Here is a 144,179-nt window from a genome sequence, read left to right on the forward strand (position 1 = left end):
ATTTACGTTATACCATGTGTATGTGTACTGCCTTCGCAAGTGGGAATAAAATCCTTTTTTTTATATAATTCTTAAATATTATATTATAATTATTTAAATAATCATAGCTTCTAAGCTCGGTCTTCTTAAGTCACTTTACATTCACACACCTACCTACCTATATAAAATATTTACAAACGCTTAACGATCACACCGTATTGTTCATGAATAAAAGATATCCTATCAACATTCACCATTTATTATCTTTTATCAATGGCTTGTCGTAATATCTATAACAAAGAATTTTCAGAATATCCGAAACCATCTTAAATTGACTCTTGAGCTTACTTTGCTAAAAGTTTAAAAGGAAAAATTATCGGGTAAATGCTCCTATAAGGGTCTTCGATTCACGTTAGCAAAAAATATTATTATAATAAGTTTCATGGCCTGTAATGAATGGTATAACATCCATAAAAGGACAATATAGCTACTAGAACATGCCCTCTATTATAATACTTGATTTATTGTAGATCGCCGCGGAAAGAGTATGTTTTGCACGTGTCTTTAGTACTACGCCTTCGTGTTGATGTTCTATAAATCTTCGTTTATATGAGATATTATTTAATTTTGATATATATTTTTTTATAGTTGCATCTTTATTTCTGATTTTTAAAGCTTTCAAAGCTTTTATAAGGCGGTAGAATCTCATGTAATTTTTTTTGTATTATTAATTTCAATTTACCTATATTAGGATAAGTCACAAAATATTTAGTTAAATAATTTAATTACGAGAAACGCACTACTTAGAAATATATTCTGGAAAATTCCTATTTACTTTTAAAATGCATATATAATATAATAACATATTTCGGGAAGAGGTTTTGCTGTTATAATTAAAGCGACTTTATTAGAATACATTTTTATATACTTATATATCCCAAATACGTAACCTACGTGTTCCAAAAAAATCGTGATCGAAGAAAGTTCATGTTTTTTTATGAAAAAAAGAATGAACTAACCGTAGCATGACTTAACCACATTACTACCACTATAATTAAACCAGTTATAGCAGAGTAGGCAGAGATAACCTGGGAACCTAGTGTTAAGATACTCCATTCCCATAAAGACACATCTGTCCCTCACTTTCTCTAAATTCTAGAATTCTAGAAATCTTTGGCGGAACTCTCGCTTTGCCTTATTACCAGGGAAAGGAAATGAAAACTTTTACAATTCCTCGAGTGAGAATCGAACCTACAACCTCCCTTACAGTCGGACGCTTGTGTCCCTGCGCCACAATTCACCTCTTCAATTATATTATGTAGTACCTAAGTATTAAAATATAAACAATTTATACATTTTATTGATAAATATCGCATAGCGCCCTCTGTTGACACATGGAGAAAAGCTTACTTATATAGGAACGACCATTTCAACGTTATGGCAGCGCATCAGATAGTACTAAGAAATGTCAACAGATGGCAGTAAAATACAACTGAGAAAAGGGATAACGTAGTATTATAAAACTGCAATAGATGGCGACACTTAAATTATAATGCTTTGTCTTAAAACAAAACTGCTAACTATAATAACTATTCTTTTATGGTACGGTCGAATAATAAATGTCATGAATTACCTAGACCAGTTATGGCACAGTGGCATAAGTGTAAGAGCAAGAGGTTATGGTTTCGATTCTATCCTATTCGAACAAATTAAATATGTAAAATTTTCATTTCTTCGCTCTCGTGTCGAATGAAAGCGCGGTGTTGAATTCCGCCACTAAAAATGCAATTCCTCCAGAATTGGGCGGAAAATAAAGAGCGAAGTGTGGACATTGACCATTTTTAAAACGAAAGTATCGTCGTGCCTGCACTTTAAGGAATGATTTTTAATTCTTGACTTATACCTAAATATTTTACATAATTATATTAAAGTTATAAAATATTTACACAAAAATTTAATAGAAAACAAAATTTTAATTCACATTCGTTGGCACAAGCTTCAAGCTACTAAGTCAACGCAATTGAAAGCATTCATTGATTTTTCTGCATTGTTTATGAAATTTGCCGCGTAATCTTCTTCCTCCTGGCATTAATCCCGGCTATTGCCAGGGTCTGCCCTCCTACTCAACCAACTCCACTTTGCACAGTCTTTGCCTCGGTGGTTAGACCATTGGCTCTCATGTCCTGCATCACGACATCCAGCCAGCGCTTCCTTGCGTAATATAAACCTATAACCTTCCGGTAGACTTTTAATTAAAAAAATTGGCATGAAGTGAGAATTTACAATATACCTAAATGAAGGAAAAAATCCGAATAGTGAAATTTTAAGGGTATTTAATAGAAAAAAAAAACATTAGAACATTTCATGCAAAATAAGTGCACATGCCCGCAAACTTAATTTTGTCAACTTTTATGGGTTAAGCTATTAGATCTGAAATTGGTACCAAGCCCTCCCAAGGGGGGATGCTCTTGGTGGGGACCAAGAAGAGCACCCCCCCTTAGCGATTTTTTATTTTTTACCTCTTTTTATATTATAAACATAAACTACTTGCAATCTTGAAATAAAAATCCATCCACATCCATTTGTATAAGTTAATTTTATTTAGGAAGGTACCTTATATGCAGTCAACACAAAAATTCTAAAAAGATAAAGATTAAAACAAAAATGTAAAAACTCAATAATCTCATTTCTTTCCATTATCAAACGAAAGATGAACTGTTGCTGCATAGGATGAGCACCGTGTAGTTGTAGGTAAAAGGTAACAAGGACGACGATGAATATGCAAGATTTGTCTGCGAAAGGTGTCCCCCGATTTAAATTAAAAATCAGCTTCACGCTGCATCCCGCACACAACAGGGTAGACAGAGGGAACCAGTGTTAAAACACTGTTCCCCACTTTCTGCAGGCTTTGGTCGTGGTGACAGAGTGAAGAAATGATAAATAACAATTCATTCCCGAGTATAGGGACCGATCGACACAACTTTGTGCTCCTGCATTACGACGGCCTCAACTAATATCTATTATTAAATTAAAAGAACATGAAATTTCTCCAAAAATTCGAATTCCTGACCTGATATAAAAATATACAAGTTATCCACTGCACAAATGGGACTATAATACTTAACGAATAACAAAACATTACACAACATTCATTAAAACGGTCAGTCGATTTAATTAGAAGAACTGGACGTTAAAGATGTCTGAGAGGATTATTCTATGACAAACAAAAGCGGCGCGTGCCAATAACAACCCTTAATTATAATATACTTGAATAGACATTATATATAAAAGTGCATCTATTCTTTTGAATAGGGGTGAAATACTTAAGAAGTTTATATTAAATGTTGTAAATTAGTCTTCTATATATGAGGCCAATCGTGGCGTAAGAGCACAAAGTGCGACTGCAAAATAGACTGGTTGTGGGTTCGATCCCTATATGAGGAGATGAAATCCATACCTATATTATAAATTCGAAAGTAACTCTGTCTGTCTGTCTGTCTGTCTTTTACGCAATCAGGGCCAAACCACTAATTTAATTGTGATAAAATACTCATATAGAGATACTTGAGGGTCTCGGGATGAACATAGGATACTTTTTTTCTCATATTTGTAATATTTTCGATATACATCAATATATTAAAATACTTATTAATTTGACATGCAACTTATTCCGCCATGTTAATAACAACCGTCGTTGCTAAGCAACGATTTGCAAAGTTTGTTGTTAGAAAACGTCACCCAAAATGAGCTTGCTTAACGCATCTCTCTATTGGAAACTGAAAATAATTTCATAAATATTCGTATAGTTCAAGCGGGCCGCGTTCGGGTAGTATTCATATACTAGTATTTATATAAATTTATATTTCCATTTCTTCGCTCGGGTGTCGAGGCAAATAATTCCCCCCACTCAATACGCAATGCCTCCAGAATTCGGCGGATTGGGGAGAACAGAGTGTTTTAACACTTTCCAGAGGGAACCCTTCCTACCTTGCTGTATGCAGGATACAGCGTGGAGCTGCTTTCGATTTTTATTAGTCTTCTATATTAGAATAAAATCGTAAAGGATCGGCCTCTGTACATGGAAGATATGAAGATAAGAAAAATTGTTATTAGATTTAATAAAGTAATAGAACCAAACACAATTATTTTTAAAATTGGTATCTGTTTATCTAGTTATGTGTGCGTTTGTTCACGCTAGTCTCAGAAACGGTTCAATCGATTTAATTGCTGTTTTCACAATCTGAAGAAGAAGAAGAAAAGAAGAATTAAAAATTAAGAAGAAAAGAGAAAACCGAAGCTAGAACTTTTAAATTTTATCCAAAGCATGTATTATTTGTCGAAGCGAGTCCTCCGGATGGACATCATACTATATCCGCATATTGATGATGACAATCTCTATAAATGGAAATAAAAGAATAAAATTAGTAAATAATAAATACCTGAAAATATACATATGTACCTACATAATAAAATATCTAAAATAAAATAAAAATATATAAAATTTTAATTCATTCCAAATCAATTTACATAGGTATTTTATTTATATTCAACACGAAATTACAGAATTCGGTGGAAAATGAAGAACGGATGTGTTCCTAATGGGAATGACATTTCAACAGTAGGTTCCCTCTGCCTACCCTGCTATGTACCTCAACACAACATGAAACAAAAAAATATATACGACACATTTATCATGATTATTTATAATATAGATCCCTACATATTATAGATCTTTATACAACTAATTCCTGAACTACATAGCATGACAAGCGATACTGGACTATAGTCGTCATACAGACTATACTAAAGTCCCTATAGTCCTATAGTCTATGCTATAGGTGCACACGTTTGTTTGTAAACAATCACCCTTGTTAGGCCCCACAGGAATCCATAGACAGCGCTCGCCTTTGCAATTTCCCTTACAATTTCCATAGCGGAGTTATGGCTTGGCGTGTGCGTGTGTATTCATATGTAAAACACTTCAAATACTATGTCAGCAAACTAGGCGGATGAGGTAATTAACTGAGATGATTCTATTGTAAATTATTTTATTATTTAGATTATCGTTATATTCTATAAATATATAATCTTCTATATATATAAAATCAAAAGGTCACTCATTCATCACGAAATCTCAGAAACTACATGTGCTAGGAATTTCAAATTTTGCATAGGAGTTATTTATAGGACGTAGGTGCTCGCTAAAACGGGAATTTGCAATATTGGACTTCTAGGGGGTTGTTTTTGGGGTTGAAAGTTTGTATGAAATTTCGTTACTACAAATGCTAGGAGTCTCAAATTTTGTATAGACGTCACTAGGACGTAATCTTGGAGACAGAAATTAATAATAACATAGTTCACGCGGGTGAAACCGCGAGCGGGCCGCTAGTAATTATATAATTCTAGTAATATTGAGAAATGTGAATTTACATAAAAAATCATTTTTTTTATTTAACTTTTTTAGGAAGCTTCATAAAATTCTGTAAAAATATTCCGTTCATAACAAAGCTAGCCACATTCTATGAAGTTCCATTTCTAATTAGAGTGCCTATTTTACTATTTCATTCATTTTAGAAAAAAATCTTGACAGACACAATCATAAGTTGAAAAAAAACACATTGGAAAAATTAAAACTTATAAGAATAATTTATGTATGTATTTAAATATGCAGGTAAACAGACACGTTTATTACTTATCTAATTCCAATTAGGTATCTAAGTGCCAGTTTTATAACTATAGATATATTCACGGGAAGTATCTACCCTATAGATTATGATTACGAGGCTTATTTTGTACAAAATACAGCAAAATCGATGCATAAATGCTCTAGATTTAGAAGCTTCATTTTTTCTGTACAACTGTTCCTTCACACGATCTCGAGTCCAGTCCGCTCGACGGCCGCAAGCCGAGGTTCGAGTCCCGTAGGGGGCGCCCTTACAGTCGTCGACTTCCTCACTAGCTTGCATTTCTTCAGGGACAGAGTACCCTCTTCCCTACCCAACCGGTGTCGCTGTAAAAGCCAATAAGGCTAACATCATTAACCTCATGTTGGAAAAAAAAACGATCTCGAGATAAATGTTCTTGACAGACGGACAGTAAAGTAATCCTATAAGTGTTCCGTTTTCACCTTTTGATAGACGGAACTCTAAAACAGACAAATAATACATATCTCCATGTATAAAGAAAGACAATTTAGAAGCTTTAATTACTTTACGTCGCAAAAATATAATATTTTTCACATAATAAATATTTTCTTAATAAAAACTTCAAATACCAAATAATCTGACGTAAGATGTTTATTAAAAAAACCCCTTTAAAATCATTCACATAATTAAATGATTACATAGAAGGCGGGTCGGTCGTGCGGTCCCGGCCCGCAACCGCACGGGTGCTTCACGGTCGGTAAGTGTCGCACAGTCGATCTCCGCTAACTTGACCCGTAAATGGTTATTAATTATGGTAATTTGTTTTTTTTTTCATTAATTAATTAATGTTGATTATGTTGCTGATCTGAAGAAGGTTGCTGGCTTCGACTGGATGCGGAAGGCGGAGGATTGGGAGCTTTGGCGCACCGTGGGAGAGGTCTATGTGCAGCAGTGGACCCGAATAGGCTGATTGATTGATGTTCCTGAATGTAGATAAAGTAGCTGTGGTTTCTTTTAAGTAACTAAGCTTATATGTCCAATAAAATTAAAGAGAAAAGGTAGCAAAATCAAAATGAGCTTTTAATAAAATCAAAATATATTTTTTTTTATCATTTATTTAGTTTTTTTCTTAATAATAAATAAGTCTATATATCTACGTCTATATCTAATCTACTGCTGGAGAGGTAGTAATTATAAGTAACATGATGTAAACTTTCATGGTAGAGTTGGTAAATAGACTTAACGCGACGGTTTTGACTTCAAATATTTATATTTATAATATACCTACTTATAGAAGAGACCAGTCGTCGCTTAATGGGTTCGATTCCTTCTCGAGAAAATGAAACATTTAATAAAAATATTACCTAATAAATAACCATTCATCACCCCAATTCCGAATCAAACCCAGAATCGTCGACAGACACACGCTCCTGCACCACTACGACCTCAAAATTAATCTATTATTAGAATTTTAATATTACCTAAATATAAAACTTAACCAATTTCCATTCAAGTTAACACAAAGAACCCCATACAAAACTTAAAATACACAATTTAACACCAAAACTTCTTCAGTATTTCAGTATTCGCCAAGACGGTGTTAGCGCAACAAGTGCCTGCAATTTTTCCCTTGGCGCGTCTTACAGCGCGGGCGGGGGGCGGGACGCCACGCCCAGCTGCACGCCCACCTCTTAGCACCCCCCACGGAAAATACAACCTTTATATTAATAAGATAACATAAGATATAGATAGATAAATACCTATATTAATATAAAACCATTCAAAATATCTACCATAGTACTATAATTATTAGTACATCCGTCTGTTCGTAATGGCAATTCATTTAGAACCAGAATGTGGTCGTCGATTGTGGTAGCGCCATTTTTTTTCAGTAAATTACACAATAAAATAAACAATACGTTAAAGGTATTAGTCAACGAGTTCCATATAGATTTATCTCTGAAAGTTTAAAAACAATTGAAGACTTCAGTTAATTTATATAGACGTCTCTTTCGTTGCTGACCACAAACGAGAGCGAGATACGAAGCTAGAGTTCAGAGTGAAAAACATAATTATATTTCTCTTTCAATAATGGTCCCACAAAAATGTTAGATCATATAAAACTTGTTTACGTTCCGCTCGCACCCATACATTATATGACAAGTGGAAGCGAGAGGCCGCATCGCATATTTTCCCGGCAAATGAAGCGTGGCCAGACCACAGATTGTCCGCAGAGAATGAGGCAGCGAGTGACAGAATGGCGACGGCTCAGTAATAGAGAGGCGCGCGGGCCGCGAACACGTGTCCCTCCAGTCACGCCGCGTGACTCACCGGCCAACGCACGTCGTACGTACGGTAAATACCTGTGTACCGGACTCACGCTAATATTTGCAAAAAATATAACGATCTATTAGGAAACCGGCGCTGACGCAGCACGTGGGGAAATATCTTTTACACGCGATCAGCTGTTATTATTAATGACAGCGAGTGTATCCGCGTGAGAATATATAACGCAAAAACAATACAAACTTCTGGGAACTTCTCCTCAGTTATGATAGAAGATATTTTGGACACTTCCGCAGCAGCCTCCTAACTCGTGAGTCATAGAAAATGACGAAAGTTAAATTGAAGCCAGCTTCAAGGTCTGTCCCGATTCCCGCTAGTATACGTAAATACTGACTGTGTTAAGGAAAAATTATGCAAATCTCCGTTGTTTACATCGTTTCGTTAAATGTACACTAAAACGCGAGTGAGCTTGTTTATTTAGTTTGCTTAATTCTTCTTTTAGTTTTTTTTTAATAAATAGACTATTAAAAAGTAATTCAAAGATCTCTATTTAGTTAATTCGCGGTCAATATACTCATTATTTATTAGTGTTATAAACAAAACTTATAAACAAGTGACAAATTGATGAATAATAAAAAGTGATAAAAAATTTTGAATCGGTGCCAGAAGTTTGAAGGTATACGCGTGACAATAAACCTATTACTCATCAGGTATAAAGGTCGTGCGCGAGCGCAGAGAAAGTGAATACCTAAGCAGTTAAATATTAAAACACAAAAACAGCGAAACAAAGAACATTTGTGAATTTAAGATTAAATTAATTGACAAATCAACTGAAATTCATTAGGAGTTTGAGGTCTCAAAGTGTAAAAGGCGGAAGGCGGGGTGATGCTGCAGTAAAGGATGCACTTGCCGTACGAGTCCAGGGGCCGTCGGCGCCGCGAGATGGCCGAGCTCGAGCCCTGGTGGCTCCAGTCCATCATCGACGAAACGCTGGGCGAACATCCTGACCTCGGTGAGACGTTTAAAAAAACATAAAAATATGAAGAAACTAAATATTAAAATTATTATGTAATACTCTATATATATAATTTTGTTATTAAATACCTCTTTTATCTAATACTACGTCTAAAAAGATGAGATATTAAGGAAAATATCAAGAAAATTTTGTTACAACTAACGAAGTATGTGCTACTTGAGTGAAAATGTTAATTTTGTATGTAAATACGTTTAAAATAGTTATAAACTAACCATATACATAGATCTTCCTTACTTTTTCAATAGATATTTTTTATTCATATCACCTATTTTTTTTAATCACGTTCAAAAAACCATTTTATACATTTGCATAATAAAATGTGCTAAATAAAATAAAATATTATATAACAAGAAAAGAAGAACATCGTATTCCTATAGATTGTTTTTTTTTTAATATATTGGAAAGGCACTTCTGTTAAATTTGGAGAGCACCTCAAGTAATTTTCATTTCGTTGTTTCTTACAACGTAAAAACCCAGACTGGGTTTTTCTTGTTTATTCGAAATGGGAAACTAGTTCTATTAATATTCATTTTCTATTATTATAAATAATCAATGGAATACTGTATTTGAATACTAAGGTTTTTTATACTTTTCTTTATATCTTTGTTAGACACTAATTAGAAAATAAATTAATATTAAAAATTCTTAATATCTTCAGCTCGTTTATAATAATATTGACTTTACAATATTCCTAATTAATATTTTTTATAAATGCTTGAAATTATACTGCTTCTTATAAAAGACATCAACGCATTTCTAATAATAAATAAAATATTTTATATCAATCTAAATGCTAACTTAAAAGAATAATCGATGAAGATATCGATTTTTTTCTAAAAACGACTAATTTCATACTTAAGTTAAACTTAATGATATGTCATTAATAGAACTGGAAGTAAAGCGTATTAAATATTTTAGCGTTCTGATTCTTTCAACACAGAAGCTATTATTATTTAATTATATATTACTAAATATAATTGTTAAATATTAATGATTAGAATTAAATAAAAATTTGCAATTTTTCAAATATGTCAGTAGGTACAAATTTTACAATTATCCAAGACGTTAAGTCTATATCTTAATTACTTGATATTTTCTTATATTACAAATAGTAATAAACAATATTAGGCAAACTCGCTTCGCTCCATCTTCGATTATTTATTATGTAGGATAAACAAAAAGAATCTAATGAAACATCTGTAATTTCGGAAACAAAATAATTGTGATTTAATTTGACAATGTTGAAATTCACTATTTTCAAATATAAACGTAACTAAAAAACAAAAACACGTAGATATAGATATGTGCACGATTCTCCTAGAAACGTCAGCAATTTAATTATCGGCATATATTATTTGTAATTATTTAATTTTATTATAGGGCTAATATGTTAAGAAAAGAGAAAATAAATTACTTACAACGATTTATATTTTTTCTAATATTTTGTTTGAAATCGACAGCAAAATCGTTGCATAAATATAAACTCGTATCTTTTCATTGCGTTGACTTAGAACCTAGATTTTTTTCTTTGCTCCAATTTCAGCTTGACACCTCCAAGCAACATTGAGATAAAAAGCCTTGACAGACAGACAGACCGGCAAAAGTTATCCTAGTGTAATGATAAACAAAGTGATAGTAGTGATATAAGGTTGCGGTTTCTTTCCTTTTGAGAACCAAAAGACCTGTATTTTGGATAAAAGGAACCTAAAAATTATATTTGGATGCAGGCATCCATTGGACAGGATATTTAGGTTCCTTTTTTTATTATACTTCATTTTTGGTAACTATGTGTGTACTTAAACAAATATTCTCCCTAAATTTCTTATTCTGCTCTTATTACTCCGCGATAGTAGCAGTGATGGTTCCTGGCCCTCCTAAGAAAATCCTTAAATGAAATGATAAACATATTCCATCAAAAATTTGTCGATTTTTGTCACAGGATAATAATAATAGAACAACCACCATTGAAATATTTTATAACCAAATATATTTTTTTATTTTTATCAATTAAATCTTGCCAAGGAGCCTCATAATATCTAGTAATACCTATATTTTTCAAAAGAAGATTTGTCTATGTATGCATCGATTATAAAACTATTTTAATAGTTTACTTCTTCAGTATTATGTCGTTAAAAAGTTCTTATGTGTGTATCTGTATGTATGCCTGTGGCATCATAGGTGCCAAACGGATGAACCTATTTTGATTTAGTTTTTTTAATTTGAAAAGTGACTTGATCGAGAGTCACCTTAGCCATAATCGAGATATTCAGCTGTTAGCAGATTATCAGTACTTTTTAGTTATTTGTTTTCTTTTTAGATTTTTTTGTGTCTAATTATAGTCACAAAACATCAGCAACTGTGTAATTTCAACGTATATTAAGCTGTGAAAAATGATAGACATTTTTTTTTATTTATTTAAAATATCTCAACTTACATTTCTACTTATATTTAGTACAAGAACTATTACTTTATCCACTATTAATAATATTTTTATACCCAAGTTAAAAGAATAGAAAGAATAGTAACATTTACTACACATTTGGACACCTTTTTCTTCTGCTTGACATAACAAAGCTTATTACAATTAGCGACAATTAGTCTAGCATGGGGCGTGAGGCGTAAAAGCACTCATGGTAATGAGGCCGTTCAATGGGAGCTAATGAGGTCAGAGGTGGCACTGGCCCTCCATATCTGTCCCTCACCGAATCTATTTGTGACCGTGCATACAATGTGGAAGTTCGCGATACCTCGATGAAGCAACGGTTTAGCGTGAAACAACTTCTATTTGGACAGTGCGTAATCCATTGTTTAACCTGAAAACAATAGATACAACCCGTAGGTTTGACAGGACAACAAAAAAATCGTTGCATTCGATTTGGCCTTTGACCTTTGGAAATAAAGTCTTAAAAATTTCCCTGTCTCTTTAATTTCACATCGTATCCAAAGGGAAGGTAGACAAAGGGAACCTTAGATCCTAGAGTTAAGGCACTCCATTCCAATTAAGACACTTCCGTTCCCCACTTTTCGCTGAATTCTGGACTTGTTGAGTGGCGGACTGGCCTCAAAATATTGATTCCATATAAGATGATCTTGATTTTTATATTTCACCTAGAGCTCTCATTAGCTTTCTTTTTAAATTTTCCATATTATTTTACGTTTTCATTCAACACTGAACCAGAACCACCAGACCGAAAATCATTCTCCCTAGTGAAGTAGCCATAATCATCGCGTGCATAGTCCAGCACCTGTCTAATTGCGCCACCATGACTTTTAAAAAAAAAAACATTGTATTAATACAATTAAAATTATTAAAAAAAAAGAACTAAAATTAATGCATTAACTGACAGAAGCCAAAACTAAAACGACATGCTATTCTTATAAACAATACGTTCTTACTTTCTATAACCATACCGCATCAGAGAATCTAATAAGTTTTTTCAATATAAAACTAATTTAACTAAATTACAGTACGAGTAGGTAAAATCAATTTAGCTGGTTCCTAAAAGATTGTGAGCGTCATCACAGTGGAGACGCATCCAGCCCTTCATGAAGCGTCAACCGCAGTTACTTGTGGCCTATAATTTGTACAGCCCGAGCTTCCGTAAATAGAGAAACCACAGTTAAAACTATTAATGGGTTTTTTCGCGTCGGATACCGCTACTTTTTAAGAAATTCGATACAGAATGTTGTACGTATCGTCTAGAAACCTTGGACGTAGAAGAGGGGGGGTTGTGCCCACCCCAGAGTAATCTGATGCCTACCCCAAAAGTTGTTACTTACATAAAATTTAAAAAAGAACACTTACACGGCTATATCTGTTCAAAGGCTGGGGGGGTAGGCCTGGAAAAGTCCAGGGCCCCCAAAAATATCTCTACATGCGCTGATGCTAAAAACTAATTAAGATCACTCGTGGCGCAGGAGTATAAGCGTATGACTTATAAACGGGACAGGTTGTGAGTTCGATTCCCACTTGAAGAAATAAAATATTTAATATTTTCATTTCTTCGCTCTAGTATCGAGGGATAGTGCGGTGTTGAGATCCGCCTCAACACGCAATGCCTCAAACGCCATGACGGCGTTTTTATTATATTTTATACCAGTTCTAATATATACATATATTTATTATGTATGAAAATAATTAGGCAACGCTACATATATATATGTGTGATTAGGTCTTATCAACAAGTAATTTTAATTACTCATTTAATATAAATATGACCTGACGATACAAGGAGCAATGAGCTATATAAACTAAATTTAAAATTATTTTCCTCATTTGTTCTTTTTTTATGGTATTTCCAATTAACTGTTTCACATATATTATGTTAGATTACCAGCCTTATTAGCATCTAATTAGGAACTCTATGTAACATAATATATACTAGCGGACGCGCGCAGCTTCACTTGCGTATTTAGGGGGAATTCTAATAACCCATAAAACACGTGTTCAATGAAATATTTTTAAGAGTCTAAATTTCAAATTTTATAAAAATCGGTGGCGATTTAAAGATTCTTCCATACAAATTTTCAACCCCTTATTTGCACCCTTCGGCGGTGAATTCTAGAAAACCATGAAACACATGTTCAATTAAATATTTTTAAGAGTCTAAATATCAAATTTTATAAAAATCGGAGGCGATTTAAGAATTTTTCCATACAAACTTTCAACCCCTTATTTGCACCCTTAGGGGGAGAATTCTAGAAAACGACGAAACACGTGTTCAATTAAATACTTTTAAAAATCGAAATTTCAAATTTTATAAAAATCGGTGCCGATTTAATTTTTTTTTCATACAAACTTTGAACCCTTATTTCACCCCTTTAGGGTTAAAATTTTTCAAAATCCCTTCTTAGTGGATGTCCAGATTAGAAAAGTAAACATCTGTCCAAATTTCACGTTTCTACCATCAGCGGTTACGGCTGTGCGTGCGTCTTACCTCAGTCAGTGAGGACAAGCCCTTTTATATATATACTAGCGGACGCGCGCAGCTTCGCTAGCTCACTTAGGGGTGAATTCTAGAAAACCATGTAACATGTGTTCAATTAAATACTTTTAGGAATCTAAGTTTTAAATTTTATAAAAATCGGTGGCCATTTAAAGAGTTTTCCATACAAACTTTCAACCCCTTATTTGCACCCTTAGGGGGAGAATTTTAGAAAACTATGAAACACGTATTCAATTAAATACTTTTAAAAATCTAAATTTCAAATTTTATAAAAGTCGATGCCGATTTAATTTTTTTTCCATACAAACTTTCAACCCCTATTTTACCCCTTTAGGGTTAACATTTTCCAAAATCCGTTCTTAGTGGATGTCCAGATTACGAAAGTAAACATCTGTCCAAATTTCATGTTTCTACGCACAGCAGTTACGGCTGTGCGTGCGTCTTACCTCAGTCAGTGAGGACAAGTCCTTTTATATATATAGATAGATAGATTAATAGTATAATAATTATATTAAAAATTTTCAAGGAAAATAAAAATGAATTTCTTTTATGCATTTCAACTTCGGACAATTATTTATGCCTAATTTATTTTTCTTTATCTTATTTCATATAAATAAGTGTACACTAGATGCAGACAAAAGAAATTGGTAATTTAGGTTTTATTTTTAATTTCGAGTTGTATTCCGCATAGGAGGGTACGCAGGGTGAACTTGGGAACCTAGTTTTAGACACTGTTCCCATTAAGACCAAGTTCTAGTGACCACGAATTCTATCAAATAGACATTTTGTTGATTCACGATTATTTCACGTCGTTTTACTATTATTTCTTATGAAATTCCATAAGGAATTTAACCGCATCTAAAATATTAAGAGTAGTTGTAGAGTGGCAATGGCACAACTGACTTCACCAACACATTCCACACATAGCAGTGTAGGCAAGTGTTTTTGCATGCATTGTGTGTTGAGTAGTAAAACTCAACGCCGCATTTTGCCTAGATATCAGAGCGGAGAAATTAAAATATTCATAATGAAGATTCATTTCATTGAGACCAGTCCTGGCTCAGGAGTGCAAAGTGTGATTGTAAAACAGACTGGTTGTAGGTTCGATCCCCACTCGACGTAAGTAAATGTTTATTTAAATTTATATTTCCATTTCTTCGCTCTGGGATCAAGGCAAATCGCGGCGTTTAGTTCTGCCACTCAACATGTAATACCTCCAGAAATTAGTAGAACGTAGTGTTACAATAGGTTCCCTCTGCCTGCTGTGTGCGGGATATAGCATAAAGTAGATTTTTTTATTTTTTTTATGTATTAGTTCAATCCCCCGAATGGGAATCGAGGCCACAACCGTCGTGTTTACAGTCACACCCCTGTGCCTGTGCCCCATGACGGTCTCACCGACCTATAAATATAAATATTATAATATTCTATATTAAACATATAAATATGTCGACGAATGGGATTTGAATCAATAAAGATAATACCAAATACGCAGTGATGTCGTCATACGAAACGTCACTAAACACTACCGGGAAAAACGTTACAGTTAACGCACTTGCTGTATATAGTAAACAAATATACAAACTTAGATTATTAGTACTAAATGCTTTAAAACGTAAGTTGTATTTATTTTTCTTTATTTTTTTTTGCAAATAAAGATTTTAATAATTTTTATGAAGAATAACTTAATGCCAATTCCATAATAGGGTAAATTTTATATAGAAAAATCTAATTATATATTTAAGTAAAATAATACTTTTGTTTCGCAGTACGGACCGGCAGCCCAGACTACATGTGCTCGCAGCTACCCCTACACTGGCGTTCGAACAAGACACTGCCAGGTGGTTTCAAGGTAGTGGCGTTGGGCGACGTGCTCGACGGTACCCAAGTCACCGTCAGAGCTGGCAACGACGAGAACTGCTCAGCGGAACTAAGGAATAATACAGCTGTTATGAAGAATAGAGTAGCCAAGTTCAATGATCTACGATTTGTTGGTAGAAGTGGTAGAGGTGAGTTCAGTTTCTCTTATCTACATATATAAAATCGAAAGGTCACTCATTGATCACGAAATCTCAGAAACTACATGTGCTAGGAATCTCAAATTTTGCATAGGAGTTACTTATAGGACGTAGGTGCTCGCTAAGACGGGAATTTGCAATATTCGACTTCTAAGGGGTTGTTTTTGGGGTCGAAAGTTTGTATGATACTTCGTTACCACAGATGCTAGGAGTCTCAAATTTTGCATAGACGTCACTAGGACGTGGTCATGGAGACAGAAATTAATAATAACATAGTTCACGCGGGTGAAACCGCGAGCGGGCCGCTAGTTATACATACTTATAATTTTTTTCTTTTTATTAGCTTCCCGTTGTTTCCCACGTGTAGCAGGACAGGAATTGAGCACCTAGTGTTAAGACCTTAAAGAGTGTGAATGAAAATATTAATAAATAATAATTAATTTTACCGAGTGAAAATCAAACGTACTACAGTCGCTTTTACGTCATACCACCACTGTGCCATGACGGCTTCGATAAATTTTTACTTGTTAATAATTATTTCTTCTCGCGTACACCGCATCCGCATATCTTTACCTACTCTACGTAGACAAGGAACAGTCGATGTCTGCCTAATATTAAGACATTCCTTCGATTTTAATGACAATTCTAAATAGGAGAGATGAAAAAAAAAACCTGAGCTCTTGTTCACACAGTCACTACTGTGGAAACCGAAACCACAACCATCATCAAAAACTATAAATAGATATACTACCTGTCCTATTTAGTCAAAAGTCAAATATTTAAAGAACAAAATAGCTATTAGTTACAGCAAATTTATTCAGTAATAAAGAAAAATAATTAAATCAGCTTCACGCTGTATCCCGCACGCAGCAGGATAGACAAAGGGAACACAGCTTTCGTTTCTCACTTTACCCTGAATTCTGGAGGCATCGCATGTTGAGTGGTGGAACTCAACACCGACACCAGAGCAAAGAAGAAATATTGAATTTCCTCTAGTGGGCATCGAACCCATAACCACTTGCGTTTACAGTCATCCTTTGTCACCAGCGCCTTGGTCTCAAATTTTGTTTAGAAATATTTATTTAATTACATTTATATTAGATCCTAATACGGCTAGATCAAATTGGGCAAGCGTACAAACCATGCGTGTTAGATTAACTAATTATTGTCGTATCTGTTTTAGTTAAACGTGTCTATAATAACGGAACGAATAGACTGTGAAATTATTATATTTGGTAGTTTTTGGTGGTTCTGGGTTCGATTTACACTGGTAACAAAGTCATTTTTTATATAGTTTTTTTTGTTATATTAATAGAACTATTCAACTTTATGAAATATTTTATATATGTATTATTTACTTTACCACTCTAAATATAAATTCATAATATATGAAAAAATTACAATTACCGCTAACTTTTTTTTTTTAAATTTTATTTTCCCAATGAAAGAACTAAGAATATAATAAAAAGAAAAAAGCTAATACTAAACGATCCGGCGATTAAAGTCTTTTCTACATTAGTATCTAACGATAAACAAAATTATGGTTTGCGGTAAAGAACATTTAGCATTATGCCAATCACGAACGTGAAGCGATAGGAACTTTTCTAATTTTATACTTCTTACTTATATAGAAGTGTGTGGATTATTTTTCATCAATAATTTATATAAAAATAATCTAGTTATTATGCATTTTTAAGAATTCACAACATTCTTAGGAAAAAATATTCGACAATTTTCGATACTGTTAGACATAGGCCTTTATAATGGCACGTCACTGAGCTCAACCTTCGGCTCTTCGCATCCATTTTCTTACAGATTTAATAGGAATACCAAGTAATTATGGTACCTACATATATCCAAACACATGAAAAAATAATAGAAAAAAAAAACGAAACTACCCTACAAAACAGCAAGTCCAAACGAACCCATGAACTTTCTCCATCATCGTATCGGCACGTCAGATTTTAATTTCCAAACCGCAGGCTGTAAACGACGTTCGCGCTTTACTGCTCCATTGTAACACAGAGATCGTCGCCATTACGGCTTACGGGCCCACATGGGCTTGTAGGTTGTAAAATCTCAGATACGAGTACGTCTGTGACTGGCCAGTGCTAAATAAAATAATATGCACTGGCTTTTACCAGTTCTTGTGTGCATGTACCGTGTACCATGTATCTACTAGCACACTAGCTAGTTCTTTAGAGTATATACGCGGTCTGTATTTACTTAAGCAAAAAGAAAAGTTAAATAAATTAATTTTAAATCTATAGATATTTTCTAAATATTAATAGAAAATTTCAATATCATATGAAAAGTGTATGGGTCATAATCAGAAAAGTGGACATTTTCGAATTCGTAACGTAACTGATAAGTAACAACACTGATAAAGTTTGTTACGAAACTGATGACATAAGGCATTATACACTACAAAATAACGATATTATATGAATAAAACTATTGTTTTTTTTATTTAATGAGACACAGATCAAAATTTTAAAGGTCCAATCGTTGAATTAACAGATTATAAATGTACGAAGAAAACATAACAAAGTGAGAATATTAACAATATAATAATGCTAGTTCGTAACGTAATAAACTTATATTTCTAGTTAGAGATCACAAAGTTAATGATAAAATTAAATTCACTTTAAAATATATCAAAATTTGAGTCGTTATCATTGGAATTAAGTTTAATTCTTTGTAAGTGTTTATTCCGCATATCTTCATATTTAATAGGATTGGTCTTTTTAAGACGTTCTCTATATCTAAAAAAAAAAATAGCATTTGTTTCAGCATTTGACATAGGAGCTTACGCTTACTGAAAATACAAAAATATATATCAAAAAATAAAAATCACAAAATCACAACTAATTTCAGAAAGAATAAAAATAAATTTTAACTAAATCGGTTCAGCTGTTTCTGAGATTAGCGTGCACAAACACATAGACAAACAAGCAAACAAGCAAAAAAACTTAAAAATCATTATTTTTGGTAACTTTACGTTATGAAAAGTCACTAATAGTTTTTTTCATATGCCAGCAATTTTTTTTTCTTATATACATATCTTCCATATACAAGCACCGGTTCGATAAAATTTTATTATAAACATATATAAGAAAACATTGATACCGTAATTGTGAACTAGGCTTCATATTTTCTTAGTTTCGTTACGTAACGAAATATAACGAAATTGAGAATGAAGTCTGAGAAATTCTAACCTTTTTAAATATTTGCTCATAAGCCACGTGTTGCATGTGCAAGCACTGACGTTCTTTTTTGAGATTTTGTAAAAAGAAGCAAATAACATAAACAAGAAAACGAAATTATAGAATACTTACCAAAATAAAAGCCGTTTATAACCCTGAGATGTAATTTTACGCATTCCCTTTAAAACATTTGAACCCCTCAACTGCTGCGAGAACACTACTGGTTGTAGCTACGACAGCATTGACTTTTCGAATAATGGTGCCACAATAAAAACTAATATTAAATACCATCCAAAATAATTGCGTTCATATTTTAATTGTACGTTACTAGCCCTGAGTAACAAAAAGACAATATTTTGGGACAAATTTACTTAATTAATATATATTATTTATTAAATAATGTATCAATAAAAGTAGTTCTATTTAATATTATGCATAAAGTAAAGTAATCTAAACATATCTGAAATCAAATAAAACCATAAATATTCGTAACAAATCAATTTTTAAAAAGTAAAGTGGTGAATGGGACACGAAAAATTGTATGGAAGCATTTTGAAAAGTTTTTTGCAACTAACAAAAAATACTATTAAAAGCCTTAATACATTTAAAATATTACAAAAATCTTTAAGTTAATAAGTAAATTTATCTTAAATGGCAAAATATTTAAATTATCTTTAAAATTGTATTTTTAAAACGCATTCAAAGTAGCGGGACAAGAAAAGACACAAAATGTGCACTTTTTCTGATTATGACCCGTATATTGTTTCATTAAAAACACCTTTTTTCGAAAATAAAATATTTTAATTATTTTGCCTTCATAATGCATATCAGGAGTTTTGAAATTAACACCATATTTGTTGACTGGGTTCTACTTAAATTAAGGCCTACAGGCCTATTTACCAAAAATATCCAAGTAGGTACTCAAGTTTCATAGCTTTTCCCGATTCCGCGGGGGATCCGCGAGGATCCGCGAGGATCCGGGGATAAAAAGTAGCCTATATTGCTGTACAGAGAATGCTCTATCTTTCTGTATAAGTCCCTCTATTATTTATTCAGCTTTTCTGAAAATTATCTATCTATCTATATATTATAATTTGCTTGTATTTTATTATAGTGGAAATAACTGAAAGCACAGTTATTTTTTCATTTTTATTTACATGTACAGAGAAGTACGTTCGCATCACTTTTTTTAAAAAATATATTCCCAAATTTCTCTAATGCGACAGTATATTTACAATAGAAAAAAACCATTTAAAAAACATTAGGCGCGAAATTCTATATAATTATAATATTTCAACAATATATTAACAACAATTGATTATTGCTATTGAAGCGATTACGCAATTAACCTGATTTGCACGAGAGAATAATGTCGACCTATTAACGCTTTGATAGTAACGTTATGACCATTTTATGTAAAAATTAGATAATAATTTACTAATAATTAATTTTCTAATATCACCAGTATGTAAATATTGGGGTCGTAGTGGCACAGTGGAACGCCTTACTGTAAGCTGCTAAGACTGTGGCATCGAATCCCACTCAAGCAAATAAGTTAATATTTTATACACATCTGTTTAATGTTAATATATTTCTGAACTAAAAAAATATTAATTTTGAAGATATTTTTGCGCCTACAGGCATTCTAATCTAATGAGTCAATAAAATGAGTAAAACGATTTGCATGTTTATGAAAATCATTGAATATCAAATGTTGAAATCCTATATTCTACCCATTTTCACATCAAACTACTATGACACTAATAAATACTTTATCGATTTTAAACTACACATTTAATACTGGCACCAGTACGAGAAAAATATAGTAATACTTATTTTATATAAAATAAAAATATGTAAGATACAAAAATTAAAATTTAAATAAATTAATTGAAATTTAATGTTTTTTGTTTGAGGTTATAAAATAATCAATATTTCTATAAAAAGTAAATTTCATTTTTTAAATTTGTATTGAAAAATATTTTTTACTATAAATTATACAGTAACCTCATTGATGAAATCACCTGTAGTAAATTAAAATTAAAAAATGTCCAATAGTGATAGGACGTTAGAATCAGACTTTAGATCAGAGAAAAATGTATTTTCTTAACACTTAAATAATATTTTTTACAAATATAGATGATATATCTTGTTTAAACTTAAAATGACAAAAATTAAGTGTAGAAGTAAATACATATTGTTGTTTGTAAATACATCCAAACGTGAACGTTATATTAAAATAGTTTTTTCTAAAACAATTTTAAAAGTTCTAGAAACATCTTCAAACATTTTTTATATATAAGATAAATAAATTTATAAAGAAAAACATTTAATTTATGAGATTTTTTGTATTTTATATTATTGTAAATAAGCTTTATTAGGAATGTATTTGAGTTTTAATGTTACATTGTAAATAGAATATAATAATATATATATCATAGAGCACTAAAATTAGGCATACAGGTCTTTAATATAGGGCAACACTACAAAATTAATAAGGGGATAAGAAAAAAGGAATTTTTACGTCTGTCATTTATTACAAAGGAAGAAGAAGGAGGAAGAAGCGTTAAGACACGCTTCCCACTCATTTATTAAATTAAATATATTTTTTAAACTGTAAACATTATCTTCAACAAAACGATATCACACCCAAATTCTAATATCTATTAGAAACAGAAAAATAAAAAAACCCCTTCATCTTATCGATGCACTATATAAAATGCATTTTTTATGATCATCTGGTCAGACCGTAAGTTGACACCAGTAGTGGAGTGGTTGTGACATAACATCAACGCTAATGCGAAGTGATGAGAGCTGACACCCGGGCACTGGTGTGCACGGATTTTGGACATCGATATTGTTGGAACTAATTTTTGTTTATAATAAAAACAATCTTGTATTTACTTTGGGTTATATTAGTTTTTGTTGGGGCTAGTGTTTTTGTTGGAGCTGATTTAATATGAATGTGAGTCACGAAGGTATTTTTAGCTAAAAAATTGGGGCACTATCCACACCTATAGATACTTGAGGGTCTCGGGATGAACATAGGATACTTTTTTTCCTCATATTTGTAATATATATCAATATATTAAAATACTTATTAATTTGACATGCAATTTATTCCGCTATGTTAATAACAACTGTCGCTATGTGACCGTTGCTAAGCAACGATTTGCAAAGTTTATTGTTAGAAAACGTCACCCAAAATGAGCTTGCTTAACGCATCTCTCTATTGAAAACTGAAAATAACTTGATAAATATATTTAATAAATATTCGTATAGTTCAAACGGGCGTAGCCGCGTTCGGGTCCACTAGTAAGGGATAAATAGCCTTAAACCTTTGTAAAATGATGTTTTTAATACGAATCGAAGCTTACGTCGCATTTAATTCAATTAGTACTATGTATTAAAAATGAAATTAATAAAAACACCCTCCAAAGCGAGTCGAACCCAACACCATCAAGCTTAATCAGATAAGTCGTTGAGTAGTTGACACCATATAACTAACTTACAATGTATTAATTAATAAAAAAAATAAGAAACTATAAAAACTAGAAAGAAAATAATAGATATGTTAATTCAAAAGAAATAAAAAAACTTAAATCCATATAAAATAAAATAATACCTCAAAACAATACAAATAGAAACACAAAGTTACTTAAAAACTTTTCCTAAGTTACCCGAATCGCATTAGGAACGAGCGGCCGCACGTAAACGTCGTGACCAGAGTGTGACCAAATCATTTTGTACGGCGGTCATCATCATACAATGTGGGATTTCTTCTTTTTGATCATTTTCTTCACCATAATTTGATGTGCTGCAATTGGGATGTCAGGTTTATTTATGTGCCTTTCCAGATTTAAAGTTATGCCGCTTGTCAAATACATATTTATGCTTACTATAGTTGGGTTTCGTATATTAAGATTCGATTCCTTGTGTAGAAAAATTAAATAATCATATTACTAATCCTTTTTTTGCTTAGGAACTTTTTTTGCCTATGAATGGTCATATAAGAGGCCAGTCGTGGCCCAGGGGCACCAGCTTGTGATTGTAAACGTGACGTGACGTAAGTTTGTGGATTTGATTCCTAGTCGAGGAAATAAAATATTTCATATTTTCATTTTTTTGCTCTGGTACTGGCCTTGAGTCCCACGCTTTGCCTCCAGAATTCAGCAGAAAGTGTATAAGGAACATGAGAATGGGAACTGAGTGTTTTACCTCTATGTTCCCAGGTTCCCACTGCCTACTTTGCTTTGTGCGTGATACGGCGTGAAACTGAAAAAAAAGCATTCATTAAAGGACAGTAATTGAGGCCTGTCATTTTCATGGAACGACAAGTAAAGTCGTCTCAATATCCATCTTATTATTAACAATATCTTAATTAAAAGATACAAGAATAAACTTTTTGAACTTTACACAATCGTGCTTATGCCTGAAAAACATGTCAAATAGTACATAAGCAGTTGAAGAGTCACCATCACTCACAAATGTCACTCAGGATTTACGTTCGATCGTAAATCAAGATGGCCGCCATACCCCACGCCCCCTCCCCAGAGCTGCGCCCGCGCATAATTGAATATTTCACACAATCCTCTCAACACCTCCAGGAGACCGTTCAAATACAATGTTATGTTTTACGGCTTCAGCTATTGTGTTAGAGCTTAAACTGTTGATGAGTGATCATGCGGAATGCATTAACTTTAATAGGAATTTTAAATGCAATATTTCACATTTCACGACCCACCTTTGGAGTTTAGCGGCCAATGTTTTATGATGATTTGGTTTGCTATTGAAAAGCGGGTTGCCGACAACTCTAATGTCGCTTTGTGGATGGGAAAGCGACATCGATATTGAGGTCTTAATACGATTAATATACGCGGAGGCCGTCATAGCGTAGTGACACAAGCGTGTGATTGGAAACGGGTTGCTGGTTCGATTTCCATTCAGGGGAATTAATTGTTATTTATTAATGTTTTCATTTCTTCGCTCTGGTAATGAATAAGCATGGCATGGCATAAGCATCCAGAATTCGGTGGTTTTTTTGGGTAGAATTGTAGTTCTATTAGGTTCCCTCTACCTACCTTACCCTTTTCTATATACAACGGGAAGTTGAAAAAACAGTTATATACGCTATGCACGTACATATATCAAAATATGCACCTTAAATTGTTATTTCTGTACATCGCATATTACATTATGTGAATGATAATTTAAATATTATTGTTCCCTAACAATAACGAAATTTACCTTATGTGGCATTATTAATATTAATATTAGAAGGATATCACCTTCCTCCGAATATTTTTATTACAAAATTAAAGAAATATTGTATTTATAATATTAATTATAGAGTATTTGGTATATGGGTTTACCGCAAAATTAAAAGATTTTAGTAATTTTTATAGCTTGGTGGGAAAAAAAATTATTAAATTTCATTCTCCTGAGTTAGAATAGAACCCATAATCGTTGCCTTTGCAGTTGCACACGTGTGCACCTGAACCACGACGGTATCAAATAAAAATTAATATATGTAGTTTAATTTACAATTTAGTGTATCTTATAACACCCACTTAAGAAAATCAACTTGCAGTACGAGTTTGTTCACAATTTTAAGGCTTCGTAAAGAATAAGATCAATGTTTAATAAAAAAATGTCTCGCGATGGCTTCGCCGGAGTATTTTTAGTCATTTGATGCTGTCTTTTGCTTTCGTTTAGTTTAAAAGTTATTTAAAATTTAAACATGCTTATAAAACTGTACTGAACTAAAGTACATATTTGATTTTTTCGAAATCGAACCCTAACCGATCGTCGATGGCACCTATAACAATAATATATATTTATATCTCTATATGTAAATAAACTAAGGCCGTTATGGCACAGGGGCACAGGGGTGTGCTACTATAGTGCAACGATTATGGGTTCGATCTTCATTCAGAAGAATGAAATATTATTTACTTATTTTCATTACTTTGACACCAAGGCAAGTTTCGCCACCCAACTCGCAATGCCTCGCGAATTCGACGGAAATTGGGGAACGGAGTGACTTAACACTATGTTCTACCAACCCTAAAATTAATATTAATGACATATATTTATATATCTATAATAAAAAACTGGTATTTTGTAACAATTATAACAAGTCTTAACTCGCATCGTATATCAGGAAATGGTTTGCGCTTGTATCGTTATCGGTGGGAACCACAATGAAATTTTACAAATCGATGTATGTGCCTATATATGCCTTTTTAAGTAGATATTTGTTGAAAATAATATTATGTTCGTATTTTTGTATGATAATATTGAAATATATATATATTTTTCATTTAATTTTATACTATTTCTTTTGTTTTAACTGATAATGAATAATGTATGTACAATTTCAATTTTATTTGTTGTTGACATACTATGTATACCTACTTGTAATCAGATTTTTTTCAGTTTTACGCTATATCCTAGCTAAAATACGGTAGGCACAGGAAACCTAGTGTTGAAACACTCCGTTCCACACTTTCCGCCTAATTTTCACAATGAACACACACACATAATATGTGCTTAGATTACCTACATGCTAATTACGCTGCTAGTTACGCTGACTTACACTATCCCCGACGATATTTATAAAAAAAAATAAAAATGCAAATTTTAATTTCTATTTATAATCTGCTTTTAATGTTTCTTTAATATCTATTTATTTTCACAAGTACCTACCTATTCACGCATAAAAACCCCAACGATAGGTTACTGTCACATTACCTACTCAATGGCCGTAAACATTCCCGCGTTATGGCGTACCAGACCGACATACATTTATTTTTAATATTTTCACGAATAGATTTTGAATCCCCAACTACCTTGTTAATACATTAATATATAAACAATTGTGATCAATTACGTACAAATACATGTAAAATTGAAGCGAGTCGTGGTGCAGGAGCACAAGCCTGGATGCGAGAGGTGTGGGTTTAATTCCCACTCGAAGAAATGAAATATATAATATTTTTATTTCTTCGCTCAACACGCAATGCCTCGGCGGAAAGCGGAGACCAGAGTGCCTAAACACTAGTCTCTCTCTACCTACCCTGTCATATGCGGCAGTGGAAGCTAAAAAAAATATTCAACATTAAACATATATCAACAATCATATCAAAGAAATGACATAACAGAAACTAACGTATACTAAAAATAATAAATAAATCAGCTTCACACCGTATCCCGCACACAGCAGGGTAGGTAGAGGAAACCTCGTGTTACGAAACACACACGTGTTACGAACACTACGTTCCCCACTTTCTGCCAAATTCTGGAGGCATTGCGAGTTGAGTGGCAGAACTAAACGTCGCGCTTTGCCTCGACACCAGAGCGAAGAAATGGAAATACAAACTTCCTCGAGTGGGGATCGAACCCACAACCATCGCGTTACAGCCTAACGTATAGATACTAACATACCTAATTCTCAAAGGAATACATAATCACCGACCGTCAGAGACGAATCAATCATTTATACTAAATCGAGTGCGCTACACGCGAATTATCTGCATTAGACATGTTAATCCACTCATTTTAACTGTAATTTTATTCCGTATTTATCGGTGCATTCATTACTAGCAACCGCAAATCGGGCGCCCAAAAAGCTCGCCATTTTCCATCGGTTGCCCTATAGGTAGGGTCGGCACATGTAAGACGTATCACCCTAACGTTAATAAGTCAAAGTTAAACGTTATTTGGTTGACTCTAACTCTAACTATGGTTGTCTTAAAATTGATATTTTCTTAGATATTTCGTAAATAAATTAAAATATTCGTCTTATATTTACCAACAGAACAATAATTTTAAGTATATAACAATTAAAACTAAAGATTAATAATAGTTAAGTTTAATAATATTTAAAAAAATATAATAAAAATATATTTTTGGCAGCCCTAGGCCTCCCAATAGTTAGGATGTGCAACACACGTGAGGGTGTCATTCAACAATATTTAACATACGAGTACATCAACCTATTTTGAATTTGTTACCGGCATGCCTAAATAAGAGCATTGTTAATTTTATGTCCATTTCATTAGTATAAAACCGATGGTTGGCTGTTTTCTAATTGATGATTAATTATAATAATATATTAAATATATTATTATAGACAAAAATATTTTTTTACTGACTTTTGACATATAGAGCCCTTGGGGGACACTAAGAAAGGGTTTATCGAAATTCCTTTGGGAACGAAAAAAAACGATATTGTACGTTTCATAGTAAACGCAAATTAAGACACTCCGTTCCCATTACGACACTTCCGTCTCCCACTGTGTGTTAAGTGGCAAAACTGAAAGCCACACTTTTCCTCGGTTGCCATAAAAATATTAAATATTTCACTCTCCAGAGGGAATCGACCACAACCGCAGTCAACTTGAAGTCGCACATTTGTGCCTATGACCCACGAGGGGTTCCACTTTGAAATAATTGTGAAAACTATTCAAATATTATTAATAAATTGAAAGATATAATTAGACATATATACCTATATAAAATTGAAATAAACTGTACTTGAACAATACTGACATGAATTACGCTAAGAAAATAATATAATCCTCCAAATTAAGCATAAACTTTTTATATACTTAATTATATTGTTCCAGGGAAAAGTTTTTCGTTAACAATAACGATATCCACGAGCCCGCCTCAAGTAGCAACATACCAAAAAGCAATAAAAGTGACTGTCGATGGACCTCGAGAGCCACGATCTAAAACTAGTAAGTATAATTATATTGTAAAAAATGTAATATTTATGGAGAGAAATCTGAAGGAGAGTTCAGACACTTTATTCTCCAGTTTCTGTCCGCTTTCTCTTATCATACCAGGAAAAAAAAGGAATTAGACGTCAGATATTGTACAATGTGGTATAAAAATACAACTCTTTCAACCCTCGCTCATAGAACATTCTGTATCAACGAAATATATTAGGTATATTTGTACTTCATACGAGTATACACATATATATTACTGTTTAAAGTCAAATTTTAAAATTATAATAAATTCAATATGATATTTTAGTTAATTTTAAAGGTAATGTTTTGTATACAAATAAAGCCACAACACTAAAATAAAAACCACAACGAATGTTTTATTTACAATTTAATAAATTATATAATTTTCACTGTGCCTACGAAATTTCGTGCAAAATCACCTTAGTTTTCTTTCTGATTATCAAATTTCTATTCAGGGAAGCCATTGCTATTTGCTACAATTTGGATTTAAACACACTTACATACTTTTATACTATAATATGGTTAGTACAATATTTATAATTCTAACAATTTTTCTATATACCATGATAGAAACAAAAATAAGCGAAAACCTATAGAACGAGAGAAAGCTGTCGCAGTTCTTCATTTACTGTAGCTCCATTGCATATCATTATTATGGTGAAAACGACATATTCTCTAAGGAAAGCGGAGAAACACCAAGTTATATTGTAAAAATATATATTTGAAGAACTTGAAACCACAACCAACATTCCAACCCCACCATACAAACATCAATATTATCAAATATCTAGAAATGATAATGAAAACAGAAATATTACCCATATACGTGTGACAGACTAAATCATATACCTCGTTAGTGAAATTAACGCAAAACTAATTTAAATATAAATCGATCGGACATGTCACTGCCTGGGGCAGACCGGGGCAGACTGGGGCACAATTTGTTATTACGATGCCCTGTTACAAAAACCGCACGAGAGACGTAAACAATTAAAATATATTACGGACAGTTCTATTATTATCGTATACAATTTTCATACGCGATACAGTGGTTGCGGCCTCGCTATCTACAGCTGATAACAGTTTTCTTCCCACGGGAGCTGGTATGGTGATTGTGGACGGGTCATTCGGCGAAGGACACTCAGGAGTAATAATAACATTGATATTGTTTTTTTTTGTGTGTAATATATAAACAAAATTATAGTTTATAATTAAATATAGGCGTGTATAGAAAAAAACACAAATGGTAGTCAAAACTGAGGATATAATGATAAAATGCTGTAAATTCACACGCTTTATCTTAACGACCTAATTTTATATATTAATAGATTCAAATTTAAAAAACCCAAATAAAAGATAATACAAATTAATAAAAATAAAATCCTCACTAAGTTTCACATTCACATTGTATAGATTAAAACAGCTTTCTTTCAAATATAATTTCAACATTATAATACTAGGCATCCTGGCATCCTGTCTCCAATCGCCAGTCACGCGAAACTAAAGACTTCTTTAAGTCCTATCAAAATTGGCTGTCGGGTGGAAAAAGCACGTTGCACCATATGCCATAACAGAGCTCGGGGCTAACAATAGCGGAATTATATGTAATAAGTTGGGCTCACGCAACACAACTGCTCCCCGATCACCTTTGTGCTGACGAAAAACGAAGGATACGAGACATTATAGGTACAATGTTGAGTACGTATCGTTGTATGGCTTGTATCAGTTGGCAATCATACAAAATGGATGCTTTTACGTCTTTACGGTTAGTAGAGACGGTAGAGTTTCGTGTCCTTGTTGAATTCTGCACTCTTTTTTAAGTAAACTTTAGTTTTTTAAATATATTTTGAGACCAGAGGCACAACCGTGTGACTTTTAACTTGATAGGTGGGTTCGATTCCCATTCGTTCCGATATCAAGGCAAAGCGCGGTGTTGTTTTCCGCCACTCAACCTGCAATGCCTCCAGAATACTGCGGAAAGTGAGGAACGAAATTTAACACTAGGTTCCCTCTGCCTACCCTGCTGTGTGCGAGATACAGCGTGAAGCTGATTTATTTATTTTATTTATTAAATTATTCATATATATAGTAATGCCAATATTGGGTAACATTAAAGGAAATACCGAATGAATCATATTAACATGTTGTAAATATAAGGATTAAGAAATAATTAAGAAATAATTCAATTTATAAAGTCACTTTCACATTTGTCACACTATGTGTCAGAAGTTGTCAGTGCCATTCATTCATGGAGAGCCTTGACCGAATTACTTTTTTCCTTAACTTTTATATAGACAGCACTATTGAACACATTCCAACTAGTTTTGATACTTTGATAGTTCATTCAATCGTTCATTCATTCATTGTAAGATCGCTTGGACACATTAAACATATTTGTTCTATTTGTTATAGCTAAGTTAATATTTTTTTATTAGAATAGTGATAGCTATATAAAATTAAGATTTCATGTATTTTCATGTCGCTTAACCCAACGCCGCATTAACAACCCTACAATTATTCCTTAATCATTATATTTATAACATATTAATAATCTGTTTCATTCACCTTTTCCCTTAATGTTACCCAATATTAGCATTTCTATAGGAATTACTCTCAGAAAATAATTAACCCACTAATATACCACTATAAATATAAATGAATATCTGTGCATCAAACTAATCAACACATAAACAACCCAGCACAGATATCCAAACAAAGAACTCAATGTACTTAGTATAAGCCCCAACTCCACCGGACAAGAAAGGAAGATCTCGCACAAGGGACTTAAAAGTTTGCGTTAATAGACTTAATTTGTAGATGCCCCGTAAGCGGCTTCGCAGTGACCCTCTAGTGTAGTGCCTTTTACGATTCGAATATCGATATTGTTTTGTTAATTGGCCTTTGTTTGATGTTAATGTTAGTTGTGTGTGATTTAAAAATTGGGGCCGGTCGTGTCGCTGCTGCACATGCATGCTATTTTGAGCATTACAGGTTGTGAGTTCGATTCCTACTCAAGAAAATGCAATATTTAATACTTTCTTTTAATTGCACCGCAGCCTTTGGCCCTCCGTTCTCTCTGACTACTCCGTTAGGGAATCTAAGTTAAGTTTCATTTTAAATATAGTTGATTTTTAAATTTGCTAAATTTTACTGACAGACCAAAAACTAAAAAACACTTTTAAAAAATCGATAACTCGTATCACTTGACTCGATAAAGCACATCACTATCACATATATAATAATAATTAGCCATGCATTTGTTTGAGTCGATTTCCCAACATAATTGCGGCATATTTCGTTGTATTGTGTAAACTCATAAACTAATTATGTGCGTATTTTTTTTTAAAAGCGGAATCGATATAATTGCGTCGGTCGGTGCCTTTCAAATACCGCTAGGGATTCGGCATGCAACCTGTCATTTTTGTATGGAGAGAAAAAAAAAAAACTTTTGTTCCTAATAAGGTGATTGACACGAGGCTATTTATTTCGGACCCAGGAAACGAGAGTTTTTATTTTTTTTATATCGGAAGTTTATTTTTAGACGAATTATAGATTAGTAGTAAGAAATAATGCCGTTAAGACTTTTTTATAATATTCTATTTTTTATTTATTTTAGGTATTTTTAATTTAGATGTTAATAAAAAGATAGTTAATAAATTTACCGAATGTATACATCCGTAGTGATTACAAGTTCTAAATAACACTCGCGGCTTCGCCCGCTTGAACTATACCTATAATTATTACTTTACTAATCTGCATTACTTTCGTTTTACTAATGACGTTATTTTAAATATATTATCTTCTATATCTATATGTATATTGAAAAGTAAAGATTCAGACCATTTAATAAAATGTAAAATAAAATTTGTTGAATTTTCTTTAAAATATATAACTTTTTATTTATAAACTACAATTAAAGTAAAAGAAACATTAAATGTTTAACTAAAAACATTATTTAAAGAATTAAATAATGTTTTTAATTCTAGTAAGTACGTTATTAGCTGCCAATATCATTATTATTTTATATATCTTCAATTCAAAAGACGCCGAAACTTTACGATTTTTTTATAAGTATAGATTAAATATTAAAAAAGTATCTTAACACTAGGTTCCCTCTGCCTACCCTCCTGTATGCAGGTGAAGCTGATTAATTAGATATTTGCAAGCTAAAATATATTTTTTCTACAACAGGTACAAACGTAACTACACACCAAATTAGGGCGATAGGCTTCCAAAGACCATTCATCTCAACCACCTCAATGGCGCTTCGCGATATGGAATACAAGACGTCACATTCCAGAAGTATACGGTCGTTGTCCCATGAAGAACGAGAGTACAAAACTAATGCTAACATACCGACTGAAGGTAAGAAATGTTATTATATTTAAAAACATATTTCATTTTTCTAATACACAAAATCATTAGTAAATAATATTAAAAAATGGCATGTTTTTTCGGTCAACATATTTACTTTTTCCAGGTATATTATAGAGCTAGCACCCCCATCATATTTCAATATTTATGACAATAAAATAAAGCAAAAGAAAGATCAATATGCCTATATTTAAAAATAAATACAACAAATTACATTTAGCCTTCTAAAAATATACATCTATTGAGGCCAGTCATAGCTCTGGAACCCAAAGTGTACTGCAAAATCGACTGTGGGTTCGGTGTCGAGGCAAATCGCGGCGTTGAGTTCCGCCACTATACACGCCTCCAGAACTCAGTGGAAAATAGCTTAACACGAAGTTCCCTCTACCTACCCTGCTGTGTGCGGGATAAAGCGTGAAGCTAAAAAAATGTAAATAGACATTCGTTACGTATAACACGAAACTCTTCTAGCCTTGATATTCAATTAAGAATTTAACTAAGAAACAGAAACAACATTAATTTCCTAAGTAAACCTTACTGAAATAAGTAATTTAAACATAATTATGTTCTAAATCACTATGCAAGTGTCCCGAGCCGCTAAATGTATTAACATCGAGCTCATTGCTCTCTCAATCGCTACCCTAACTGACTGCCTTATTTGCCAAGCGAAAATGAGAACGAACTAAAGAATCTATGCGACAGGACTGTAAAAGTTGACATTAAAGAAAATCTAAATATTAAAGATTTATATTAGAGAATCTTGGGGCGCAGTGGTGCAAGGGTATAACTGTAAACCCGATGGTAGTGGGTTCGATTCTCAACGGGGGAATGAATTATTTGTTAATGTTTTTATTTCTTCGGTGTAATAAGGCAAACCGTGGGTGGAGTTCGTGTTTCTCCAAAATTTGGTGAAGAGTGGGAAACGGAGTGTCTTAACTCTAGATGCCCTCTGTCTGCTATATGCGGGATACAGCGTGAAAAAGAAAATATTCACATTCTATGATTCATCATTCGTTCATTCATAATTTTTCGTTTATTCATCTTTGGTCGGACCTCTAATAAAGAAATAAACAATAGCGTACGCATTTGGTTGATGACAAAATCGCATTATATCAATAATTTCTACATTATAAAAGTAATGAAAGTAGTACATTAGGTACATTTTGATCCCAAAAAAAGTAAATTCTTTTAATATAATCAATTTCTTTATTAAATTGTATGGTGAATGGTATGGTTTATCATGGTCAAAGCACTTGAAACGTTTCTAAGAGGTGCGGATTCAAATTCCGCTATATTAATTTTTTTTTACGTTTTCTATAAAATTACTTTGCTTTTAAAAATATACAAAACGTTATTTTATTGCCAAAAAATTAAACCGTAAAAGCTATTTCTATGCATTATACAGTCTATCTTATATTCTTTCTTACAAGGCAATCCAAGTTTTCATCAGCATCTGGCAATCAGCGCGCGCGCACCTAATGACGGCCATTACGCACATTATTATTAGCCTCTCCGGTCCATGTCAACTGGTGTTTTTTGATTAGGCAATTTGTATTAGTAGAAAATAGTGTTTTATTTATGTTTTTATAATGTAATTCAATTATTTTGCGGGCAGGGGCTCAAGCGTGTAACTGTGAACGCGACATGTTGTCGATACGATTCCGATTTTTGTTTTTTCACTCTGGTGTCGAATCAAAGCGCGGCGTTAAGTTCCACCACTCAACACGCAATGGCTCCAGAATTCGGTGAAAAGTGGGGAGCGGAGTGTCTTAACACTATATTGTGTTTGTGTATTAAAATTGTAACACTTAAAAAACGATTGTAGAACGAAACGACGATCAAGGTTAACCCAATAACTATATCAGTTTCTCGGGATCGTCCCCATCATTCCCATTAAAAACGATCTATTTCCTGCCAATAAAATATTATTACTATATTTATGACATGTCTCATAATATTTCAATATTAGATTCTACTGTGTCATTTGTAAAGCCGAATATTTTTTCTTAAAGAAAAGAAGGGCATATGGAATAAAGTTATTGAGAAGCTTCGATTAAACTGCAGATGTAACTTTTTTCTTCTAAATTACTATTAAGTATAACCAGATGTATTTTTTTACTTGGTCCATTTTTCTCTATATAAATGTCTTTATTATGTTATTTTACTGATGAAGAAAAGGAAATTTCTAGGACAAAATTAACCTCGTAACTCTTGAAAATGTGTGAGAATTTTAAAGCTATATAAACCTGCCACTTCCACCATAAGCAACTGCATCATCGAATCAAACGATCAAACATTATACAGCCTTTTGAAATTGTTTTATTCACCGGTTAATACAGTAGTCGGTGGTATCGATACGTGCATATTATACTTCAATGATGGAACCCGACCGGGTTCCACAATCGGAACGGCCAATTACATGCTGATGGAACACCTTGCAGGCAATCACCGCCGATGTACGACCAGATAAACAATGGTAATACCGGCAGAAACGTAATAACTGCTAGAACTAGTTTATGTTGTAGATCTTTTGTTTATTATGTTTTATACATATCTATGAATTATATAAACTAAATTTATTTGGTATTTTTCTTTTAAAATCTAATTGGTAATAAGTGCTCTCAAATTCAAGTTATCTATGCATTTCTCATAATATATCGGGATCGTAAGAAACAGATGAGCTCTTTTTAGAAACATTGCAAATTATATAGAATACTATCGGGTAAAACAGTTTCTATTTCAATGGCAATCATAAACATGAAAAAAATCAATGCATTCATTACCCAGAACAGCTTCACGCTGCATTCCGCACACAGCAGGCTAGGCAGAGGGAACCTAGTGTTAAGACACTCCGTTCCCCATTTTCAGCCGAATTCTGGGCGCATTGCGTGTTGAGTGGCAGGACTCAACGCCGCTCTTAGCCTCGACACCAGAGCGTGTCCACCAAGTAATGGAAATATAAACGTAAATAAATATTTCACTTCCTCGAGTGGGGATCGACCCCACAACCTTCGCGTTATAGTCACACGCGTTATAGAACAGAAAAATATTAAAATAGATTTAAATATAAAAAGCATTGTAGCTCAAGCTCAAGTCAATGGCCTCTGGATGCTCAACAAGAGAAAATAATAATAATAACATCAAATGCGATCTCAAGAAAAAACAGACGCCAGCAGAATGTCATTACGGCGTAACATCGCGCTAGGAACTAGCCAGCAATTAGGGAGAGAATAGAATTTTAGATTTATTTATGTAGATTAAAGCTTAAAAACAAATAAGAATATAAACTATAAAAAATATGTTTTGGGGTCCTAGTAATTTGTTGCTGCACGTCGACCTTATTACAAGGTTTCTATTTAATTCGAAAGAAGACATGATAAGTTCAATATTAATGAAAAATGGAAATTTATTAATAGGAGCTGCATATATAAATTAACCTATAAAAATATAAAATAACACTTATAACATAAGAAAGAAAGTGTGATCCATTAGATAGTCCATTATCGATCGATGGAAACGAAAAATGGAAACCAAAAACAAAACTTTCTTTTACTGAAAAAAAAAATATATAATTTAAATATAATAAAATTACAAAGAAAGCTACTTTGACAGAGAAAAAAAAAACAAATCCAGTGAACAATGTAATATTACATCGCACCTAATTTCCGGTACAAAATTTTCGATATGATTGATCAATTTCGATGATAAACATCTCGGGTGCCATGATTGGCTACCGAGAGCCAACAGCCTAACTGCTACCAATATCTAAGACGACTAGTTCACCATTTCACATTACAATCCAGCTACAGTAAAGAAATTTAGATCGATTCATACAAAAAAATGGTACTCACCAAGCATTGTATCACAAATAGCTGAAATAATCGATGGTACTAGCATCGCTGGCGCGTATCTCTGCGGTTACACTTGCTCAAATAAAATCAATCTTGGTGCGGAGCGAGGGTTCGTGTGAAAATTTGATAACCAACCTATGGATCGATGGGGCTGCAGAAATCACGGGGCCATAGCTGCGGTTTCAATCCGTGTGCTACTGTGGGATGGCAGCGCGGCCACGAATTAGCTTCCAGAGCACGCGACTGTTCTACAATCGTGTTGCTTCAAGATATATCCACTTGTATTCCGTTTCTCAGTTTCCGCCGAATTTTTATATCATTGTGTGTTGAATGGTGGAACTAAACGCCGCGCTTCGCCTTGTTATCAAAGCGAGAAAATATATATATATTCATTGACAATCGTCGAGTCTTTGCCACTACGACCTTCACTCAGTATCTGCAGTAGAGCTTCAACTCTGCTGCAGAACAGAAACATATTTATTTTAAAACGTAAATAAAAGTGAAAAAACTTTTAAAAGTTCAATTGCAATACGAGACATAGAAGCCTTTAAAGTATCCACCAGTCATTCTTCTTATGGACCACCCACGTCAACAAGTATAGTTAAACAAAGTAAGGTATAATGTCCATTTTAGTTAATTCAATTCATATTTTTAAGATTTGTTTCTATTGTATTTTTATATTATATTAGAGAGTTCCCAGGTTGAGGATTCGATTCCCATTCGAGGTAATAAAATATTTAATGTTTTCATGAGTGATGTGTTGAGCTACGCCACTCAACAGGCTCCAGAATTCAACGAAAAGTAGGAAGCGGAATGTCTTAACACATACAGTTACAGTGTGAAGCTGAAATATATTTTTTAAATATTATTATAATTAGAAATTGAAAGTAATATGGTATAGTCGCTTATTTCTTGTTAATCTAGTTATAGTTTATATAACTAGAACATGAGAGGTTCTATGACAGAAGACCCATCACGGGTGCATTAAAACTATTAAAATGTAGAATGGGCGGGGCGCTGCGGGCAACATTAACTTCTCTGGCCACAAACCACAGCTTCTGGACTGACTGGAGCTGGACGGACAGACATTATCTTTTGCGTACATCATTTTTCTAATAAGATATTTTTCAAGTGATTCTTAGATTTAATTAATTGACTTTCTTGTAGCTAAGCTCGATAAATGCCATTTTGTGTTTAAAACCGTATTTTGTCTATTACTATTATATATTTCCTAATTTTATATACCTAGTACTAAACTATAGTATTATACAATATCAGTTATATACTTAATATTACTATTAAGAAAATAATAAAAAATCAGCTGCTGTGTTTGTTGAAAGCTCTAAGCCGAAATCTATTTTCATCTATATAAAATCTGAAAACCGTCTCGCCGTGTTAATTCTTACTTTATTATTCAACCTATTGAGCCTTTCCCCTCGTTACAATCGGCCACTATTTTCCGTACGCCGCCATCTTCTCGCGTCCGCAATAAATTCGTAAATGCGCGGTCAAATGAGCTGACCGCAGAGCGAAAGGAAAACTACTATTACCTTCTTAGCTTCGTATCTGTATACTGTTAGAGCTAGTCATTGACAAAGTTCACAATAGGATTTAGAAAACGAAATATATGTAGAAACTTTTAAAGTAAAAAGTATTTATTTAAATTTATCTGCCAAATGTTATTCTGTTTCTATAAGGGTGTCATAGATATAATATGTATTTACAATCGGAATCCATTTCTCGAGAAATAATTCCATTTGATGAATCCATTGAGTAGTTGGCGTATACATATTCATATTTGAATAGCTTTTCCGAACCGTCTAGGTCTTATAAAGAACTCAGCCACACCATTCTTTCTTCATTTTCATGTATGAACCAAAACAAACTAAGTCGTAGAGCAGCGGCTTACATCTGAATATAAACACGGCAGTTGTGAATTCAATCCCCACTTGAGGAAATCAAATATTTTCTTTTTCCCGTTCTGGTAACAAGATGAAACGTAGCGTTGAGTTCCACCTTTTAACACACAATGTCTCGAAAATTGAGTGGAAGGTGGGAAACGGAATGTCTTAACACTGAGTCTCCTCTACCGACCCTACTATATTCGTGATATAGCGTAAAACCAAGACTGTAAGTGGTAAATATATGACAACCTACCTAACCTACCTACCCTATAAAATAAGCCAGGTGCAGGGAAAAAAGTGCAAATTAATTTTACTATATTATTATGCTTTAACCTCGTATTGTACGAGTATTGTACATTTTTTTGGGACAAACAGCCTCAACGAGCGATCTGAGATGGTGAGGTAGGATCAAAAGTCTTAATGTCTCGCACTTGCGGTCGCTGGCAGGATACGCTTGTAGTGTAATGAGCAACACATATCGAAACCTTACAAATAATTTACAAAGCCCACGAAAAAAACCAACTGAATCACGTACTCCTATCCTTCGAAGGAAAAAGCGTATCAAATAGCACCGTGTAAACTGTCCTCCCTTTCTACCATGAACGAGTGAGCGAGACGCAAAATCTGTAATAGCCCACGATTGTTCGATACAAATTTGAAGTTCTTTTCGTACTTGATGCAATCAATTATTGTTTTACGTGGAACATGGCTACTTTAGGTCGGTAGTGCTTTTGCGAAAAAAGAATTGGATTTTTTTTCTACTTTTAGTAGGGTAGATAGAGGGAACCTAACTTTAAGTCTCTCCCCGCTTTCCACCGAATTCTGGAGGCATAACGTTCAAGTGACACCAGATAGTAGAAATGAAAATATTATATTTTTCTTTTTCTTCGAATGGGAATCGAATCCACAACCTGACCCGACCCTGCGTCACAACTTGCCTAAACAATTATGTTTACCCTGGGTATTAAATTTTCATTTTCCATTTATAAAATCAATTTATAACCTCTAAAGTCAAAAGTTCAATCGAATTCGAATAAGCACTATTCAAGTGGACGTAAAAAGACATTCAAAGTTTAGTCCTAAATAGGTGTGCTGGTGTTCCTTGATGCGATAATAATTTAATTATCCCTGTGAAGGAGCATGAGCGCTGGTCTGCACAGCAATGTCGATGAGTAGCTTGTTCGTGGCGGTGTAGAGTCGCCGTACTTGGGCTTATTCGTTCCAATTTCTGTCTTTACTATTTATAAATTGATCTTTTCTAATTAAATGACGGGCTTTATGGGTTTTTTTTTTATTTTCTCATATTTTATAGTTCACACGAATTTTACTGAAAGTTTATTTTGTGTATCTGAAGTCGGTGCGTTTCGACTGTAAATGTAGTTTCTTAAATTTAAAATTATTTATAATTGCCCGTTTCGGTGGAAATTCATTCAAGATCAATATTTAGAGGCTGGGACATTTGAATAATATCAAAATACTTTATGAACTACGATAGAGTTTTAATTAATTGGCGTATTCTTCATATATTAAAAAGACTTATACTAGGCCGAGGCTGAGGTCGAGATTCGATTCCCATTATTAATGAATGATTGATGAATTATTATTTTTAAATATTTTCATTTCTTCGCTCTGGCACCAAGGCAAATGCCCGGCGAGGTCCACCACTCAACACGCAATACTTCGGAAAATTTGACGGAAAGTGAGTCTACACACTAGAATCCCTCTGCCTTTTGATCCGCGAGGAAATTCTGTAACGGATACCGGCCCGAGGAGACTCGAGCTGGTTATGTTAGACTCGCGGACTGGCTGACGTAGCCCGTCCGAATACCCACTAAAACCTCACGGTGCTCCTACTCGACCACCACTGGCTGCGAGATACTGGCAGCGGTGACTTCAGTAAGTAAAAATTTCACTTTCTCGAGTGGGAATCGAACCCACAACCGTGTTGCAGTCACACCCTTGTGCCAATGTACCACGACGCCGACACCTCTTAGATTCCATCTGCCTACTCTACTATATCCGAGATATAGGGTGATGCTAATATAATTTATTATATTATAATTGTATATCAAATAGCATATAATAAGCACTAGGTACGCCGAGATGTGATAGGTAACGCTAGCCCGCGGATCGCGTGTTCCAAGTATAGGGTTACGAGCCACGAGCGACCGGCTGTATCAACGCTCGTCAATCGGCCGGATCCATTCCATGTAACAATACCTGTGTGCGGTTGCGACACGAGCGGTGGTATGGGATGTAGCGGTAGCGTTTGGGTGTGGGTTGTGGGGTTTGTTAATATTTTGAGTTTTTTCTTATTTAGGTTGATATTGAAATTTAAATATTGATCAATAGAATGTGTAATATGAAAGTAAATGTTAGTTAATTTAATTTATTTTTTAATAAATTATTTAATATTAGTTTTTTTTTTGAGCTTGATAACAAGCTTCTCTATCTTTGTTAATAATAACAAAGAAATAACCATTTTTTTCATTATATTAATTACAATAATTATATTAGTCAAATGTAAGTTGTCAGAAAATTTAAGTTAAGATTTTATTTGTTACACATACAAACATTTGTTTATCCATTCTCACAAACTTTCACAAGACTTAATTTTCTATAAAGAATTGACATTGGTGATTTGAGGATTTCACTCGACTCTCCTAAGCTTATGTTACAAAAAATAAAAAAAATATAATCAAAATAAGCTATCTATAAGCAATAACTCTGACCCCCAACATGCAGGAAATAATATGTAAAAATATTAAAAAATAATAACACATATATCTAACAACGTTAGTTTCAAGGCTTCGCATTTATCTCCACACTTAGATTACGCAGTGGACGTGACTCTAGAAGTCCGACGCACTGAACCGCGCGATATTACCGTTTGAGCTTTGTAACCCATTACTTATGTATTTACTCGATTACTAGCCGTGACATCGATTATTGATATATAATCGATTAATTAATTAATTATAGATAGACTGTAAACGCAACAGCTTGTGGGTTCGATCCCTACTAGAGGAATTTTCTTTATTTAATTAAATATTCAATTCATTCCTTCGCTCTAGTATCGACGCAATTCGCGGCGTTAAGTTCCGCCTTAAGCTCAATGTCTCTAGAATTAAATGAAAAGTGAGTAACGGAGTGTCTTTACACTAGGTTTCCTCTGCCTACCCCGCTGTGTGCAGGATACAGCGTGACGCTATTATTAATTATCGATTAGCGGGTAGTTTAATATTATTACATCGATTATAATCGATATTAATTTAGTTACACATCGGTTCCGAGTTACTGATTGAGTTAAATAATTACTAGATGTACGCATTTTATATTTCACTTGTATATTTTGTTTAATATTTAATTATTATGTGAAATTATTTAATAGTTAAGGCCGTTATGGTGGAGTGGAACGGTGTTTGTTTGTAAATGTGTTGGTTGTGAGTTCGATCCCCATTCGCAGTAATCGTATTTTCACTAACACTCTGGTAGAGAAAGTGCGAGTTCGGCCGCTTTACTCGCGATGTCTCAAAAATTGTACAAAAAGTGATGAATGAACTTAACACTAGGCTTCCTATGTCTACCCTGCTATGGAGAAAGATGAGATTTGGACACGATGCCTCCAGAATGCGGGGGAAAGAATGGAATGGATTGTCTTTACACGAGGTTCCCAGGTTCCCTACCGTGCTACGTGTCGAATAAAACTGAAAAGTTATAAAAAGTATAATAATTGTACTATTAGTATTAGAAATATCTGTAAATATACGTAAAATATTATTTAAAAATCTCTGCAGCTAAAATTTTAAATTTGACTATGAAAGTGTCTACAGTCTACACCTTTCATTATTATAATTTTTGATTTTGATTTTGATTTTGATTTTGATTGGAGTATTTTTTTAAAACAAAGCCGAAGCTTCATCGACGGCCGTCAAACGCAGGATGTATCGAATTACGCCAAGTTACGTTGTAAACGATCGGCAACAAAAAACTCTACAAAACGACCATCTCGAGGGGTTGAAAATATTCTTATGGGAATTTTGTGATTTATACAGCTTCGGGTAAGTATGTGGGGTTATTGGCACATTTCTTTTGTTTTTATAAGATATCACTGACATATAAGATTTGTTGTTCTTTTTTCATGTGATAGGTGGTTATCCCGAGAGGGTAGATACAGTATTTAATACGATGGTTGCGGATGTGGAAATTCAATTTGTATTTATTATTATTTTTTAAATAGTAAATTAAATTTGGAGTCAGTCGTGGCAAACGGGCGGAAGTGTGCGCTTGTAAACGCGATAGGTTGTAGGTTCGATACCCACTCGAGGAAATTAAATATTTAATACTTTCATTTCCTCCTTTCCTATTTCCTGGAAGTAAGACAAAACGCATTGACGAGTTCTGCCTCATCACTCAATGCCTCTAGAATTCGAGGAGAGTGGGGAACGGAAATGTCCTAATTAAAACAGAGTGTTTTAACAATATGTTCTGCTATAATCCCTGCTATGTGTGGGATTCAGTATAAAGCTAAAAACACGTATTAAAGCTATTTTCATTTCTTCAGTCTAGTGAGAAAAAACGCGAAGTTGGGTTCCGCTACTCATGGTACACTTTAAATTCTTCTTTAAATATTAAAAATCATTATACATATTACTTAACGACAAAAAATAATAAAACTTTTTAAAAAACATATAATTCGAAATGAGAGCACAGCACGGTGTAAAAATTAGTATTAAAATTCGCAATCATTATTTTGTCAATATCATTAACCGCATACCAAATTTATTCATAAATTGTGCAAACCTCTCAATTTCAATAATAATTTTTACACTAGTTACCTACTGTGTGACAATGAAATTGCAAATGGCGTTTTATATATGTAGGTACATGTTATAGTGATGTAACGAAGATTCGCATTCGCTGATTTTCGCATATATTCGAATTTCAAAATTTTAATATAAAACGTTGATAAATAAAATTTAAATCCATTCAATTATTATGTTTCTTAATACAAAAAATATATATTTACCTTCGTAAGATAATTAGTTTTTTTTAATTTTAAGATTCGCAATTAACTCAATATTTCTCAGAATAAAATACAAATTAAAGAGCAACTCGTGCGAACGAGACTGGCACCAAATCTTATACAATTGACGCCAAATATTCGCATTCGCGAATGTCGGTAAAAGGTATTTACATTCGAATTGGTATCCCCGAATGTTCAAAAAGTGACATTCGTTACATCACTAACATATTATGTGTAAAAGCTTTAGTACTTAATTAGTAAAGTTCCATATAATATAACAAATCGGTATTATTTATAGATAATTTAAATTTTGCTCTTTATATTTGACCTATACCATTTTCATTTTATTTCAATTAGTAGATGAGTATGATGGATTGAATAGACGATAAAATATAAATAATATATGTATTGTCAATACTCATACAAAATTAGTACAAAGAATCTCATTCATAGAAGAATAGAAAAAGCATTAAAGAAAATAATTCGGAGAGAAAAAATTAAGCTTAACAAAAGCTTATACTTTCTTTCATAGGTACGAGATGTAGCCAGCAATGATAAGTCTAATTAACATTAATTACTTTTGAAGAAGCTATTTGTAGCTCCGTCCTTCACGATAAGGGAGGTAGGGGGAGACCTCGGTTGACCTTCGAAAACACAGTATCAAAGATACTGGAGAAAGGTCACGTAAAAAGCATGAGGATCCCTCGGAGGGTCATTTATGAAGAGGTTGATGACAGCGGACGAGGCGAAAGAGGTATGCATTTGGCGCTCCGTTCTCTCTGACTACCTCGCTAGGGATAAAGCGTGAAGCTTTGTATGTATGTATGAATTTACATTTGAAGAAAATCACAACAATGAACGTCAGCTACTAATTCAGCATCAGCAGGGTAAACCTGTTGCAAGATAGAGGCAACATAACAAACAAAAAATTATCAACCAATATGTAATTTATTCTAAAAGAAAAGAATAGTATTATTTATAAAGAAACTAGATTTTTTGACAGCAATTAACAACTGATTAGGAAGTTAAACGACTTCAAATATAATTGAACACCTCATACAGGTGTTATAACGTGATAATAGTAATTTACCGCAAAGTTTGCATGAAATGTGTGACAAGAAGCGATCAAAGGCAGCTAATTACCGTCCTAATCAACGGCCTTGATTGCGTACGTGTTTGCTGTAGACGCGGCGCGGAGAACGCGGCTATAACCTATTGTAGCTTCGTTTATTTACTTAAATAACTAATATTAGAAAATTAATTTATTAGGAAATTATATTTTTTTGTATATATAAATACGTATATATGGAAAAATTCGGAACTTCCATGTTTAAAGCAAATTTTCTATATTATAAGTAACCATGTAGGTTCGACCTTCGGGACGTCAAATAGCAAAAATTTCGTATCCTATACGAATTTCATTTAATTGTTGTTGTTCATTCTGTGCAATTTCGTTAAACAGGTCCACGCGATGTTTTGACAGTTCCACGCGTTGAGGGTGTTAATGTGACATTACCTACAGGGTGGAGGCCAGGGGGTAAAGGGGGGGGGGGGAGGCGGTAATTATCCCACGTCACCGGCAGGCCTAGGCTCCCTGTCCGTGCCTACGACTGTATGTACAGCTAGCTGCTTCCAACGAACCAACTCAAGTTATTATCATCAAGACTAAACGATTATAAATTTAACATAACAATAATCGAATACAAGCATCAACCTTAAATCGATTCGAATCGATAGTTCAATTAACATCACAAATTAATTAGCATCGAATAATTCGAAATTTCGCTCTGGCTGTATATATAAATAAAGCCTATAGCCTCGCGGTTTTTCTCTATCACGAACAACATAATTTTACATGACGTTTTATCGCGGACCGCAACGCAGGCCCAATACCGGCATTTATTTAGACACCTAATTAAATATTTATTAAGTGCATATCTCATTTAAACATTAACCCGATTTTAATTTCATGAACGAGCGAGCGCACAAAATTAGGAACCCTGGATAGTTGGACCGCAAAATGAAGTGGACCAGCTCGCCGGCGCGAGTGCGTCCGACGGTCCTGGAAATCATTATCGGTTACTTTTCATAAATGCTAATACATTTTCAATTATGGTTCAATCTGAACTGCTGGAGTTCTGCGAGTTAATTTACTTTATATTGTTTTCTATTAACATTTTGACACTGTATGCTGTTGTTTTATAATATTAATAGTTAATAGTTCTATTTTAAATGTTTGCTCGCAATATTTACTATAAAGAAATTATTATTGTTTCACACAGCCTTATTGGTACCAACTTGTTTTTTTAAATAAGAGGGAATGTGTTAAATATTACCTTATTTTATATATTAATATTTTTTAAAAAAATGAGAGCTTTCAATACTACTTTGCTTTGAGGCTGTTTTGGCGTAGTGGCAAAAGTGTGTGACCAAACGCGACGGTTGTGGATTAGGTGCCCACTCATGGAAATGGATTATTAATTATTAATATTTTTATTTCTTCCGTCTGGTAATAAAGAAAAGTAGAGAACGGAGCATCTTAACGGTAAGCTCCCTTTGCCTACCCATCTACATGCGGTATACAGATAGAGATAGAGAGAGAGAGAGAGAGAGAGAGAGATAAAACTGAAAAAAAAGGAAACCTACTTTAAAAACGATCAATCTTTATCTATATAGAACCAGTTGCTTACGACTGTCAATTGAGTCATTAGGACATGGAAATGGAAATTTGATACAATTGTTAGTCACGCTTTAGATTTATCTGTCGGTCATTACGCACTTGTTCGTTTACTATTCTTATTTATTGTGGATATTTCCACAAAAAGCTATTCTTTTTAATACGCGTTTGGAAAATCCTGCAATAAAAATACTACCTATAGCATATTGTAAAGAAATACTGCGAGAAAAATATTTAAAACATAGTTATAAAAGGAGCACAGAATATATTTACGGGTTGATTTTTATATATTTGTATATATTTACACAAATTCTTGTTTCTTTAACTGATAAAAGATTTTTTTACAAATTATATTTTAATAATTAAAGAATGTCAATTAATAGTTCCTCAATCTGCTATCTTTGGAAAATACTCCAGATGATGTTCCACATCTTCAATTTTTATATATAAGTGGTACATGGTCATCAGGTTCGAAAACTTTTGTTATAGATTTAATTATTTCTTATAGTTATTTTGGAACACTACGGGGTTACTTTATTACTTTTACTACGGTGTATTTGTATTCCACCACTCACAAAGTCACAATGTCTCGAAAACTAGACAGTGCGCGGAGAAAGGAGTGTCTTAACACTTCACAGCATGATTAAAATAAACAATAAAAAAAACATTAAAAATATAATGGATTTCCCTTCTCCATCTATTAAAAAGCGTTAATTGTCTTCCTGTTAAATATAAAACGTTAAGTTTAACTAGAATAAACTATAGAGGATTCATTTAAACTATGGAAATACCAAAACCTTCATTTACGTCACGCGCTAAGGTAAAAAGACAAGTTATAAGTAATTATTATAATTAACTTAAAAATAATGATTGTCGAGTCACGTGACTTTGTCATTAAAATGTTTTCATTAAATTAAAAGTTCAAAGTTAAAATTTAACAACTTTCCCATATATTCGTACTAATAAATTATTAATTAAACATAATATGCAATTTGATAGCACATTTTAGTAAATACCGTCTTATAAAAAATACTTATATGGACTTACAAGCATTTCACTTATACTAAAGTCGGTTCAAAAACAAAAACTCATAACCAAAAGTACCAATTACTTTTCGAAAACGTATAACCATTTTTTAGCTTCACGCTGTTATATATGTTAGAGCTGGCGGGTGGGCAGAGGGAACCTGGGAACTGAATGTTAAGACACTCCGTCATTAAGACGTTCCACATTTCCCGACGAACTCTGGAGACATTACGTGGTGGTGGTGGTACTGCTTTTGTGGTGGTGGTGGTGCTTTTTTAACACAGCATTACCTTTTGTCTTTACGTTCTTGACGTTGGCGTTCTCTACAATAATGTTAATAGCATTCAACAAAGAAATTACTCACTAGTCACTACGTCGTTCGTTGTATTGTCGTAAAACGTTACGTACCTACGTAGACAAAACCGATAACTTTATTGGAATTATGACTAACGCCAGAAGCTCCAATTATAACGTCAAACTCATTAACGGATAATTAAGCCACCAATTTTCCTCCACATTAAACATCATTTAATTGTAACGTAATGTATCGATATAGGGCGTGTATACGTGTTGCACCTCGCGTGTCCCTCAAATATACATACAAAGCTGAGACAAAAGTAAAGGAATTAGCATAATAATTTGTTTTATCAACTCTGAGTCAGTCATGTCAGTCATGTCAGTTGTGTTGGTACCTACAGTTGTAGAGCTATAACGTAAACGACGCACGTACGTACGTTTGTGGTTCAATCAAATGCTAAATAATGACAACCTTAATTTTTACTCAAATGGCGGCTTCGATTTTTAACAGAACAATGGCAATGTTAAATAATAATTAATAGTTAAATTTAAGGTGGGATTCCTTAGTGGTGTTATACAAAAATATGTATTGAGACTATCCTGGCGCAAGACCACGAGCGTATGAAGTAGTGGGTGCGATTCCCACTCGGGAGAGCAAAATATCTAATATTTTCATTCCCTCGGTCTGGCATCAAAGCGAAACGCAGCGTTTAGTTCCGCCACTCAACACGCAATGCCTTGATGTCAACGAGCTCGTTGGAAAGTAGAAGTGTGTGGACCAAGTGAAACGAACACTTGGTCCCCAGGTTCTCGCCGTATACCGCCGTATGAAGCTAAAAAAATGGATATGTAGTGTATATGCTTAATAATATATTTAAGTGCTTAAATATATATATTTGTAAATATATCTATATTTATAATACCTATATACACTTTATTAGCTTGTTATTTAAGGGAAAACCCATTTGACGTTTTTCTAATATACGTTCATGATTATTTTATTTTATTCTATACACAATTTATTAAATTGATATTGCCATAGAAACTAAAGAAATATTTTTATAACACCTTGTTAAAATAACTTCGTCCCGCATATAGCCGGGCAGAGGGAACTTAGGGATAAGACACTCCCCCACTTTCGGTCGAATTTTCGAGACATTGTGTGTTGAATGGGGGAACCCAACGCCGCGCTTTACTTTGCTACAGGAACAAAGAAATATTATTACTAATAAATAATAATTCATTCCCCGAACTAAAATCGAATCCACAACCGTTACAGTCACACCCTTGCGCTGCGCCACTACGGCCTTCAACAACAAATCCATATAGGAAAAAACATAAAACATTAATCGTATTCATATTCCAGCATGACTTTCTATGCCATAGTAACTACTCGTATAGTACGCTCAACAAGTTGTGGCCATCATGAAGTTAAATTTCCTGAACTTTTACGCAATGTTCACTCGTTAAAAAAATAAGAAAAAATACGAATTGACTATCTCTATATCTGCGCAGCCATCTACAGCTAGCTCCAGGTCCACGACTTGTTGACCGTACTATACAACTCCGTGAATCAGCCGGCAATCCCAATACGATCGAGTTCCGCGCGCGTGACCTCCATAAACGACACCTGTCATTGACAACAAACGATTTACTATTACCATCATCACTTACCCACCTGTCATTAACACTATTATAAAACATCTATAATTATCGAGAGGTCGTCGTTATTTACGTTCATATTTCCATTTTGTTCGCTCTGGTGTCGAGGCAAAGCTCGGCGTTGAGTTCTGCCACTCAACACGCAATGCCTCCAGAAATCGGCAGAAAGTGGGGAACGGAGTGACTTAACACTAGGTTCCCTCTGCCTACCCTACTGTGTGGGGGATACAGCGTAAGCTGATCTATAATTATCCTACGTTATATTCGAAGTAGATTAATTGAGGTTATGGGATACTGAATTCGTTTTATTATTATTATTTTTTTTACGAAGAAATTTAAACAGAGACGAGAGAGACTGGTGCAGCGGTTTAGCGGTTTAGGTTTAGGTTCAATTTTTGAAATTTTGTAGAGCCCTTGACAATATCGTCAAATAAACTTATAATATTTATGCAACGGACTATTCTTATTTATTCCTCCCTAAGCATACTTCGTTAATTTTATGGATTTCCTACAATAGGTCAAATGGAATCAAACGGAACCTAGTAATAACACCATTTTAAGGTTTTTGACTATATTGAATTACATTTGGTTAAACATAAACAACGTATTTTGTCTTACATAACTGACATTTTATTTTTATTCTTTCCAAATGTTTTGAAAATTAAATTTGTGATAAAATTAAGTTGTTTTAAAAATTAAAAAAAAAATAGAATAAACGTACGCTTGCAAATTATTAATATACGATATATTACAATTTTCCAGAGAACGCCGGCAACATCCTGGGTGCCAGCGAATGGAACACAGGGTACCCCTCAACTGCCTCCGTGTACCCTGGCTACGCGCCTATACAACCTGCGTATTACAAGCCTGATACCACGATACACATACCAACTGGTAAGTTACTAATATAATAGGAATATTAGGCTTTTGAAAAAAATCGTCAAGGGTTTTGGTTGTAGATTCAATTCCACTTACAAAAATCACTTAATTTAAAATATGTTAATATCCACGCTCTGGTAGAGCAAATCGCGACTTTGAGTTCCCCGAGTCGACTTATATCACGAAATTGGACGGAAGAACCTAGTGTTAAGACGCTTCCGTTCTCCACTACCCGCCGAATTTTTCGAGGTATTGCGTGTTGAATTGTGGAATTAATGGTCTTTCTTTGTATCATTACCAGAGCGCGAAAATAAAAATATTAAATATTCAATTTTCCGAGTGGGAATCAAACTCATAACCATCGCGCTTACAGTCGCACTCTTGAGCGCCTTCGGCCTCTTAATTACGACCGAAAAATATTTAATAAACATAGAGAGTTATTACATACTTTTTTACAGACTGATACATTTATTTACATAATATATGTATATCACAAATTTTAAAATTTAATTTTTACACATCTTTTATAATTTTAATCAATAAATCTCCAGTATTATAATATTTTTGGTAGATACATTTAATTTTTATATTCACATTTATATATAGATATATAGATACGTTTGCTTATTTATATGGATGAAAACACCAAAATTGCACCATCACCTAAAACCTTAGACCAAACGTGGAACCCATATTCTATACCACCATACCAACGACGGCCTTTTATCAAAGCAACGAAATCAAAAGCAAAAAAAATATTTCTTAGAAACACTTTCACACTTTAACACCAAACTTCAATTAGGCAACTAGGTGTGTGTTGAATTGACAACGCAAAATTCTTATAGAACTACCGCCATTTTAGATCTTTCCGACATTTTCCGTTTAACACGTATCGCCTTCGTCGGCCTATGTGTAATTGTTGAGCCATAGTGGTTGAGTAGGTTGTAGACTGACTATTGAATGCAAATCGTAGGTTTAAATCCAACACGAAATTTTTATATCATGAACTGTAAGATTAGTCTAATTTAGAAGTAATATTTTCAAAAATACCCAAATAATATCACAATAGATGGAATTATAATTTTACTTGGTACTCTGTTCAGCAACAATAAATAAATAAATAGGTATTTAAAAAACTAATATTATCTTTATTTTCTTAGTTCCAGTTATTCCTGAGATGCCATTGGGACACACAGACTACAGTGGCTTCCAGTCCGGCTCCACGGGATTCAAAGGCAGTCCGAGCGGCGCTGGCGGCACCCTCACGGATCTCAACGCGCCGAACATGACGCAGAGATACGACCCCAATTACTACAACTGGCCCACGAATTCCTACAACTATCAATATAATAATATAAATAATAACCCCTCGTGTCTACAGTCCCACACACCTTATATAAATCCTAACCCTCAAATGATACTCCCAAACCTAACTTATTCCACCGTCAATCAGAACCAAATACACGTCCATCTGCACAGTTCGGAGAAGTATCTAGAACAATATATGCCGAGTGAGATCAAAATAAATGATATCGATGGTGGGATCTCCATAACCACAGACTTAGCTGGTGGAGAACCATCAGGTTTGGTGCAAGCCTGTGAAAGCACTGACGACGTGAAACACGGACTTTACGGCGGCAACCAGGAAGTGTGGCGGCCATATTGACAGTACCCTCATCAAAATTCCATTGTACATATTGTGATATAGTGAAATAAAGTAATTACAGATTATATAGAAATAATTTAGAAATCAATTAATGTTAAACATTAATTAGATATTAAGTGTTAATAAATGTATTCAAATAGGTAATAACATAAATTAACATTCCAAGTTGTTACGTGTTTTATTGTCTCCTAATTTGTTTTGGTAACGCCATTTTGTTTTTTTTAATAAATATGTCGTGAAATTATGTTACTTTTATAATTAGGGACATAGCGGGTTTATCACAAGAAATATCTCAATATTTAGTAGATCACACAAAGACTTTTGACACTAGGAACAGCACTTTTATACTTTATTTTTAGTGTAGGTAATTACCAAATTTAGTATTCACCAAATTTAACAATATAGATTCCGGCTCTTCAAAGTGATTCAAAATAACCTCTTGTTACTAATCACTCTTGAACTACCTACGAAAGAATTTAATTTGTTCATGTTTTCTAATCATTCATGCACCTCACCTAGACTAAAAATAAAACAAACTAGCCTAGTACTAAACTAATGTGGCCTAGCATAGACTAGACTTACACTCTTACTTTCAGCTAGTGAGCCAACCAGCTATGCATGGTGTGGATAATTGAATAATTTACGCTAAAAACTCTTCTTATTATTTGAAATGTTGAAATTGTGCGGTGTTGAGTTCTGCCACGCAACACTCATGCCTCCAGAATTCGGCAGAAAGTGGGGAACAGTGTCTTAACACTAGATTCCTTCTGCCTACCCTGCTGTGTGAGGGATAGAGCGTGAAGCTGATTTATTTTATTTGTAATTGTAAAGTATGATGTTTATTATAATTTTCTTCATAATTAAAAGAAACCTAATGGATCATATCTTACATATAATATAAGTATTAGGTATAAATATATCTGTAAAATAATAAAAGTTATCGTCTGTACCTTTTTATGTGATTAATTCATGTCGCGTAAGATACAGCCTATTCATTTAGGATTTATTCATATAGATACTGATACGATAGGCAAGTAGACGGACAAATAACATTCTTTTGATACTTATATCGTGAATATCACTTCGATATTAAATAAATTCTTAACAATATATTATATTAAAGAACTTCTATATGTTAAAAATTTGATTATGTCAAAGCAAATAACTATACTTTTTTTTATCTCCTAGACAGACTAGAAATTTTTAAAAATATAGCTTAGCTTAGTTTCACGCTTAGCTTCACCGCACACAGCAGGGTAGGCAGAGGGAACCTAGTGTTAAGTCACTTCTTGTTTCCTAACTTTCTGCAGAATTTTGGAGGCATTTCGTGTTGAGTGGCAGAACCCAACGCCGCGCTTTACCTCGATACCAGAGCAAAGACATGGAAATATAAACGTAAATAAACATTTCACTTCCTCGAGTGGGGATCGAACACACAACCGTCGTGTTACAGTTTATCACTCAATTCCAAGACATTGTTTATTGAGTGGTGGACCTCAAAGACGTAGTTTGTGTTACTTTACTTTATAAATAATATTTTTCGTATTTTTAATAGTTTTCACAGCTTATCGAATATCAGATAAGAACATCGTCTGGTTAAGCTCTTTTGAGGAGCAGGCAAAGAAATGATTTTCTATTAAATTTATAAAATACGTGTCAGCAGCTTGTAGCGCCATCTATGAACAACTTATAGCTTTTCTAGTTTTAAGTTTATTATGTCTTATCATAATAAATATTGTGAAATACATAGTAGACATTATTTTATAATTACAACATAACATAACATAACATTAAAAAATAATGTCTACTAATAACTGATATGTGTTAAATATTTTGCTGGAAATATCACTCTTTACACAGTTTTTTTAGTTTTTTCATGTTAATTATTTCAATTTTAAATAATTGGTCTCAACATAAAAAAGTAGAAAATGATAAAAATATAGTTTGTATTCTGAATTAATAATCATTTTAAGTTGTTATAATTTTTATTTACATGAAAATTAATTGAAATACAGTGTAAGTTTAGAGCACGTCCAGATGCAATGAGGCAACAAAAATATTTTTGCCAATAAAGTATTATTGAAAATGGTATAATTGGAATTTCTAATACTAATTTTCCTGGAAATAAGTCTTGCAAGTAAGTGATTATTTTATGAATGTTCACAACAATTTACAATAATTTATTACTTACATAATCTATATAATTAAAAAGTTAAGTACTGAAATTTTCACGCGGAATACATTATACACACATTGTACACGGAATTTAATACACAAAATATATTACTAAATAGTAAATTGATGATGATAGATTGATAGATGAAACATTATACCATTACACCTATCCATATAGTATATTAGGATGTTTGTACTCTGTGTACCTATCGTCCACTGTGGCACATTCGCGCAATGCGAAAGTTGAAACGCGCGAGAGCGAGTCAATTCCCGCGTAAAACGCATTATCTAAAATATAACAAGATATAGAGGGCTCTTCACCTTTTTATTATACATTTGTTATTTGTTTATCATTTTTATAGTAATTTTCCACTATTTTTTTTTATAAATCTGGCTAATAAACCGGAAGTAACGATATTTTACTAACATTATTTTAGATTTCTACATTTTCCCGGTAAAAGTTAAATTATTATTCATGGTAACAGCCCAGTCTAAGTGTGAAACTGAGAATTTGTGAAGTGGCAAGTGGCAACATTAGTCAAAACTAATATGTGATAAAATGGCGGCTTTCAAGTTGGAGTGACTTACATACTTTTAAAAATATTACAGTTCTGAATAATTGCGTGTGTAATTTAATTTAATAAGTATAAGTGTACAAGTGTTGTAATAATTTAATATATAAAACATGTAAGTATATCGCATCGAACGTTACAACGTTCTAGCTGCGTCATTGTTGCAGGTTTCTGATAACGGCGGGTGACAGCAAATGCTAATTTCTCTGGATTTAACCATGGCCATTTACTTACAGTTGAAAGAGCCTCTTAACATAGTAGTGGGAAGGCAATGTCCGAGGAATCGGAACGGCACGGGGAGTCGGCGAGAGACGGCGTCTCCGGCGGCGTCAGTAACGTGGCGCGCGTGTTGTTGACCTCGGTGCAGCTCGACACAGCCACCGCGGACTCGCTGCGCGCCTCGTGGAGAAACCAGGACTTGTACATTGACCACCTAGAAACGTTGAACAAGCAGCTGGAAGGTATTTACGAAAACGTTACATCGGCTTGGTAGTGGTCACGGTCGGCGACACCGACCCGCGTGCAGATTACGTGCAAACACTCTTTAGTTACTTTATATCGACAATGCTTTAACTAAAATTAGTGATACTGATATAATAACCTGTTCAATAAAATGTGATATGACATGTTAATTGTTAAATTTGTGGTATCGGGTGTATTTAGGTGTTATTTTAACATGAATAAAGAAGAAAGGTGTTAAGCTGTGTAAGAGCGGTGCCAGTGGAGTGATCTGTGGAAGTGCATACATCAAGTGGCCGTGGCGAGCCAAGTGAATTTCCAAGTTGTCTTGGAACTGTGTTTAAGTTCAGTGTTTTAAAATTATAACAAAAAATGGCAACAGCAAGAAATAGTGGTTCTTCAACTATTGGTCAACATAACAAAGTAAATATGCCTCTTTATTTATTTTGGTAATTTAGAATGTCAATCATTGTTTGTACATTTGAACTGTGTAAATAGTATTTATGATACACAAGAAAATGTCAAAATCAAATATCCGATGTCTAAGGATATATATCATAGAAATATAATGTTGATTTGAACAAATTAAAAAAACTCAATGTAATTATGTTAATTGTTCATCACTAAAAAATTATATCAATATTTGCTTTTTACAACATAAATACTTTACTGTTTCTATTAAAGTATTACATGATAACTTTTTACAAAACTGTCTTTTTGCCAATTAAGCAGCACCAAAATTGTATAACAAAAGTTTTACGAGTGTACTATAGTATATGATACCTAAACAAAAATTAATATACTTTGTTCTTGTAAATTCTGTTCGAACACTTATGTCTTGAAATTTGATGATTGTAGTTATAAAACATATGTAATCCTTTTTTATCCTTTCTTCATTTATGAAATTGCCAAAATATATCACTTTTTAGCTTCTATCATGGCATATTGGGATAACACCTGACTGTATATGCATTGGTTGCAGGTTTGATAGGGGGTTTTTTTTTATTCTTTAGCGGGTTCCAATATTTTTATTTTCCAACTAGAATACCGTCATCGAGCCATGCCCACCCTGAAGTTAAGACATCTAAACTTTTTTTTACTGTTCGTTTGGAAATAAAATAAACATGAAAAAAAAATCCTAAAGTATAGCTGTCTGCTTCAGAGTGGCCACAACTTGCTGACTGTAAGAGGAAGTGTGACTGAGTTTTGCCACTCAATAAGTAGTCTCTTAGACTTAAATGGAAAGTGAAAAATAGAGTATATTAATATAAGATTGTCTGTCTTTCCTGTTTTATGTGGGCTAGAACAAATATAGCCCTGTTTTATTATTATGTTTCAGTTTTTCATTAAAAGTTGAAAGCTATGATTATGAAATTAAAACATGAACTTATTCTTATATTGCAATTATTTTTACTTTAATTTTATAATTTAGTTCACAAATTTTACTTATTGTTCAATTTATTTTAAATATGAGTTATTTGTATTACTCCTCAAAAAGTCAATAGTTAATACAAAATATACAGAAATAAGATGAAAATAAGTATCATACAAAGTTTATATACATGTTATGCCCGCAGGTTAGTTAAAAAATATGTTTAAACTGCTTTACTAACCTTTGCAAATATTGGTCTTATACTATGAATAGGCCAAAAAATTCATATTTAAATCTTTTCATCTCTTTTTATACTATTCAGTTATCCAGAATGCATATTCTTTTAATCAGTATAGTCTAAAGTGAATTACTGTTAAATAATTATCATAATTTCAAAGTAATAGTAAACAAGTATTTCTAAGTTAAAATAATAGGATTACAGTTAATTTATAGTATAAGAAGTAGGAGTGAGGGATGTAACATGAAAATCCTATAGGATCTTATTTCTTTAACCATCATTGATTCATTTCTAGAATATATTACAAAGGCAGTTTTAGTAAAATTATTTTAAATTTGAATATGTAGAGAGGAGTTTGTAACATGGAGGTGAGCCCATCAACATAACCGTGATGTTGAAAGTGCCAGGTTCTGCTCCAAGCTCCTACAATGCCTGCATAGTGAAACCACAGTGTTCCACACTTAAAGAGTTTCTTAACTAGTTTTCTTTTTTCATCCTTAAATATATGTCACTAGTGTCTGATGGCTTTCAAATTTGTCAGAAATGCATTTAAAAAATAAAACTGTATATACTTTAATAAATTCAATTTCAAAACAAGTTATGTTCCAAATAAATTTCTTTGAGCAGTAACATGTTTTTATAGCCTTGTATAAAAAACAATTGGCTAACAGTTTTTTTTTTATTGTAATAACTTTATATTTATTAACATAGATACATCTTTTGACCTTAGATAGAGTGGGGCAAAAAAAGTAAATGATAATATAGTTTATTATTTAGGTTAAAAAGAAATCGGGATATAATATACATCTTTATTTATTTTATAAATACATTGGTCTTGTTTATGCAATGTTTTTTAAGATTAGGCTTCATATTCTTGTTTGACTGTTACAAAGAATTCTAAAATTCTTTAAATTAAAATTCAGTTTAATTTAGTTATATTTTTTCTTAAAGTTTCTTTTTTTTTATTATGTGTACCAAATTTTTGTTGCTGTCCTTACAAAATTTGCAGATTTTCTCTAGAATTTTGGTTCTATATAAATTATATAATACTGAAGTTGCCTACAAATATTTAAATTATATGTTATAAGATAAAAAATTGAAAAAATATTTACTTTTTCATTTTACTTGGAGTGCCAAATTTATTTTTATTGCATACTTCAAGGCCCGTATTGATAAATCACTCTCAAGTCTCAGATCAATCTTGAGATGTCGTTTTCATTCATAGATATATAATTTATGAATGAAAATGGCATCTCAAGATCGATCTCAGACCTGAGTGTGGTTAATAAATATGAATCAAAATTTTATGTTATTTTGCAAATAATAATACATTGAAATGTAAAAAAAATTAAATATTGTTTACGTGCATTATATGAATGATAAACTTTTAGATTTTAATTAAAAAGTTCTAAGATTGTTTTAAATTATATATATTTACTGTATTTTAATAATGACCTTGAAATACTGTTTTGTATATTTACCTTATTTTTAAAAAAATATATTGCATTTAAATTTTTTTTCTACAAAACTTCAAAAATCTCTATTACAGTATTTAGTAATAATAAGGTAAATTAATTTAATATAATAAGTATATTGTTTAGTTAAGGTATTGTCGATTTAAATAATTGTTATGTTAATGTATATGTAATGATTGTATGATGCATTTTTTATTATAACTATTTGTGTATTTTTTATATGTAAATTTTATCTAACAGATACATTTATTTTGTATAGGAAGCTTGGAAAAGGCGAAAGAGGTTGAGGATAGGATAAAACAACAGTATGCTGAGTCACAACACAGAGAGAAAATACTTGTCAGAAGGTTGGCAGCTAAGGAACAGGAAATACAAGATTATGTAGTGAGTTTTTTGTTCATTTTTTTCAGCTTCTCGCTTTATTCCGCACAAATAGCAGGGTAGGTAAAGAAAACCTAGTGTCAAAACATACCACTCTATTCCTACCCAAATTCTGGAAATTCCTAGCAGAAGTCGAAACCTGCATATTGCTTACTTGAGCATATATTATACTTTTCCTCCAATGTGATTTATCCACAATGATTCGTCAGATACCATCTCACTGCGCCATTTAATAAAATCGAAGTTTTAATTATTTGAAGGCAATTTTAAGAGTAGTTTATATATATATTCATTTAAATGCTTGATGAAAAATTACTCCGTATGTGACTGTTTATTATAAATATTTTACCCTTTTTAATTATTTTATCTATTTATATGTAACATTTACAATTGTATAACTATAAAAATATCTAAAATTAGATATTTTTATTTCATATCAAAAATGTATTCTCCTTAAAGCTAATTATATGGTTTTTCTTATTCCAGAGTCAAATCACAGAACTAAAATCATCACACGCAAGCTTGAACGGCAGACCGTCGTTACTAGATCCCGCTGTAAATATGCTCATATTGAGATTGAAACAGGAACTAACTTCTACTAAAGCGAGATTAGAAGAAACCCAAAACGAATTATCTGCATGGAAATTCACACCAGATTCCAATACAGGAAAAAAACTTATGGCAAAATGTAGACTATTGCACCAAGAGAATGAGGATCTGGGACGTATGACCTCGAGCGGTAGGATAGCCAAGTTGGAAGGAGATCTGGCATTACAAAAAAGTTTTAGCGAGGAAGTAAAGAAGTCACAATCAGGTTTGTTCATTTGTTGTTAGTTTCATGTTTTACCCTGGATATAGTACTAATACCAATTCCCTGGTTACACCCAATGTACTAGATTGGGAATATGAATATAATTCTTTTCCCTGAGTGGGGATCCAACACAACTATCGTGCTTACAGTCAAGGACCATTCCTACAATTCTCCTTTTTGAAGCAAATTATTTGGATGAAAGTAAAATAGTTTATTTGGCAATATTTAAAATTGTTGAAATTTAATAATGAAATTAATTTAATTGGACTATATTTTCTTAATTTTCTTTTCTTGCTGTAAAGTTTTATTTAAATCCGTTAATCAATATTTTCGTGAAATGGAACAAAACATCTTCACAAACTCACATTTATAATGTTAGTACAAATGCTATGAATCCACATTTATCTAAAAATTACTATAGCATTTACATACACTGTTTCAGAACTAGATGAGTTCCTTCAAGAGTTGGACGAAGATGTAGAAGGTATGCAGAGTACAGTGTTGTTCCTACAGCAAGAGCTCCGTGCCACACATGCAACGGTCAACGGAAACAGGTCGTCACCAAAACGGACTTATTCGGGCAGTGAGTGTAGTGACACGCCACTAGGAAAACGGAGGAGGGCCTCGGTACTGTCCCTGGACTATAATGAGGAAGAAGAGCCTCTAACAGTGACAAACGGTGAAGCCGACTAGCCATGGACTTCAGTGTTCTGCCGAACACGCTTTAATATGAACTAGTGAAGTGTAAACCTATTTGTGGAGTGATTGTCTAATAAATTTCCTGTCACTCTGTCACGCAGAAAAAAAACAGTGTCCGTTTTGTATATACTCTGGAATTTTTGTGTCGTTCCCGTTTTCAAGATAACGGTGAGGATGTTTTTGTGTCGTTCCCGTTTTCAAGATAACGGTGAGGATGTTTTTGTGGACGTACACAACGGATTCAAACTATCGTTTGCGTTTTGTGGACCACGTGATCTAATTTTTAAATGGTGGATCATTCTGACATTTATTTTTAATACTTATGATGATATAAACACTCGGTTGACATTTTTTATAATTTATTTATGTAAAGTGCATTATTTCAATGTGATATTGATATATTAGAGAATTCGTACTATCCATATACTTTATGAATATTTCGTTGCCGTTTATTGTTTTTTATGGCATTTTGTTTATTTTATGCCATAGTCTATGGGAATTGTGAGTCCATGGTACATAGAAATGATGAACGCCTAATATTTTATTGAATGCCACGTTATTATTAAATTTGTGATTTTCTACATAAAATGTTTCTATTTTCAAATTACAATTAATGTATATATAGAGCTATGTTAATAAACATATTACTGGCAGAGCTTTTGTGTGTTATTTTGTTTGATATATATTGAAAAGTTCCCACTGATTGAATTAAAAACGCACGCACAACCGTGGTCGATGATGGGTAGAAACGTGAAATTTGGACAGATGTTTATTTTTTATAATGTGAACACCCATTAAGAAGAAGTTTTGAATATTTTTAACCCTGATGAGGTGAAGTAGGGGTTGAAAGTTTATATGGAAAAATCATTAAATCGATTTTTATAAAATTTGAAATACACGCTCTTAAAAATATTTCATTGAACACGCGTTAAATGGTTTATTAGAATTCACCCCTAAACTGGAAAAAAATTCATAAATATGTTTAATTATTGTTCGTATCGTTCAAGCGGGCGAAGCCGACCTTGTCCGTTAGTTATAATATTGCTATGTTATGAATTAATTAAGACAAAGTGCAGCGTGGAGTGCCGTCCTTTTACACGCAATGTCTCTAAAATCTCGTATGGGTACTAAAATGTCTTACATTACCTACATGTTCCCTGTATTTATCCTGCTATCAGGCATAAAGGATAATTTAACATTTTCTAAGTAGAAAAGGCGAGGGGACTATATGGGTACGCTGCACTCTGTTTACAGGATTTTATATTGCATATAATTTGCAGATTACAAATTTGATCTTCCTCAAGAGCTGCTTCTAAATCTTCTATATTTGTTACTGTATATTATAGACTACTTACTACTAGATTAATAATCCAATTGCTGAATAATATCGCTAAAGAACATAAATATTATCTAAGTATTAGTTTTAAAAGTGAATATCTGAACCAATGAAAATAACATATGGTGGGTATTGCCTATCGATACCGAATTCCCTAATTTTATTACCAGGAAAATATGTACACTTGATACTTATTACCAAATTCTAAACAAAAACTCAATAATGCATGGAATTTTCTAAAGAAGCGAAGCATTCCTACATTATCGATTATATAGGCATAAAAATAACGGCCTTTCATTAGGACCGGTCCACCACACGCTAACGGCGGGTGATTACCCTTTATACATAACTTGTTGGACTTGTCTTGGGCTTATGAGTATCAGATATTGGCGACAGCGGTCAGCTGAGTCAGGGGGAAGGCTGATTCATGGTTAGAAATGAGAATTACCGAAAAAGCATTTGAACTTTATTATCTGAAATTGTACCAGTCGGCCGACATGGGTGATATCATATTGGCCAATAGAAGTCATTTTATGACATCATTTTCTAACATATTATATTTAACATGTACCTACATAGCGGAACTTAACGCCGCGCTTTTGCCTTGGTACCAGAGCGAAGAAATGAAAATTAAATATTGGAATGATTCACTATTGAATGTATTATACATTCTATCGCTTTCTAAAATAAATTCAATTACTTTTTCGTAGAATAGATATTTATAATTTTCTGGGTTTACCCATCTTTTTTGTTAACTCTTTGTTTATCAAGACTTCAAGATATATCCTTGAATGAAAAATTGAAGACAGAGATTCCTTCCTATAACCATTAGGTATGTATGCAGTCAGGTCTTCCAATTTCGTTTATAAATAAAAGACAATTTCTCCAAAAAGTTTTATTAAGGCATCGAAGGCACCACGTTGAGTTTACATCGGTGGGTTAAATTCCGCTTAGATTTAAAATTCACAAAAATATATGACTAGATAAAACCGTAAAGTGTATTTAAATGATAAGTATCTTATCATTCACAGTATATTATATGCGTCTTAATAAATTATATTATACGATCAATCTTCTGTAAGCAAGGAGGTACTCCAGATATGAAGTGCTTCATAAAAGCTATGTAGGTATACTTAATTTAGGAACATTGTCTATTGATATTTAATTATTTAGGGCCATTAAAAATTATCGTTATAGTAAAAATTATTTTAAAATGAACGCATTGACCACAAGCTTTTAAAATTACAAAAAAAAAATCATTTCAATTTACTTATATGTAAACATATATTTTTTTTATATTACACATTCGTATACATAACACTTTAAAATGTCTTTGAAGTTAGTGCCATACTTAAAATATATAATGGTCCCGCTATATATAAATATATAATAATAAATATCTAATATTATATAAATAAAAACAAAAACATACAATCGTTTCCACATTGATAGAAAAGGATATCCAGCCTCACTATTACGTATTGAAAATTATAAAATTAATTGTTCAATTTTTTTATTTTAAAATTTCAAGAGTTCAAATGTTAAAATATTGGCAGTGTTATTACATTTATGCTTCGATAAAAGAAAGGTGCTTCCATTATTCATTTCATAACGCTACCTAATTCTACATTGATTTCTTCTCTTTAATTAATCTCATAAATGTAGTGTTTTTTCTGTTAGATGCTAGAAACTACTATTACTTAACTTGGCCTATTTTTTAATTATTTAGATATGAGCGATATTTAAAATTTTTCATTAACGATTGTCAGATTTGCGGATGATATAGAGTACAGAGATATAAAATATAATATTTTTATGATATGATAAAGACAGCAAAATAAAAATTATCACATCATCGTCTTGTGCAAGAGTGTACATAAACCTGTTAACAGCCTATAAAACAAATTCTCAAGACACACAACCATAAGATTATATGTAAATATATGATCATCTCAAGATATTTAAAATGTCAAAAATCAGTTTTTAATCTCTACTATCTTAGGTGTTAATATTATAAATATGAATGTAAGTTTGTTTGTTATGCTTTCACGCCAAAACTACTCAGCCGATTGTTATTTGTGCACGAATTGCTAGAGGTATTAGAAAGAACATGGAATGCTTTTTATTAAAAATAAAATATCTTTTGGTTATAACATAAAAATACTCCATAAAAATAAGCATAATAAAAAATATGCTTAAGTGAAGCCGTGTGTCTTTAGTATATATATAAAATGTCATGATTTCGCTAGTGTGGAATAAAGGTCACTTAATTTTATATTTTTTTACACTTTGAAATGGTATAAAAACTAAATCTTCAAACTCTACAACTAAGTATAAGAAAGAACAAATAACATATAGAAATATGTAACGTGAAGGTATGTCATTGGTTTTTCTTAAGTAAAAAAATCCTACTACGGCACATGTATAATGAAAAATGACATAACACTTCAAGTCAATTAACTTCTTAATAAAATATATGAATCACCTTTCGTTATACACACGTTGTTTACAAACAAATTTACATAAAGACTCTACATTACAATCGTTTTTTATTTAAGCGTAAGCTATAGTTAAATAATTTAACTATATTTTTATTAAATACTAGTGGACCCGGACGCGGCTACGCCTGCTTGAACTATAAGAATATTTTCGCGTCGGTCATACTATGCCGCCCGTAGGCTAGTCATTTCGAATCAGTGACATCTCCTTAATTATTTATTAGTATGTTAAACAGTAAACTATAATTTCAATCTAGATGAAATGCTAAAAGTGACTATAATATTTACTTTCATAAGGATGAATATCAAAATGTCGCGGTAACGGTTGCGTAGCGACGCGACGGTTGTTATTAACATGGCAGAATAAATTGCATGTCAAATTAGAAAGTACTTTAAAATATATTAGTTTATATGTGTAATGTAATGTTATATAGCCTATAGCATTTCTGAAGAATGCAGCTTTCATATAAAACAATAACAAAGAAAATCGGACCAGTATATCCAGAGATCTTAGCGTTCAAACAAACAAACAAACAAACAAACTCTTCCGCTTTATTATATTAGTATAGATTTTAGATGCAATTTTTCAAGACTAAACCTATTTTTACTGAACCTTACCTCCAGCAGTCACTTAGATAATAATTATTAAAAAAATATTTTTTACGCTCATAGACCAGACTTTTACACCAAAAATATTGAATAATTCGTAATCACAATCAAAGGCACTGGTTAAATTTATGCGGTAGAAATATTTACTTGTATCCTCCTTTTCCCCTTAAAAGGTACGGAACCCTAAAAAGAAAACAATACCTACGTACTTAGAACACAAAACTCTTTTGTAACTTGTGACTAATAAATAATAGTAAAATACATTTGTTAACATCAACACGCAAGCCCTAGTATATCTACATACATTATAATAATAACTAAATTATATTAAATTGTAATATTATAATGTTTTACGAACCACATCACTTATTTGATGATTTAATTGACTATATGTAAAATAATAAAAAAATGTTTAAACTATATATATTGAATAACTGACATTTTTCTTTCGCAATTTTAGAAATCATAGAAAAAGAATCAAACGGTATTGATTAGTTCTAAATAATAAGTATTTTTTCATTACAATTTTACCTTAACGTCCCGATATATCCCCCCTTTCCCGATAAACTTCTCTAAAAAAAAAACCTCCAATAAACATAAGACAACGCCACCATTGCAAAACTCAAACCATAAAGTAATTAACATTAAAGTAGAAAAGATCAAAAACGAAGTGACCCATCTCTAGATCCTCTGCCCAGTCCTTACAAAACTTAATTTATCAATCAGAATCATGACCACCAGCTCAACTGAGGCTATTTCTGCATTTTCTCCTTCAGTTTAAGACCTCTATTATCGCCACCTGCGTTCACTTCACTTCTGTTATCGCACTGGTACTTCAATACTTTGTCGTCGGCCGCTCTGACTCTTTCTTGTAAAATTTCCACAGTTCTGTTGAGCAGTTTGATTTCTTCTTGCAAAGGGTACATCTGCATGTTCATCTGCATTAGTTCTTTCTCGTGAGCCAATTGTAACGTGTGGAGCTGTGGACAATGATTATGTTGTTATTATTTTTTTATTTAGCCTATGGCACAGTGAGCACGTTTGATGGTTGTGGGTTCGATGCCCACTTGAGTTATTTGTGTTTTCTTTCCCCCCAGCTTTAAGTACACAAGCAATTCAATACTTTTATGCTATATTTTACTTCAAAAAATCTGAAAAAAAAAACCTTTATATACACGCTTATTTACATTAACTAGAAATTATTACAATTCACTTAATAAATTAAGTACATATGTAATAGTATGTAAAATATAGTTATATATATTTTTTGGTGCGTCATTCGAGTACGCTACGCTACACGTTCAACTCATTCATTGTTATAAAACAATAAGTACAATATACCTACATACTAATCTTAATTGTATATTTATATATAAATTTGGTATATCCATAAAAACGAGTACAGAAAAGAAATGATACAAAAAAGTACTTTTATTTTAATCTATAGGTAATATATATTTACTAGTAAATAAGAGAGTTCAACTCCAATTGTTTCCTATCCATGAATATATTGAAATAATTTCGTAATTATTAATTTCACAACTATTAAAATAAATTTCGTCTTAAATTGAATCGAAGAATTTATAAGGCAAAACTTCATAATAGTATATTAGACAATGACGTGGACCGTCGCGTCGTTTTATTAGTGCACGTGTAAGTTTATTGTAATTTGAAAAACACGTTATAAACATACCTACTACGAAATATTTATTTATTTTGAGCAATCATAATAAATAAATAAATGTATAAATGTTGATTATGAAAAAAAAAGTAAATTCAATAAGACAGCTCAATTGATTTTGTAAAAATTTGAACCTAGGTAGATCTCTAAATATTTTTTCAACCCTTCAACTAGAAAAAGCTAATCTTAAAACACTCAATTGTCAAGTCAACCCGAATTATCAACCCTATTTTCTTGTTCATCCCTAAAAGCATGCATACAAAATGTATATTTTGATCAGATTCTATATAAAATCTAATACATAATAATAATAAGACATTTAACATCAAAAACTAATTTCTATCTAAAAACGAATCTTTAAAAACCCAATAGGTATCTATCGTTAAAAGAGGACAAAAGCATTAACTATTAACAATCACATATAAATAATACAAGGTTTTTCTAAAAGTGAACTTCAAACGCGTACTATAATTCCTTTTAGATGATTCTGTGTCCATATAAATGTATATATAAATATAACAAACAAGGAAAAAATTGCACATTTAATGAATCTATCAATGTAGGTACAATGGAATCAAAAACCGGATTTAAAGTATCTATAGGAAAAATATTTACGCATCTCCTGCACATAGCAGGGCAGGCAGAGAGAACCTAATGTTAAGACACTCCGTTTTCTACATTTTTGACAGCATTTTTGACATTTGGTGTTAAATGGTGGAATTTAATTTAACTCTATGAAAATAACAGGGACATCCATTTTGTGGGGTCCAAAACAATGATTTTTAATTTATTTATCTGTTTGTCTGTGGGTTTGTGCCAGTAATTTTAAAAACGGCTAAACCGATTTACATGCAGCTTTCACTATTATATTTTGGCAAACTTCCCTTAACATTTAGTGTTAGTTTTATTTCAATTTGTTCATAAAACTTACGTCAATATAAAGTAATGTATGACAATATTGCTATAAAATAAATATATTAAATTGGCTAAAACGTTAAATATCAATGTATGGATATTGTCTTTAAAAGGATAATATTATTAGATCCCGGAAGTAATTCAGATGAGAAAATAAATAATTGTGTAGTAAAAGCGGGCGAAGCTTCGGGCTAATATAGTACCTAATGTGTATGTGAGAGGACGACTAAATTAATAACTGACGTATTATGTACGCATTTACTTTTAGTTGCAATAATAATATAAATAAAACGATAAAACTTTCTTAAAAACGTATTAATAAAATATAATAGCAATATTAAACAGAAAGTAACAATCGAAATTATTATAAGTGTTAAAGGTTATGGGGTTTAAAAATATATATTTATATAAGCTACTAGCTCTATAAGAAAAAGTTAAAACAACAGTGATACGGAAAGATAGAAAAATCTTTAGTAGAAGTCCATTAAAAAGTCGAGTTATATTTTGTTAATATATGTCTAATAGTTATTTCGTTTCTCTAAGTTTTAAATATTTTAGAGGAAACATTTTAAAACGAACTGTAAAAATCGATCGGTCCCTTTTCATTTGAAGCTTTTACAAATGGTCTAATTTGAAATTTAAGAAATTTTGAACCCAACATTAAAAACACATTACTTTGGATATCTGTGTAAAATAGTTGCCTTTAATATACTAATATTATAATTGTGAATGTAAGGTTGTTTGTTACACTTTCACGCCAAAACCACCCAACCGATTATAATGAAACTTTGTACACATATTCTTAGAGGTTTTAGGATGGACAAAAGATACTTTTTATTAAAAAAATAGTACATTAAAAAGTATATATTATCTTTTGGCTAAAGTTAATATGAAAACAAAATAAGGTTGCTTGAATGCGCTATCAATAAATAAACATAACTTACATCTTGGATCCTCTTCTTTTTTAGCATTATTAAATCTTCATTAGTACGTTTAAGAGAAGCCAGTAATCCAACCCTTTCTTCGACTAACACTTCCTTTTGTTTCCTCGTCTCACCTAGCTCGACCTCCATCTCTAAGTTCACTTTGGTCGATATATTTTCTGCAGACTTTGCCGGCTTACATGTTTTTCTTTGAGGATTCAAGTTTAGTAATACTGAAGCGAACATATTTTATATTACCTCATTAGTATATGTATATAATATTAGCAAAATAAATACAAAAAAAGAGAGATTTACCTTCCTTTTCCTTTTGCAAATTTCGTAAATTTTTCCTCAATTCTTCAGTTTCTCTATTAATTTTCGATATAGTACGCTGTTTCACTGTTAGTTCGGCTTGAAGGCCTTTGATAGTTGCTACTAAATAACTGTCTTCCTTTAGCTTATTAAATATTAATGCTGAATTTTGAGTTAATCGACTGACAGCTGATGATGCCCTATCAACTTTCACTAAAGTTTGAGAAGCAGTCGTCTGTACATTTCTTGTTACCGTTTGTACAGCTACATCGTTCAAATTTGCTTTATTTATCTTATTTTTCAATTCATTATTAGTTTTTCTATCCTCCATAAGCTGACGTTCAACATCTATTATATGATTTTCATATTTTTGTTTCATATCGCCAAATTTTTCTTGAAGCGTAAGTAATATGCCTTGGAAGTGTTTTTCTTTATCCTTTAGTTCTTGTTCCAATCTCGATATACGTTCTTCTAACAATTTCTTTTTGTTGTCTTCGAGTGAAGTTGATTTTGATGCAACTGTGGGAAATATATAAGTGGCTTAATAAGTTATAATTGGAAAATGTAATTTCCCATGTCGTAAAGATTTAGAATTCTTTTTATTTTATATTCCCTCCAATACTCGTATCTTATATGATTATGACAACGATACTGAATGTAACTTGATATCTGCAATAACCATAGTCGGTAGAAGTCACTATTTGCTACTTGAGTATATTTCAATAATGATATTATGAATTAAATTAAATAAGTATATAAATACATTTAAATTTACCAAACCTAAGATAATAGATCAATTTTTAAAATACTTGAACGACTTTTATCTAAAAGGAAATCAATCAATTAGCACTTTAAATCTTTTTTCACCTTCAATTTACAACACATAGTAAGTAAAGGTGAAAACTCACTACCTATTAAAGCTGACACGGAGTCTGGGTGTTTTCTTTTTAGTATCAATTCCATTTCCTTTACTTGCCTCTGAAGATCTTGGATAACTGTAGCCTCCTTGTCTCTTTGAATAGTAATATTCTTTCTCTCATTTCTTTCTTTACTCAGCTCAGCTGTTAAACTTTGCTCATTCTGTTTGGACGATTTCAATTCATTGTTTTTATTTTCATATTCCTTTGACAATCTACCTACAAATTTTTCACATTCGGCCACTTTTAATTCCGCTAGGTAGTTTTGCTCATTGACTTGGTCTAATTTTTTACGTAAAACTTTGTTGTCTTCGGTTAACTGAACATTTAACAATTCTAAGTTCTTCATGCGCTCATTAGTGTCTTTTAATTCTTCTAATAAGGATTCATGTTTACAATTGGGAGCTTTTTTTGGGGAGTTAGTTCCAAATCTGGCAACTTTTGCAGCTTCTTTTTTCTTTGAATCGATGACACCAGCAGAAAAAGGCCTCAGCTTCGGCTTCCTCCGAATGTCGTTTCCTTCTTTAGTGCCTTGCTTTGCGCTTTGATTGACCTAAAACATAAAAATAATAAACAATGACCAAACCTACTTTATAAATGTGAATCATTTGTAATACAAGTTTTTACTATAAAAATCGTAAACGAGTAGGTAGGTATAATAAAAAAGAAGCCAGAATGGATTTAACTGTAAAATCCTCAATAATAATAGATGTTAAATTTCTAATAAAAGGTAGTGAACGAAGAAAACATGTTTACAGTAAACACGGTTTCTCGTTATTATAAAATAACTGCAACTTAGAGGCAATGACCGGGCATGGCGCCTTGCTACGACAAGAAGGTTGTCATTCTGGTTCCAAAATAAACACAAATGACTGAACAATATTCTTTAACATTAATGCGTTATTTCCTGTAATCTCTCCCATTTTAGGTATTTAGTTCAAATGGTATTTAGAACGTATGGACTCATAGCGTAGCAGTTTAACCTTAATCTTTAAAAACATTCTTATATGTTCATTTAATACTCGTTTTCTCACTAAACCCATACTAATATATGAATCACATAAAATTGAATTAATTTTAATATCATGAACGCAAACTGGTATTGCCGTTTATCAACAAGTAGGTACATACACAAATATTACTATAATATAGAATAGTATATACTATAGTATATAGTATAGCATATAGCAAAACATTAGGCTACTATCAATATTTACCACGTAATTAATAGAATATAACAATCCCGCATTAAGCAGGATAGGCAAAGGGAACCTAGTGCTAAAACACTCCGCTCTCCACATTCGCAACGCAACATACGTTTATCAAAATAAACTTAATGTTTAGTCTTATTTAGATTTTTATAATTTAAAACAATGATTGCGCAATGAATTAGCTTTGAGAGCTTATTGCACACGAGTGCATAGATACGGCTGTGTTTATGTATGGGACGTCGTCGTCCACCGCCAGTCAAGATGGGGAAGTGGTCAAGAGCGCTTGTGCTGCTAGTGGTCGCCGCGGCGGCTACCTGCACTCCGGTCATCAACGATCTCGAACCAGGAAAAGGTAATATAACTTTAATATTATTATAATATTGTCTTATTGTTTGTTATAGTTTAAACATTTAAAGCATATAATGTATGTGCCTATTAAAACTTAGACTTTTGCTCTATCAAAACTCTACTAAGCAAAATTTTCAAGTCACTTATTAAAATTTAAGTAAATCCCTAAAATTCTCCACGTACACCTAAAATTCCGTAACATTTAAATATTCTAGAAAAAAAACCCTAATTTTTAATAAATAAAATAGATCCTTGGTAGAGCATAGCAAGATATGATAATTTGAATATTTGCCCACAAATTATCAATTACATATTACCAATATTTATCAATTATATGTTATATTACCCTTGTAATATAGGTTTCTCAACTTTTTCACGATTTAGTCGGTTTTAATAAATGCCTCGTCCGAGACCCTCAACAAAAAAGGCATTCATAATATTCTTATTAATACCCCCCCCCCCATACCTATTAAGTTAGTAAATAAATAAATCAAATGAATACATATTACACTTGTATTATAAAGAAGGAAGAAAATGTGATAAGTTTTATAATCAAAAACAAAGGAAATAATAGTTACGCTTCCGGAGGTAGAGTTACCTTCAGGATACGTGAACGAAATGAAAAATTGGAATCTGCGGAAACCACTCTTGGTTTTTAAATGAAAAATATAAATACAATAGTATGACAAATATATAAATACTTTATATAAAAAAAAGTATAATATCTATATGAATGAAAATAAAATAATAAAATATAGGTATGAATAATAAATGAAAAAAAAAACTTATACAAAACAACGTTTAATCATCAATTTATAAATATAGGGGACACAAAGAGTGACTGTAAAGGCGACTGATTGTGGGTTCGATCCCCACTCGATGAAATAAAAAAAAATATAATTTCATTCCTTCGCTCTGGTGTGGAGGCAAAGCACGGCGCTAAGTTCCGCCACTAAATACAAAATGCCTCTAGAATTCAGCAGAAAATGGGGAACGATGTGTCCTAACACTAGGTTCCCTCACCTTGCTGTCTCCGGGATAAAGCGTGAAGCTCAAAAAAAAACCTATAAAAAACCTTAATATGTAAGTACAATACTGATGTAGAACCGTTAAAGCCAGATCAGTGGAACCGCAATGAAATCGAGACTTGGTCAGAGAAAGTCATTTAACGTGTCGTATGAGGACTAGGGCCGCATGCTAATCGTGTGTTTTCATTTATACCAGGCAATATATCATTTAAAAGTAGAATTATAATTTTCACTTTTTTTATATATACGAACAGTACAATATTATTTTTAGCTTCACGGTATATCCTGGTCAAGGCAGGAATAGGCAGAGGAAACCAAGTGTTAAGACACTATGTTCCCGTTAAGACACTTCCGTTTCCCACTTTCCGCCAAATTTTGGAAGCATTGCGCATATTAATTTCCTTGCTTCTTTGCGCTTAAATATTTAACCGACTTCAAAATAGAGGAGGTTCTGAGTAATATTTTCGAGGGGGAATCGACTCCAAAGCTAGTCGCATTTATATTCGCACACTTGTGCTTTTGCCCCTGCGCCACTTCTGACTCCAAGGACGATATTAATATGTATATGTAGATATACAATAAACCGACATTATTGGATTTTCCTAACGTCCTTATAGAACTGTATATCGCGGATGGAAAATCATCATCATTCAATTAAATCAATTTTTTCCCATAATATTGCCTACTAATATACCTTCAAAATAACTTCAAAATGTTATATATAAAAAAAATACATATATTAAAGTAAATATCCAAAAATATTTTAATACATTATAAACTATCGGAATTTTCGGATTATCGAATTACTTTGTAAATAAAATAAATTGCAAACAATAGTGTTTCTAAACATGTTTTATAGTAACACACTTATTTAGTTTCTTTAACCGTTATCCACTTAGATAGTATTTACATACAGGTAGGTACATATGATACGGAAACAGCAAATAAGTCAATCACGCAGAGTAGCGGCGTAGTTAGAAGAATATGGCACGTTAGAATGGAGAAGATAGTGAATTAAAATTCTTTACATACGTTTTTAGAATATACGTTTCCATTTCTATTATTCGGACACCCTTAGTCTCTATTTATATATATAAAATCGAAAGGTCACACACTCATCACTAAATCTCAGAAACTACACGGTGCTAGGAATCTGAAATTTTGCATAGGAGTTATTTATAGGACGTAGGTGCTCGCTAAGACGGGAATTGGCAATATTCGACTTCTAAGGGGTTGTTTTTGGGGTTGAAAGTTTGTATGAAACTTCGTTACTACAAATGCTAGGAGTCTCAAATTTTGCATGGACGTCACTTATAGGACGTAGGTACTCATGGAGACAGAAATTAATAATAACGTAGTTCACGCTGACGAAGCCGCGGGCGGGCCGCTAGTTATTAATAAATAAAATGTAAAAATACTAAATTTTATTTAAAGTACCTAGTATTCTATAAATAAATAACATACATTTAAAACAATAGAAAGATCGTATCATCGAGAATTGAATAGTTAAAACCTCGTATTAAACAAAAGGATGGTCACGGCGTGCTGCAGCAAGAGGAATATACTGTAACAATGATGAGGCTGTATAATTACTTATTCACGTTTATATTAGCACTAGGACTAGACCCTCGAAGCGAACCACACCACAATCATTAAAATTACTTATACCTTGATTATTAATAATTATAGAGAATGACCTAAAACAATATATTCAAATACTAGTTGCTGTATGCAACTTCGTTTATTTGGATTGCCGAATGCCGTAAAGCATAAAATTTCCGTAGATTCCTACGAAATATCTTTTCTTGATGCTTGCCTGTAGGATTAGGAAATTATATGAGGAATTTTAAATTTTAATCTAGCACTATAATATTCATATAATTAACAGAATGGCCCAAACGTGGTGAAGTAAAGCAGCCTCAGGATAAACCAGAATATGACGGCACAACAGAACAAACTCTCAGCACTAACTTAGTTGAAGACCCACCAGCTGAAGTCAAGGATGAAGTCGAAGAACAAATTTTAATACTCGCGAAAGCCGCAACTGATGTCGACACGAAAGTGGACTACTCGGGCGCGCAATTGTGGAAAGTGTCAACGGAGAAATCCGGCGTAAGGGGAATTCTAGGAAGACTTCGTCGTAGAAATCGTACGTTTTGCATTTTTATATATGGACAATTTTAATGTTTTTAAGGTTCCGTATCTCAAAAGATACAAAAGGAACCTTTTTAGGATCGCTTTCTCATCATACTGTCCGTCGGTCAAGACCAAGCTGAAGTTAATATCAAATATTCCAGTCATAGTCTCTTAATAAAATTTCTAAGCTAATAAGAAAAGATATGAACATTTATGCATAATTTTTGCTGCATTTTATTTGAAACTTGGCGGATAATTGAAATCTATAAGAAAATTTACATTTTATATGTATTTCATAGATAAAAAAATTTACATACCTACATTAATTAGTACCTAGTTAGTTAATTCGTTTTTCATAAACATTTTATAATTTTTTTTATAAATTTACAGTTATAACAACTTGGGGTGGTAATCACACCTACGTCGATGTCCTTGTGAAGCCAAATGCTATTCAAAATTTAACTAGAGTATTTAACAGAGAAAACATTTCATATGACGTCGTTATTGAGGACTTGCAGAAAAGAATAGACGAAGAGAACCCACCGTTAGACGAAAACGAGATCGAGCTTCAGGATAGACGAGGTTCGTGATATTCGAAGTATTATATGAATGTGGAAACCCCAAGATCAATGAATATCATATCAATATTCCAAGGGTTGATGTGGTTTTGTTGCAGCGAGAGCTTTCAATTTTTGGCGTTACAGGGCCAATCTGCGGCGGGTAGGTTTGGTGCGTGCCTATATGGGCTACAATTCCATTAAAATGCCCATGGAGTATTGGCCATATGCGAATTGGGGTTCGTTCATGTATAGGAGTCAAATTATTTCTATGTTTTTATTGTGGGAATATTATTATGTTGTATGTGGATTAACTTCACATTTTCGGTAGAGGAATTTTGGCATGTTTAATTGTTTATAAAATATACCTATAATAGGTTTTCGTAACTAACTTTTTATTATGTTTTGTTAATAATGAGGACGTTGCAAACACTAAAAGCGGAACTACGGTAAAAATTACCTATTCATTAACAATTTTTTTTGTGAATAATTAAAAAACTAAACATACGCAAAATGTGCTCAAACTTTATATGAAACCTTGAAAGCTTATAAAATCAAATAAGAAATTTCTATATACATAGATAGAAAGAGATAGAAATTTCAAAAGTCTCTTTCTACTGGCAGGTCACCGGATGACGTGGAAGCAATATCACAGGCTCGAAGACATCCACGGTTTCATGGACTACTTAGCCAAGACATACCCCAAGATAATAAGCGTCAATACCATAGGAAAGTCTCATGAAGGAAGAGACCTTAAGGTTGGTAACCACAACTAGTACCTAAAATGTTGCCGAAATTTACCTTACTATGTTTATTCTCATCATATTTATTCATAATTGTATAAAAAAGTATTAAGTATTTATAGTCAACCACCAGAACACAAATTATATCCATATAATTGTGGGTTCGATCCCGCTCGAGGTAATGAAATGTTTATTTAAATATATATGCCTATTTTTTCGCTCTGGTATCGAGGTATCCACTCTGGTATCCGCCACTCAACACGCAATGCCTCCAGAATTTATAATAATAGTAGCGTCCCTCTGCTTCCTTGCTGTGTGAGGGATATAGAGATAATAGATTTTATCAAACATAAAAAAAATATGAAGTTTAAAACTTGAAAAAAACTAATTAAAATATAATTTATAGGTACTCAGAATTTCTAATGGTAAATCTACAAATAAAGCAGTATTTATCGATGGAGGCATTCACGCTCGGGAATGGATAAGCCCGGCTACTGTTACTTATTTTATCAACCAAATTGCGGAGAATTTTGAGGAAGAATCTGATGATATCAAAAATATTGACTGGTACGTACGTGGTGGTAGTGTTCTCGTGGTTATAGATATTATAGACAGTTTTTGTTTTTCTTTCTCCATTTAACGTATCTAATTCTCTCTCTAAAGTCTTGCGTATTAGGTGTCAGAAAGTTACTATCTTTCCAATAAATAACTTCGATTATATAAAAAATCATTTAAAAACTTATCCAAGCATACATTTAATTATTATTCTAAATTACACCTATCTACTAATATACTATGTCTATTAAAGAATTTCATATATTTTAACACATTTTTTGTTATTCTTAGGTATTTCCTGCCAGTTGTAAACCCAGATGGTTATGAATACACACACGTAAAAGATCGATTGTGGAGAAAAAACCGAAGACCGTCTTCTAGACTATGTACTGGCACTGATCTCAACAGGAACTTCGGGTAAGTTTTATATTATCGATTATAATAAAAAAATGTCCAAAATAATAAAATTGAAACAAGACTTATAATTATTTTTAATTTTTTATAAATATTCTAGATATCGTTGGGGCGGTAAAGGTTCATCAAGCAATGCTTGCAGCGAAATATATAGAGGAGCTAGGGCATTTTCTGAACCAGAATCTAAAGCTGTTTCGGTAAGTAAATCTTGTACCTAAACTCTATAAGTGCCACTTAGACACTTCATTATAAGCATATGCATTATCCTTTATGTAGGTAATTAGATAAAAAAACACTTTAAATATTTTAAAGTGTGATTATTTACATAATTGTATTTTAAAAGGTTATTAAATATATAGATTATTTTGTATTATTCTTCTCTGCTTTTTATTTTTTACAATAACAATAACTCTTGAGAAAAGTGGCTTTGAAACTCTTAAATACTCAAAATTTATCAAAATAGAAATAATATCAATTGGCGTAATAATTTAAAACTTTTACTCTTTAAATTCACACATTAACTTGACTATAATACATATTACTATTTTTACATTTCTTTTATTATTAAAAACTTTTAAATGTGTATATGTTAGTAAATTTTATGCTAAAATTTTAAATAATTAACAGAAACCGAAAAGACTCCTTATAATTTAATAGTAACACATTACATTACAAAATTGTTTCCAGGAATTCATCAAAAACAGTGCAGCTAACTTCACAGCATATCTAACATACCACAGCTACGGGCAGTATTTATTGTACCCTTGGGGCTATGACAATGTTGTGCCACCTGATCACAAGGATTTAGATGTTCTTGGAAAGAATATTGCTTCAGTAAGTTAATCATATCAATTATTAATGTTTTGGAGGCTGTTTTGGCGGAGCGGCACAAGTGTGTGACTGTAACGCGAAGTTTGTGGGTTCGATCCCCACTCGAGGAGGTGTAATATTTATTTACTTTTATATTTCCATTTCTTCGCTCTGGTGTCGAGGCAAAGCGCAGCGTTGAGTTCTGCCACTCAACACGCAATGCCTTCAAAAATTCGACAGAAAGTGGGGAAAGGTTTGTCTTAACACTAGGTTCCCTCTGCCTCCCCTGCTGTGTGGTGGGATACAGCATGAAGCTGATAATAAAAATAATTAGCATTGATTTACAAACTACACCTCCAACAGAATCTAAAGGATGCAGGTTTGAATCCCAGCCTACATTTAAATTTTTATTTATTTTTAAAAATATATTTTATTTTTCTTTACAGGCAATAGAACAGACAGGTGGTTCAAAATATTCAGTTGGTTCATCAAGTGGACTTTTATACCCAGCCTCAGGAGGTTCTGATGACTGGGCCAAAGGTCAAGGAATTAAATATGCATACACTGTTGAACTGAGCGACACTGGTCGCTACGGTTTTGTTTTACCCACATCATATATTGAACCAGTCGGTAGGGAATCAATAGCTGGACTAAGAATACTTGCTGCTCAAGTTGCTAAAGTATAATTTACTTTATGTAGTTATTTATTTTTAACATAGGTTGTGATATCATGCATTATCAAAATATTTTTAAAATATTATATAATTAAATTTAAGATTATAATTATTATTGCGTTTTATTTACCTTTTCTAGTGCAGTGTCACAGTTTCTGGCTGTTAATACTAAGGTTGTGGGTTTAATTCCTGTTTATAGGAATGAACTATTTTCATTTTATTTTTCTGGTAACAAGACAAAATAAGGTGTTCAGTTCCCATATTCATCAGGTAAAGTCTCCAAAATTGGTGGACAGTAGGGTACAGATTATCTTAAGACAAGCTTCCTTCTGCTAACTCTGTTTTATGGTGAATACAGGTGAAAATAAAAACTTACCTTTGCTGTAATGTTAGTATTGTATTCCAAGTTGACAATATTATCACTGGCTTGAGTAACTTTTATTTGTGGTATATTTCCTGGTACAATATTTTGTCGACCACTTTTCACAGCAGCAACTACAGGGCTGCTTTTCAATAAATTTTCAGTCTCCTGGGCAATATCTTCAGCTCTTTTTAGAATTAATTCTACATCATCAACATCTTCCCCAATTTCTGTATCATTATTCTTAGCATCAGACAATTTCTTAATTTCATTAAATATCAACTTAATTTCTTCATCACTGTCTTTATATGCCATGCAATTATTTTCATGGAATAAAAATTCTTTGGTACTATTGTCATTAGAAGGCATTTCTTTATTTGATTGATGTACAACAAATTCAGCCATACCTATAATAAACGGAGTAAATTAGAATTACAACAATTATCAAATGTTTTCATTTGAAAATGTTGTTTAATATTGTCAATTTGTCACTAGCCAGCCGTTGCTAAGCAACATTTTCATTTGTCAACACATAGGTTAAAAAATCCTTAGACTTTAACGTCCTCCATGAATATTAATTTCATGATTTTAGGATTTACGATAGAAAGGATAAAGGAATTGTATTGATATTGAGATGATAGGGTAAATATACGATTGGACATAATGATATATTGAACAAAGCGTCTCCGCTTTACTTCTTAAAAATAAAATTCCGTAAATAGGGTTGATAGAAGCGTTATTTATTACCTACAGTTAATTTTTTAATATGCTCCTGATTTTATCATCCTAAAAAATCATGCAGAAGTATGAGTTAATACAAATTTTATATTTACTGCATATTAAAACTGATTTTATACTTATAATATTTCATAAAATACAAAAATAAAAGTAATTTCAATTTTACTAGATTAGTGATAAGCATAGCTACAAGCGTATTGAAAACGTGACAGATTATGGATTCCATTTGAACTCGGGGAAATGAAAATTTCATGTATTTTTTTTATATCCTCGTTATGGTAACGAGGCAAGCATGAGTCGTCTCATGCTTGCCTCACATTTCGAGTGCCACTCAATACTAGATCAGATACCAGAAATTGGAAAAGTGACAAACAGAAGTAATTTAATGAGAGTGAGAGAGAGAGCTTTTATTATAAAAATAAATTTTATTATTATTTTTGTTCGTAGAATTTATTCTATATTTGATTTTTTTAAAATTCATTTATAGAAGAAATTTGTTACCTCTACGTGATTTGTAAAAGGTCAAGCTCATAAATGTCATCGCCAATTGTCAATATAAAGTGTCAATATTGCTACAAGTTTGTTGTGCATCAATATAACAAAACAAGAGTCGCTTAGCTTTCTAATTGGATGTAAATAAAATAAGAACAAGATGTCAGTTCCACCCCAAGCTTTTGTCAACAAGAATAAAAAACATTTTCTAGGAATCCCGGCACCACTAGGTTATGTAGCTGGTGTTGGTAGAGGGTACGTTTATCTGCTTTATTGTGTTGTAATAGTTTCATGACCACTTTAAGCTTGTGAAAGGGAATAATTTTAGCATCTCGTTTTTTTCAGTGCAACTGGATTCACCACTCGATCTGATATTGGCCCTGCCAGAGATGCTAATGATGTGTCGTAAGTATCATTTTACATCAAGAAAAACAATCATTGACCCTAAATATTTCATGGTTCGTTGATGATTTTTTATTCTTATATATGCTTAGTAATGCTAAAAAAAAAATGGTATATTTTGCATTGTAGTGATGATCGACATGCTCCACCAGCAGCTAAACGTAAAAAAACTGAAGAAGAAGACGATGACGAAGACCTCAATGATTCCAACTATGACGAATTTTCTGGATACAGTGGTTCCTTGTTTTCTAAGGTTTGCCAATTTCTTTATGTATTTTGTTATTTTATTATTTTTAAGTATATATTTTGTTGTTATAATAAAAATATATGTTGTAGGATCCATATGACAAAGATGATGCTGAAGCTGATGCTATTTATGAATCAATTGATAAAAGAATGGATGAGAAAAGAAAAGAATACAGAGAAAAGCGTCTTAAAGAGGATTTAGAAAGATATCGTCAAGAAAGGTAACTTCATTATTACAATACATATTTAAAGTTATAATTTAGTTTAATTTGTTAAAGTTACAAATTAAACTTTTAATTTACAGACCAAAAATACAACAGCAATTCTCAGACTTAAAACGAGAACTCAAACTAGTTTCTGAAGATGAGTGGGCAGCTATACCTGAAGTAGGAGATGCAAGGAACAGAAAACAAAGAAATCCAAGAGCTGAGAAGTTTACACCCTTACCTGATAGTGTTTTATCAAGGAACTTGGGTGGTGAATCATCATCCACTATTGATCCTAGTTCTGGCTTAGCATCTATGATGCCTGGTGTGATGACACCTGGAATGTTGACACCTTCAGGTATGTTTTTGTGATAATTTATATTGATATTGATATGTGTACACTATAAATGTTGATAAAATATAATTTCCACTCAATGAGGTTAGTTTTTAATAACTCATCACCACTTAGAGCTTTACTCTGCTTACCCTGCCATAATTATGTTAAAGTTGCAGTGACATAGTGAAATTTTGTTAGAAGTTCATGTCATATTGTTTTTAATTATCATGTAGTAATAAAAATGACTCAGGGTGGTAAAAAATCAAATTTGAGAATCAACCATTATTTTTAGTTTAATACTAAATTCCACACATAGCAGAATAGGCAGGCAATGTGAGAACCTAGTGTTAAAACACTATTCCTATTAAGACACTCCATTCCCCATCTTGGGGCATTGAGAAGCAGAACTCAACTATCGCATTAAGCTAAGAAATAATAATTTACTTATATCATTTACAGGTGATTTGGATCTCAGGAAGATAGGTCAAGCAAGAAACACACTAATGACAGTAAAACTGTCACAAGTATCAGATTCAGTAACTGGCCAGACCGTTGTTGATCCTAAAGGTTATCTAACTGATCTACAATCAATGATACCAACATATGGTGGTGATATAAATGATATTAAAAAGGCAAGGTTGCTATTGAAATCTGTGCGTGAAACTAATCCGAATCATCCGCCTGCTTGGATAGCTAGTGCTCGCTTGGAGGAGGTTACAGGTGTGTATTTTTTATCATGGCATTATAATATTTTTAGAGGCTGCCGTGTTTGTAGGTATGATTTCCACACAAGACAATGAATTACTTTCATTTCTCACTTTCGCTATAAGACAATGCGCAACATTGAGTTCAATAAGCAATGTCTCGAAAATTGGGCGGAAAGTAGAGAATGAAGAATTGTTTTAGCATTAGATGTCACTGCCTACCCTGCATATGTGATGGTTGTAAAAAAATAAAAACAAAAACTATACCTAGTCATAACTTGCAGTGATATGAAATTATACCTCTAACTAATCAAAGTTTACTTGAATGAACTAATAAGACAGTAATTATTCACGTTCCGCCAAAAAATGAGAAAACGTGTCTAAACATTCGATTTCTTCCGACTACCCTGACAAGATTATAACAGTATGGCCGAAGTGTAATAGGCGCCTTGATGTTAGACTTTTGATTTTCCACATTGTACACTTTTAAATATATAAAATCAAATCTGCGCAACTAACTTTAGAGCAGTCGTGACTCATCGACAGTATGTATACTATACTATACATATCAATAACATACCTACATCTTCCATACAGGTAAAGTCCAATCAGCCCGTAACCTAATAATGAAGGGTTGTGAAGTAAACCCAAGTAGTGAGGAGTTGTGGCTTGAAGCAGCTCGCCTTCAACCACCAGATACGGCGAGAGCAGTTATAGCTCATGCTGCAAGGAACTTACCCCATAGTGTTAGAGTATGGGTGAAAGCTGCTGATTTGGAACAGGAGCCTAAGGTAGGGCCACAATGTATTTTTATTTGTAGTTCATATAATATTAGTATTAAATATCAGAGCTATTAAAATATTAATACAGGGCCTACTAATTTAGGTTGCTAAGGCAAAGGGAACGTGGGTACACTCCATTTCGCTTTTTCAATTGAAAACTTGTACCATTGGGTAATGAGAGGCGGAACTCAACGCCGCGCTTTGCCTTGTTACCATAGCTAGCATATAAAAATGTTAAATATTTCATTCCCCTAGTGGAAATCGAACCCACAAACGTCGTGTTTATAGCCGCTTGCTTATGCCTCTCCCCCACGACATTGTCGGCCAAATATTCAATGATTGTAGATTATCTAAATATGTAACATTGACAAAAACATTGGATATATTGGACATCAGTAGTTTATTTATAACTACTGATGTCCAATAAATCCAAAAAAAAAGGCATTCATCATATTTTTTTTGCATAAATATATTTAGTAAATTCATAAAGATTATTATAATTTTAGTAGTAAAGTTATATTGGTTTCTTAACACATTTATTTCAAACTTCAATTTTTCCATAATTACAATAATTCCATTTCAGGCCAAACGTCGCGTATATCGTAAGGCATTAGAACACATACCCAATTCAGTCCGGCTATGGAAAGCAGCTGTTGAATTAGAGAATCCAGAAGATGCTCGCATACTTCTATCAAGAGCGGTAGAATGTTGTCCCACCAGTGTGGAACTGTGGTTGGCCCTGGCTAGATTAGAAACATACGATAATGCAAGAAAAGTACTAAATAAGGCCAGAGAAAATATACCTACGGACAGACAGATTTGGGTTACGGCTGCTAAACTTGAAGAGGCTCATGGTATAATTGCCTCAGTGGAATATTTTTTTATTTGCTTTATGCTGTATTGCCCATATTGTATCAGCCAGACTTTGTACCCAATTTTAAACATTTTGTGTGTTGATGTATCAGAACTTTGTCTTTTTACCAAGGAATTGAAAATAATTCCCCCTAGTAAGCATCGAACATACAACCGTCGCGTATACAGTCTCAGACATTGTGTTACGGTTGCAAGTTTTTTTGGAATGAATTAGTGGCGTGACCTTAACGCTGCGCTGTACCACCGAAACGGGAAACTGAAAACAAATTAAATACAATTATTCCGACGATCGAATCTATATCCATCAAATTCTTATAACTTATAATTCTATTGAAGTAAAATTATGGTAGATATTTTGAACATTGTCGATATGGGGGATATAGCTCAGTGGTAGAGCATTCGACTGCAGATCGAGAGGTCCCCGGTTCAAACCCGGGTGTCCCCTTACACATTTCATTTTGTAATTTTTTTTAAACAAATAGTATATTAGAGTTTGCATAATGTGATTGTAATTTATAGTAAAAAATAATGTTAACATAAATATTTTCAATTCAACAGGTAACACTCATATGGTAGAAAAAATTATAGATCGTGCCATAACGTCGCTCAGCGCTAACGGTGTTGAGATAAACCGCGAGCACTGGTTCAAAGAGGCCATGGAGGCTGAGAAATCTGGGGCCGTGCACACTTGTCAGGTAAAATTGTTCTTATTTTGTTTTAAGATTTGTTCTATTTACCTTTAAAATATTGTTCATTAAAAATTTAAATAAACTTTTGCAAGCAACTTTAGAATCATCGGAAAACTGGCTTGGAAGGCAGTTCTGCTTAATTAACTCTTAATAACTCAAGTTTTAGTTACTTATTTCTTACATAAAGTATGTTAAATAATTAAACATTATGACTATAATATATTATGTACATTTTTTATTTTTATTTCACTTTGTCATCATTCGGTCACAAGACTGCAAAAATACTATGTTTGTAATATTCAAAAACTAAAAATGACCATTAACAGATATTTCTTTTTTGTTTTAAAGGCAATCATTCGTTCTGTGATCGGTCACGGCATAGAACCAGAGGATCAGAAACACACGTGGATGGAAGATGCTGAAGCTGTGAGTATCGGAATTTTATTTATATTTAAAGATATTTTTTAAAATTATTTTCAGACATTTAATATAAATATTTTAAAACTATTAAACAAAAATATATAAAAAAACTATTTTTAATAATAAAGTCAAACGGGAGAATGAATTATTTTCATTTTCTCGCTTTACTAATAAGACAAAGACCAGCGGTTATTTCCGCCAATCAACACCCTAAGTTCTCTCTGTCTACCCTGCTATATGCGAGATACTTATTAAGGTTCAGGAAGTTACATTAGCAAACTGGTGGTAAATTATTTAACGTTCAAAAAATAAACTATGTAACCTCCTATTTTTAATAAAATTATTTGACTTTAACTTTATCATCAGTGTGCAAATGAAGGTGCCTACGAATGCGCACGCGCAGTATACGGCTACGCCCTATCGGTGTTCCCTTCAAAGAAATCAATATGGCTGCGAGCGGCGTATTTAGAGAAACAACACGGGACCAGAGCTAGTTTAGAGGCATTGTTGCAAAGGGCGGTGGCCCATTGTCCCAAGAGTGAGGTGCTTTGGTTGATGGGCGCCAAGTCTAAGTGGTTGGCTGGTAAGTTGGTTGGAGGTTTTTTGGTTTTTGTAAGTGTGATGTTAGTGAAATCTTGTATATTGATCTGCTTAATTAAGTATGAGTGGTTTTTGTAATTAAAATTGTTTTATTTTTTGACAAGGTAATTTTATTAAGTTTTATTAAATGATCGTTAATTAACGACTATCATTGTCTGGTTATCTATCTAATTCTTAAAATGAATAAATTGGATTTTTTTTTTTTTTCTGTTGATTGGTCCACAAAACAAAACACAAAACAAAATACATTGACATAAAGAAAAAAAATCATAAACATAGTAATTACACGCGATTGCATTTTTCTAAATGTAGACACAGCATGCATTTTAGTAAACAAAAATAGCCTAACTTATGGTAACAGTGAAAAAAAAAAAAAAAACTAATACACATACCTATATATGTAAAAATAAAATTTTAAATCTTAACAATTTTAAAACGTAAATACAAAGACTAATATGACAACTTAAATAATAGTTACAACTAAAATTATATTATATTATAGTGGTTGATTTAGTGTATTTTATTAGGTTAGGTATAGCATTTTGCTAAGAGATTTGATTGTCGATTCAAATATGGATCTCCAATGAAAAAAAATTAACGTAGCTAGCACCTAAAGGTATTAATTGAAATAAGTATTTTTTTTAATTGTGACAAAAAAAATACTTGGTTTGATTTGACTCGATTTCGCAACCAGTTTCTGATAAAAATATCCATTTCCGATTTTTAGGTGACGTCCCAGCAGCCAGAGGTATTCTTTCGTTAGCGTTTCAAGCTAATCCCAATTCAGAAGAGATTTGGTTAGCGGCTGTAAAACTTGAGAGTGAGAATAAAGAGTATGACAGAGCGAGACGGTTGTTGTCAAAAGCGAGAGCGTCTGCTCCTACACCACGGGTGAGGACATTTTGGATGACATTTCTTATATATAGTGGTTGATTTGTATTTAATGCATAATGTTGAAGTGCTTTTCACTTTGCCCAATTAATTAAACTTTTACACCTAAACAGGTAATGATAAAATCAGCAAAACTAGAATGGGCGTTAAACAAAATGGACGTTGCATTAAATTTATTGGAAGAAGCGATAAAAGTATTTGGAGATTACGCTAAACTGCACATGATGAAGGGGGAGATCGAGGAACAGATGGAGAAGGATGATGACGCATACAATACTTATTCTCAAGGCGTGAGTGTTTATGATATGTGTATTTAAAGTCTATAGTGCTGTGCTATCTATATGGGGCAATACAATTTAAAATTTTAGAAATGTTTAAAAATTATAAAATAATGATAATTAACGAATAATAATGATAATTAATTAATGAATTATTTTTGTTATCATAGCTAAAAAAATGTGCGACCTGCGTGCCAATGTGGATTCTACTCTCAAGACTGGAGGAGAAACTAAAACATGTCACAAAAGCGAGATCTGTTTTGGAAAAGGCGAGGCTTAGAAATCCGAAGAATCCCGAACTATGGTATAGTTTTTATTAATTTTTTTTTTTTCAGATTTCAAATAATTCATCACAACAGCATGCACATAATATTATTTTCTTTTAAATTATTTATGAAATTCGCATATTATGCTATTTATATTTTAACGTACACTGTCGACGTATGGTGATGTTATTTATACTGCCTTACAACAAATTATTTTCAAGTACCTCCATTAGTCAACTACCAATTAAATAATGTGAAAAACGCCACATCAGTCAATACAATTAATTAAGTCATTATTTTCTAACATATAACTAGTTTTATTCATTCAGGCTAGAGAGTGTCCGCCTGGAAGTCCGAGCTGGTTGCTCGGAGGCGGCAGGTTCCCTGCTCGCCAAGGCCCTGCAGGAGTGTCCGGCGGCGGGGCGGCTGTGGGCGGACGCGATATTCATGGAGGCGCGTCCGCAGAGGAAGACTAAGAGTGTAAGTATTTTGGGAATTATAATATTTTACAGATTGAGGCCAGTCGTGGCGTAGGGGCACAAAATGTAAACGCAGCTGGAGGAAATGAAATATTTATTTAAATTTATATTACCACTAGTGGACCCGAACGCGGCTACGCCCGCTTGAACTATACGAATATTTATTAAATATATTTATGAAATTATTTACAGTTTTCAATAGAGAGATGCGTTAAGCAAGCTTATTTTGGGTGACGTTTTCTAACAACAAACTTTGCAAATGGTTGCTTAGCAACGACGGTTGTTATTAACATGGCGGAATAAATTGTATGTCAAATTAATAAATATTTTAATATATTGGTATATATCGAAAATATTACAAATATGAGAAAAAAAAGTATCCTATGTTCATCCCGGGACCCTCAAGTATCTCTATATGAGTATTTTATCACAATTAAATTAGCGGTTTGGCCCTGATTGCGTAAAAGACAGACAGACAGACAGACAGACAGAGTTACTTTTGAATTTATAATATAGGTATGGATTGAGTATAGACCAAGTGGAGAACGGAGTGTTCACTAGGTTCCCTTGCCTACTCTGCTGTGTGCGGGATACAGCGTGAAGATGATTTTACTTCACTTAACACTAAATAGGCTTCCTCTGTCTACCCTGCTACATGCAGGATACAGCATGAATAAAAAAATACGAGTTCTAATTTATTTATGTATTTTTATACAGGTGGATGCATTAAAGAAATGTGAGCACGACGCCCATGTTTTACTCGCTGTGTCACAACTTTTCTGGACGGAGCGAAAATTAAACAAATGTAGAGAATGGTTTAACAGAACGGTAAGTTATAAAAAATATTAATTAAAAAAGTATATAATAATTAGTATATTATATGTATACTAATTAATACAATTATCAGTACTTCTCCTAAAGTTTATTATTTATATGTGGTATGTTATTTAAATGTTTTGTAGAAAATGTAGCATTGACACTTCATTCTTTCTGATTACTACTCTAATACAGCGTGAAGCTAAAATAAGAATAGTGTATTTTAATAGTACTTTTTTTCTTCACTTAATAGGTAAAAATCGATCCCGATCTAGGGGATGCATGGGCATACTTCTACAAATTCGAACTCCTGAACGGCACAGAACAACAGCAGGAAGACGTCAAATCTCGGTGTAAAGCGGCAGAGCCCCACCACGGCGAGCACTGGTGCAGAGTGTCCAAGGATATAGCGAACTGGTGCTTCAGTACTGAACAGATACTGTTGCTGGTTGCTAAGAATCTACCTGTACCCACTTAGTTTTAGAAACAAAGTTATTTGATTGTAAACTAAATATGTATTTTTTTATTTCCTACCTTTCTCTGGAATATATATTTTTTTAATTTTAGAAGTCCGATTACAAACATCATTTTGCTTTGTTATCTACTAGAGGCGGGTGTATTTAAGAAAAAACCGGTCAAGCGCGAGTCGGACTCCCTCACCGATTCTAAACCAATTTTAGGATTATGATTGGAAAATATCCTATAGATTTTGATGTCGTGGCGAATAAAATTATCAAACTTAAAATTTGATAATGAAAGTATTATAGGTGGTATGCGGGCGAAGCTGCGAGTGGGCCGCTAGTTAGATAATAATACTTGAGGTTAGAATCTTAATCAATGATTATTTTCAGTTAAACCTTAAACTCCTAACTCTCTCTAACTCGGTGAAAACAATTTTTAAGCCACCCTTTTGAATTTAAATCGAATTACAATTAATTCTAGTTACATGTTCACACACTAAGAATATAAATCAATTTATGTAATTGGCGAATATTTTTATAATTTACAGGTACATAATGAACGAACTTTATTGCAATTAGATAAAATTAGATGTGAAAGTATAATATAATAGGATTTTTGATGTTACATTATAATTTCCCCGGCAAAATCATCGAACATCAATTTAATATAATAGTTTGGCAAAATATCTAAAATTTTGTTGACACTCATACCTCTGCTGCATTGCATTGCAGGGTAAAAGACCCTAATATGTCTTATTCTACAATATCACTATATTTTTAAATATTTCAATTTGGATTACTAGACTAACTGGGATCATTAACTGGGAGTCAAATCCACTATCATACCACCTATTCAATAAGACATTCTAATTGACAATATAAAAATGCAAACTTTTTTTTTTTTAATTTGAACTCAACTATGATCGATAATTTTATATGCCTTAATAAATATCGCGCGGTACTTTAACACCCCATATCACATTATATTTTGATACAACTAAATTAGAATGTGTATTATGTACGACGCAAACTGTAAACACGTTTTGCATATAAAAGTTCTATAAATAATATCAGAGTTTTGTGTGTGTGAATTATATAGTACTGGCACATTGCCAAGCGTGAGATGCGCGCGCGCTAAATAGCTCGACGGATTTTTCACTTCTTTCTGTCGTGAAAATCGAAAGTTACAGTGGCTATTGTAATGCTCAAATTTTAACAGTTTCGTTAGTGAGTGTAGAGACAAGTGTTGTGAAAATGTCGCCCAAATGCCCAGTGGCTCCTTTACACGAAGTGACATTGTCATTAGTAGCTAGACAATTAATCCACGCTCTGACCCAAGCCACGTCTGAGGAAGATGTGGCTCTACCGTTCACTATGATATCGTCTTACTACGAAAGTATGGGTGCTACCAGTGATATATTTCAAGATCTCCTAAATTTAATATTAAGTTCAGAATATTTAGATCCATCGATTAGATATTATACAATGAGATTGCTCTTGAAGGAGAATGTTAAAAGCCTGGCTACGGGTATCTTCCCTTGTCACTATTACAGGAAAGTCCTTGAACTGATTGCAGAACAAGGCCGACATCTGACAACTCTGAATTTAAAAGGCGTGTGGGTTAAAGATGAACAGCTGTCCCTTTTGTATGATATTATTAAGAATTTGTCAAATTTAACTGCCCTAAATATACCCTACATAGCTAATGATGAAGTGCTCAAGTTTATAGGTGAAAATAATAAAGTGTTAAAATTACTTGACGTGTCGGGTGAAACTGATATCACTGAAATAGGTATCGATGCGATGCTAACAGGTAATCCGCAGCTGACTCATAGTTTGACGGTAGTAAATATAGGTTTATATGGAGAAGAGAATGTCGACCACACAGACGTTGCACTTCTTATTAGAAGATTACCAAATCTTACCAATTTAGGTTCTTATAATTTTGTTGGTAAGGCTCTATATTACCTTTATAATAACGATTGCCCGCCAGGGTTTCAGACGCAGCTACAATACATACATGATGTCCAAACAAACTCCAGAACTATGAAGGCAATGATCGTTTTATGCCCAATGATAGAAACAATTTACTTAGAAGAACCAGATCAGGGCGTATTACAAATGATTAAGGATTTTTCATGTTTAAATAAGATAAAATTGAATAAGTTTCAATGTCACGAATTACATCAATTATTGGATAAAATAGGATATAAAATAGTTACATTAATGCTGTCTGGATCCATTGGCTCGTTCAATTTTACAAGAATAGCAGAAACTTGTCAGAATTTGGAGAGTTTGGAGTTTTATTCTATACAAACTGCAACACATGAAGAAGAGGTACCATTTAATAAGCTCGAGCATCTAGAAATAATACAAGGCAATCTTTCAGCGTCTTGTTTAAGGTATCTGATGACGGCAAGTCCTAAGCTCAAAAAGTTAATCATAGGTGATGAAGTAAAATTGGATGATAATGACATGGCGCGGTAAGTTTCCAAGCTATGATGTTGGTAGTTTTTAGTATAAATTAGAAATAATTATTTTTTTATATAAAAAGTAAGTTCTTCATGATGGTTGGTTCTGCCTAACCTGCTATGTTCGTTATTCAGCGACAAGCGTAAAGCTAATAAATAAAAAAATAATTAATAGATATAATGATAAAATAAATTACAATTTCAATTTCAGGATGCTACGGCGTTACCGGTTCGACCATATAGAAGGCATATGGTTCCCATTAGCGCCTCGCTTAACTCGAGATACAGTAGAACTATTAATGGAGAATTGTCCAAATCTCAAGAGTCTTGGGCAGTTAAGTGGGTGGAGGTTCACACCAGACGACATGATGTTGATGAGAGCAATCATTGCTAGCACTAACACTGACCTAGTACTCTCACCACTTGGAATCTTCCAACAAGGCAATTGAAAGAAATGTGATTTTATTTAAAATTTATCTATTGGAAATATATGTTTTTGATATTTTAAAATGTTGCACTTTTTTATTCGTATAGATAATGCTATTTTATATTATATTTTACGTCACTTCTTCACATTCGAATTTCAAAAATCTTTATGATTTCTTTTGGAATTAGAATCATCAATATTGGTACAGAATATAATAAAATGACATGTAATTCTTATACCTAATACAAAAAAAAGAAGAATAATAAACTAAGAAACACATTTATTCAAATAATAATAGGTTCAAATAAAAACGAGTACATCGAGCTTAAAACTAAACAATAATTGAGTATTAAAGGTACTGTCAATATTACGTATACAAAATATCCTTTGGCAATTCATTCAAATTAATAACTAAAATGTCAATAATATTTATTAATAATTAATAACTAAAATGTCAATAATATTTATTGTTGTGCAGGAGTATCCTTGGCGAGAGAGGGTGGTCCTTTTTTAGATTTTTTATTTTTCAATCTCTGTTTGAACATTTTGCATTCATCTGCACATTTCGTTGTTATTATGCCTCTGAAAAATAAATGACCACTTTGAACTATTTTGTGTGTAGTTGCTTTGAAACTACTTATAATTTCTCTTTAGGTGTCCAGGAAAATGGGAAATGGGAAACAAGTACTTGTTATAACAACAGATTTGACCCATTTTCGAATATAATAAATGTAGGACCATAAATTGCCTACTCTGCTATATGCGGGGTACAGTGTTAAGCTGTTTTTAGGATGGCCAGGCAAGGCTCACCCAAGTCCAGTTGTGGGCATCTGCTAACACGAAAAGTAGAACTTCCAGATTTCAACCAATATACATACGAGTACCTATTGATGATTGATGATCCTCCTATCACCTATCACATATATCACATGTATTTCAAAATCTACATACCTTACAAAATTTTCTTTAACTTTGAACTTCGAAGTTATTTCTATAATAATGTCAGAGACGATCTTAGGGTCGAGACACATTTTCGCAGGCTTATCTTGGAATGCAGGCGAACGTTTTCCAGTCAGCGAGTGCGTTGCTAATATTCTATAGGTGGACATAAAAATTTTAATAAGTACAATTTTTATTATAATAAAGCATTTTTTATTGCAAGTCAATTATTACTTTTAAAAATTTTAAAAGTTTTAAGTCTTAGTCTTATAAATATTAACGGATCTACAATGAAGCAGAAGGGTTGGGTCCATATTCAATATTCTATCTCAAATTCACCCTTTCTCTTGTTACCAAAGCCAAGAAATGGGAAAAACAATTACCCGGCTCCTGAATCCAACCCACAAGCGTCGTCAGACATATAAATGTATAGGTATGTTTAAAGTAAGAAAGGTTGAGGCCGTTGAGGCCGTCGTGGCACAGCGGCACAGGGGTGTGACTGTAACGTGACGGTTGTAGGTTCGATCCCCACTCGAGGAAGTGAAATATTTATTTACGTTTATATTTCTATTTCTTCGATCTGGTGTCGAGGCAAAAGTGGGGAATGGAGTGTCTTAATTTTAGGTTCCCTCTGCCTACCCTGCTGTGTGCGGGATACAGCGTGAAGCTGAAGAAAGTTCTAAAACTCTAAAACTCTAAAACTGTTCTACAATAGAGCTATGAAATCCGTTCTTCATGGAAAAACTTGGTTTAGGTTTTTCTATTTCTTCATTGTTTTGTAGAGCGAAGAAAGATTGTAAAATATTCAAAGTACCTTCGTGGAAATGTAGCTAGGAGTAATGTCCGAGTAGCGATAGTGTAGGACTTCCAGTTGACTTTCCTGAATTTGTCTTTGTGGATGAGAGTCTTACCGCTTCCAATAGGTATCTGAAAGGAAAAATATAATTATGTAAATGAAAAGACAATTCTCAAAAGACACGCGTTGGAAATTCTTATAAGTTAATTTATTAGAAAGTCTTATTTATGGATTAATAAAAATTAAATCAGATAAATTTAAAATCATCATTTAGCGAAAAGAAGTAAATTTAGCACATGGGGAACGATTTCCGATATTCTAGTAGGAGCTATTTGAATATATGAAGTAACAAATACCCATTCTTCATCTTCAATATTCTTTTGGTTTTCTACTTGACTCTCCGTTTGTATTCTGTGATATTTGTTTGTAATGAGAACGTTATCATTGGATCGGTTAGACTCTTCGCTCTGGCTTCGTTCACTGCGCTCACTTTCATAAGTTGGGTCCTCAGTTTTCTCTTTAGAAATTGAAGGATCCAATGTATTACCTTCAAAAGATTCGCCATTGACATTATTATTCTCAACTGTAACTTGAGTTTGGCAAGCAGGTTTTATATCGTTGATGATAATGAACAGTTCTTCAAAAGTCTTCTTCATTTCTAAAATTGCTTGTTGTCTGGCATTTAATTTTACCCCCGCATCTTTCGGCGGTAAAATCTTCTTTTGAGTAGAATCAGGTAAAGATTTACTTGTAATTGTGATATTCCCATATTTCCTTTTTCTCGTATCATTGAGGCTCCTATTGTTTCCGTTAATCTGGCGTTCTTGTAAAACGTTTACGACCGCGTTAGGTCTGTGTACGGGTGTCGGTGCTTTCTTACAATTCCTCTTTTTGACGTATTGACGAATGTATTGTTCCATTTTTATTGTTTTCCTTTTGACTTCCTGGAAAAAACGATAAAAGCTGTTACGAAAGTGTAAATGAGTAGAAAATGAAATATAAAAATTATAATAATATAGTTTTAAAGGAAAAAATTAAATAGTTAAATAAAAAAGTCTTCTAATAAAAAGTTTTGTACCTTATCAGAATCTTCTGAAGAAGAACTCTCGTCAGTTGGCGCCCAAGACGATGCACTCGGTGAATAATCTTTTTCTTCTAGTTGTGCATTAATTGTACTTCCCGCGCTTTCGTTTGCTTTCAAACGTTTTTTTGATACTGAAACGAGTAATTGATAAAATAGAGAAACTATATTAAAACGGGAATATATTGTAAGCTATTTGGCTATAAGTATATCATAGATTCTAATATATTTTTTATTAAGATGAACTTAATTACTGATTTGCTTAAAGAGATTAAATATTTATATATAATAAATAAATCAGATTCATATAAGACATTTCAAAAGAATATATAATAGTTCTAAATATGTATGGACTAGATGTCTGTTCAGAGGCGAGCATTATAGGCTAATATTATATTTAAAAATGTACTTACATGAATTATCTTCTGCCTTCTGTTCATTACTCGGTTCAGATTTGACATCCGTGTTCTTTGAAACTTCGGGTGATCGATTGGTACTCCAATCTGCTAGTATCCATTTCTCTATATTATTTCTAGGATTCATTAGAAAAACTAATAACCACCGACACCGAGACCGTACTGCACGTAACTAAGCACCCGATGCATTACGAGGCTCAGGTAAAAGTTTCATTGCACCCTTACTTTAGTCATTATTACAGCCCCCGCCCCATCCCGTCCGGAACAATAAGGTATTCGCTAACCGACAACACCGACAAAAAATGCGACCTTTTCGCAACCATTTCTAAGTATGAGATTTATTATATTCTTCCAAATAGAACACTGCACCCTATATTCTATCTTCCAAAGTAGTAAACTTGGATGAACAATGATTCTTGAAGATTTAAAAGTACCACGTTTATTTTATTGTCAAGTTAGAAAGTATAAGATAAAAAGAAACTATTTTATTGATTCATATTCGAAAATCCAAGTGTTCTGACGTATTTAGGTATAATATAAAATACAGAAAAATATATAAAAATACCTTTTTCTAAAACAAATATGTTAAGTTATAAGAAACTACCCCCAAAACATTTCAAACAAGACAAAGGTATAGCAGCTGTCTCCGTTGTAAAAGATGAAGCTACTTTTTGAATAATATATGTACCTAATGTAGAGTTGTGGCGCGGGGGTGTAAAGTGTGTCTGTAAACGCGGTTAGTTGTGGGTTCGATTCCCACCCGAGGAAATGAAATATTTATGTAAATTTATATTTTCATTTTTTCGTTCTAATATCGAGACAAAGCGCGGCTTTAGAGAATTCGGCGGAAAGTGCATCATTCCCTCTGCCTACCCTGCTGTGTGCGAAATATAGCGTAAAGCTGATTTATTTTGTATGTATGTCTATTTGGAAATCACATACAGGCACTCATGTGTACATGAGTGTAAGTATAAATAATCACAAATAAATATAAACTATTATTTAAGTATATGATGCTGGCTTTGGGAAAATTTATGCATTATATTTCATTCAAATTAGTTTAAAAAACTATAAAATTATAAAATTCGAATTGGACATGCGCACTGAATGTTCCGTGCCAATTTCATGATTGTAAATCAACGAGAAGGAGGTGGACGAGTCAGTGAAAATGGCTAAAATGTTTTAAGCTAAAATCTAATAAAAATCAGCTTCATGCTGTATCCCGCTCACAGAAGGGTAGGAAGAGGGAATGTTAAGTCACTTTGTTCCCCACTTTCCGCTGAACTCTGGAGACATTGCGTGCTGAAGGGCGGAACTCAACACCGCGCTTTGCCACGACACCAGAGCGAATAAATGAAAATATAAATTTAACTAAATATTTCATTTACTCGAGTGGGGATCGAATCCACAACTTGTCGCATTTAGGCACACTTTGTGCTCCTGCACCACAACGGGCCTCAATTTTTTAAAATAATTTAAAAAATCATTATTTTCACATGTTTGTAATCTATAACTGTCATAATTTATAATCTATAAGCAACTAGGTTTATACTTTTATAGTGATAGTCAATTGACAAGTCAACAAATGACATTGACATATTTATGTTTTGTTCGGAGACACGATCTTTTAGGTTATCTTATTAAAACAAAACTTTTCATGTTTTCGTGTAAAATAACAAGTAATAACGACAGTGTATTATAAAGAAATGGAGGCGAAGAAGTTGAAGAAAAAGAAAGGCACAATTAGTAAAGGGAAAATTAAGAAAACTATTAAAAATGTTATTTGTCGGCCAGACGCTTCTTTTTGGTAAATTATATATTATTAATTAGAATTAAGTTTACTTATTTCAATATTTTTGGACATAACAATTACTGTTCCAGGCCAGATGTTTCAGAATCAGAAGCAAATAATATAGGTGAAATTCTTAAAAACTATAGTGTGCCTATCCCTAAATTCGTAAAACCACATTGGAATGAAATTAAATCATTGAAGAAAAATGAGAGACCAAAACCTCCACCAATTAAGTATGTTTCACCTCCATGTATGTTTCTTTTAGAAATTGAGTTTTATAAAATTTACAATAAAAGACTATTATGCATATAAACATTGAACAGTATTTTGAATATGATTGACGTGAAATCGTTCCTAAAAATATATTACTATTAATTACAATTATTTTAATGGCTTATTTGGTTTTTCAGAAAAGTAGATGGATTATGTTTTGGTATATCTGACTGCTCTGAAGCAATACAAACAAAACAAATATCAGTTGTAATAGTGGAATCCTTAATTAATCCTCGCAGTATAGCCCAATCCGTAATAGATGCATGTATTGCCTCCGATATACCTGTTGTCTGTGTAAAAAACTTACGAGCTTTATGTAAAAGCTACTTTGGCATTCAAACAAGTTGTCTAGGACTTAAAACTGATAGTTTGTTAGATTTAAGTAATAAAATAAAAGAAATATCACAGAAATATAAACCTATTGTGCCAAAAATTCAAGTAAATAGTGAAGCCACATTTTCTTTAGAAAAAGAAGAACCCATGCACATCGATGAAGTCCAATGTGATCCATATTTATATAGGCCTAATAAAAAAAGCAGAGTTTTTGTACCGTTGAATACAGATGAGACTAAGGACAAGAATCAATTTATTGGTCAAGAATTCATTAAAATATCGGATAAACAGGAAAACACAAGTGATCGTAAGACTTATATGAGAATGATATTGAAGAAAATAAGTAACAATCCCAATAGGGTAAAATTAAAGGAAAAATAACAGAATATTGTATACCTAAACAGATACAGATATGTGTATTCTCCAACGGGGTGACATTGAAGTTAATTGTGCTCAACTGCCACATTCAAAAATGATATAACTGAAGAATTGAACTGTACATAAATATATCACAAAATTGTTGTAGTTTTATTAAATCATTTTATTCTTATGACTTTAGTTAAAATTCTTAACTTTGTACAAACTATTATGTACTATATCTTATTACCAAAGAAGCAAGATAAGGAAAATTGTTTATTCCTCTGAGATGGATTGAACACCCAACTATCGTGTTTAGAGTCACATGCTATCCCACTGGCACTGCGCCACGACGGCCACTTGTCTTGTTGTTTGTTGCTTATTCTTTTAATTTCCCCTTGGGTCTAGCAATGGAATTGGAATGATGATAATAAAAATATTTTCATTTCCGACAAAGTGCGACGTTGAGTTCTGCCGTAAAGTTATTTTTTTTATTATTTTACATTTTTGTTACTATTACAATTAAATAAGAAGTTTCTTTCTAAAATAAACCCAATTTTTCTAATTAGATATTTAATTCTTAAAATTATTTATTGCTATAATGTCTTCATAGACATAATTTTCATATTCCTTATTTGAAATTTTTAACACTGTGCTAAATATATGTCAGTTTGTTAGTGCTTTAAGTAATTATAGTATTTATACATAACAAAGTAATATTAAAAATAATAATCAAATTTTGTCTATTACTATTAATAATAATTGGCAAAAATTGTTTATTAAAACTAAAAAATATGAATGCTATACTCCAAATAAGTTATAAAAAAAAAGTATTTGGAGTATAGCAGGCAAGCAGATAATATTTATCTTACATTTGATGCATTGCATTTAAGGTTTTTTGAACAGTTCAATTTAATAAAATCAAACAACAAATAGTTAACTATAACTATAAATTAGACTATTTTCGTATATATGTATCTGGCCTTTAGCACCTTATGTACATTAAACTTACAATGTCAATAAAGTTATATATAATTTATACCTTTCTCATTTCATAAACGGTCGATTTAAAATGGCGTAACTATTTATTAGAATTTATTGCTCCAAGCTAGATTCTTGTGTTCAATTATGTATAGTCATTTTCAGGGGTCTTTAAATAAAAAATAAAAACATTTAATTTGTCGCCATTTTAAATCCCATCATTTACTATTTATTTTCATATACATAAATTTGGCCTCATCTGTCAATAACAATATATAAAGTATAGTATATAATATATAAAAGAATAATAAAAATCGTTGCACAATTCTCATTGTTAAATTTGTTTATGTAATGTCTAAATAATCAACAAATATATATCATTCTACTAGGTAGGTACATAGTACCGATATACCATCACAAAGTAATAGTTATTGCAATACACACGAATATACAACTTACACTATGTTTGAATCATCAAGCAAAAAAGGCCTAACCGAGTAATAATAACTAAAATATTTCAAAATGAGTTAGGCCATTTTCGCTTTAACTTCATATTATAATAAATTTCAACAGTTATAATATTGTGAATATAGCCTAAAAGTACATTCAATGTGAATTTGTATATAATTTTTTATAAAAAAAATCGTCTTTGTCGACTTTTTCCTAACTTCAATTGATTTTAAAGAAATATTATTTCTTTATTATTTTAAGGTAAATGAAATTTAGATTTAATTGCATGTATAAGAATTAAAGTAAATATTTATGTTTATAATTTATTCTATATATAACGTAACAAACACATTTATAAACTACAAAACATTTTTGCAATTTTCAAAAAAACATTTGTATATATTAAAGTGCTTTTATATATATATATATTATAGTAAGTATGCATGGAAATTAGTCAGTTTAGTAATTATATGCGTGGATGCGACAATCAGAAATATAATGATTTTGTCAATTCTTAGTCTAAACTTAAAAAATATTTCTTAAATACCGACATACACTTCCCAGAAGTGTTAGTCTAACATAGTTGAATATACAGAATAATGCCTTTGTATCGTAAAAATAAAACTTTCTACCGATTGGCACTAACTTAAAGGTCTTATTATTTGAATGTACGACGCCTTATTGTATAACGTTAATAAATTTTTAATATGCCATACTAACAAAAAAAAAACATCCGTGACTGTAGGCGCTACGGTATTGGATTTCCACTTGGAGCAATTATTTTCATTTTCATCTCTGGTAATAAGACAAGGTGCCGCGTTCAGTTCCGCCACTCAACACGCGATGTGTCAAAAAATTGGGCGGAAAGGGGAACTGCGGGTTTTAAAACTAGATTTCCTCTGCCTACCCTGCGGGATACAGTGTGAAGCTAAAAAAATGGTTAGAGCAGGCTAGAGTAAGTTTTTTTCCTCAAATTATCATTGTAAACATGCATTAATAATAATAATAATTTGTAGTCAAACAGTCTCCCATAATTTCGTAATCAATATGATTAATAATAACAAATCATATATAGGTACCAATTTTAGACAACATTTTGACATTGCTTACTTTTTTAATTTAAAAAAGTAAGAATATATAACCGCATTATTTTTGAAACCTTATTTTATTATGTGTTTTATTTTATTTCCTAAACAACATCAAATTCCTAATGATTTATAATAATCATCTAATTTTGTAGTATGACAATTTTGTCTGTATGTGTTTTCTAATAATCACACAAAAGAATTCCAAATCACGAGACTCGTATAATGAATTACGTATATAATTACATTTAGCAGAGTTGATTATCTACACTCGATAACGAACTGCCAATTCATCTATGAACATAGAACCTAATTTCGCTCGTAAATTAGGAATAATTCGCAAATTTACATTTGAATGCGTGAAACAATTATCACATTTTCGATAAGTTTTCCTTAAAGAATAAAGGAAACACTTCAATGTGTAGGTCTCGGTAGTTTGGACTCACTAGGCCTGTATCTATCTAGAATGATAGCGCACATTTTCTGAGGGTCAACTTCTTCTGGGTATGTCGCCATTGCTTCTGACACTTGAGCTTCGGGAAAAATGCCTGATAAATGGAAGTGCATTCGACGCCTCGCCTCCCAATGTTGGAGGGCACCTTCGGAGGCGCAAGGTGACAAGGATAATCCTGTCATATGCGGAGCTAAAGCGGCAGCCGCGCCTACTGGAGCCGAGGAGACACGTGCTGCGGTCGAATGGAGTCGGGGATCACACGCCGGGTTAAGGGTTAATTGGCGAACTAATTTCCTATGGGGATTATCTGGTTGGGAAGGTCCCGGCCCCGGCCCAGGCCCAGGCAACGGTCCGGGTACCTGAGCGCGATCAAAATGAGACACCAATGACGGATCAGAAAGTCGTGGAGTCGCGGAATGTGCTCGGGCTAGCGGTTTCTTGTTATCAGTGGGCCTTCCTCCAGGTGGTAAGCTGAGTGTATGTAGATCCCGTGCTTTCCTAGCGGCGCGTTCGGACAATTTCTCCGCTACGGACTTATGTGGTCGACCAGCGCGTTCTGGATGGTGGAATTTGCATTTGTTTCCGTATGTACATTTTCTGCCGTAGGGGCAGGCGGGAGGCGGATCGGCGCGAGACGGGGGAGCGCGAAGAAAACAGTCTAAAGTAGGACCAGACCGCCCGAGAGGGTCATCTGGAGGCATGAATCTGTCATTCACAAAGGAAAACATCAACAGTCGTTCCTCAACTACTTTTCTAAATTCTGGGCTTTCAACGGCTAAGTCTCTGTAGTTGTCATTGGAGACCACGATACCATCTGTTTCTGCGGCCAATTTTAGTATGTATCTATCATCGTAGCAGACCAGTCGTTTGCCTCCCAAGTGTCTACTAGGCGTGTATACTAGGACCCGGTTACGTTCCAGACGTTCCAACGCATCCCGATCAGCTACTGGATTGTCTGGTCGAGAGGCTTCTTTACGCCATTTTGGCACAAAAACTGTAATCTCCTTGTGACCCCGCGCTCGGAACCACTCCACACATATTTCAATTCCTCGACACGAAAATAGTTCCTTATTTCCATGGCTGTAATTAACAAAACAATGTTTATTAAATAAAAAATATATCTCATAATAATCTTCAATCATTATCTAATAAAATTAAAAAAATACAACATAATAATAACAATAATAAATAGATACTCCTATATTAAAAATATATTCACAATGTTAAATTTACCTCATAGCCACATTGCTACCATCAATGACGATGTGCCGTAACGGAGCTCGTTCAGGCAGGGGTTCAGGCTCACTGGGCAAGGGCGGAGAGATGGCCCGGGGCGGTCTCTTCGCTGCTAACTTAATCAACTCCGCCAACAGTTCATTTCTAGGCGGATCCGGACCTAGTCTTTGCAAAGCTGTTCGTGCGAGCCTCTCTGAATACCCCAGTTTTACCGCAAACTCGATTTTAGCCTGTTGAAATAGGACAAATACATAAATTTTGGTTTTCAATAAATTAATATAATTTGTCTTAAGCAATATATTAATTTAAATGTGGGCGGTGTGTACCACCTGTCCAAACGTGGGAGGATTTAAAAGCCTGTTCTAAGAACCGTATTAACATTATTTGTATGCCAAAATAGGTGTTATATTATCAATGCCAAATCTGTGTATCGATTTCGATTCAGCAGTATTCGTATATTAATTTTTATTAATATTACCTCTACATATATTAAGAAAATTGACCGTCGTGGCGCATCAGCACAAGGGTGTGACTAACGCGACGGTTGTGGGTTCGATCCCCACTCGAGGAAGTAAAATATTTATTTACGTTTATATTTCCGTTTCTTCGCTCTGATGTCGAGGCAATGCGCGACATTGAGTTCGGCAGAAAGTGGAGAACGGAGTAATACTAGTCTTGACACTAAGTTCCCTCTGCCTATCCTGCTGTGTGCGGGATACAGCGTGAAGCTGAATTATTTTATTTTATTTTTATTTTAAGAAAATATATAATTTAAAAATCACAGCGTAAATTATTGTTAATGATAATAAAAAAGGCTCCATTATGTCGTTAAAGCAAATAAAATCACGGATAATAATACAATTAACAAATAAATGCTAAAAGAAAATTTATAGCCACATAAATAATCCACTATATTTATTATAGATATCGATTTAATAATATAATCGATATCTAATAATAATACCTATAAAATGACGAAGGGAGCGGAACAGTACCAAAGCAGTCAGAGATCATAAATAATAAAATAAAAATATATAAATAATAAAATAAAAGATATAAATTTTTCACGATTAAGCTGCACTAATCGCATTTATTGTCGGTTATAAATTGGTAATATTTTTAATGTAATGTTTGTTAATTTTCTGGTATATAAGCCAGAGTATAGCAAACTTTAATTGTAATTAACAATTAAATATTAATATTTGAACGTTTAATTTGAAAATTATCAATATTAATGTTTAATATATTTAATTGCAATTAAAATTTGCACACCTCTATATGTCGTCGATATTAAAAACACTATATATAGACTTTACGAAATGAAAAGGTCAAGATATTGTGTTTCAAAATTATGTAACTTATCTAGAAATTAATTAAAATAAAAAATAAAATTAAAATAAATACTAATATGGGTGCGATTGAAGCGAGAGTGAGTAACATTAGAGGTCGTGGGTTCAGTAACCGTAAATGATGAATATATTTATTATCTATACCATATATAGAATAGACTTATAAGATATTTCTTATAAATATAGCAGTTTTAATTTTTTTTACAGCTTCACGCATCTCACGATAGGCGGAGAGAAAGACACTCCGCTAACCATTTCCAGTTACAGTTTAAGTTAGTCAAAGGATATCATTGTAACTTTCAGCAAGAAAGAAATCTATATCTAAAAATATCATTATTTTGCTGTCGCTACTTTAATATTATTTTACCCCTCTAAATATTATTCTTTCCTTACTTTTAACTATAGTTTAAAAATATTATCAATACAATTTAAATTGAAACATACCTGATTAGGCTGTGGGGGTGGAGCCAGGGTGACGTACTCCGCGAACTCAGCGGCGAGGGTATCAGAGGGGGTCCGCGACGCTGTCCGGTGTCCGCCATCGTCATCACACTCAGAGTCGTAGCTCGAGTCCTCGCCACGCTCGCCCGCCCATCCAAGCGACGACTCCACATATTTCTGTAAATAATATATATATTTTTAAGTTTGTTTGTTTATATGCACGTATATGTATCATTTAAATTTAAAAAATACACTTTAATAACAAGGTTTGCTGGTAGAGAATGCCTTTTATCGATAAAAAATACCTTTTGTACCTGTATATTTTTTATAGTATGCATTAAAAGATTTAAATAAATATTTATAAAATATTTTTTATTTATTTTTTATCTATTAGATTTACCTATATTATTTATGAAGAGTTTAAAACATTAATAATAGTCATTTTAAAGTCATTTTCATAGTAACTAAGGTCGCAAGTGTTTAGAACAATGATAGAAGATGATTATACAATTTACGAAACAAAAAACTTAATGAGATGAAAATGAGTTTCCGTGTCGCTACAAAACTTGACAACAAAATAAACTTCGCACCGTAAAAAAGCCATTGAAAATACCTAATATATTATGTTATTTTAAAAATATATATAAAAAAATGAAAATGAAAAATTATGAGAATAATTTAAATTAATTCAATAATAATAATTAATTCAATTATAAGAATAATTAAATTTAATTTTTAAAAAATGTTATTATAAAATGCGGTAACGGTAACAGTATATTTTGATATATTTTATTATTAATATTAATATTTTTAAATTAATAGCCGCGAATTATGCAATGTATTTAATAAATTCACCATTTTTTATATATATAAAAAAAAGAAATAAGTCTATTTGTAAGTCATATTACATTAAACGTCGTATATAAAAAGCCTTGGTCCTTTCAACTGAAATTTAAGATTCCGGATCTATAGAGCAGATTTGAAAGCGCATTTGATATTGATATAAACTATGATTTGAATAAAAAATAACCTATACTTATAATAAAATCGTAATTGATCGTTGTATGTACCTATATGGAAGATAATTATATATGAAAAAAATCTTATTGGTGGCATTTAATAACGTGATAGAACCAAAATCAACGATTTTAAAATATTATGTTTTATAGGTACGTTTGTTCACGCTAATCTCAGAAACCGCTTAACCGATTTAACCGATTTTATAGATATTGTTTTAAAAATATAAAAATATAGTTTAGTAGAAAACGATAGTAATACAGATAAGTAAATTAATTATAATGTAGAACAAGCGGGCGAAGCCACAAACGGGTCGTTAGTAGGCAAACATAATTGCATTTTTCTACGAACGTTGCACAGAAATAAATATTATCACATATCAACAGAGGCACTTGTGCAGCAATCAGAAAACGTTTACTGGTGTTCAACGTCGCCAGCACAGCACAGGGTCATGAGGGCGTCGAAGCGGATCTACGGATGATCATTGACCTTTACCGCGCGCGCAATTCCTTAATATACCGGTTGTAACTCATTATTTATAATATGATATGAATATCGAAACGCACCCACTATTATTAAATGTTAAGTACAAATGAGGTTATCGTGACGCAGAGGCAAAGGCGATTGTGGGTTCGATCCCCACTCGAGTGAAACGTACCATCGCTTAGGCGTCAAAGCAAAAACCCACCACCCCACATTCAGTGCTTCGAAAAATTTAACTGAAAGTGGGGAATTGAGTGTCCCAACACTAGACACCATCAGCCTATCCTGCTAATTTTATTGTATATATTATTTAAGTACAAATATTCAACTATCAATAACGCTTGCTTGGCCTACTAACAAATTTAGCAGGCGAAGCCACATCCGCCTCGTTATTAGCTGGCTTATTTCACCTGACTTAGATCTAAATTTTGATTAGATTACTTTTGACAGCTTGTAACATGGTAAAGCACCGTGTCGCAACGACTCCTCGGGCTTGGAAGGTATCGGCTCGCCACATTCCTTTAGCGTCCAACAGATTAGGTAAGTAAACCGGTAGACCTAATTATTTACAATATTATCTATTAATGTTGCCATAAATTATTTATTAATATCATTGATATCATAGATCAATTTTGAAACGATGTTTAATTATTATAAAAGCCAATATAGATATAATTAAAATTGAAATTTTGAGAAATTTATAATGTATAGTTGACAAAACAGCTTCGTTCAGTTAGACAGAGAGAACCTAGTTCGTTGAAATTTTTTGATGCATGTTGATTGACGGAACTAAACGCAGTATTTTTGGCTTCATGCCAGAGCGAAACTATCCCGATACAGTCATATCCTTGTGCCTCTGCATCACGGCGGCCTCACAATACGTATACCTAGTTAAGAAAAATCTTATATTTAATTCCTAATAGATAGCTGTAGTAACTAGCAGCAGGTTTTTACAACTGGTTGTATTTACATAAGTTCACATAGAATCGCATTGTTACTACCGTTTATTGGGTCCTTCGATATTTACATACAAGAAGGAAAAGTGATATCAAACAAAGTCAAACAACGGACTAAGGCGACGACCACCACCTTCAGAAGTCATTGCGTGTTGAGTGGCAGAACTCAACGCCGCTTTGCCTCGATACTGAAGAAATGAAAATATAAATTAAACATTATTATCCATTTCCTGGAGGGGATCGAATCCACAACCAATAGCGTTCATAGACACATAAACCTCTGCGCCACAACTGGCCTCAATGCTGCTATATAAATAATAAAAGAAATTCGGTTTTACGAAGCCTACATCCGAACTGTGTACACGGAAGTGCTCCGCCTAGCGCGAAGCCGGATACAACTTTCTAAAAATATGGTGCGCGAGAATCACCGCAACGACTCCACTCTCAACACCGATAAAGACCTGCAATGCTAAATATTTGTATTATAATTATCTACGTAATCTTACAATTTAATTAACATTATCTTGTACGAGTGAAATAAATGTACAAAACTTTTGTTTTTATTAAGACATGCTTTTAAAAATGCAGCCGGGACATTCTGAATTCACTATAAAATTTTAAATTATACCTTTTTGGAATATCCTTTTAGATATTTCTTTTAATTTATAAATTATTAATTTTAATTTTATTTAAACAATTCAGTCGCACAGATACTGCAAGAACTTAACTAAGCCAATATTATAATTTATAAAAATATATGTTTTTTTTTTAAAACAAGCCTTTCATTTTAACAACATTAATTGGCAACAAGGCCCAAAAAAATCTCGGACAACAGAAACAACAAACTGTATCAATTACCGACCGTCACATAAAAACAATAGGCACATGGACAACATCCTCGTTTTTCGCTAGTTAATGTTTACAACAATTCTGATACAAAATACGTAAAAAAAACCCCACCGGATTCTCCCACTTTAGACACGGCCGTATACGCTCTACGTATTTGTTTACGTTTTTTTCCTGTTTGAACTTTGCACGTAAGGAACGGGAGCAAGCTACTATTTATGCAGTATGAAATCTAAGAATCGCCAAGGCCAGATATATAATAGGTTCCCACTAGCACTTGAAATACTACCGTTTGCTTACATATGTCATTGATTATATCTATTATTAGGTATTATGTTATTTCTTTGAACGTTTAACAAGGCAAGTGTCTAGTGGTGTCTAGTTGTAATATTATCTATCTAGTAGTATCTAGTAGTCTCATACTTTTGTCAAATTGAAAGACATGATTAAAAAATATAAAAATAGTAGTTATATAGCAAAATACGTTTTTTGTATCAATAGAGACATTGAGTAGGATGTGAACGGATTTCTCAGTGAGTAAGCCATTCATTGAATCTTATCTAATTTATCGAATAATAGATTATAATTAAATGTACTTTAATTAAAGGACACTCAGTCACTAGAGGCCAATCGTGGCGCAGGGGCACAAAGTGTGATGCAAAATTGACTGGTTGTGGGTTCGATCCCCACCCGAGGAAATGAAATATTGATTTTAATTTTAATTTCTTCGCTCTGGTGTCAAGGCAAAGCACGGCGTTGAATTCCGCCACTCAACACGCAATATCTCCAGAATTCAGAAAGTGTTAAACGGAATGTCTTAACCTTAACACGCGGTTCCCTCTGCCAACCCTGCTATGAAACAACATTACAATAAAAAGTACTTAGTATATATTTACAACGGGCACGTAAAGAATAAACCTTGATATAAATCAACAAAAAAAAAAAAAAACAGTACGCCAAAACAATCATTCGCCTTGGTTTCTTGGCGACCCAGTTAATTTTGGAGGTCGCAAATCATTTAGGATACGAGTTGCGCAATGTCTGTGTGCGTTCTTGTTCTGTTAAAAAAACGTTAAAAACAACAAATACTTATACAACGTTGGAAGACGACGTCGAAATTTTATTTATTTAAAGTAAAATAAACTTGTCAGCTATTTACTTAGAAGGTTAATAGTTCACATTACAGAAGGGCTACTAAGCTGAAAATAAAATGTTTGTTAAAAATAATTTAAATATAATCAGCAATCACTACCACAATAAATACTGAAGTTATGACCACCGCTGACCATACACAGACAGACGTCATAATTACATATTATGTAAAATAATAAAATAAAAAATAAAATATAATAACGCTCTTTTGCTGCAACATTGACGTATTTACACTTAGATATTGAAGATATTGTATAGTTGTTAAGTAAAAAGACAACTCTTAAAATAGCAGATTTAAAAAACATATCAGACGTTTCTTAGACGGTACAAAGGTTATTATTACGCGTAGTGTTGCTATTGATAATAATATTCGATATTCGATGACAATACTAATTATGCCGGATACAGAATATATATTAAGGAAATGATAAATATTATTAAAAAAAAAACTAATTAGATAACATCGAATAGATAGGTTATCTATTTTCAACAATTTACGGATATTACAAAGTCTAATTTTTTTTCTTAATATTTTTTTACTTGAAGAAGTAATGTTCTCAATATTATTAATTATATTTTATAATAGACTTGCGTAACAAAAAAAAATATTTACTTTTATATTTTTAAATTATATTTACAGGTGAGGCATGTTGCTATGTTACAAAAACACAAATATTACATACTCGTTACAGTTTTCGAAGACACTGGCTGAAGAGACGACGTTAGGGAAATGTCTTTTGATAGAGACAGCAAAGAATTCAAAATTTAACCATTTAGTTCTTTCTAGTTCTCAAATGGCGATATCATTAAGCCTAAGTAAGTTAAGTATGTAGTCTATTCTAATTTAATAAGAATTAGTAATATAGGTGTTATAGAACATACAGGAGGAGGAGAAGGTCTTATCTATGGGATAGTTCCCAAACTTGGTGTATTTGAGTTCGCGGGGTTAACTGCTGTTTACGTAAGAGAATTTAATTTGAAATTAAAATGTCATCATTGCTTTTACGTCAGATATACAAAATTAATTTTATATACTTTATGTTCACCGTGACTTAACGCTGCTACTGAAAACTGATATTTTATTATCGATAGACACACGATATGATAAATTAAGTTTTATCAGACTTTTGATGCTGATTAGAAATACCCAACGAGTTTTGCCTTAACCATCAATATATATTTCTAACTACCTTTCACCTGCGGCTTCGCCTGCATGACACATGACACATACCAAATGCCTACGATAACTCTACCACACGACCACATACACCACACCACGTCGATTACTTCGATAAATGTGTGATGTAATGGACTATCCAATACAAGAATTGTTCAATCCGAACCAGTAGTTCGTGAGATTAGTGTGATCAACAAACCGAACTCTTCACGTTTATAATAATAGTTTAGATATAATTTTACAATGGTAACTTACGAGTATTTCGAATTATAAAGACATTATTATTTTATTTTTATTTATTATTTATTAGATATCTCAGAATTATTACTCAATCAGTTTATACCGACATTTTTATTTCCTTCCCTTCTTGTTTTCAGCAAAAAAATATTAAAAACAAAAAGTTTGTTAAATAAGGGTAAGGCACAACGTCAACTTTAGATAATATATTTTTACGGTCTCATTACATAACCGTTATTGAGCTGTACGCACGTTTTTATATAACCACTTTCGTACGTGACTGTCTAGACTCAAACTAAGTCAGAAAAAAGAAATATTCTATACACAAAAACAAAATATTTAAATATTTTTTAAAGATTAGTCAAAAGTCCATTTTGGTAAAATTTGAAAAAATAAACTACTACGTACTGGTGCTTTGAGAAATTTATTATTATAGAGAAAATATTGATGTAATAAAACAATAATCTTAAAATGTTGTCTGTTTGTCTTTGCCTTTGTTCACGCTAATGCCAGAAACGGCTTAACCGATTAATTGTAGTTTTCACTATTGTATTTTGACCTTCCCAGTTCAAGCGGGCGAAGCCGCGAGCGAGTCCAGTGTCTAGTGTTCTAGTAACACAAATATTTATGCGCCAATATGTATAGAAACAAAGGTTATCGTAAATACGTCATTAACCGCTAATGACGAACTTCCACAATAATAAATTGGACTATCAATTATTATTATTATTATTGTTTATCAATTTTCTATTATTAAACTACCTACCTATATAAATAGTATGTAATTATGTTCATGTTAAATTATGTAAATAAAAGTCTTTTAATTATTTTATTTAAATTTTTCGTCTTGGTTTTAATTCAGATGAACTGTGAGTTTTATTAAATACATAACTATTTCTTTTTAACTATAAAAAAATAATAACTGCTAGTATAATACTATATTTGGGTGTCTTAACACTAGGTTCCCTTTTCCCTATCCTGCTAAATACGGGATACAGCGTGAAAAAAAAACGCTTTTCACTATCCACATAGCATAACACCCTATACAATTCGGTTGCTGAGTGCACACACCCCACAATCAACAGCCGCCATACGCACAGACAGTGTAAACATGTCTTCGACAAACAAACTCATAAACCCGTACATAGATTATACATTGTACACAATTAGTTCCGTTTACATGTTGGAGAAATGCACGTTATCGCACGTTTTCAACGTGATAAGAGCGGCCAATGGTGTAGGGGTATGCGGGCGACGTCGGCTCGTGCGATGTGTCGTCAGCGGCGAACAGGATGCGAGCACGCGACACAGTTTGTGATGCGCGTACGCAGGCCGGCGTGTACGAAAAGCAATGCCATCTTTAAAACTAATATTATTTTGTAGAAATTGTTATTTTTTTATGTATAGGAATATTTAATTGAAAAGCCTCTAGGATTCGGCGGAAAGTGGGGAGAGGAGTGTTTTAACATTTGGCTCCCTCTGCCTATTCTGCTATATATACGGAATACAACATTAAGCTAAAAAATATATATTTGATATTATTCTAATTACTTTCAAATTGATTTAACTTGAAAATGATTAACAGAAAGACACCTAATGAAGACAAGCTGTCTTAGCTATTTTCTAACTTAGTCTACAGTTCTGCATTTGCTGACTGCAAGTTCGTGGACATGAACACGAGTAGACTGGAGGCACCTTCTAATATTCCGTGATCGCGCGTTATCTAGTAAGCGTTTAAAAATATCACAATATATCACGATGTAAGCAAAGCTGCGTGAGGGCCACCAACTAATGAATAATTTATACAAATACTAAATGACGTCATACAATATCTATTGGGTGGCCTTCTCTTTCATGCAAATATCATTGAAAATATTAAAGACTTTTTAAAAAGTTATCAGAATACTTTATATGGATTGCAAAACAATTTATTAAACTTATATATGTCCGGAGAGTTTTGAAATATATCCATATACCTATCTAATATTTCCAACTAAACATGTGTTAATATGATAGATACGGAGAAAGAGAGATATGGAGAAATTATACTTGAAATTAGAGATTATTGATGAAAGTAGATGGAGGGTGTATAACAGGTATAGCACACGTAATATAAACTATATTTAACTGTAGCTTTATATAGAACTTTAGTTGTATGATAATTCAATATTGCAAGTGACGTGAATGATAGTAAGTTTTAAAAACTAAATGAATTTATCAAGTTTTGACAGATAGTTCGGTACATACTGGAAATTTACTAGGCCCAACACCATGAGTTTGCAAAGCATGTAGAAATACGTACGAAAATATATTTATATTTTTTATTTTATTAATTAAATAGCACATACTAATGATTAGAAAAAAATATTTATCTCCAGTTGTGGATTTATTAAAGAAGATTTATCTTTTGATTTCGACCACGTATGTTTTAAATATGTATAAAAAAAATACTAATTTTATAATTACTGCTGTTAGTAAAAAAGAGGGAGTTTAGGAGCTAAACGGACCCCATAAAACCTGCCAACCCCCATAAAAAAGTTTGAACTGCCATGGAATATTCAGTAGTTTTTCGTCTAATAAAAATAATTATAAAATTACAAAATATAAATTTACATGCCCATAGAATATAATCATGCCGGATACAGCTTATATACCTACTATATAAAGTAATAGAAGGTTACAACAATCTTTTAAGCAATCTATTAATATATGAAACAGTGAGATATTGTTTCATATGTGTCGAAAAAAAGATAAGAGAAATAAAAAGAAAGATAAAATATTTTTTTATAGATATAAGTAAAACATTAACTATGCGTATTTTTTTTTGTAATTTATAATTATGTATGTATATAAAATGACTAATATTCAGGAAAAAGCTATTTCTTAGCAAAACTTTCTTAGAGCTTAAAACCTTATATTGGTTTGCATATTCTCAACTTTCCTTCAAACGCAAAACATGTAAATGCTAGAAAATAAACCATCCGGTTAATCGAGGCACCCAATCTACCCTACCCTACCCTACCCTACTATATTATATTAAAACCTAATACAACTTTCTAAGCCAAAAAGGATCCGGCAAGGCGGATTTGTCAATAGGCCAAGCAGACCCGGACCTAGGGCGGCACGATTTACGACCACCTGACATATGAGAGATCATTTTGAAAGTGATTTGTGCACCGTTAATGACATTAAATGTCACACGCAATTCCATTTAACATATCGCAAGGATATATAAAGGATAATATATCTCAGTACCTATATAGCAGGGTAGGCAGAGGGAACCTAGGAACCTGTTAAGACACTTCGTTTGCCACTTTCCCCCGAATCCAGGTATTGCATGTTGAGTTTAACTCAACGCTGCGCTGAACATATATAAGATTCGATGGGTTATCGTATAATCATAATTATTTTTCAATTTTAATTATTATAATTGAATACAGTATGTTTTCTTGAAAAGGAAAATAAAAAAATAATTCTATATATTCTAGAACACTTTGCATCGGTTTAATTTTAAACTTGCAGCAACTTTTACAGGCTGGAAGCTATAGCTTGAATAATATTTTAATTCTTATAGAGTTCCGGGAAAAAAAATATTTATGATGACTTCGATCATCTCGTAAAAAATAGGTACGCCCTGAGAATAGCAGTTCTTTATTATAGTAATTATATTGATACAATTTATTTCTATTATAAGTATTTTAACAAAAATCTTACTATTATCTATACTAATATAATAAAGCGGAGGAGTTTGTTTGTTTGTTTGTTTGAACGCTAAGATCTCTGGATCTACTGGATCGATTTACTTTGTTTTTGTTTTGTATGAAAGCTGCATTCTTCAGAAGTGCTATAGGCTATATAATATTACATTACACATATATACTAATAAATTAAAATACTTTCTAATTTGACATGCAATTTATTCTGCCATGTTAATAACAACCGTCGTTGCTACGCGACCGCGTTTGTTACCATTTTAATATTCATCCTTATGAAAATAAATATAATAGTCACTTTTAGCATTTCATCTAGATTGAAATTATATTTCTATAGAAATTATATTCTTATATTTCAAGCAGGCGTAGCCGCGTCCGGGTCCGCTAGTTATAATATAATTTAAATATGTATAGTTATATAAGTAAACTACTTATGGATATTGTGAGAATTTACAAACTTGTAATAATAAAAACAAAATTGTTAAGATGTCCGGTATGAACAAAAAAAATAATGAATAAAATATGTGTAAAAATATACATATTTTAAGGATGTTCATTTTCAAAGTAAGAAATTAAATGCTATTTATTTATCTTTAATGTTAATTGTGCTTAGGAAATTGTACAAATATTTTACACATGAGTTTTACATATTTTGCTGTTTTTTTTTTTCAGCTTCACGCCATATCCTGCACATGGCAGAGTAGGCAGAGGAAAACTTAGTGTTAAGACACTTCGTTCCCTAGCGAAGCGAAGTAATAAAATATTAAATAATGATTTCCTCGGGAGGGAATCGAATCCACAACCTGTTGCGTCATGACTGGCCTCAACTGGCATCTTATATAGTATTGTACCTAATTTTAACAAAATATATAATTTTATATACATATAAAAATAAAATAAAGGGATCCCCGTCTGTTCAGTAATGGAAATTAGAGAAAAACTGTGTTAAGTAAGTTCGTGCATTATATTAGATTTAAATCCGTGATCGGATGTCGTGGATAACGAGTGAATATAAATTACTAGAGCTCACCGTAGTCGAGTGAAAGTCCACAATAATATTCAAGTTGCGGACGACTGTCGCAAGTACACCGACTGCACTGCCGTTACTTATTGTTAGAAATGTTATTAATTAACTATTATTATATTTTTAATTACACTTGAAAATGGAAAATGGGGTACGGAATGTCTTACTTAACATTAGGTTCCCTCTTCCCTTCCCTTAATTGCTTTGTGCGGGATATAGCGTAAAGCTGTTTGTTTTTTAATTAAATTAATATTATAAACAATAAAATTTTCAAAGAAACAAAAACTAAATATTTTACGATTATTTATGGTTTTTTTTTTAAATATTTATTTTAATTTTTTATTTTTTATTTAAATCTTAAGTTAAAAGAAATCTCTAAAGTAAGATCCTAGAGATTACTACGTACCTATCTATGGGTTATTTAAGTTCGTAGTAAACATAATTAATATACAATTAATACAAAGAAGCCGATAGTAATAAATATTACCGAGTTACGTGTTAGGTTGACGATGACGCGTTTAATTGTCCTGTTTTGCTAACTTCTATTGTTTTGAACCTAACTATATATATATATCTAGTGCATATACAGTTGTCTATATATATGTATAATATAAGAATCGAGTATGAATCTACATATATTCTTATATTTATTATTTATTTATTTATAGGTCTAATTGAAATTATTATTATTAGGTCATTGATATTAAGAGGTATTATTTTTGAAAAAATACTATTTTTCAAAGTTTTTTTTTGGGTTACAGGTTATTTCTATAAGCTAAGCTTTAGCTGCTTCTGTAGCTTATAGCTTCTGCTTTTACATGATAAGCAGGATTACTTTTAAAATATTATGCCGTTGCATGATGCACTTTTATGATCTTAATTAGGATATGGGTAAAGAATACAGATAAAAATGTAAGATATTGGCGGAGTTTATTTACGAGAGAAATATTTGGAAAGGTTAAGGCACTTAACCATTTAATTAATCAATATACTATGTAGCTTCCGACTTATAAATATTGGAGTACGTAGAATGAAAATGGAGCAAGAAGTGATGTATTAGATTAGATTCATTGTCTATCTCTAAACTCCAGAAAGTGAGTAGAATTTTTTATATTTTACTAAATTATTAACTCACGTTGAATTAACAATATGAAATTTGTCGCATGTTTACAGAATCACAAACAAAAAAATATTACGCATGAGATAATAGGGTTACAATTATAAAATTATGTTTAAAGATAAAATAAATCAGACAAAACATAACATTGAGGTGACATTTCGGATGTCTGGTTATTTTTTTAACTATAATTAAAATTTAAAAAAAATATATTTAATCTACATTTTTATTAGTCAAAAAGTATTTATATAACATTTATAATCTAATTCCGTAATTTCAAGTATAGCACCAACTATAACTTAATATAAATATATACAATGTAAAAAACTTACGTATTTATCAATATTTGAACAATGTCCATGGCAATTAGCATACCTAGATGACGTTAACCAACCGGCTCTACTTCCGGGATCGTTCGTGCTATCGTGAATGAACATCATTTTAATACTATAACAATAACAGCTTAAACAACTTCGAACTGCCTACCACCGTTTCAAACTAATCTATCGGTTTATATGAAACTTAGATAGACAACGCGCTCACCTGGGAGTTGTCGATCGCGAACATAATAATAGTTTATATAATACACGGCATGGCGCGCGAGTATGAGCGCGGGGTTTCGCGTGACTACTGAAGCACTGACTGGTGCGCGTACGCACCGCGAGCACGCACGGGCCCGCCGCGGCGTTGGGTGAAGGGGAAGCGGGGCGGAGATCCGGGTTGCGGCCGACTCGCGCCCACTGCAGCGGGTGGCCCCCAAACAACAGCAGTGTTGACCTCTGTCACTCAATTACTGTACTAGAAGCGCGCATCCCATCTTTTTTTTGAGTGAAACGTTGTGATAGAGTAGTTTTGATGTTGTGTTTGCTATTTTCTTTTGATATACATATCACATAAAAATTTTTATATTTTGATTATATTTTGTAATATAAGTCGTTATCAGTGTGATTCTAAAAGAATTCAGTTATAAATAATATTTAGGAATTAATAATTTTTAAGAAATAATAATTGCATATGTGCATTGCAATAAAAGTAAATAAGGGTTACATAGATTTCAAGTTGTCTAATTTTTTCATCTTTAAGCCTTATTACACATATGGTGCGGTGAGCAAAGAGGATCATATTTCAAGACATTCCAATCTTCACTTATCACCCGATTTCGAGATTTTGTGTGTTAAGTGGCATAACTTTGACTACCTAAAGGGGAGAATTAAAATAAATAATTTCCAACAAACAGAATCATACCCACAACTGTTGTCCCTCTATGTTACAATCTCTGTCGTAAAACATACCCAAGAATACCCGTAATGGGCAAATAAGCACATATTTTACACAGACAAGCCTTCTACGGTGACCTGGTAGGAATGAACATCATGATTGTTTTTTTTACAACTACAGAAGATTGCCTAGAGACCAGCTATATGACTTTTATTTGTTATTTCTCAAATTTAAATAACAAAAATCTGGGGTACACAGAGAATACTTTAAAATTGAACATGGCCTTAAGCCCACCTTTCCTACATCAATGGAGATACTTGCAGCTGTTCAAATTCAATTAATTAACACCTTTATTTTAGCCATTATACAAATTGTTAATTGAATTAATAAAATATTTATTATTGATTTAATTATAAATACATTATTTAGACAAATTTATAAAAATGGTTGTATATGGTAATTGAGATAAATATGGGATAGCTCTTAAACTGGTTGACAATCTTGTAACATAACATAACATAATAAAAAAAAATTAAATAATAATAAAAAAAAACAAATCAAATTAGGTTTACTTTGTATACCTTAGCAATATTTTGACCATTCTTTTTGCTTTTTATTTTTTAACATGTTACTCACTTGTATTTAAAAATCATAATTAGTTGTACGGTAAAGTATATTGGTTACACCAATGGTATTTTGGTATTTTAAATAGCAGTAAATAAATTTATTTATTTTTCTTACCTGTATTCGATCTACTAATTCTCGTGGGTTGACATTACTGTCTATTGAATTTACGTTCAATGCGACATTAAACTGCACATAATCCGACTTTTCACACGCATTTCTAAATTTATTCTCAGAAAGTGTAACATAGTAAAAAGTTTCAACTAAATTAAGATATTTACTATAGAATTCATTTAAACACGAACGAGGTACTGATATACTAAAGTTTGTTTCGTTTGACATTATTTAATAAATTGACGATTGGAATGCTAGGCACTACTATTGCAATATAATTGCATAATCCATGTCAAAACAATCTCGTAGAACTTTTAATTCTAACATAATCACAATCCATGGATGTTATTTTTCCCGATGTTTGACGTAAACTGTTTCTGACGTTTTAGTTCTGTCAGTAAAAATGTAATTGTATATTTGGACAGACAGATAAGTTACGAATGGCAGCCACAGATAATCTTTAACTAAAGAATAAATATTTTTTATCTGTAAGTCTGTACTTACAGATTAAAAATCTTAAATGATACTAAGTGTATTTGACAATTAAATAATGTAAAATTTTCAATGGCAAATATTGAATGTTTTTGATTAAGTTAATGAAAAAAGGTATGCGGTAATTATTATTTAGCAATACTTTTACTATTTGCGTCAGGTTGTTAATTTTCAATTATGGATACACGATAATAGGAATTATAGCTGACGCATAGATAAAGCTAACGGCAATTTGCGTGTGAATCTATTTACGCGTAATCCGTTATATTCGTCTTATTAATGTGTTCTCTGGCAAAAAGAGTGGTTTTAGACTTTAAGCTATCAATATACCATTTTTTGTTACCTGGTAGCATAACTCGCTTTCTACTTTACTTAAGTATATATTTTTAAAATCTAAAATATTCGCAAAATTATGAACCAAAACAAAACAAAAGAAAATTCATAAAATAATGTTAATTGTGAGAAAACCCTGCTTTTGTTCTTGTACACTTATGCTACTCCTATAGCTCCTATAATAAAAATAGGCAGATAGTAATTCTATTGTTTACAAAAGGAACTACGATAATTGTTGTTACGATTTGTACTTTAGGAATAATAGGTAGTAAAAATTATGGTGTATTTTAAAATAATAATAGTTTTATTTTAAGTACAGGCTTAAATTAAGTTTTAAATAGTTTATTACTTTTCAATTTTGAGGGAATTGACAGCATTACAATTCAAAGATTTTGTAATTTTCAAAATGTAAGTTAGTATTAAAAAAATATATTTTTTATAGCATATATTTTTTTTATAAAGTATAATTATTGTAATTTATAATATGATGTGTCTTGTATTCTCGCAAGTAGCACTAGACTTAACTTGGTTATTTACTTTAAAGGAACATCAGGTTCGTTCATATTTGTACATGTACCCTTAATTATATTTTTTGCACCCTACCTATTTCTTAATTTGCTATGTCTCCCGCCTTAAGGTTGCCTGGCAGAAATTGCTATTAAGCAATAAGGCCGCCTTATGTACATTTATGTAATACTGTATTTTTGTGTCTTTCGTTGGGTGTACAATAAAGAGTTATTATTATTATTATTATTATTACTTAAGTTAAAAAAAAAAAAACAAAATAAAAAGAGAAATTTTATTCTTAAAAACTGGTACACAGAAAAATTCTTATACTATTCTATAACTATTCATAATCCAATTGCTAAATTATATCTAATCAATAGTTTGTTTATTGCCACATTATAAAGATTGCATAAATTCAGCACAGAAACTTCAGAACGTACTGTTATAATTCACACAGGGCCCTTTGCCTACCCTGCCGTGTGCGGGCGTGAAACTGAAAAAAATATTTTTTTCATAATACATAATTATAATTCATAATATACCTATCATTATAATTCATAATACATAATTGTAATTCATAATATATCATTTTAATTAATTAATATCATTCATAATATTTATGAAAATCTAGAAAAATATAATAAAATGTATAGTAATATAATAAATATATTGAAAGTTCACTATGAGCAATGAGCACCAAAAATTGCAATTATTGAGCTGATCACTTGTGCGAGTTTTATTACATTTATATCACTTTATCTCTAGAGTCTAGAGATGTCGTGCCAATCGCCATGTTTGAAATGCAATCGAAAATCTGAAATAAATTTAAATCAGGTATTACACTTCTGTTGACGTAATTAATATAAGTACATTTATATTTTTTTAAAAATATCTTACATATCTAGGATTAAGGCAATCGTAAGATTAATAGAAGTGAAAAATATAATAATAATTATTATAAAATATTACCTTTAAATATTTACGTGGAATATCAATCCTCTGAAATTTCGGAGGCATCGGACGGCGGTACATTTTCCTTCTTCGTTTTCTTAATTTTTGTTTTAGGTTGTGTTTGGTTTAGACGTGTTCTAAGCATCTTGCTTTCATCCGCACATTTAGTTGTAATACTGGTTCTGAAAATGTTATTTTATTTTTTATTTGATATGTGGAAATTGATAGGTATATTATTACATAATGTTATCGGCAATCTGTATAATTCGTTCTGTATATTCGTATAGAATACTGAAATTGTACACATTAATATCATATAGAAAAATTAAATTAAAATATAACAAAAAATTCCAACCTGACTATGTTTTCTGGGACCCCACATCTCTCAGAGACCGTAGTCACGATGTCGTGTACCAACGATACGTCTAATTTCTTTTTTGGCGGCTTATTAGGAAATGCTGGGGAACGTTTTCCAGTCAATGAATGAGTTGCCAAAACCCTGTTTAAAATAAAATAACATTTATTCAAATATTTCATGTTTTTTTTTATTTACAAAAATTGTAATATGTATTAAAAAGTACGCAGTTAAAAAAGGTATTTAAAAATTCGTGGACTCTCTTAGAAATTAAATATCTTGATAATTATGTCTAAGTATAAGCCTAGTTTAAGTATTAGATAAAACTGCAATTATAAACTGTATAGGTAATTACGTAAAAGTTAAAAAAGGTACGGGCCACGTGTCTGTAGGAAGTGTTTAGTTAAAATAAATATATACATACATACAAAAAAAACAATATATGTATCGTTTTTCTAAATAAATAGAAACCTGAATAAATAGGTTATACTACACTATAATACAATACTCACTGTCTTGGGAATACTGCTGTCAATAATTTTCGAGTCGCATTTGAGTGACAAGACCAATCTATATGCTTTAGAATACGCGCTGGAATTAATGCATGTCCGTTGCCAATTGGAACCTAAAAAAGGTAATGTAATTCTTTTTTAGTTTCACGTCGTAATCCCGCACATAATAGGGGGGAACTTGAGAAACTAGTGTTAAGATATTCCATCCTCATTTTCACACTTCCTTTCCCTATGGAAGCTTGCCAAAATGCAATAGTGAGAACTGCATTTAAATCAATTAAGCCGGTTCTGAGAAAAACATGCACAAATCCATCGACAGACTCTCCATCCATCTTTCATGTACAGACAGCAATCACTTACAATTTTATTATATGTATGTATATATCAGGCCATTACGGCGAATTGAACTATCTCTGCTCTGGTATGACAAAGGATGGCGTTGACTCCCACCACTCAACCCCAGGTACTCTACCTAACCAAGTAAATAGAGTATTGGGTTTTCTATCTCTAAACTGCTATAAAACATAAAACTAAGCTTACCACACCGCCGCTTAAGTTTTGATTCCCAGCTTTTGGATTTGGTGCTTCTTTTTGAAAGTTTTTGAACTGCTTTTCATTTGAAATTGTAGTTGTATGAGAACTCTAAAAAAATTAAACATATACTTAGTTAAAATCAGAATCATAACTATATTTATATTAAAAGATAATTTACACTGAAAAAACACTTACCGATTGAGTATTATTCGGTCGATATCGTCTCTTACTCCTTCGCAGAGACTCAGGGGAGTCTTCTTTGGATGATTCAGAAGAACGTTCACTTAAGGAATCTGTAGAAGGACGCTCTTCTTGTAATGCTCTAAGCTGTTCTTTAAGGGCTAAATTTTCTTCAGTAACTTCCTTTAATATATCTTCGGTCTTTTTTAACAAATCTGGTATAGATTGTGTTTGAGTATCAATCTCATGCTTTTTGGGAATTTGTTCTATCTTTTCAGTTTCGGTGGAATTCCTCCATTTTGCTAGAAAAGGCTTTGGCGTTGGAGTGCTGGTCTTCGTAGAAAAATTTGCTATCTAAAACAATAATCATAATCATTATAGATATGTATATAAATAGTCATAATAGCTCACAATATTCAAAATATTGCATGGCTGCTTTTTTATATTAAATCGTTAGGAAAAAAATATAATTAAAAAATATAAATTCTTACCGGAGCACTAATAAAAGTCCCATAAATTCTTGTTACTGGAGATTGTTCGACAGTCGGTTCATCACCTGAAAATTAATAACTTGTTATTAGTACATACATAATTTAAACCATGAGATAAATTAATAGTTTTAAAAAAACCTTACTTTTCATCATTTTATTTCCACTATGAAAAAGCCGTAGTTCCAATAATGCTTTAGCTGCATCAAGTTCGGTTTGTGTTACGAAATTAGACATTTTAATACGAATTTTAAAAAATCAATTGGTAAAAAATTCAAGTTTTAAATCACAATTACTATTTACTTAAATATGTTCTAATGAAATCTCAAAACAAACTGACTAGCCTAGCAAAATTTGGTGGGCTATTTTGTAAATATGTCTGGAGAAGGGGTGGGGGGTCCGAGCGATATTCCTCTTTGTATCTTACTCAGGTAAACAGCGAACAATTACTTATTCATTTAAATCTTTTCCTTTCTTTATAATATGATCTTTTGTTTCTTTATACTTTTTAATATAGATTACCTATAGATAAAAATATTAGTGGAGAAAACAAATTTAAAAGAATAGTTTTAACTATTCTTATCCGCTTATTTTTTGTTTAAATTATATATTAATATATAAATTCGTCTAAGCATCTAGTAAGTATCTAATAAGTTCACGATATTGAGTTTTTACACGGCCTTTAAGCCTTTAAGTCTTTTTACACGGGAATATAACAAAAATAAAATAAATCAGAAATGTACTTTTGTTAAAAACTAAAATTGAAAATCTTTATCATACTTTCCTAGATAATTTTCTTAAGTAATTTCAAATAAGTAGGTATCATATAATACCTACTAATGAAGAAAAGTAAGAAAAAATATATGTTAATATGTGGGCGTTTCCTATCATTTTTTGACTTTAATATTTTTTCCCTTATTAGACAGACAAAAAAAAATTTTATTACAGTTATATTAAAGAAACAACAAAGCATCATTTTAAATCGATCGAAAACAATTCTGTTAATATATCGTTAATCTACAACAGAAAAAAATATACAACAGAAAATACTAAAAAATGACACAGGAAAAAAGAAGAAAAACTAAAAATATACAAAAACAAAAATTATATTAACATTTATGGCCAAATGACCACATGTGCATAATAGATACTAGGTTAGATACAAAGATAGTGTTACAAAGTTGCTTGTTTTCAAATACTTCTAGTAAAATAGTAATTTTTAAGAAAATATATATAAAAACAAATGTACTTACTTGATGTATCAGACTCCATTTTCCACTCCCGATTACACCACACAATGTAAAAATTCAAAAGATTTTATAAAATTTCATGCAAATTATAAAATCCTTTGAATTTTGTTGATTTCTATCAATTATAGACTAATCGTCAACGGTCGAATATTAACAATGGCGCAGGCTAGAGGCCTCGAACATTCGATATAAGGCGATTTCTATTCTTATTAGACTACCCTCAATTTTAGAACTTCGTGTTTTCGTTGAAATATCTATTTACGCGTTAGAATAAAATAATGTAGGTATGACGTAGTTTTACAACTAAATATACCATTTTAAGTTTATTGCATATTTTTATCATTTACGAATTATAAAAAATAAACAAAAAACTTGTAAACGTGTCGACTTTGTCATAATAAAATTTTAAAAATGCATTTATTATTAAAAAATAATATAGATTCAACAAGGCACCAGTCAGTCTGCTATGTTCAAGAAAGCTCTTTCTAATTTCGTTATCTAAATCACCGCTAATAGATTATGGATTCTAAGAACGAATGTTCATTAATGTTTATTGCACCTACCAATAAGTCCTTCTTTATTTCTTTTCTCATAATAGAAAAATATTTCTAGAAAATAGATTTCAAAACATCAATCCAGAGCGCTAAACTAGTTTTATTGTATCGTTAAAATCATCCAGGTACGTAAAATTAATAGTAGGTGATGAATGTTAACAGGAAAGTAGCTGGGAGATGGGTATTTTCAAAATTATTATTAACTGAGTGATGGACAGACGGCACACATATGAAACTGCTGGACATAGAAAGCTGAAATTTGAAGTATATATTTGAGTGTATATATATTGCTCCCTATATACACATCTAGTCAAGTAACCTACTAAGAAATTGTGAAGAGAATGGAGAAAAAAGGACTTCATATTCTATGTGATTTATTAAAGTACTTAAAAATATGGGTGGATCGTTTCAAATATGATATACCGACAACGATGTAAATATGCAAGTCCTTATAGAAATAAATTATGTATTTAGCAATAAAATATTTTTTCTTTAAGTGTTAAGCCAACTTACATACTGAATATTTACTTATTAGATTTAAGCATTATCTAAAGTATTTTATATAAATGGCAGACTAAAATATAGAAGTAATATATTTAATTATAGAATTTTAGAAAATCTATCATTTTATAACATGAATTACTTTTCGAAAAAGATAATTCACCGATATGAAACATAAAACTTGTTACTTAGTTTTATATTCTATAATAAAACTAGTTTTATGTTCCAGATGGATATTTAAAACCAGTTTTCCAGAACCATTTTTCTTTTGTTTCTTTATTAAGAAAAGGAATAAAGGACTTATTGGCAAGTGCAATAAACGTCTTGTAGCGTTTTTATGCATTTGTTCTTAGAATGTATAATCTATTGACGATATAATATTTAGAAAAAAAAATCTTTCTCTTCTAAATCTTTATTTAACGTCACGGAATACCTGGTAAAAATCTGGAAGTAATCTAGATTATTCTGTATTTCCAAGTTCATGATTTTTTTGATAAAAACTTATTTGGGTACATTAAATAAAATACTACTTGTATTTCGGGTATTATCAGCCTGCGGGTTAGTTCATTTAATTATTTCTAATTTAATTAAATGAATTCTGTACGTGCTGTTATATAGAATTAGTAAACTCACATATAGCAACTATGTATATATAAAAATCTAATACCATAAGGATTTTTGACTATTTTAGAAATAAAAAATACAGCCTATGTTGATAGTCATATTTAAAATCGGTTCAAAAATTTCTTTATAAATTAATTATTTTTTATTCATATATTTGATAACATTCTACCTATATATTTATGTAAAATACTTGTTAAATTTAAGTTAAAAAATACTAATAATTAAAGTTCGGCTTTTTTAAATACATCTTTGATATGTAAAAGGAGTTAGAAGATTAGGATACCAGGAACCAGTATTAAATGAAACAATACCATTGTACGAATAATTTTTCTTTATTCTTGTATATTTTAGTAGGGTTTTTTGTAAACTTTTTTAAAATAAAAAAGACATATACAGATTATTTTAGAGTACAAGTCATACGGTTAAAGATATTTATTTCCATTAAAAAACACATAGGCCACTTACATGGAAACATTGGTTAACATAGTAAATAATTGTAGTCGGTCGTACATTAATCAATTAAAGTAACACATTTTTTTTTTTGCTTACTCATTCAATGCATTTTTTTTAGGGTGGGTAGCTTTGAATAATGAATTCGCTTAATTGCGTTTTAAATGCATTGAATGAGCTTACACTTCTTAAATTTGACGGTAGGTCATTGTAAAGTAGTGCCCCCTCGTAGGTAAACATTTTTTTACCAATCTGTCTTCTGGTTTTAGGTAAAATCAATAAACTCGCACGTCGTGACCGCAAGGAACGATTTGTTGTAGATTTTAATTTTACAAAAGCTAAGTTAGTATGGATCGAGTCGTTTAATATTTTTTTAATAAGTAAACACGTGCTGTTTATATATAGTTGTTTAAGGGTCATCAACTTGGTTTCTTTATATATAATTGAATTAGGAGTTAAGAAATTATAATGAAAGAGTATTTTAATAATTTTGTTGTGTAAAATTTGGACATCAGCTAGTTTGGTTTTAGCGGCATTTCCCCATATTTCTATTAAATAAAGCAGGTTGGACTTTACTAGAGAATTGTAAATAATATAACGTAAGCGACGCGGAATACACCGGGCGATACGTCGAAGTGAGCCTGCGAGGGAAGATAATTTATTTCGTATATGCTCGATTTGGACTTTCCAAGTTAGGTTACTATCAATTCGAAGGCCTATATATTTTTCACAAATACAAGTCATACATATATACATATCAGCTATATATTTATACATATAGTACAAATGACAGAAATAATAATTTAAAATGATTAAGAATACTTTGCCGTTTTGAGTATTATGTTACTTACGTCGCTTGTTACTTCTTCGCAGAGACTCGGAGAAGTCTTCTTTGGATGATTTAGAAGAACGTTTACATAAGGAATCTGTAGATTCTTCTACAGATTCCTTAAATGAACATACTTCTTGTAATGCTTTTATCTGTTGTTTAAGGGCTAAATTTGCTGCAATAAGTTCCTTTATCAATTCTTCTCTTTTTTTTAATAAATCTGGAATTCCTCCATTTTAGAAAAGCTACAGCTCCAGCTAGAAAAGGCTTTCGCGTTGGATTGCTGGTATTAGTAGAAAAAAAAATCATCTAATAATTACAATGAATATAGATATATAAATAAATAAGAATAATAGCACAATATTCTCAATATTGCATTGCTGCTTTTTAGTATTAAATAGTAAATAAAGAAGCCGTCGTGACGCAGTGGCACAAGGGTGTGACTGTAACGTGATGGTTTTGGGTTCGATCCCCACTCGAGGAAGTGAAGCGCGGCGTTGAGTTCTGCCACTCAACACGCAATGCCTCCAGAAATCGGTAGAAAGTGAGAAACGGAGTGTTTTAACACTAGGTTCCCTCTGCCTACCCTGCTGTAGTGTGAAGTAAAGAAAGAAAAACAAAAGAAAAAAATAATCGTACCGTAGCGCTTCTTGTTACCGGAGGTTGTTCACCATTCTGTTCGTCACCTGAAAAGAAATAAATTATATTACATAATGTAAACCATGAGATGAATTAATAGTTTTAAAAAACTAACTAACTTACTTATCGTTTTTTTTTTCGAAACGTTACGAAAGCATCGTAGTACCAATAACGCTTTAGTTATATCAAGTTTGGCTTCTGACAACAAACTGACTAGCCTAGCAAAATTTGTTGGGCTACCTTGTAAGCAGCCCGGGTGGAGGGGTGGGGGGTACAAACAATATTCCTCTCTTTCTATCTTACTCAGGTAAACAGCGAACAATTATTTATTCATTTAAATAATTTCCTTTATCTGTAATATGATCTTTTGTTTCTTTCAATTGTGTTGGCTATCAATATTTTTCTCTTATATCTCCGTTTCGACTATAAAATCCTCTTTACCCATTCCATGTTCTATTTAGAATTTCCTGCATTAATATATTACCTACTTATTATTTTATTTTATGTAGGTACCTGGATAATTTTAACAATACATAAAACTAGTTTAGCGTTCCAGATTGCTGTTTAAAGTCAATTTTCTAGAAATATTTTTCTTTTGTAAGACAAGGAAACAAAGAAAGGCTTATTGGTAGGTGCAATAAACATTAATGAACATTCGTTCTTAGAATCCTTAATCTATTAGGGGTTATTTAGATAACGAAGTTAGGAGAAGCTTTCTTGAATATGCAGACTGCCTGGTGAAAATTAAGCTTTACTAAATGTATATTATTTCTTATGACCATGTAAATGTATTTTTTTTAAATTTTATACTGTAAACATGACAGATTTTGGGTTCGATTCCCACTCGAGGAATGAAATATTTAATATTTTTATTTCTTCACTCTAGTGCCGTAGCAAAGAACAGCGTTGAGTTCCATCCCTCAACACGCAAAGCCTTCAGAATTCAGCGGAAAATGGAGAACGGTGTGTTCTAACACTACGTTCCCTCTATTTACTCTGTTGTCTGCAAAGTACACCACAACGTGACGCTAAAAAAAATTGGGCAGATGTAAATAAGCTAGGACACGTCACGCGTTGTTAAAAGTAAACCCTGTCGTTTTTTTTTGTTATTATTATATTTATTTGAGACAACGTTATATTAACAGAATTTTCTATTGAATTAAAACGATGCATAGTTCTTCAGTATAATTGTAATAAATAATAATGTATCAAACAAGAATTTTTTCCTTGAATCTAAAAACTTAGACAATCGATGGGGAACGGAATCGGGAAACTTTGTTTTATGCTAAATCAAGGTACACCCACAAGCCTAAATTTAATATAACTTTTCTAATATCATAATATCTTGCTTATTATATAATACTTATTTAAATTACTTATGAATTATCTTGGAAAGTGTGATAAAGATTTTTAATTTTAGTTTTCAACATGTACCTATAATTTCTGATTCATTTTATTTTTTTATATTCCCGTTTAAAAAGACATATTATGACAATTTTTACACAACTCGTTACCGTAAACTTATTAGATACTTACTAGATGCTCACAAAAATTTATATAATAAATATATAATTTAAACTAAAAATACTTAATTTTAAAATTCTGTATTTTTTTTCTTAACTAATATTTGTATGTATAATCTCCAAAAAAAGTATAAAGAAACAAAAGATGATATTAGAGAAAGGAAAAGATTTAAATGAATAAGTAATTGTTCGCTGTTTACCTGAGTAAGATACAAAGAGGAATATTGCTCGGACCCCCCACCCCCAACCCTCCACTGGGGATATTTACAAAGTATTTACAAATTTTGCTAGCCTAGTCAGTTTATTTTGAGATTTCATGTGAACAAGTTTACATAAATAGTAATTGTGATTTGAAACTATTTTTTCCAATTGATTTTCGGATTTTACGTAAAAATGTCTAAATTCGTATCACAAACCAAACTTGATGCAGCTAAAGCATTATTGGAACTACGATTTTTTCGTAGCGGAAATGAAGAAATGAAAAGTAAGTTAGATTTTTTCAAAATTTAAAAACTATTTTTTTTAAATAATACTAAATATGCATGTCATGGTTTCCATTATATAATACAATTTATTACTTTTCAGGTGTCGAACATAATGTCGAAAATCCTCCGGCAACAAGAATCTCTACGGTACGATTATTTTTTCTTTTTTTTTCCTTATTTACTTACAATTTAATACTAAAAAGAGAATGAGAATACTGCACTGTTATGCTAATTTATTTATATATAATTGTGATTTTTATTTTAGACAAGATTTTTTCCTACGAACACCAGCACTCCAACGCCAAAGCCTTTTCTAGCAAAATGGAGGAACTCCTTCGAAACCGAAAAATTTGTAGACAAACAAATTCCAAAAAAGCACGAGATTCATACTCAAACAGAATTCATACCAGATTTGTTAAAAATAAAAAAGAGGGAAGAATTGATAAAGGAAATTATTGCAGAAAATTTAGCCCTTAAAAAACAGATTGAAGCATTACAAGAAAAGCGTTCTTCTAAAGATTCCTTAACTGTAAGTTCTTCTGAATCATCCAAAGAAGACTCCCCCGAGACTCTGGAAAGGAGTAACAAACGATATAAATCACATAATAATACTCAATCGGTAAAATATTCTTAATTATTATATTGTAATACAAACTATAATTAATCTTTCCGTCACTTATATATATATTTTATATATTTTTTTAGAGTTCTTATAAAGACGCTACAACTTCAAATGCAAAGAAGTTTAAAAACTTTAAAAATGAAGCACCAAATTCTAAAGCTCGAAATCAGTACTTAAGCGGCGGAGTGGTAAGTTTGCTAAGCTTTGTATTTTATAGCTGTAGTTTAAAGATAGAAAACCCAATATAATAGTTGGGTTCTTTGTGGGGTTGAGTGGAGAAAGTCAACGTCCCCCTTTGTTATACCAGAGAAGAGATAGTTCAATGCGCCGTAATGGCCTCATATATACATTCAATATGCATATAAAAAAATTATAAGTATTTGCTGCCTGTACATAAAAGATATGTTAGAAAATTTATTATGAGACGTGTGTATCTATGTAATAGACCATAAAACTATAATATTAATATAATATTTTTATCTCTTCGATGTCGATGGCTTTAGGCACGTTTATCTAAGAAACCGCTTAACTGATTTAAATGTTTTTTCAGTCTTAATTGCGTTTTGCCAAGCTTCCCTTAATGTTTAGTGCTTGGTTCTTTTAAATGGAGTTAAAAATAAAAAAATTAAATGAATGCTAAATATTTTTTTCAACAGTATTGCTACAAAATTATTGTTTTACAAAATTGACTGAAACTTTAATAGTATATATTAGAATATGAAAGTAATTCTGATTAGTAAATAAATAATTGTGTAGTTCAAGCGAACGAAACCAGAGGATGGGGCACAAGGGTGCGATTATAAATACGATAGGTTGTGGTTTCGTTCTTCTCAAGTGTAAAGGAAATATTTTATATTTTTATTGGAAGGATAGCCCTATTTTTTCAGCGTGAAGCTCAAAAAATGTATATTACAATAATTAAACACTTTTTTCAGGTTCCTATTGGCAACGGATATGCATTAGTTCCTGCACATCTTCTAAAGTGTATGGATTGGTCTTGTCACTCAAATGCGACTCGAAAATTATTGACAGCAGTATTCCCGAGGCAGTGAGTATTGCAGCAATCGTATTATTATTACCTATATAATTAATTAGAAAAAACAATACACTTATATTGTTATCCAGGTATTGCCTTTTCCTACATATTTCTTTTAATATCAATTATATTTTTGTAAATAAAAAAAGAACATATATTGTTTAGTAAATGTTTCTTTTTATTTATTTTAAACAGGGTTTTGGCAACTCATTCATTAACTGGAAAACGTTCTCCAGCATTTCCTAATAAGCCGCCAAAAAAGAAATTAAACGAATCGTTGGTACACGACATCGTGACTACGGTCTCTGAGAGATGTGGGGTCCCAGAAAACATAGTCAGGTTGGAATTTTTTGTTATATTTTAATCTGTCTATATGATACCGGCAATATGTATAGTGTACCTATAGAATATCTGTCAACGTAATAAAAAATATAAATATTATAGTCCTATTTCCTTGGAAATTAATTAAATTCTTAGGGATTGTATGAAGTAGTTATTGTTCCATCGACACTATGTAAAATAAATAGATCTTAGTTTATATTCACATATACGAGGTACAGGTTCAGCGGTTTTTAAATACAAGTTGGTTAGGTTAGAAACTTTTAAACTTAAAAACGACGAACCTAACCTAAATTCACCTACATTTAAAATCTTTAACTGCGGTGGCGTTAGTACATATGTAAACACCTATAAGAATCTGCCTGAAATGCAAACAAGTAAGCAAATCACTGCACAAGTATTGCCTGCCCGCATTTTCCCCCTTTTCTCGTTCTCGTCTTATACATACATTACCGCGTATTCGATATATTCCTTTATAGAATACCTAGGCAAAGTATAAAACGGTTAATATTTCATTAATTACTTACATGTTTTTGGTATTATACATACATATTGCCGAGGTATTACATAGAATGCCGAATATACAGATTTCCAGTAAAATTAATAATTATTAATAAAATATTTGATAAAATTTCCAGTAAAATATATTAGTATGTTAATTTCCACATTGCAAATAAAAAATAAAATAACATTTTCAGAACCAGTATTACAACTAAATGTGCGGATGAGAGCAAGATGCTTAGAACACGTCTGCAACCTAAAACAAAAATTAAGAAAACCAAGAAAGAAAATGTACCGCCGTCCGATGCCTCCGAAATTTCAGATTGATATTACTGTTCTACGTAAATAACACAGGCCGACAAAATTTAAAAAATTGTTAGACCCACAAACAGGACTATACTTTTCCGGCGGTTTTTAGTGTGCTGAACTTTTAGTTTAGTTTAGTTTAGTTTATACTTTATTGCACACAAATAAAAGAAAAAGAATAATACAAATAGTGCAGAAAAGAAATAACAAGTAATAAAAAAACAAGTATGCAAAGGCGGCCTTATTGCTTCAAGCAATCTCTTACAGGCAACCTTTGATAACAGCAAAGGACTTTTAGGTTAGGTTATCTCAAAAACCATACGTCGCAAAAGTATAGTCTCGTCTCCGGGTCCAAAATGTTGTCCACCTGTTTAATTGAATGTCTTTAAATGAATTGACTTAATAATTTGTAATATTAATTATTTTATTTTTTACTTTTATATATACGTTTATTCCTAACAATGTAAGATATCTTTAAAATCATTATTATGCTTTGCAAAATATAAATGTACCGTCAACAAAAGTGTAATATTTATTTCAAACATGATAATAGACAAGAGATGTCTAGAGATATACTGATATAAATGTAATAATACCATAAATTAAGAATTGAACTGAATCTGTATGTAATAATATCTCATTGGAAGGGATTGGGAGTCTACTTTTTAGTACAATATTTGACCTTTTAATTACGATTTTTGTGTTTTAAAATGTAAATATGTTTTGCTTATTTTAACAAAATCGAATTTTTTTAGGAACAGGTCAATATCTTGATTCTTTCCTTTTTTAATTATATTAATTCTATCTTTATCATAATGTAATCGGTGCACAGGTTGACTAGACTTTGCAATTGTAGTCCACCTTTGTAAACGCAATGTTTTTAATGTTGTTTTATTATGTATACTTAGTACAATAAAGAATATTATAATGTGCAATAATTTGTTACTTTTTACTCCCCCCTCGGGGCGTACTCGTAAGACCACTAAATAAAGTTAATTTAGAAGGATTGTTGTAAAGTCATTAGTCAAATATTACTCATAGTTGTTTAAGAGTTTAATAGGTTTAGTTATTTTAACACTAGCGGCCCGCACGCGGCTTAGCCCACTTGGACTACATGATTATTCCTTTAATAAACAAAATTAACTGACAGTCAAAGGTGTTGATCTTAATGAATAATTTAATTAATTAAGTAGTTCAGAAATAGACTTATTTAAATGTTAAACTATTGATTTGGGTAAAGATTTATAATTATCTAATCTTTGTTAAATAACTGTAATGAATGCATATTACAAAACATACTTACCCCCAAATCGAATCGAATAATCCAATATCGACATCGAATCCAAAACTATTATTCGAATAAATGAATCGAATATTCAATCGAAAATATTTAATTAGAATATCCTCCTTATTTTGAAAGCCGTTTTAAAATACAGATTTATTATAAGTATAAGCATAGATATGTATTGCTATATATTTGCAGGCAAACTCACGCCTTGAGTTCATTCAAATGCCGATTCAACTTTTTTTAATGACCCGATTTTGATGAAACAAACTTTAGATGTTTAATTGAATTAAAACAAAGCAATTAGTTAAAGTTTTATACATACGGACAGACAGACAAGAAATTAACATCGCATTGAAAGCGCAATTCTGAGTTTAAAGCATGCTGTCGAGCATTACAGAGAAAGAAGCACTCCTGTATGTGCTTCGATCTATTCATATACGATATCTTGTGGGAAAAGCTACAGCAGGTGGGACTGTTAGTAATCAACTACTTGTTAAGTGGGCAAACGAGTACTTGGAGACGTATAGGTTGGAATGTGGGGTGAGACAGGAAGGGTTGAGCTCCCCTAAGCTTTTTAACCTCTATGTCGGATGTGATATTGATGGTGTTCGTTTTAATAATATTAGTTACGCGGATGACATGGTGCTGCTGGCTCTCTCTGTTTTACACTTTTCTAAGTAGAAAAGTAAGATCTAACCTGGGTACAAATGCCCCTATAAACCGAGCTATGAAAAACTATAACTCAATTTTTAACATGGCAAAAATTTATATTTTTATAGACTCAGGTACATTATTTAAAAAAAAAAAAAAATATTTGTTACAATGTTAATAGAGAACTGTTTTTTGGCATTAATATTTATTTTTTGTTTACTCTTATTATATATTTTTTAACTAATGTAATATATTATATATACTTATTTTTTATTTATACATTTTTGGTAGTATGGTTGTAGAATCATTTTTAATTGTTTTTAAATTAGGTGTAGAATATTAGGTTTTAGAATACCTGCTTTTAGTTATAATCATGTTGAGCTAGCCTGCAAGTGGGATGTACAATGTAAAACATTTTTAAACCTTTGTACTTTTGTTTAAAATGTTTGTATGTTACGTTGGCTTGCCTAATAATTAAATAAAAAAATAAAATAAATATGCTGAAGTGCATGGATTTACAATAATAAGAGTGAAGCATGATTTAGATATTAAGCAAGAGCGCAGGGCGTTGTCGATCAGGGCGAACGTGTTGGCTCGCATATTTGCTCGTTGCTCCACACTAGTTAAGATTACGCTTTTTAAAGCCTACTGTACTTCTTTTTATACGAGCAGTCGTGGATCAACTTTACTCAAAAGTCGTATAGCGCGTTGCGTGTTCAAGGAGGCGTGTGCCTACACCTTCAGGGCATTGCTGGGGCTGCCGCGGTACTGTAGCGCCTCGAGTATGTTTGCGCACGCAGGGGTCGACAGTTTCCCGGCCATTCTCCGTAAAAAGGCAAGCTCTCTTTTAAGGCGAGTGCGCAAAAGCCGCAACTGTATCTTGAAGGCTATCGACGCCAGTGGGGGCTGTCCGCTGATCTGTCATATGTGTGACGTAACCAAGTCACTTTCAGTTATTAAGTATTAACACTAGATATTAAGGTTTATTGCATTTTACTAACATTTTTTTATTTATGTTGTTCTTTCCATATATTACTTTTAATGTGTGCAATAAAGTATATTCTATTCTATTCTATTTTTGGATCATTGGTTATCCGATTAATAAACATTTTTATTTATTATTTTTATTTCATTATTCTTTTTAAGTGTCCCTCTGTCCATTTCAGTCAAAAATACTAAATATACAGACAAAATATTTTTACTGTTTTATAATTTTGTAAATTTTACAGGAATTTAGAAAATAATTTATGTACATATAACTCGTTTGTTTGCCTCCAGCGGCGGCAGTAAATCACGAACGGAGTATTTTAATACTAAGTTCTCTCTGCCTATCCTGCTGTGTGCGGGAGAAGCGTGAATAAAAAAGACCAATACAATTCATAAAATATCATTATAATTCATATATTAACGTAAAAGTATATTAATCTTTCAAAAAAAATATACAATTATATTAAGTTAAAATAGCTAAATCTATTAAACTCTTAGAAAGCTATGAGTAATATTTGACTAATGACTTTACAACAATCCTTCTAAATTAAGTTTATTTAGTGGTCTTAGGAGTACGCCCCAAGGGGGGAGTAAAAAGTAACAAACACTATTGCACATTATAATATTCTTTATTGTACTAAGTATACATAATAAAACAACATTAAAAACATTTAGTTTACAAAGGTGGAATACAATTGCAAAGTCTAGTCAACCCTGGGGACCGAACACATTATGATAAAGATAGAATTAATATAATAAAAAAAGGATAATATAATAAAAAAAGGATAATCTAGATATTATTCATAAAAATGACATATTACTGAACATCTTCGATGTACATTTAGAAACACAAAAATCTTAATTAAAAAGAAATATCGTAATAAAAAGTATTCATAGATTCTACGAAGACGCCAAAAAATATTGTAAATATTGAGGCAACATCGTCAATCGTCAAATGTTTGAAATCGATTCGAAAATATGCAATATAATTGAAATAAATATTACACTTTTGATGACGTTTTATACATTTATATTTTGCATAGCATATGTTTTAAAGATATCACACATTTATAAGAATAAACCAATCTACAAAAGTAAGAAATAAAGTAATAACTATTATAAAAAATTAAATCAACTACATTTAAATGTTTACGTAGAATAACATCAATCCTCGGAAATTTTAGAAGCCTCCAACGACGATACATTTTTCTTCTTCGTTTATTTAAACTTTTTGGCTTAGATTGCAGACGTGTTCTAAGCATCTTGCTTTCATCCGCACATTTAGTCGTCATGCTGGTTCTGAAAATGTTATTTAATTTTTTATTTGTTATATGAAAATTGGCATATTATTATATAACTTAACTGTAAATCTATACATTCGGCATTGTATGTTATACCTCGATCAATATGTAAAATACCCCTAAAAACTATATGTTGTTTTTACCTATCATTTTTTTAATGAATTGTATAGGTAGGTAGTATTAATACGATTGCTATTTGCTACAATACTCACAAACAAATATTAACGCTAGGGGTTTTTTACCCCTTAACTCCCTTACTGTAAGGGCTAGAGACAAAAAAAATGGTGTGTCGCTATTTCAGATAAAAAGCAATTTAATCATATTAAAAATAATTAATTAGAAGCCAGTGCAACTTACCCATGGTTTTCGGGATAGACCCATTTTGAAGTAGCCAAAGGCTGCTATTAGTTTGATGTGGTCAAGCACGGCCTGCATTCTGGCCTGCGGATTGATGATTTCGTCCGCGTTGACCGCCTCCATATATTCCGAGAATAAGACGTCTCGTCGTCGTTGCGTAGGAACGCATACGGGGGCGGTGGCCGGACTTGGTTTCAACTTCGGCGTAGATTTGACGCATGCCTTCGTGGTTGGAGTCGGTGCTGGAATATACACCTGCGGAGCTGAGGGCGACGCAGATGTCCATGTATAATTAGGATGCGCGTTACAGTTTTGAGCGGAATGGCCGTAAATTTGGCAGCGATGGCACTGCTCTTTAAGTCCACGGTTCCTTAGGGGTTCCACACGGATGCCTGTGAGTGAACAGATCGACTGAACATTGAATATTTGCTTTCCCTCGGGGGAAAGATCCAATATAACGTGGAAACTATCGTACATTTTCTTTGTTTCGAAGTGGTACATATGGTGCACCTCGCGGACTGGGTATCCTTGAGACTTAATGCCCTCCAGGATAAAATTAGTTTCGAATTCTTTTGGGAGACCCTTTATAACGACATGGAGAGCGTCTTTCAAAGCGTATGTGTAGAAGCCAACGTTAGTTTCCCTGAGATGGGACGTAAGACGGTGGTGGTCCGAGATTACAGCGCACTGGACCTTAATGCCCTCCTGAGTTGACCGCGCTGAGGTGAACTTCACTTTTTGCGCGAGCATCCAGTCGGACACTTTGATCCATTTGCTCTTCTCTTGAATGATAACCGGTGGCGGCGGTCTAACGCGCGGAGGGATCGCGGTCGCGGGGACCTGAAGGGCCGTCGGTGATGGCGCGGATGCGGGGGACTGCAGGGCAGTCGGTGATGGCGCGCGGGCCAGGGCCTGAGGGGCCACATTTGACTTAACCGCGGGAAGCGGGAAAACGGTGTCGCCACTACTGACACGCGCGGCAGGTGCGTTAATAATGGCCGATTTATTCGGTTTTTTGGAGGACGCAGTCTTTTTCACAACTTTCACCTTCCTCTTCGCTGCTTTAGTGACGGTTTCGAAACCGCCGTCTACGCATTCCGCGGTTACTTCCATCTCGGTGTCGATACTTGTGCATGCCCGGGCATCGGTTGGTGGTTTCGGATCCTGGTTGGTTCTCTCGAATCGCTCGGGAGAGTTAACTGGTGACTGTGCAAAGGTTATTAAATCGTCGAACGCGGTCGGGTTGTTCTCAAGGTAATCTATGAGAATGTCCAGTCCTCCAACTAGACTACACTCGTCCATTATCGGATAGGGTCCCTGAAGAGGTGTAAAATAAGAAATTAAATCTCAGTATTCTTGAGTTTAGATCGGGTGAAGCAAGGCTGGAACCACAGCACAACACTGCTCTTCACTACACAACACGCACACACGATAGTGGAGTACGTCCTCGAGACCGCACACACAATTAGTATCGGACTTAAGCAGAGCAACTTGGTCGAAAACACAAACGTCTAAGCGGTTGGGCTGCCGGCGCGAGAATAGCAAATTTGTTAGGCTACTTTTTAAATGTGCCCGGTGAAGAGGTGGGGGCCCCCAGCAATATTCCTCTCTTTGTATCTAACTCAGGTAAATAGCGAACAATTACTTATTCATTTGAATCTTTTCCTTTCTCTACAATACAATCTTTTGTTCCTTTATACTTATTATTGGAGATTAAAAAAAATATAAACATTTTTCATTCGCTTATTTCCTGAAAGTTTTATAGAACTATTTATATAATAAATATTATGTTTTTCGTTTTAAGACAGAGTTATTCAAGGAAAAGAAAAGGAAAAGGTGTTGGTTCACCCGCGATTATTAACCGCTAATTAATACCGCTGCAAAATTTGTTTCTTTTTTTTGTATTTATATAAATGTTTTAACACAGTAGCATGATTGTAATGTCTGAATAAAGAGGCTATTATTATTATTATTCAAGGAAAATGTTCATGTTCTATTTATAAGAGTTACTTATATTGAACAAATATACATCATTTCAATTCGATCGAAAACAAAAGATTATGTTGATATAACGTTATATTTTAAATAAATATTTTAAAAAATATATACAAAAACAAAAGTTAAATAAACATTTATGGCCCATATTAAACAAGATTGTTAATTTAATTAAAAAAAAAAACAAACGACTATGCAACAGATGCGACAGTATTACAAAACTGTTTGTATTCAAATATCTCTAGCAATGTAATATTTTTAATAAAATATATATAAAAATAAATGTACATACTCGATGAATCAAAATCATCTTACAATACACTACACGGAGTGTCTTAACACTATGTTCCCTCTGCCTACCCTGTTGTGTGTGCAATATAGTGTAATGCGGATTTATTTCATTAATTTTTTATTGGCGTAATAAAAAAAATGGTTAATTCTTTACAGGTTTAAAAAATATGCGTTTTTAAACGTAAACAAATATACCTAAGCAACGAATAGAGGTACTACTTCTCTGGATTTTTTTTTCTTTTTATTTATTATGATTAAAATATAAATAATCAGTTTTAGAAAATATCGTAGTTCCAATATATATTTGGATGGATAGATAGGTACTTCGTAAACCTTACATCCTTATTTATTACCTATAATAATTTTAACGTATGTTGAATGTTTTGCCTTGACACCAGAGCGAAGAAATGGAAGTATAAACGTAGACAAATATTTCACTTCCTCGAGTGGGGATCGAACCCACACCCATCGCGTTACAGTCTCACCCTTGTGCCGCTACACCACGATGGCCTCAATATAAATTATTAAAAACTTATCTTTTTTTTTACGCTGTATTCCGCATATAGTAACGTAGGTAGAGGTTATTTAGTGTTAAGATACTCAGTTCTCCACTTTCCGTCAAGTTTTCTACCTATGGAACTGAACGCCTCGTATAACCAGAGCGAAGAAATAAAAATATTAAACATTTCATTTCCCCGAGTGGGAACCAAACCCACAATCTGTCCCATTTACTCACACTTTGTGCCCCTGCGCCACGAGTAGCCTCAAAAGTAAATTAAGGTAAATAATAATAAAACTATGGAAATGTGACATTTTCACAGCAAAATAATAAAAAAATAATATAAATTCAGATAAGTTAGTAAGCCTAATTATCACCAGGCAGTCTGCCATGTTCAAGAAAGCTCTTTCTAATTTCGTTATCTAAATAACCCCTAATAGATTATGGATTCTAAGAACGAATGTTCATTAATGTTTATTGCCCCTAGCAATAAATCCTTTTTTGTCCCTTTTCTCACAAAAAAAAAAATTTTTAGGAAATTCCCAGAACTATTTTTCTTTTGTTCCTTTATTGGTAAGTGCAATAAAAATTAATTAGCGTAAATTCGTTCTTGGAATCTATAATCTACAGCGATTATTTAGACAAAATAAAATTGAGAAATCTTTCTTCAATGTCACGGACTACCTGGTAAAAACCTAATATCGTAAAGATTTTTCAGTATTTTAGAAAATAAACTATTTAACATTGTTTCAAAAGGTTTTAATATAAATTAATTATTGATATTTTTTTATTCGTATTATAACATAAGTTTCATATATTTAGCTAAAATACGGGCGGCTTGAAAAATGGCGGCAGCTTTTATTTGTCATACTCATCACGATCCTAATGTCTAAATATCGGTACGTTAACGGCCGGTTTCCGAATTGAGAAAAGTACAATTTCTCAACTGAGAATTCTCAAGTGGTTGAGCACGCACTTAAGTTTTTTACGCACACACACACACTTCGTACTTTCGTCAAACTGATCATTTGCTCAAATACCTTTGAGCACAGCTGTTACGTTCCCATACAGGTATAAAAACCGATACTTATCGGTAATATGTTAAATTGTGTACTAAGTTGAGTGTAAAACAAAATTAACATTCCTAAATTGTATAACGTATTCGTGTAATTATTATTTCGTTTAGTAGTGCTTTTTAAAACGAATAATTTCAAATATTAAAATATTCATAACTATAGTAAGGTAAGTGACGGTAACTTCGTGATAGTACGTGGTTTCGTGAGTTTTGCTTCTGGCAAAAATAATAAGCAATTTAAGTATTATTTACGGAAACTATATATTGGTATATAATCTTTATACTTTCAACTGTCTAAAAACTAAGTAACAATATTTTAATGATAAAATTGAGCGTATAGCGACATTTTAAACGCAGAGTTGGCTACAAACTGCATTGTAACGTGTCTGCGATGCTTGCGACCGTAAGACTAGGGTAAGAATTTCTTAAGGTTGTAGAAAGACAAAAGTAAGTTATTCGAATAAAACATTGAATATATGCTTTTTTGTATTCTATAATTAAACATTTTATTGAAAAAAAAAATAGATGGAAGCATAAAATTCTTTTAAAATTGCAATAAATCGATTCACGAAATAGCAGACATTTTATTTATCAAGTGTCCGCTATTTCGTGTTACTACCGAATTAGGGAAATCTTAGATACTTTTTAATAAATTTATATTTATGTTATAACTAAGATAATTTAAATTTAAAGCTTAAAATCAGTTACTGTATTTATTAAAGTTTCTCGTGATCGAAATTCGGTATATGTTTTGTCCACTTAAATTTCTATATTACTATTTTAAAGGTAACCTGAATTGGTAATTTTAAGCTAAATTCGTATAGGTACTGCCAATGTAATTTTATTTTTTAATCAACCTTTATAATTTATTTTTGTGTATTTTATCGAATATACGTAGTTGTTAATGATTACTTTACATAATGTAAAAAATACTGAATAAACAGAACTGCGGAAGTTACTAAAATCAGTAACACGAAATAAGATCCCCTACATTTCATTATTTTCTCTAACTTCGTGACAAATAAATCTACGTAAAATCAGCACATTGACTTCTTTGTCTTTGTTAATAGTGTTTATCTTAGTCTTGTTATAAGTCTAAATAAAGATCTTTTTATTTTTTCAAGAATTTTTCAGGAATATAATATATACCTACTAAACACAAAACGCCGTACAAACTGGTTGCGAAAATATATAGTTCTATAAACTGGCATACCTAGCTTCAAAAAAATTAAGTTGAATTTTGAGTTTTTTTATATATTTTTTATAAAAAAAATATATAAACGTTCAAAAATGTAGTTTTTTTAAAACTGAGCTTATATAATTTGTAAATTATAAAAGTTGGGGCTACTCGTGGCGCAGAAGTACAAAGTGTGACTGTAAAACCGACTGGTTGTGGGTTCGATCCCCACTCCAGGAGATGAAAATAGGAATAGTATAGAAAATAGAAAATATTTATTTAAATTTATATTTCAGGCAAAGCACGGCGTTGAGTTGTGCCACTTAACATGCTTTGACTCCGGAATTCCGCAGAAAGTGGGGAACGGAGTGTTTTAAAAACACTAGGTTCCTACCTATCTACATACCTACCTATCTACCTACCTATCTACCTACCTACCTATATACCTACCTACCTACCTAGGCCTATCCTGCTGTGTGCGGGATACAGCGTGAAGATGATTTAATTTGATTTGATTTTTTTTATGAAAGTTTTAATGTCGTTAAGCTGATCTACCTTTTTTTTTTTATTTACAAATTCTTTACAATCCAAACCAATAAAGGTGTTAATTTTTTTTATTATAAAACCTCACTCGCGAGGTAAAAACTTGTGACCCGAAATAGGGGACACAAACTCACGAAGTTAGAAACAGAGCTAAATTTTATCACGAAGTAGGGTTCAAATTAGAGGTCCACAAATAAATTAATATAAAAATTAAGGTTAAGTTAAACCGCATAATTCACACATTAAATTACTGCCAAAAGACCCACTTTGATCACACTAAAATTTGCAAATTCATATAACCTTTAATAATGTATTTACAATAGTTTAAAGTTATGAGAGCCTTAAACTGCCGAACTCCCGTACATTTACCTTAATTGATCGTGTTTCACGTGTTTAAATAAAACGGATTATTAATGTCAACCGGAAAATAAATATATACAGCAGTGTCCCTTTATTTCTAATAAGCTTTAAAATGAATAATAAACAAAAAACTAAGCGGTCACCTAAGTAACTCCACTTGAGAAGAAAAAACACTCTGCTTTCAATAGTATCAAAGTAAGTATGTTCAATAACACTGTTCTCTGTTTAGAAAAAACTCTGTTCTGTGTTTAGAAAAAACGATACTTGGAGCAATTATCTGTTCAAACAAATGAAGACTTTTCTTTACAACTATCGACTAGCAGCCAAGCCGAGCAAACTGTGGTTGTTGAAGTGACAAATAATTAAAGTGTATGTAGTCTTTAAAATGATTAAATAATTTATATTTTTTATAACATAACTATATCTATAGTGTTACAATATATCTCATTTAAATGATAAAATAAACTTTAATAATGTCTAAACAGAACATTTTTTCTAGAAGAGTTGTGGGAATTTTATGTTAATATTTTTTTTGTTTCCAGATTATTATAAATGAAGATCTACTAAAAGATTTGAAGAAGAAGTGTACTGATGAACAGGTTTAAAGTGTTATTGGAAACAAATGTATTTTGGGAAACTTATGAAATATCACCTCTTGTGGTGGTTGAACAGTTTCCAAAACGTGCCAGTTCAATTCCTATTTTTATATGATTTCCAAATAAATAGTAATACAAGCTTATAATTTATGTTAAAATTGTTTTTAATTCCCTCAATATTTTTTCAGAAAAATATTAAGAAAACAGGTGGTGGATCCTTTACACCTACTATAACGGAGAATGAATACCAAATACTCTTAGTTTTGGATAATCAAATACACCCCAATGTAAACCCATATGATGAAGCAGCTGAATATTTTGGTAGACCTAGCTCCTTAAATTTATAACTAACCAAAAAGTATATTGATATATTCATTAAAATTATTTTTTTCAGGTCAAAATGTTGAAGAAAATTCCAAAAAAGAGTTGGAACAAAAATGCAATCTATCGGAAAAGGAAACGAAAACTGCAAAGAACTACCTTATCAAAAACACAATCAGCAGAAGCGCTAAAAATAATTTATTTAAAAAAAAAAATTGGAGTTGGCCTATTACCAAAAAAAAACTGAAATGCAAAGGTTTAGGTCTGAAAAAAAGAAAAATGAATTAGAAATTGAAATATTAAAGATTAAACTAGAAAAGGCCAAAAAGGATTTAATTATATAGGAAATATATATAGGAATATAAAAAAAATACATTTATAAGTATGATATTCCTTTATATCATACTTATAAATGTATTTTTTTTTACTTTTTTATTTTATTTAGTTTTTTTTTCTTTAATTTTAGTGTGGACTGATATTATTATAGAAATATTTAAAAAAAACATGTTCCTAATTGTTAAATGAAAATGTTAAGTTAAAATTTTATACTATTATTATCAATATCTGTGATTTTTGAGACTGCTAGGTTTTAAATAGGATTAAAAAAACAAATTTTATGCAAAAATTTTTTTTATTTATTAGCCTTTTATGTAGACAAATACTATTTAATAAAGACTACAAAGAACCTATATACAAATACTATTTAACACTTAATATTATACTGATATAAATTTAATCTAATACAATGAGCCATGAGCCACAAGAGCTTGAACAAAAAAATTTTAATAGATACAAGTAACAAATAGATTTGTTACTTGTATGTATTAATTTTTTTTTACATTCTTAATAATAATAAACTTAAAACACTGTAGTGATAAAATACACATGAATAAAATACACTTATATAATGTGAAATATATATTATTCTATTTCTATGTTGTGAAATAATTTTCCACAATTGCTGTCCTCGCAGCAAAATGTTGGGTATGGGCTTGGGGTACTGCTTCATCATAGTGGTCTTCTTGTGCAAGTTTATCTTGCACAATGTAATCCTCAAGATGAAGAGTCATGTCATGCAACACAACACAAGCCACAATAACTTTAAGCACCTTCGGTAGCTTAAGTTGCATTCCTGATTGCAGACAGGGAAACCTCCTTTTTAAAACACCAAAATATCTCTCTATTGTGTTGCGTGTTGTTATGTGGGCTTGATTCCCACGGGAAGGCTGGAATGGCCTTCAATGTTACCCGACCTTAACCCCATTGAACATTTATAGGATGAATTAGACCGCAGGATCTCTATTTCCATTAGATGCATCAGAAATTTGTTTAAAAATAAAATTCTTAAAACATGGTTGACTATTCCGTCAAAACACTACAAAATCTTGTAGAATCAATGCCTAGACGACTTAAAGCAGTTCTACAGAATAATGGCAGTCATATAAAATTATTAAAGGTTAAGACATTGGCAGAGACACAATCTTAAAAATATTTTTTCAACATTTTCAACTATTTTCTATTTTCAATATTTTCTATTTTCTATTTTTCTATTTTCAACTTTTGGTATCCTAATTTCACTGTTTATTTGCCGAAAGTTATAGTTATAAAAGTTATGATAGTTCTTTTATTGATTAAAATACCATAAATTGATTATATTTTCATAAATAGATATTGGCGCCATACTTTTATTTGGTTTTATTATAATTCTCTCTCATTTATTACATTATTGATCATTTCAACTAACTTTTGGAGGGCAGTGTATATGTACACTAAATGGTATAAATATGTCCGCCCATGTTGGGGAGGCCACTCCAGCTACACCGACGACTCAGGACACCACGCTGGCTTTGTATGCGGACGACATCGCCCTCCTTACCAAATCGCTCAACCTCTCTCACGCCGCCATCAAGCTCCAACTGGCCCTCGATCTGCTGCCTAACTGGCTAGCAGAGTGGAGGCTCACCATCAACGTCAGCAAGACTCAGATCGTCTCCTTCGGATCGCATCTCAAGTTGCCTCCTCCGCTCAGTCTACAGGGCCAGCAGATCCCTTGGAGCCCCCACTCCACCTACCTGGGAGCGGTGATAGATAGGAGGTTGACCATGACCATGCCGCTGCGCACAAAACTGGCGCTCTACAATACCTACGTGGGGATTCGCCTCACATACGCGTCACCGGGGTGGTACTCCCTTGCCAGCCCACGCCAACGAAACATCCTGCAAGTGGTCCAAAACTCTGTCTTAAGGCGCCATTCTTTGTCCGCAACCGAACGCTCCACCGCTTTCTCAAGATGGAAAGCTTGGAGGAGCACATCGGCCGGCTCGCGTCCAACGCGTTTCGCCGTGCCGATGTATCGGACTACTTGCACCTCAAGGACATCGCCCCGTGGCACTCAAGACCGCCAGATTGTAAAGGTAATTATTCCAAATTATTTAAAATTTGTAACATACTCCCGTTAACTTTAAAACATATGTGGGCTACTCCCACTGATTATAATTTATTTATTTAATATTTAATTATATACTTACATGTCACATATTTATTTGTTAATTTAAAATCACTTTATTATAATAATATCAATTATTTCTAAAACAAAATTATTTATTTATTTCCTATACAAAACTCTCATATTATTTAAAAACTAAATTTACTATAACGTAATTGCTACATGAGTGGCGTCATTTAGTCAACAGGTGATCGTTAACTAGATGCAAATCACCAGCCAGTGAGTCGCAAACGTCCAACTAACGCGGATCCCTTGTCGCTCGCTATTCTATCGGCCATTTAATTAATTATCGCTATTTTCAACGTTCTCGTATTATATTCGTATATATTCGCTATTCACTCTTACTCTCTATTCTTTATATGTGTGGACTATTGTTGTATGTGCAATAAATATTTTGTGTAGTAAAAGACTATTTATTTTTACTAATCGCCGTATCACCCACCAAACTGGTGACCCCGAACAGTGCACATAATGAGTGATAGCAGTGAATCCGTTAAAACCGCGGGTTGGCGTAACGACGACCACGCGGACCATG

At 32.2% G+C, this 144,179-nt stretch overlaps 12 protein-coding genes and 1 non-coding gene across 21 annotated transcripts; 8 read left to right on the top strand and 5 right to left on the bottom strand.

Moving 5' to 3' along the window:
* Nucleotides 1–7,888: 7,888 nt before the first annotated feature.
* Nucleotides 7,889–51,405, top strand: LOC146539094 (uncharacterized). Its single transcript, XM_085186001.1, has 6 exons — nt 7,889–8,922; nt 15,662–15,901; nt 27,747–27,860; nt 32,067–32,240; nt 49,455–49,586; nt 50,732–51,405. Exons 1-6 carry the CDS (start codon nt 8,811–8,813, stop codon nt 51,235–51,237), a joined length of 1,278 nt encoding a protein of 425 aa, XP_085042127.1. The 5' UTR covers nt 7,889–8,810; the 3' UTR covers nt 51,238–51,405.
* A 2,553-nt stretch (nt 51,406–53,958) lies between these two features.
* Nucleotides 53,959–60,074, top strand: fl(2)d (Pre-mRNA-splicing regulator female-lethal(2)D). Its single transcript, XM_085185968.1, has 5 exons — nt 53,959–54,099; nt 54,221–54,445; nt 57,788–57,912; nt 58,396–58,723; nt 59,163–60,074. The coding sequence occupies exons 2-5, from the start codon at nt 54,256–54,258 to the stop codon at nt 59,411–59,413; spliced, it is 894 nt and encodes a 297-aa protein (XP_085042094.1). The 5' UTR covers nt 53,959–54,099; nt 54,221–54,255; the 3' UTR covers nt 59,414–60,074.
* A 4,228-nt stretch (nt 60,075–64,302) lies between these two features.
* On the bottom strand, nt 64,303–78,420 carry LOC146539096 (uncharacterized). 2 transcript variants are annotated; one of them, XM_085185962.1, is made up of 6 exons: nt 78,195–78,420; nt 77,463–77,854; nt 68,605–69,163; nt 67,697–68,212; nt 67,403–67,614; nt 64,303–64,842 (listed from the first exon to the last, which is right to left on the bottom strand). In XM_085185962.1, the coding sequence occupies exons 2-6, from the start codon at nt 77,850–77,852 to the stop codon at nt 64,615–64,617; spliced, it is 1,905 nt and encodes a 634-aa protein (XP_085042088.1). In that variant the 5' UTR covers nt 77,853–77,854; nt 78,195–78,420; the 3' UTR covers nt 64,303–64,614. The 2 variants fall into 2 exon arrangements, with proteins under 2 accessions (XP_085042088.1, XP_085042089.1); XM_085185963.1 differs by lacking the exon at nt 78,195–78,420 and having other exon boundaries at nt 77,463–77,968.
* Nucleotides 70,014–77,198, top strand: LOC146539097 (carboxypeptidase B-like). 2 transcript variants are annotated; one of them, XM_085185965.1, is made up of 10 exons: nt 70,014–70,173; nt 73,086–73,346; nt 73,724–73,915; nt 74,010–74,129; nt 74,515–74,648; nt 75,040–75,200; nt 75,480–75,605; nt 75,703–75,799; nt 76,290–76,436; nt 76,859–77,198. In XM_085185965.1, exons 1-10 carry the CDS (start codon nt 70,053–70,055, stop codon nt 77,096–77,098), a joined length of 1,599 nt encoding a protein of 532 aa, XP_085042091.1. In that variant the 5' UTR covers nt 70,014–70,052; the 3' UTR covers nt 77,099–77,198. The 2 variants fall into 2 exon arrangements, with proteins under 2 accessions (XP_085042091.1, XP_085042092.1); XM_085185966.1 differs by lacking the exon at nt 74,010–74,129.
* A 290-nt stretch (nt 78,421–78,710) lies between the features above and the next one.
* Nucleotides 78,711–87,178, top strand: Prp6 (pre-mRNA processing factor 6). The gene is made up of 17 exons (XM_085185961.1): nt 78,711–78,932; nt 79,023–79,082; nt 79,209–79,332; nt 79,416–79,546; nt 79,630–79,889; nt 80,328–80,588; nt 81,170–81,363; nt 81,938–82,208; nt 82,786–82,922; nt 83,265–83,342; nt 83,703–83,919; nt 84,664–84,827; nt 84,941–85,117; nt 85,276–85,409; nt 85,701–85,851; nt 86,568–86,678; nt 86,920–87,178. The coding sequence occupies exons 1-17, from the start codon at nt 78,838–78,840 to the stop codon at nt 87,142–87,144; spliced, it is 2,790 nt and encodes a 929-aa protein (XP_085042087.1). The 5' UTR covers nt 78,711–78,837; the 3' UTR covers nt 87,145–87,178.
* Nucleotides 82,601–82,672, top strand: TRNAC-GCA (transfer RNA cysteine (anticodon GCA)). Its single transcript has one exon. It is a non-coding gene; the product is annotated as a tRNA-Cys (tRNA).
* A 1,061-nt stretch (nt 87,179–88,239) lies between the features above and the next one.
* LOC146539100 (uncharacterized) lies at nt 88,240–90,108 on the top strand. The gene is made up of 2 exons (XM_085185967.1): nt 88,240–89,610; nt 89,810–90,108. Exons 1-2 carry the CDS (start codon nt 88,382–88,384, stop codon nt 90,045–90,047), a joined length of 1,467 nt encoding a protein of 488 aa, XP_085042093.1. The 5' UTR covers nt 88,240–88,381; the 3' UTR covers nt 90,048–90,108.
* A 177-nt stretch (nt 90,109–90,285) lies between these two features.
* On the bottom strand, nt 90,286–94,074 carry LOC146539101 (uncharacterized). 3 transcript variants are annotated; one of them, XM_085185996.1, is made up of 7 exons: nt 93,255–94,074; nt 92,839–92,975; nt 92,111–92,704; nt 91,779–91,891; nt 90,977–91,120; nt 90,463–90,607; nt 90,286–90,427 (listed from the first exon to the last, which is right to left on the bottom strand). In XM_085185996.1, exons 1-6 carry the CDS (start codon nt 93,382–93,384, stop codon nt 90,490–90,492), a joined length of 1,236 nt encoding a protein of 411 aa, XP_085042122.1. In that variant the 5' UTR covers nt 93,385–94,074; the 3' UTR covers nt 90,286–90,427; nt 90,463–90,489. The 3 variants fall into 3 exon arrangements, with proteins under 3 accessions (XP_085042122.1, XP_085042121.1, XP_085042123.1); XM_085185995.1 differs by having other exon boundaries at nt 90,286–90,607; XM_085185997.1 differs by having other exon boundaries at nt 90,286–90,607; nt 92,117–92,704; nt 93,255–94,055.
* Nucleotides 94,075–94,845: 771 nt separating this feature from the next.
* LOC146539102 (uncharacterized) lies at nt 94,846–96,173 on the top strand. Of its 2 annotated transcripts, none has more exons than XM_085185499.1 (3): nt 94,846–95,064; nt 95,139–95,282; nt 95,460–96,173. In XM_085185499.1, the coding sequence occupies exons 1-3, from the start codon at nt 94,964–94,966 to the stop codon at nt 96,034–96,036; spliced, it is 822 nt and encodes a 273-aa protein (XP_085041625.1). In that variant the 5' UTR covers nt 94,846–94,963; the 3' UTR covers nt 96,037–96,173. The 2 variants fall into 2 exon arrangements, with proteins under 2 accessions (XP_085041625.1, XP_085041626.1); XM_085185500.1 differs by having other exon boundaries at nt 94,866–95,064; nt 95,144–95,282.
* A 1,992-nt stretch (nt 96,174–98,165) lies between these two features.
* Nucleotides 98,166–116,075, bottom strand: LOC146539103 (ribonuclease ZC3H12A-like). Of its 3 annotated transcripts, none has more exons than XM_085185495.1 (4): nt 115,690–116,075; nt 102,012–102,185; nt 100,216–100,448; nt 98,166–100,062 (listed from the first exon to the last, which is right to left on the bottom strand). In XM_085185495.1, the coding sequence occupies exons 1-4, from the start codon at nt 115,912–115,914 to the stop codon at nt 98,943–98,945; spliced, it is 1,752 nt and encodes a 583-aa protein (XP_085041621.1). In that variant the 5' UTR covers nt 115,915–116,075; the 3' UTR covers nt 98,166–98,942. The 3 variants fall into 3 exon arrangements, with proteins under 3 accessions (XP_085041621.1, XP_085041624.1, XP_085041623.1); XM_085185498.1 differs by lacking the exon at nt 115,690–116,075 and adding an exon at nt 114,274–114,428; XM_085185497.1 differs by lacking the exon at nt 115,690–116,075 and adding an exon at nt 114,063–114,254.
* A 1,221-nt stretch (nt 116,076–117,296) lies between these two features.
* LOC146539104 (uncharacterized) lies at nt 117,297–121,472 on the bottom strand. Of its 2 annotated transcripts, none has more exons than XM_085185904.1 (8): nt 121,292–121,472; nt 120,042–120,106; nt 119,566–119,904; nt 119,377–119,478; nt 118,837–118,949; nt 118,325–118,468; nt 117,988–118,151; nt 117,297–117,832 (listed from the first exon to the last, which is right to left on the bottom strand). In XM_085185904.1, exons 1-7 carry the CDS (start codon nt 121,308–121,310, stop codon nt 118,010–118,012), a joined length of 924 nt encoding a protein of 307 aa, XP_085042030.1. In that variant the 5' UTR covers nt 121,311–121,472; the 3' UTR covers nt 117,297–117,832; nt 117,988–118,009. The 2 variants fall into 2 exon arrangements, with proteins under 2 accessions (XP_085042030.1, XP_085042029.1); XM_085185903.1 differs by lacking the exon at nt 121,292–121,472 and adding an exon at nt 120,185–120,305.
* Nucleotides 121,473–126,504: 5,032 nt separating this feature from the next.
* LOC146539105 (uncharacterized) lies at nt 126,505–131,092 on the top strand. The gene is made up of 7 exons (XM_085185781.1): nt 126,505–126,892; nt 126,994–127,040; nt 127,159–127,512; nt 127,599–127,703; nt 128,451–128,563; nt 128,747–128,890; nt 129,589–131,092. The coding sequence occupies exons 1-7, from the start codon at nt 126,802–126,804 to the stop codon at nt 129,716–129,718; spliced, it is 984 nt and encodes a 327-aa protein (XP_085041907.1). The 5' UTR covers nt 126,505–126,801; the 3' UTR covers nt 129,719–131,092.
* Nucleotides 131,093–133,233: 2,141 nt separating this feature from the next.
* LOC146539106 (uncharacterized) lies at nt 133,234–140,442 on the bottom strand. Its single transcript, XM_085185434.1, has 2 exons — nt 134,282–140,442; nt 133,234–133,922 (listed from the first exon to the last, which is right to left on the bottom strand). The coding sequence occupies exons 1-2, from the start codon at nt 135,581–135,583 to the stop codon at nt 133,905–133,907; spliced, it is 1,320 nt and encodes a 439-aa protein (XP_085041560.1). The 5' UTR covers nt 135,584–140,442; the 3' UTR covers nt 133,234–133,904.
* Nucleotides 140,443–144,179: the final 3,737 nt, after the last annotated feature.

This window comes from Heliconius melpomene, chromosome 5 (assembly GCF_056956725.1).
Source record: "Heliconius melpomene rosina isolate 202511_hmr_F chromosome 5, ASM5695672v1, whole genome shotgun sequence".
Taxonomy (NCBI): domain Eukaryota; kingdom Metazoa; phylum Arthropoda; class Insecta; order Lepidoptera; family Nymphalidae; genus Heliconius; species Heliconius melpomene.

Coding starts and splice junctions, on each gene's coding strand:
- LOC146539094 (XM_085186001.1), top strand. CDS start 8,811: ATGCACTTGCCGTACGAGTCCAGGGGCCGTCGGCGCCGCGAGATGGCC. Junction 27,861..32,066: donor AGAGCCACGATCTAAAACTA/GTAAGTATAATT, acceptor TTTCTACAACAG/GTACAAACGTAACTACACAC. Junction 49,587..50,731: donor CACGATACACATACCAACTG/GTAAGTTACTAA, acceptor TTATTTTCTTAG/TTCCAGTTATTCCTGAGATG.
- LOC146539097 (XM_085185965.1), top strand. CDS start 70,053: ATGGGACGTCGTCGTCCACCGCCAGTCAAGATGGGGAAGTGGTCAAGA. Junction 73,347..73,723: donor AAGACTTCGTCGTAGAAATC/GTACGTTTTGCA, acceptor ATAAATTTACAG/TTATAACAACTTGGGGTGGT. Junction 74,130..74,514: donor TTGGCCATATGCGAATTGGG/GTTCGTTCATGT, acceptor TTCTACTGGCAG/GTCACCGGATGACGTGGAAG.
- LOC146539096 (XM_085185962.1), bottom strand. CDS start 77,852: ATGGCTGAATTTGTTGTACATCAATCAAATAAAGAAATGCCTTCTAAT. Junction 68,213..68,604: donor CTCCGTGTCAGCTTTAATAG/GTAGTGAGTTTT, acceptor TATTTCCCACAG/TTGCATCAAAATCAACTTCA. Junction 64,843..67,402: donor AAAAGAAGAGGATCCAAGAT/GTAAGTTATGTT, acceptor CATTGTCCACAG/CTCCACACGTTACAATTGGC.
- Prp6 (XM_085185961.1), top strand. CDS start 78,838: ATGTCAGTTCCACCCCAAGCTTTTGTCAACAAGAATAAAAAACATTTT. Junction 83,343..83,702: donor GGATGGAAGATGCTGAAGCT/GTGAGTATCGGA, acceptor CTTTATCATCAG/TGTGCAAATGAAGGTGCCTA. Junction 85,410..85,700: donor CCGAAGAATCCCGAACTATG/GTATAGTTTTTA, acceptor TTATTCATTCAG/GCTAGAGAGTGTCCGCCTGG.
- LOC146539100 (XM_085185967.1), top strand. CDS start 88,382: ATGTCGCCCAAATGCCCAGTGGCTCCTTTACACGAAGTGACATTGTCA. Junction 89,611..89,809: donor GATGATAATGACATGGCGCG/GTAAGTTTCCAA, acceptor TTTCAATTTCAG/GATGCTACGGCGTTACCGGT.
- LOC146539101 (XM_085185996.1), bottom strand. CDS start 93,384: ATGAATCCTAGAAATAATATAGAGAAATGGATACTAGCAGATTGGAGT. Junction 92,705..92,838: donor CTTCAGAAGATTCTGATAAG/GTACAAAACTTT, acceptor CGTTTTTTCCAG/GAAGTCAAAAGGAAAACAAT. Junction 91,892..92,110: donor AAGATGAAGAATGGGTATTT/GTTACTTCATAT, acceptor TTTTCCTTTCAG/ATACCTATTGGAAGCGGTAA.
- LOC146539102 (XM_085185499.1), top strand. CDS start 94,964: ATGGAGGCGAAGAAGTTGAAGAAAAAGAAAGGCACAATTAGTAAAGGG. Junction 95,065..95,138: donor CGGCCAGACGCTTCTTTTTG/GTAAATTATATA, acceptor TTACTGTTCCAG/GCCAGATGTTTCAGAATCAG. Junction 95,283..95,459: donor CCAAAACCTCCACCAATTAA/GTATGTTTCACC, acceptor TTGGTTTTTCAG/AAAAGTAGATGGATTATGTT.
- LOC146539103 (XM_085185495.1), bottom strand. CDS start 115,914: ATGTCAAACGAAACAAACTTTAGTATATCAGTACCTCGTTCGTGTTTA. Junction 102,186..115,689: donor AATTAGTAGATCGAATACAG/GTAAGAAAAATA, acceptor TATTATTTACAG/AAATATGTGGAGTCGTCGCT. Junction 100,063..100,215: donor GGTAGCAATGTGGCTATGAG/GTAAATTTAACA, acceptor TGTTAATTACAG/CCATGGAAATAAGGAACTAT.
- LOC146539104 (XM_085185903.1), bottom strand. CDS start 120,275: ATGTCTAATTTCGTAACACAAACCGAACTTGATGCAGCTAAAGCATTA. Junction 120,107..120,184: donor TGGAAATAAAATGATGAAAA/GTAAGGTTTTTT, acceptor ATTAATTTTCAG/GTGATGAACCGACTGTCGAA. Junction 118,950..119,376: donor AAAACTTAAGCGGCGGTGTG/GTAAGCTTAGTT, acceptor TACCTTTTTTAG/GTTCCAATTGGCAACGGACA.
- LOC146539105 (XM_085185781.1), top strand. CDS start 126,802: ATGTCTAAATTCGTATCACAAACCAAACTTGATGCAGCTAAAGCATTA. Junction 126,893..126,993: donor CGGAAATGAAGAAATGAAAA/GTAAGTTAGATT, acceptor ATTACTTTTCAG/GTGTCGAACATAATGTCGAA. Junction 127,513..127,598: donor CACATAATAATACTCAATCG/GTAAAATATTCT, acceptor ATATTTTTTTAG/AGTTCTTATAAAGACGCTAC.
- LOC146539106 (XM_085185434.1), bottom strand. CDS start 135,583: ATGGACGAGTGTAGTCTAGTTGGAGGACTGGACATTCTCATAGATTAC.